General features: G+C 41.4%; 1 long non-coding RNA gene across 2 annotated transcripts; it reads right to left on the minus strand.

The window, feature by feature from the left end:
- Positions 1–31,754: 31,754 nt before the first annotated feature.
- LOC127049446 (uncharacterized) lies at positions 31,755–113,798 on the minus strand. 2 transcript variants are annotated; one of them, XR_007773993.1, is made up of 2 exons: positions 113,771–113,798; positions 31,755–31,982 (listed from the first exon to the last, which is right to left on the minus strand). It is a non-coding gene; the product is annotated as an uncharacterized LOC127049446 (long non-coding RNA). The 2 variants fall into 2 exon arrangements; XR_007773992.1 differs by lacking the exon at positions 113,771–113,798 and adding an exon at positions 108,401–108,428.
- Positions 113,799–121,896: the final 8,098 nt, after the last annotated feature.

The following is a 121,896-nucleotide window of genomic DNA, read 5'->3' on the forward strand; positions in this document are numbered from 1 at the left end:
CCATATAAATAGTTGCCACAGTTAAAGATCAGCATCAGCAATAGCATATATTTTGTCTGAATGGGTATTCACTTTTAACATATTTATATAGTAACAGAGCTATTTTAATAAAAAATAAATGGATTTAAAATTTGGCTTTGATTGTTTCATTAACATTTCTCCTCAAGCTGTCCTCAAGCTGTCCTCAAGCAGCTCCTCAAGCTGTCCAGAAATGACACTGAAAAAGTTGGAATATAGACAATGTTAAAACCATTTTTATGAGTGGGGGTAGGGTACCGTGACATGGCTTTTTCACTGGCAGCAGAAAAAATTGTTGTGACTGAATTATGATTTTTTGCCTCCCACAGGATGTACAAACACAAGCAGAGACATAAATTTCATTGCTTCTAGTTGTCACAGTAGTATTCAGCTTTGAAAAGAAATGTAAAAATATCTGGAGGAAAGCTTTAGGCATAAGGTTGGACAAATACTGCAAAAAATTATTCATGAATACTGATCAAATTTTTTAAAGCAACTTAGCTTTGACCATTTCCCTGGGTGCTCCCCTCTTGGATTTCTGCAAATATTATAGCAAATGATTTAACTGATATGGAAGTTTGTTGAAATAGACAGGCTTAAAGGAATACAACTGTCACAGAAAGTCAATGCCAAATTCATATATAGGAACATCTGTAACAGAAACCTGATTTGAAAAATTACTTATCCTGTCACAGAACAGAATCTTGCCATGTGTCCTTGTGACCACTCAATGCAGATCAGACTTGAACTGTTGAAATCATGCAATGAGTTGCTTATGAGCAATCTGCAGATTAAGAATTATTTGCAGAAAGTAGATGACACATTTTTAAATGAATAAATATGAGAAAATCAGGATATATTTGAAAGCAGAAAATGAGGGGAAGTTCACAGAATAAATTAGACCAAGTGACTCATCTGACTCTAGGTAGGAGACCATCTGCTGACCAATATCCTTATGTATTAATGCAATAGATTTCACTGCATTGTGCTTCATCTCACATGCCTTTTTAGAAAACACAGTGGGATAGTCTTTGGCTTCCTACCATTTGGTCAGAACATGAGAAGAATTTTACCGCCAGGCCATGCATCTTGTTCTCCAGTGTTGTCTTTTTACTTACTGCTCAGGTTTACACTTCCTAGACAGGGCTCCATGCTTCCCTCTTCTTCTGTGAACAGTGGAGAGTTAAAATCTGTGGCTCCGAGCCAAGTGAAGCATGGCCAGTGGAAGGACAGTTCTACAACCATTCTCAGACTCCAGAGAAGCTACATTGTGGGATGTCCATGGGGATCCAGATCTTCAGGTTGGGAGGGAATGTGGTGAAGTTGTGAAATTAACATCTTTCTGTGGTCCATTTCCCCAAAACCAGTAGGGCAAAGAAGTCTAAGTAATTCTAGACTTAGGTGGTAATTTGTAGAAAGTTAATGGAGAAAGAGGAAATATTACTTTTAGCATCAGTCTTACAACTGCAACAGTTTGTTACTGGGATAATGTCACACTGCTGGCCAATCATCTCTCCTAAACACTTAACATCATTTTCAGAAATTCTGCTTATGGGGCTGCACAGTACATTTGAAATGACACTTACAGATTTTGTATTTATATTCTGTTTAGAAGGCAGCTGTGATGCCAAAATGCCCAACCTACTATTTTAGTGATGCTGCACCTGAAACTCTTCAAATATCTTTCTTTTTTTTTTAGCATTTTGGAAAAAAAAGTCTGAGCATGGTCAGAAGTTACTTTTCATAAGTAGTGTTAATACGATGGCAAAAAAAGATCCATACAGTCATCAGGGAAGATGAAAATAATATCACTGAGTGTCGTTGGAGATCATTCTGCATTTTCAAAATGTTAACAATATAACAATGTGATGCATTGGATGCTGCACCATATTAAAATTACAAGACAGCAGTAGAGTAATAGCAATGCAAGTCCATGGAAATCCTATTTACACTGATCTGCAAAATAATGCTAATTCAAGTCTTTGGTGATTACATGATTATATAGGATAAAAAGATAATGTTATGGTGATAATGACAAAACAGTTTAAGTGCAACCATGTAGTGACTAGGTTGTTATGTGATTGAAAAAATCAAAATGAGGACTCTGTGTTTAAGTGTACATAATACAGTTTTATGCAGTGTATTTCTGAAAATCTTACCACCAAGCATTGTAGAGGTAATTTAAAAAATACATACAATTGTCTGTTAATCATTTCCTTAACATAAAACCCAGCTCCAGAAGCCATATCACAATAGTCTCATATATAAATCACAACAAACACATGCCAAATCAAATGATGTTTTGAAAACCTGCTTTAAATATGTTTACTCCAAACATCTTTTATCTGCTATTCATTAGAGCAGTAGGGAAAGTGATATGCAATCAAAACCTGGATTTGTCTTTTTTTTTTTTAACCTTGATTCATTAGTAAGTGAAGAAAATATACAATTTGCATATGGTTTTTGTCCGGAGAAACAAATTTTGCAAGCTAAACTGTCTGGAACTGAACAAAAATGAAAATTGTTAATCATAGACAGGAACAATTAGGAAACAACTTACCTTTCTGACGTTTCTTGTTTCTTCCTGGCTCATAGCTAGTATAAAATTATCCAACTGTTGAAAAAAATGGTGGGAAAACATTTTTTTACACTAATAAAACTTTTTTTAATAACTTCATAATTATCTCACTATCTTGAACTGAAGATTTTGAGGAAAAAGTCATACTGAGGACTCCAACAATAGGAAATTTCAGCCCAAAATGTTAACATTTGACAAAATGTAAGGCAAAGAACAAATTCATATTAATATGTATGTTGCCTATAATACAGTATACACACTGGAGGGGGGACTTTTTACTCTTGTCCCCTAACACCGCTACTCTGCTTGCGCTACATTGATGGCATCTTCATCATCTGGACCCATGGGAAGGAGGCCCTTGAGGAATTCCACCAGGATTTCAACAATTTCCACCCCACTATCAGTCTCAGCCTGGACCATTCCACACATGAGATTCACTTTCTAGATAATACAGTGCTAATAAATGATGGTCACATAAACACCACCCTATACCGAAAACCTACTGACTTCTATACTTACCTACATGCCTCCAGCTTTCATCCAGACCAAATCACGATTCGTTGTCTACAGCCAAACTCTAACTGCATTTGATCCAATCCCTCAGACAGAGACAAACACCTACAGGATGTCTATCAAGCATTATTAAAACTACAGTACCCACCTGCTGAAGTGAAGAAACAGACTGACAGAGCCAGAAGGGTACCCAGAAGCAGGAGCGGCACCAGGGTTTTTGGTGCCCTAGGCAGGGGTCCTTCTGCGCTCCCGGTCATTGGCGGCAATTCTGTGGTGGGGAGGGGTCCTTCCGTGCTCCCCTTCTTCGTGGCACTTCAGCGGCAGGTCCGAGAGTGAGAGAAGGACCCCCAGCAGAATTGCCGCCAAAGACCTGGAGCGCGGAAGGACCCCCCCCCGCCGCCGAATTGCCGCCGAGAGTGGCAAAATGCCACCCCCTCAAATTCTGGCGCCCTAGGCAACTGACTAGGTCACCTAAATGGAAGCGCTGGCCCTGCCCGAGACAGGCCCAACCAAGAAAGTAACAGAACACCACTAGCCATCACCTACAGCCCCCAACTAAAACCTCTCCAGTGGATCATCAAGGATCTACAACCTATCCTAAAGGATGATCCCTCACTCTCACAGACCTTGGGAGACAGGCCAGTCCTCGCTTACAGATAGCCCCCCAACCTGAAGCAAATACTCACCAGCAACTACACACCACTCAACAAAAACACTAACCGATAAACCAAACCGTGCAACAAACCCCAGTGCCAACTATGTCCGCATATCTATTCAAGGGACACCATCATAGGATCTAACCACATCAGCCACACCATCAGGGGCTCATTCACCTGCACATCTACCAGTGTGATATATGATATCCTGTTCCAGCAATGCTCCTCTGCCATGTACATTGGCCAAACCGGAGAGTCTCTACACAAAAGAATAATGGACACAAATCTGACATCAGGAATTATAACATTCAAAACCAGTAGGAGAACACTTCAGTCTTCCTGGTCACTCAATAACAGAATTAAGAGTGGCAGTTCTTCAACAAAAAAAGTCAAAAACAGACTCCAGTGTGAAACTGCAGAACTGGAATTAATTTGCAAACTGGGCACCATCAAATTAGTCCTGAATAGAGACTAAGTGGATGGGTCACTACGGAAAATAAATCAATTTGTTACTCTCTAAATTACCACAAGTACCCCTCGTTGTTTTTACAAAAACTAATTTCTCCTTGTTAAATACTCGCACCTTCTTGTCAAATGTTTGAAATGGGCCACCTTGTTTACATTGACCTCATTAACACTACAAAAGTGATTTCCACTCCTTCTTGTCAACCGTTGAGAAGCCTACTTCCAACTTAAATTAAATTGGCTCATTAGCACTGACTCCCCCACTCGGTAAGGCAACGCCCATCTTTTCATATGCTGTGTATTTATACCTCCCTACTGTATGTGCCACTCCATACAGCTGATGAAGTGGGTTTTAACCCATGAAAGCTTATGCCCAAATAAATTTGTTAATCTCTAAAGTGCCACGAGGACTCCTCATTGTTTTTGCTTAATTTAAGATATCTATTAAGAACCATGTTTATTTCTTAATATTATTATTATTATTTTATTATTATTATTATTGACATGCTAGTTTTTCAACTTAGGGGAAATTCTCCTTTCATATATGCTTAGAAAATCTTGACTTCAGTATGCTGCCTTTTCAAAGTATGTATAGATCGTTGGATTGAGGAATTCTGCTTGTGTAGGGAGGGCAGAATATTAGAATCAAGATCTCCCATTCAGAACTTGAGACATTTACCTGCAGTATTCTAGATCGACAACATTTCCAGGTGTATTTGGTGTGTAGATTTCAGCGTTGGTTTTAAGTATCAAACACTCTCTTGTTTTGTGCAGTTCTGCTTCCTTTCTCTTAGTCAGAGATGATAATTCTACATAAATGTCATCTGTATGTGAAGCATATTGAAGTTTCCACATTTTCTTCCTTATTTGAAACAAATGTGCTGTGTTTATTCAGCAGGCAAACATCAATACCTGCTTATTTTAAAATGTACATTTAATTTATTTTCTGCAGCAAAATAATCTTTGGCTCTGTTGGCAGAGCTCAGGGCCAGCAGTAGCAAGCACTAGATCCCAGGAGAAAATTTTGGCTTAGAGATAAGTGGAGGAGGCATTTCTGCAGGAAAAAAATATCCATTGATTTGAAACGCAACCAGCTGCGTTTGGATACACACATTTCTCCTGGGAAAGAAGTGCTCTTATAGTGAAGCATTAACCTAAATTGATGATGATAAAGCTACTCTGATTAAGACTGAGATGATCCTCAGTAGTGCTAGTAAAAGAGAGAGAAATCTATGGCAAACAAGAAACGTTAGTTGTCTACTTAAAGGATGCTTTTGTTATAATAATATGTTGAAAAAAATGAAATCTATTGTTCTAGACATTATATTGCTATACTGACAGCCCTAAAGATCAGCAACCAATAGGTGAAGGTCTCTATGTCCCACTACTGATCTCTCCAGTCCTCTATCACTTGTACTAGCCACAAGCCATTTTATGTTGGTGGAGGGCCAAATTGAATGGCTATATGAATGCCAGTAGCTTCACCACTATGTTTTTATATATTGTAATACTTTCCCCCTACTCTTTGTTCTCTTTTTGTTTATGTCATATCTTGGGTGGGAGTGTTCTTTCAGGCTGCGCCGCTGCAAGCTCGTCAGAGCAGGAATTGTCATCTTCTATGTTTAGAAAGTTGCCTTTTGGATAGTAACTCAGTATAAATAATCATAATATTGTGAATCACTTTGGGTGGCATTATAAAATCCTTAGATTCACAGACGTACCTAGGGAGATACATTTGCCTGCATTTTCAATTCTTCCCCAAACAAACACTTCATATGACAAAACTAAAAGAGCATTTAATTATTTAGGGGACTTATTTAAATACATATTTCAATGTGGAAAAGTGACAATAGTGTAATACAATGACAATTTTGTCTTTCAGCACATTTTTGTTTGATAGCAAACTCCTCCCAAGCATCTTCATCACTCAAACCAAGCCCCAATTCAGCTAGGTACTAAGGCATGTGCCCAATTTTGAAGTTAATGGGAATATTTACATGCTCAAATTAAGTATGTGCTCAAATACACTGCTAACTGGGGCCCATGTGAAGAATTCTTTAGCATATCTGTTGTGCAGGTCAAATTATTTGAGTGCCAGCTATGTGCATGAAGCAGTATAAGAGAAAGAAAAACAGAAAGAAGACCCTTCTTTGAAGAGTTTTCAATCTGAAAGATAGATACAGCTAAGAAAGGGATATGCTGAGAAGCCTAGAGAAGCATGAACTTCAAAAATCTTAACATTTTACATTATTGTGGTCAGGGATCTGAAAATCCATTTGCTGCAGAAAAATGTGGAATTTGCATTTTTACAGAGAATCTTTAGTTTTTACAATGTGTGTATGTGATGTTATCTGATTAAAATATGACCATGCAAATCATTGTTGCTACCACTGTTATATAATTGCAATGAATCTTATACAGTGTCAAGTAAGGGGTCAATAGAAAGTGCATGATTTGCAGGTTATGATTATGCTGTGTGTATGCATGTACCATTTTGGTATTTGAAGTTATGACTGTTGGCGCTATACCTGTATTTCAAAATGTTTGCTCCTGTGGTAATGCCCACAAGGTAGCTACTCAGCACATCTTGGAGGGACTATTCAAATTAAATGGCTCATCAAGAACATTTAGCTCGCAATGGAAGATGCCCACCTACACTGTTTGAAGTATAGGTAAAAGCAGCAAAGAATCCTGTGGCATCTTATAGACTAACAGACGTTTTGGAGCATGAGCTTTCGTGGGTGAATACCCACTTCGTCAGATGCATGAAGTATAGGTAGTGGCTTCTACTGTGTCTAATCATGCACATACATGTGACTTGCCCTTGTAACTCCAAACACTAGCTTGTCACCTATGATTTTCCACTAGTTGTGCTGAGGTGAGGGCTTTGTTTGAAACAATGAGTGTCCATCCACATGGCTGAAGCTATAAAAGGTCCTGGAAACACCTCCATTTTGCCTCTTTCCTGCTCCAACCTCTTTCCTGCTCAAACCTCTGGACTATGGGAGCATACTAATGGGAGCATTCTAACCAAGGGATTGAGGAACTTCCAATGATTTGGAAGCAACTAGAGACTTGACTTAAGCCATCACTCTTGTAAGCCATTGCTGCTACAAGCCTGAACCAAGAACTTTGCAAATACTGTATGTATTTGATTCCTTTGACCAATTTTAACTCTCGTCTTTCTTTCTTTCAACAAAACTTTAGATTGTAGATACTAAAGGATTGGCAACAGCCTGATTTTTGGGTAAGATCTGAGTTGTATATTAACCTGGGAATGTGGTTCAGCCTTTGGGATCTGAAGAACCCTTTGTTTGATGAAACTGGTTTTAAAGAATCACTCGTCTTTAAGTATAGAGTTTTTTGTGGTGATACAAGGACTGGAATGCCTAAGGAAACTGCTTTTATGACTTCTTGTTAGCCAGTGTGGTGAAACAGAAGTTTATTTTTGTTGCCTGTTTGTTATATCTCATGGGAGAATAACCTCCAGTTTTGGAGTGTATCTACCCTATTTCTCATCAGTTTGTGCTGAATTCTCAGTTGTGACCCACAGAGGCATGGTTACAATGTGAAAAAAATATTAATTAACTATATTTTATGAAAGTACCAGAGTCTCTTATTCAATGCGCGTGACCTCCCCCCTCTTGTGGTTGATTTTTTGAATGCACTTTACATTTACATAGCTAAACATACTCCAATAAACTGTCTCCAGCATATAGAGGTTACTCAACAGCATATAGAGGGTTCGTGTTTTAATGCATCTCAAATTTCACTTCAGCTTCCAGTTTTGAGTAAAATTTATGAAAAGATGCTGAAAAGTTTAGAGGTGATTTTTAAAGACTGTGTCACTGAGTTTGGCAAGGACAAATTTCACATTGATGGTAATATTTTGTTCTGTACTGTATGCAGCAAAGCTGTAATTATGTTTGAAGGCAGACAAATTTTGATCACATGGATATCTTTAAACGTAAACTGAATGAAAATAATTGAAAACAAGAGACTGAAGCAGCAGGGTCATTGACAACAGTTAAGAAACAATGCACTTTGACTGGATCATTCTATTAATTTACCTTTATTATAATTGATGGTGGTGGTAGGCTTTGAACTTGCTTAAAAATTATAAATATATCAGTAACATATTGTGTTCCGCTGATACCTATATATATTGTGGCTAGAGAAACCAAAGATCAGCGTTTCATTTTAATTGCAGAAAAGTTCAGATTTTTATGGGGTTTTTCATCAGAGAATTTTGGTGGTTTTTATCATGGAAATCTAGGATCCCTGATTATTATTATCATGTTCATTATTGTTGTTGCTGCTTACTACTGATGGCCATTATGTAAAATTAATTGTTGGATAGGACTTGAATGCAGATTGCTTAAATCTGATTGGAATTCTCTGTGATATTTGTAAATTCCCTGTAAGTTTTAACTCTAGTTTTGAAGTATAAGCTTACACTTAACCCAATGGTCAAATAGTTTGTTATTCTTTGCAAATATTCAGTTTTCTGAATCTTATTGTTATAAATATTTATTGTTTGCATTGTGGAACCATGATCAGGACCTCATTGGGCTAGGTGTTGTACAAACACAGAATAAAAAGATGGCCCCAGCCCTAAAGAACTTACAAAGTAAGTCCACCCTGAATCTAAGGATACAGACTACAGTCAGATGAACAACAGATTTTTCAGTTCACTGGCAATTCAAAAGAACTTTAAAAAATTGTTTTAGATCAAACCAAAAATTTTAAAAGTTTTTGAGAATTGAAAACTTGAATAAACATCTGTTAAAAGAGAAAAAAATTTGTTGTTTTGACATCAAAATATTTCATTATGATTTTGACCATTTTTAAATCTTTTATTTTTTTTTAATATGTAAGGCCTGAATCCAGCCCTATCTGCTACCGCCAATATGAAGCAGAAGGGTTGCCAATGATTAAAGGACATTTTGAAATAAAAAGTCATTTCTAATCAAATGTCAAAACACTTTATTTTGAAAATATGAAAACAAAATATTTATTTTTTCCTGATTTTTTTTTAAATTTAGGGTGTTTTTTTTACCAACCGATATAATTTAGCAAAATTTACACAAATTCACAATGTTCCAGTGTCTCCAAATCTGCATTTTTCACCTAAAAAAGGTTTAGTGCAGATCCTTTCATCCAGCTCTGATACAGATGGAGAAGCACAAGGAAACAATGAGACAACACTGGTCACCAGTGGTAAGATACAGCTGCAGGACAATATCAGGAAGCTTACACTGCTGTTGCTTGTTCTTTTCTGCGCACCTTAGTGCCAGAGCTATCAGTCTTGTATCACTTTGTACCTTATCACTGAAGCAAAGCTGCCCTAAAGCTGGTGTAACCAAACTAGAGGAGGATCATCCCAGCATAGTACATCCACCACTGGAATAAAGCTGATGCAAAGGTTGTTCCACTGCTCTACTCCCTGTGATGGTGTAGGATGCATGGCGAGGGGAATTAGCACACATGGCTAGGCCTTCCCAGTACTCTAGCAATCCCTGGCTGATGTAATGGCCCCCTGGGGCCCTTGCTGTCACAATAATTCTCTTAAGCCAGAGGACCATGCTGATATATAACTGGTCCAGGGCTGAGGAATTGTACACGTGACTTAAAACCAGTATTGTGCTCCCCAGCCCCATCCTAAGCATTGCTGTGCTCACCTCATAGTTGAGGATCATTGAAGTTACTGTTAGCATTGAACAGGCCTAACAAAAAATAGTTCATGTTGTGGTATTACCTTGAACAGATACTACAGTGACTGCACAGAGGTCTGCTTCTTGATGTCCGGTCCAGACAAAGGTGAGCTAGCATAATAAAACATCAATTTTATAATGGAGAGATGAATTACCGCCAAAGTGGGACCTGCTGCCGAAGTGCTAGGCCTTCGTCGGTAATTTGGCAGTGGGGGGTCCTTCCACTCCGGGACCCGCCGCCGAAGTGCCCCGAAGACCTGCCACCGAAGGCCTGGCACTTCAGCGGTGGGTCCCACTTCGGTGGTAATTCGGCGGAAGGACCCACCCACCACCAAAGACCCAGAGCGGAAGAAGCTCCGGGGCCCTGGGCCCCACTAGAGTTTTACAGGGCGCCCGGAGCAAGTGAAGGACCCCGCTCCAGGGGTCCCAAAAAGCTCTCATGGGGGCAGGGCTGGCTTTAGGAAGTGCAGGGCCCAATTCGAACATTTCCGGCGAGGCCCTGGCAGGGATGACTTAAAAAAAAAAGTGGAAAAAAGCCTCTCATTTCTTTCATGTATTATTTACTTTCCATAACTATATAAATAATAAAATTATATATTATGTACATTGCATCATATATGCTGTTGATTAGTAATGACTGCCGTTTCAAATGTGTGGGTCCCAGCTGCTCCCTGCCCCCCTCATTGAAGCAGGTGTGCAGGGTTACTGCCCTGGGAACTGCAGGGCACAAGTGGACATGGGGCTGGCTGCAGGCAGTGCAAGGGATGTGGGGCTGGTTGGAGATAGGGGGTGTGTGGGATGGGCTGGCTTCAGGCAGGGCCGCGGGGGGATGCAGCAGCGGTTGGCAGGGCTGGAGACAGGAGTGTGAAACTGGCTGGCTTCAGGCAGGGGGGTGCAGCAAGGGTTGGCTGGAGACAGGGCAGGGTGTGCAGGGCTGATGCGGGCAGCAGTGTGTGTGGGGCTGGCAGGGGTTGACTGGAGACACGGCAGGGGGTTTGACAGGGACTGGCTGTGGGCACGGGGTGCAGAGCTGGCTGCAGGCAGGGGGAGCGGAGCTGGTGTGGGCAGGGCAGGAGGTGCAGCAGGGCTTTGGGGGCTATTTAAAGGGCCCAGGGCTCCTCTACTTCTACCCCTCCATGGACCTTTTAAATAGCCGCGGGAGCCCTGGGGAATGCATGGGGGTGGCGGGGCTCTGGCGGCTATTTAAAGGACCGGGGTGGCAGAGGCAGGCAGCTGGAGTCCTGACCCTTTAAATAGCCCCCGGAGCCCCTCACTACCCCAGGGCTTTGGAGGCTATTTAAAGGCCCGGAGCTCCAGCTGGGAGAGCAGGGCCTTGGGGCTTGCCGCGCTCCAGCCGGGGCCGCGGGGCTTGCCGCGCTTCCACCTGCGCTTCACTCAAGGGAGCGGGACCACGGAAGACCCCTGAGCAGATCACAGCCAGGGACCCGGGGTAAGTTTAAAAAAAGTGTCTAAGGCGCAGGGCCCTCTTAGGCGCAGGGTCCAATTCCTGGGAATTGGGCGAATCGGCCTAAAGCCGGCCCTGCGTGGGAGCCCCTGTGGGGCCCAGGGCCTGGGGCAAATTGCTCCTCTTGCCCTCCCCTCTGGCCAGCCCTGAGCCGCACCACTAACTTCTTTGCTTACAAATATAATAGACCTTCTCATTGCTGGAATGGCACAATTGTCAGTGTAATTTAGAGGCCTTCTTCACTAGGAACCCAATGAATACATTCAGATTCAGGTTTACTATACAAGCTAGTGGCACTTAGCTTGCTACCTGTGGTGTGTGCAGAGGTTTGATGCAGCTCAATTAACACCAATTTTGAATTATTTAGGGACAAGCTTGGATATTGTCATAAAACACTCCAATCTGTACTCTGTAATGTTCCAGTTCAAATTAACTTGCCGTGGTTAACACACAATTTTACCATTTGCCTGAAAGCTTCAGTGTGTGTAACAGAGATTAAAAATATTAATAGTAAAAAAAATTGGATATAAATTCCCAGACAAATAAGTTTTAAAGCTGGAGTAAAGGTTGTGAGCACATTATAGCAACCTAAGGAAAATTTGTAAAATAATGATGTACTGTAGATTTTTAGAAAGTCAGGAAATTCAAGGTTAAACTTTAAAACTCACTCAAGCATTTGAAAGTGCAGCATTAAGGCAGCCTAAAGAACTTTTATCTTTGCCTAAGTAATACACTATAATGCAAATAATCCACACGATACAATAACTATAACCTCCCCATATCCCCACAGCCAGCATTGGAGCAACAGTGCCAGGGACAACCTCAATTTGAACATGATGGCCCAAGATACCCAGACTGTACCAATTTTTCCTTAACTATTTTCCACAGGGGAAATTATATGGGGTATGAAATGAGCCTCCCACTATAATCATCCAGTCCCTCCAACTCCTCCCTCTGATGCCCAGTCTCCATGTCCTTCCCCAGACCACACCTGCAGCTCCTGCTGAGATCTCTGTATATGGTCTGCAGTGTAGAGTGGTGGTAGTAAAACTAGTGCATGGCAGCTAAATTCTAGTGCCCTAAGGGAGCTGCAAGTTCTGCATATAAAGGCTCTCTTCCATGTACAATCTTAGGAAGCAAAATCTTGGCCCCATTATATGTTGAATGCTGACAACATTCCCAGCATTGTAGGAAAATCCTTGCCTCAAGAAACTTCCAATTAAATAAGATGAAAGAGCCAGCAAATCAAATAGAGCACATTACGTATGCAGTCATTATTATCATTATATATTTGTATTGTGGTAATCCGTAGAGGCCCCAGCTCCATTGTACTAAGGGTCATACAAACATATAACAAAGCTAGTACCTGCCCTGAAGACTGTATACTTACAATCCAAGTGTAAGACAAAAGACAGCAGGAAGACACACCAGAGATGGAGGAGCAGAAGGCAACAATGAGACAATAGTGGACAGCATAAGCAGCAGTCACTGAACACCAGCTTCATAATCATTGTTGAGTGATTTTAAGCATCATGGAAGTAGATAAAATAACCTAAAACAGCTTTTTCTCTACCTAAAATTGTAAGCTGGGAGCTAGTGCAGGGTTTCTATAGGAATCTTTCCTTTCCAATTATTTAAAAAGTGCCATTTAATCTGTTAAAATTATTTCAGAATGTCATCAAAATAGTAGCTTCAATGTAGATTTTGTTTTACCCAGGAACACACACATTTGGGATATAAATATAAAGCCAATTGTCATAACCCTGACACAGAGATAATATGTGGATTTAAACAGGATAATCTTATTTAGCAAATCATTACTTTCCGTCATCACTTTAAATGATATACTTTGTACAAGATTTGTTGCAATTGTCTAACCATGGCAATATCATTGTTATAAATGGTCATTTTTCAATCATACAGCATCATACTGGCATAAACACAACCCCTATTATACTGAGTAGTGCTACGGGCTGAACAAAGCTCTCTGTTTAACAGGAGTACAAGGTGGGTGAAGTAATATCTCAGGTAATGTCTGAGGTAATAACTTATTTTTATTTGGTTTAACAGATTTTTTTTCAGTTTATGTTTGTATACTTAAGGAGCTTCTCACTCAGGTAGGGTTAGCATCTCACGTCATTACTCTGAACTAAAATATATTAGAATTTCATCTTAAACTGAACTAGGATAAGTAGCTTGCCTGCTGTATCCCAGCTGACTGGTTTTCGATGCAGAAGAAGACTGCATTACCAGTTACTTTAGCGTACTGACGCTTTAAAGGGCAATTTTATATTCACAAAAATATACATCAATAGTTTGGAATACTTGCAGAAGAATTTAAAGGAAGTAAGAAATGAATGAGAAGTCAGGAAGTACTCGTTCAAGCAATGGCTGTTTAGAAGCAACTTTGATTCACAACCAGGGATGTTTTCTGGGAAGAGTTTGTGTATAACTTTTTTTTTGCAATTTTAATGTGCCATATTCTACCATGATCTCCATTTATAGTGACCTGTTCTCCTGCCCCTGCCTCTCTCCCCAAAACATGAAATGCTTTAGTGTTCCACTGCATTTTCAGTAAACCAAAATGATGAATATTAATTCAGAAGAGAAGCACATTAAAATCTGTCTGGCTTGTATTGTACTTTATTTTATTTTGTATTTTATTTTGTGGTATGAGCATTGTGATTCTGGTGCATTTTGTTGCTATTAAATATTGCCTACTGCATTGTATAGAAAGAACAAAGGATGTTTGTAGGCAGTTACTGTTGCTCAGATAAAAACAATATCTTTAGAGAGGAATCGAAATAGTTGAGTCAGTACCAGTAGCCTCTTATTTTTCCAGCATTGTCTATAGCAAAGAGATCTCACAATTTTCCATAGAAATGAACCCATGACTTTTTAAGGTTTTATTATGTTTCAGAGAGAAATAAACATGTGCCGGTACTTAAAAAAAAAATCTGTAAACCACTAATTAAATCAAAAGTAACACAAAAAATATGAAAGCAGTGAAGTTTACCCTGTTACAAAAAGACACTTTTTGGCATGGTGCTTCTATTACATTTCTATAATATTTAATTAGGAAGCTCTGGTTCATACTTTCCATCACAAAGCTGAAGTTACATCACAGAGCCTCCAACATAATAGTAATAGGAAAAAAGTCCACTAAGGCAAGCTGAGGAAATATTATTGTTTGGTATAATTACTGCTCAATATTGTATTCAAAAGTTTGTGTAAGTAGAAACATGATTTGCCAGCATATAATGATGACATTCTAAAAGAATTTTAACAGATGAAAGAGGTGTTTTCTTTCAAAAGGAGCCATGTTAGTTTGTCCCTACCATGTCATGTTTCTTGAAGTGAATGGGACTATCTGCACAAGTTAAGTTTGCAAAAGAAAGTCCTTTACTTGTAAGTAACCAAAATAATGTGACTGTCATTATTTTGGTTACTTACAAATGAAGTGTTTTAAAAGTAACTACCAAAAGAAAACTAAAAGGGGGAAATGTTTAAGGACCCTGCTTTCAAAATCAAGCTTGATTCCCCTGAATTAGGGTCTGTCACCTATAGCCGCAGTGAAAGAAAACTTAAGCACCTTTAAAGGATAAACCAAAACAGGGTTTATTAACAGGGAAGGTAAACGATATAAGGCAGGTATGGAACAGATCTAGAACAGATACAAAACAGGTCTAAACACCTTGGTGTTTTTACCAAACACAATGGGCATGAAGCCCAGACCCAACTTGGATAAATGGCTAACAAACAAATAGTAATGTTACAGTTATATGACCACAGGCTGGATGGGCTAAGCTCACCTCTGTCTCTCTCACAGGTAATGGGAACCAGGACCAGGAACCCTGAAGACCACTCCACCAGGGATCGGGAATCACAGATGTCTGGAACAGAGAACCATCACCAGATGGATTGCAGGTAGGTTGTTGATGTTATCTCAAAGAACTGCGCAATCTGAACTCAGGCTGCCTCCTGAGCAGACAGCAACCTGTCACACTACATCAGTTCCATATATTATGTCCTGTTACCAAGCTGATTACTTAGAATCATGTGACCCTTTCCCAATCTTTTTGTCTGAGTTTCCCATCTTTGCTCAGTTGCTGGACAAGATTACATAAACACTGACCAATCAAAAATTAGACACCACAAAAAGGGCACCAAGCTAAGCATGAAGACAGTGCATCAAACTGGAGGATAAAAGACAATGAGAAAAACAAAATGGCTAAAATTCCCAACAGCTCAGAGATGGCACAGTGTTCTGCTGGTGACTAGGGATGACTAAGAGTGTATGGTAAAGATACAGTTGTGAAAATCTTACCTCCACTCCTCTCAGTGTCCATGATCAAGGCATGAAGCACACTTTTTAAAGTCTGGGTGTAAAATAAGCTAACTATTTTTTTAAAAAAAATCCTATAAAAAGTTGGGTGGGCAGCTCTTGCTGTGTGTAGTCACAAATAGGCACTCAGCTAAGTGACTTTGAAAATTCTGGCCTTAGTAACATGAAAGTTGCAAAAATTTCTGTATTTAGCTGCAGACTAAATACAGTCTTCTTGTGAATTGTAGTGTACTGAAGGCAGACTAGCAAAGTGCTACTGTATTATAGAAAATTTAAATATCAAACAATCGTGCAAATACTTAAAAATATGTATTAGCATACACTTGTCAAAGCAACTCTTGTTGAGTTTGACACAGGCTTCATCACAGGCCATCCAAATAACATATTTAGTTAAACATGACAAAATTAGCATGCCAGTATGGAATAGTGGTATTGTGGATGGGGCAATTAAACAATGATGGGATTTTTTATGTGGAAAATGAGGCTTCAGAGAAAGATAGTCACTGTTGTCCTGATCACGGATTCCTTTTTGCACTGACTGCACAACTGAACTAGAATTTATATTGCACCATCAGCTCTCTGATTACTCTCATCCAGAAAAAATTATTCAGTAATTAGCAAAATATGCAGCTTGCAACTGCAGTAAAAATGTCTTTTCAGGCCTTTCTAAAAGGTAAGCCGCCAACATCAACAAAGTTCTGTAAATTAAACTACTCATTTTCTTCTGTAAATGAAACTGCTCATTTTCCTTTCGTATTGTATTTTCTTTTTCTGAAATTTAAATATTTACTGAGCAGTTATGGTCTGTTAGAAGCAATTTCTTTGATGACACAGGGTGTCAAACAGAAAATTATATTGCAGGGACTCTAAGGAGCTAAGTTTCTATAAAAAAAGTTTTTGTTGCAATTTAATATTCTTTGTAATAGGAAAAAAGACAATTTTATTACTTAAATTGAAACAATCTCAGATCTCCAAAATATTTGTATAAAGTCAATCAAGTCATCAGTAAAATGAAAGCTGTCACTTGGACACGTCCATTTTCCCCACCATAGGTGGCGAGTTATATGGGCCTGTGGTGCCTGGGCACCAGAAATATTCCTGGCCCAGCTCCAGCAACATATGAGGCCGGGTGCTCCCCCTGCACATTTACCAGGCCATTTAAAATGGCCCAGGGTCCCCACCCACCACCAGCAGCTCAGAGGAGCTAAGCGGCTTCCTGCTTACTCGATCTACGTGGCTGCCGGCCCCTCCTTGTGGCCCCTGTGCAGGGTGAGTCTTTGTCTATGTACACTGCTCCCGCTACAAGTGCTTCAGCGGCCAATAGGAAGCTGTGGGGGGCAGTGCCTGGGGCTAGCAGCATACGGAAGCCCGCCAGCCCACCCTGCATAAGAGCGCCAGGTAAGGGCCACACCCCCACACCCTCTCCCAGAGCCTGCACACCCGCCCCTTTCCCATACACACCCTCCCAGCCCCAAACTCCCTCCCAGAGTCTGCACCCCTCAACCTCTCCTCCTGCACCTTCACCCCTTGCCCCAGTCTGGAGCCTGTACCCCTCACTCCCTCCTGCATCTCACCCCCAGCCCCGAGCCTGCACCCAAACTCTGTCTCAGAGCCTGCACTCCCACCACCTTCCCACACATCCCCTTCTGCCTCCAAACTCCCTCCCAGAGCCTGCACCTCCACCCCTTCCCACACACCTCCTACTGTCCCCAAACTCTCTCCCAGAGCCCGCACCCCAGCCCTCCACACCCCTCCCATTCCCAGACTCCCTCCCAGAGCCTGAACACCTACCCCCAGCCCAGAGCCTGTGCCCAAACTGTCCCAGAGCCTGCACCCCCACCCACTTACCCAGCTTGGATCCTGCACCCAGCACCCAAACTCCCTCCCAGAGCCCAACCTCTTACCCCTTCTGTACCCAAACTCCCGCCTAGAGCCTGCACCCTGCACCTCAATCCCCTGCCCCAGCTCCATGCCTGCACCCCAGATCTCCTTCCTCCACCCAAACTCCCTCGCAGAGCCTTAGGGAGGTGGGAGGCAGAATTTGGGGGGGTGGGCTCTGGGCACCACCAAAATTTTTACAAGCCTGCTGCACCTGTTCCCCACTGCTTCCACTGTCCTGTATAACAAGGAAAGAGCCCAAGTTTGTCAGGCGAGAGAATGAATCATTGTAGAATAATAGAAGTCAGCAGTGGAAAAGACTTGTGAAATTACCTAGTCCATTGCTTTGCCATAGCAAGATTGATTGTTTTCTACAGTAGCTTTGTCCAGTCTACTGTTAAATTTCTTGTTGAGAACAAGAGCTTAGAAGAATTCAAAAAAAGATGGACATTTATATGGCTACAAAGACTGTTCAGAGTTATAATATTAAGGATTTTTGAAAAAATAAAGAATTTGGGAAACAACATGCTTCACAACATAACCCTACTTATAACTAATGGGAGTTGGGAAGAAATTTTCCTTGGGAGCTGTGACGAGGTATACCTGCCGTGCACTGGACAGGAAGGGGATAACCTCCCTTGCCTCTACTGGGTATGGTCTAACTGGAACTACATATAAAAAGGAAAAGCCAGGCTCAGTCTGGCCTGACCAGGAAGGAGAGAAAACATGCATTGCAAGCTCCTGCCTGGGAGCTGTCAGAGCCCCAGACCACAAAGGCCAGACCGGCCTGCCAAGACTCAGGTGAATATCAGGCTGTCCATAGAGACCAATGCGGGGAAGGAGTCATCGGGAGCTTCACCTGCCAACTACACCCAGAGAACAAGAGGACCTGTGGATTATGGAGTAGGAAGACAGGGTAGTAAGTAGCCCAGGGAACCAGAAATTCATCTGGGTGTGAAACCAGAAGCAGAGTCAGTGAGTTTCAGCTGGAACCCCACTGACCCAGTGGTGAATACATTCACTACTGATAGGGCCTTGGATTCGTACCTCCTAGAGTGGGGAAGAGCTGGGTACCCCTACCCTGGCCACCAACTCATCTTTGGGTGGCAGCCCACTCCTCACCCCCTTTGGCCACTAGGTCACACTGCCCTGTGAAGAAGGGCATGTCCATTGACTCTGGTTATTAGGCCATACCGCAGTGCAGTAAAGAGTGGTCCTACTGACTCTGGCTGCTAGGCCACACCGCTCAGAACAGAGGAGCAGTCCCTTTGACACTGGCCATTAGGCCATTCTGCCTTGCACTAAAGGGCTGTCCCATTGACTCTAGCTGCTATGCCATGCTGCCCAGAGAAGAGGGGCAGTCTCATTACCTCTGGCTGCTAGGCCATACCACCTGGCACTAAAGGGTGATTCTATTGATCCTGGACGCTAGGTGACTGTCGTGAATCTAATCTAACCCTGACCATTAGACTATACTGCCCTGAGGAGTGCTCTGTTGGACTTGGTCACAGGGCCAATACCCCCTAGTGGGTGACAGGCAGAGTGCCCAGATAGCAAGTAGGAAAAATAGGGACAGAATGTGGGGGGTAATAGGCACCTATATAAGAGAGCCCCAAATATTGGGACTGTCCCTATAAAATCAGGACATCTGGTCACCCTAGCAGGGTATACCTACCCATAACAGGGGCTGATGATTCCATACTGCCTACCATGGGGTTTCTTCTTACATGTTCCTCTAAAGCTCCACGTACAGGCCACCATTAGTGAAGAGAGACAGGGCTACATTTCTACATTCTTAAGTAAAGGGGCGTCCACAACTTCCCTTGGCAACCTATTCTGTAGTGTAGTATGCTATGAGAGCTCTTCTCATGATCATGCCAAGTGCCTTTGACATGGTATTGGTCAGTTCAACAACACCTACAGACATCAGTAGGCACTGAAACTTTGCAGCTCAGGAACGTCTATTATCATTTGTTTAATCAATGAAAGCAACTTACTGTGTACAGCTTCTAGATGATTAATTTTCAGTCCCACCAACTCTTGTTGTATTCCCTCCACATCCAATGTAAATAAAGACTTTGTATTCTTTGTTTGCTTTCACAAGAATCAGAGACTTACTTTGATAATTGTAAACAAGACCAACAGAGGCCACAGAGAATAGATGTGCAGCTGTAGCTGTCTTGGAAACAATAGAATATTATGAGGAAATGCAATATGTCATTGAAAGTAATGAAAATGAGACATATTTCAGCTTCTTAGATAAGAACCTACTTTATGCTGGTTTACAGCAGTCTCATAAAGTATGCAGGTATTGAGACCTGTTAGAGATTTTGGAAGTTAGGTCTTGCTCATGATATGAGCAGATGTTCTGAATTGAAATAGTTTTGGCAATAAGTTAAGAACAGCATCTCCATCCTCTTAAAGAATACAGCTTACTCTGTCTCCAGCCATGTGCGTTGGGAATGAGACCAGGAACTAAAAATGATTCTCCTTCAGAGGCGTTGTTCCTTGGCTAAGTGTATTCTCTGTGGCCAAAAAAATGCTGTCCAACAGAAAAAGAGTGAATGCCTTAATCGTGTGAATTACATTAATCTTTTTGAGAGTGCTATAAATTACCAGGGTGGGCTCAATGAAATTATAAAACCAGAAATGTTATCAAAAAGCCATTATGAAACAATGTATCAGAGGGGTAGCCGTGTTAGTCTGGATCTGTAAAAGCAGCAAAGAATCCTGTGGCACCTTGTAGACTAACAGACGTTTTGGAGCATGAGCTTTCGTGGGTGAATACCCACTTCCTCAGATGCATGTAGTGGAAATTTCCAGGGGCAGGTATATATATGCAGGCAAGCTAGAGATAATGAGGTAGTTCAATCAGGGAGGATGAGGCCCTGTTCTAGCAGTTGAAGTGTGAAAACCAAGAGAGGAGAAACTGGTTTTGTAATTGGCAAGCCATTCAGTCTTTGTTTAATCCTGAGCTGATGGTGTCAAATTTGCAGATGAACTGAAGCTCAGCAGTTTCTCTTTGGAGTCTGGTCCTGAAGTTTTTTTGCTGCAGGATGGCCACCTTAAGGTCTGCTATAATGTGGCCAGGGAGGTTGAAGTGTTGTCCTACAGGTTTTTGTATATTGCCATTCCTAATATCTGATTTGTGTCCGTTTATCCTTTTCTGTAGCGACTGTCCAATTTGGCCGATGTACCTAGCAGGGGGGCATTGCTGGCATATGATGGCGTATATTACATTGGTGGACGTGCAGGTGAATGAACCGGTGATGGTGTGGCTGATCTGGTTAGGTCCTGTGATGGTGTCGCTGGTGTAGATATGTGGGCAGAGTTGGCATCGAGGTTTGTTGCATGGATTGGTTCCTGAGCTAGAGTTACTATGGTGCTGTGTGCAGTTACTGATGAGAATATGTTTCAGGTTGGCAGGTTGCCTGTGGGTGAGGACTGGCCTGCCACCCAAGGCCTGTGAAAGTGTGGGATCATTGTCCAGGATGGGTTGTAGATCCCTGATGATGCGTTGGAGAGGTTTTAGCTGGGGACTGTATGTGATGGCCAGTGGAGTCCTGTTGGTTTCTTTCTTGGGTTTGTCTTGCAGTAGGAGGCTTCTGGGTACACGTCTGGCTCTGTTGATCTGTTTCCTTATTTCCTCGTGCGGGTATTGTAGTTTTGAGAATGCTTGGTGGAGATTTTGTAGGTGTTGGTCTCTGTCTGAAGGGTTAGAGCAGATGCGGTTGTACCTCAGTGCTTGGCTGTAGACAATGGATCGTGTGATGTGTCCGGGATGGAAGCTGGAGGCATGAAGGTAGGCATAGCGGTCGGTAGGTTTTCGGTATACGGTGCTGGTAATGTGACCATCACTTATTTGCACCGTGGTGTCTAGGAAGTGGACCTCCCGTGTAGATTGGTCCAGGCTGAGGTTGATGGTGGGGTGGAAGCTGTTGAAATCGTGGTGGAATTTTTCCAGAGACTCCTTCTCATGGGTCCAGATGATGAAGATGTCATCAATGTGGCGTAGGTAGAGAAGGGGCATGAGTGGATGAGAGCTGAGGAAGTGTTGTTCCAGGTCAGCCATAAAAATATTGGCATATTGTGGGGCCATGCGGGTGCCCATAGCAGTGCCACTGATCTGGAGATATATATTGTCATCAAATTTGAAATAGCTGTGTGTAAGTATAAAGGCACAGAGCTCAGCAGCCAGTTGTGCTGTGGCATCATCAGGGATACTATTCCTGACAGCTTGTATTCCATCTGTGTGTGGGATGTTCGTGTAGAGAGCCTCTACATCCATGGTGGCTAGGATGGTGTTTTCTGGAAGGTCACCAATGCATTGTAGTTTCCTCAGGAAATCAGTGGTGTCATGGAGATAGCTGGGAGTGCTGGTGGTATAGGGTCTGAGTAGAGAGTCCACATATCAGATGCTACATTGATGACATCTTCATCATCTGGACCCATGGGAAGGAGTCTCTGGAAAAATTCCACCACGATTTCAACAGCTTCCACCCCACCATCAACCTCAGCCTGGACCAATCTACACGGGACGTCCACTTCCTAGACACCACGGTGCAAATAAGTGATGGTCACATTACCACCACCGTATACCGAAAACCTACCGACCGCTATGCCTACCTTCAGGCCTCCAGCTTCCATCCCGGACACATCACACGATCCATTGTCTACAGCCAAGCACTGAGGTACAACCGCATCTGCTCTAACCCCTCAGACAGAGACCAACACCTACAAAATCTCCACCAAGCATTCTCAAAACTACAATACTCGCACGAGGAAATAAGGAAACAGATCAACAGAGCCAGACGTGTACCCAGAAGCCTCCTACTGCAAGACAAACCCAAGAAAGAAACCAACAGGACTCCACTAGCCATCACATACAGTCCCCAGCTAAAACCTCTCCAACGCATCATCAGGGATCTACAACCCATCCTGGACAATGATCCCACACTTTCACAGGCCTTGGGTGGCAGGCCAGTCCTCACCCACAGGCAACCTACCAACCTGAAACATATTCTCACCAGTAACTGCACACCGCACCATAGTAACTCTAGGTCAGGAACCAATCCATGCAATAAACCCCGATGCCAACTCTGCCCACATATCTACACCAGCGACACCATCACAGGACCTAACCAGATCAGCCACACCATCACCGGTTCATTCACCTGCACGTCCACCAATGTAATAAGCCATCATATGCCAGCAATGCCCCTCTACTATGTACATCGGCCAAACTGGACAGTCACTACGGAAAAGGATAAACGGACACAAATCAGATATTAGGAATGGCAATATACAAAAACCTGTAGGAGAACACTTCAACCTCCCTGGCCACACTGTAGCAAACCTTAAGGTGGCCATCCTGCAGCAAAAAAACTTCAGGACCAGACTCCAAAGAGAAACTGCTGAGCTTCAGTTCATCTGCAAATTTGACACCATCAGCTCAGGATTAAACAAAGACTGTGAATGGCTTGCCAATTACAAAACCAGTTTCTCCTCTCTTGGTTTTCACACCTCAACTGCTAGAACAGGGCCTCATCCTCCCTGATTGAACTACCTCATTACCTCTAGCTTGCCTGCATATATATACACCTGCCCCTGGAAATTTCCACTACATGCATCTGACGAAGTGAGTATTCACCCACGAAAGCTCATGCTCCAAAACGTCTGTTAGTCTATAAGGTGCCAAAGGATTCTTTGCTGCATTATGAAACAATGAGACCTTTTATAACAGAAAATTATCTTTTGATAGATAATGCAACTTGAGATCAAGACTTTACCTTTCAAAACCTATTTATATAAGATCTGTTTGTTTGTTTTTTTTACATAAAATAAAACCTCTACATCTCACATCACAAGATCTGAAACCAGGTTGTGTGTGTCACATTTTTATGTAGCTCCTCCTCCTAACTTCCTCCTCTCCCACAGGTTCTAGAACTAGGGATGCTGGGGGTGCTGCTGCACCCCCTGGCTTGAAGTGGTTTCCATCATATACAGGCTTTACAGTTTGGTTCAATGGTTGTCAGCACCCCTGCCCTTTCCCCTCTCAGATAACTAGCACCTGGGACGTGTCAGGGGTCAGTGTAAGGGGTCATGGTCTACACTCCCCAATGAGATTCTGATGAGCAACTGTGCAAGAGCAGAACTCCTCCCTGCATTTCCTTGCTTTATGCACCATTCAGGGACTGACCAGAATCTGGCCTCAGATAATCCACTATAGCTCAGGTGATGCTTTTGGCAAATCACTCAGCATCATAGAAGATATTGATTGTTGTATAGACATGGCACCATTTGTTACCCAGTGTTCTTGCAACCCAAAGCTCTTGGTAACTTTTACTCTGTGCGAGAAGGTGTCAGGAAATAAATCAGGGGAGACACGGCCCTCCGACTGATAGATGGCTGGCAACAAACAGGACAACACAAGAGTGCTTTCACTTAAAGCTAAACCTTTACTTAGTCTCAAACACTTACACACGTCTGCAACAAGATTAGTAAAACACCCCCAACCCTTGATAATTACCAAAGCTGAGTGACTCTCGAGTGGCACAGTGGCAGCCCATCTGCCAGTGAGGAACACAAGATGCATCCAGAGAGAGAGACTAGTCCCAAGGAGTCCCCCCCATCTCAAGCTTTTTCCCCTTATTTATACATTAGTAATACAATGACATGTCCCTTAAAGAAAACTTGTCAAGCAAACAGTTCCAATGGGCAAGCAAGAGGCTCCTTCTGATTATTGAGTAACCAGGTGTGAGTTTTTCCAGAGTCTGCAGACCCCAATAGACATTCCTGAGGATACATCCTGCTCTTTTAAAAAGAATGTATTAGCAACTGCAACACAATTCTTATCAGGAAGGATGTGGGGTCAAGCTACCCTTTGTGGCACCCCAAAACTCCCTCCCCTCCTGACTTGGTCAAGCTGAGATTGATGAATGGCCAATTTGCAGCCTGCTGACTAGGTTGCTTTTTAATAATAATCCATAGTGGTTTTAGGCACGTTACTGGTTTGCCAAAAGTCTCCCTGTACACACTCCTATGTAAGGAGACAATCCCTAAAATATGGATATTAATCAAAGATTAAACAATATGCTGCATTTTGGGCCAGATCCTAAATTGGTATAAATCAGCATAGCTCCATTGACATTAATAGTTATGTTGATTTCCATCAACTGAGAAACAGGGTCTTTCTTGCATGACCTTGTAAAGGACCAGACAATATGCTGAAGTGTTGGTATATCCATGGAATGTGTTAAACATTACCTAAAGCCATATTACATATAGCAATACATTAAATGGAATAAATTAAATGATGATTTTATTACAAGAACAATAGGGGAAAAACCTGTAACCATATGTGTTTACATCATATTTGAGACCAGTTAACATATTCAAGGATATGTGTTTGAGTGTGTAATAATGGTTAATATGTAATCAGTTAATTTACCTGCTTAACAGGTGTAATAGGGGAATTTGTAAGCTAAATATAAGTATACTAGTATGCCATTGGTACAAAGCTATGCAAGTTGACTGGTGGTGAACATTTGTGTAGTCCAAATGATTACATGAAAATAATGTATAAAAAACTGGTGAGCTCTGCATTTGATACATTAAAATCCGTAAGACAGGTCCTTCTATTAGACTATACAGTTAAGATGCAGAAAGTGTGCTTTATTCAGCTAATTGTTCAAGACAAGTCTCTTTTCTTGAGGGGACATAAGTGAGGCTCACCTAGCAACACTGAATTGCTTCTCATGAGCCAGAATATGCCATGAATGGGAGATCAGAGAGAGTTAGATCCTTGGCAAACCATCTTGCTTGTACTTACATAGTGCTATAAGTGTGTGTGGTGCTTTAGAAAACAGATAAAGACTCATTCCTTAATCTGAAAAGATTACAAACCAAAGGTCCCATTCCTGCAATGAGCTGCCTGGGCAGATCCCAGTTAGTGACTATTTAGACTCAGATGCTATATCTAAAAAGATACTAGATTCATGTTTCCTGAATTCATTTCACTTTGCCAACTGTCAGATCAAAAGGTTTCTCCTGTAAACTTTTCTTGGGTGAGTCAACAGGTCTCCAAAGAGAACAGCCTGTATAGGAACACAGCAGGGAATTTCCCCAGACTCACTATTTCTCATTTTATTATATATGGAAACGTGATCTGTGACAGTTTAACATTTTTGGCAGGGCTTCATACAGAAGACTCTCTTTGGAGAACATCATCATGACAAGAAAATGAATGAAAAAATAGTTCTCTAAATGCTTGATCCAATGTTCATTGAAATAAATCTGAGGGTTTTTTAATTGAAGTCAGTGGACTTTGTCTCAAGTCTTAAATTGTATTTAAATTATGACACACTGAACAAGATATGGGCCCAAATGAACATAGGGACTCAAAATCCAGATTTCCCCACCAAAATCACTATGAACCAAAACCAATGTATTAGAGCTGTGAAAAATGATGCAAATTAGAATCTAGAGTTTTGGTTCAAAATCATCTTTATAATGAAGTTTAAAAAATAGTTGAATTCCAGCTTCATCTGAAAGATTTCCCTGCAGCTGGGGTTTTTCCTGATGAATAAATAATAAGAGTCTTATCTTTTAAAAAGACTGCTTGGTTTGAAGAGATAAAATGGGCCTTTAGGGCCAGATTTTTAAAGATATTGTTTGACAAGTGATATTTTAATTGGGGGAGGGGGTATTTTATTTGTGTTCTTAATAAGAGATTGGGTAGGAATAATTTGGAACTGCATCCACTGTCTGCTCAGCAAATTGCAACTCATTTACAGGCTTCTAACACTGCTGATGTGTTGCAACATTTCACCCTTATCTGCAGCTGTACTCTTGGTTGAGTGGTAGTGACAGCTCTTTCATTATGGCTCATTTGGACCATTTGTATTTTTCCTTGTCATTTGGCTCATTTGCTTGCAGTTGTATTGCTTCTACTGGGATTTCAGATCATGGTTTACTGGTCTGGATTGCACCCCTAACCTCTTTTATGTATTATGCAATACACTGACATTCCGAAGATGGTTTTCAAAACTGAAAAAACCTGGTAAATGAGTCAGGGTTGGATATGGCAAAAACTAGACAAACCACATCAGCAGTCTGCACAAAGAGTAACTTTGTACTTCACCAACTCAACCTCTCAGTGCTGGCACCAGCTGCCCTTCCTGTACTCTACAAACTCCATATGGAGTCAAGGATAAGTAGCAATGTAAACAATTAACTGAGGGATGGATTGAGACTTTGCTGCCATTGTTATTACTAATAAGTACCTAAAAAGCAGAAATGTCACCATGAAAGAAATATTTTCCAGCACTATAATCTATGCCACCATGCTTTTCATTTATAAAATATACCAAAATGAAGCACCATAGCAACATAAATTAGGAGAAAGTGATCTATTCTCTAGCAGCAACCAGTGCCCAAGGAGTAAGTGGGGAGATTTTAAACCCCTCCATGCCCTTGCAGATCATCAGTTCTGGTGCAGAAGGATGGAAAGTAACCTCATTTCCAGCAGCAGTAGAGTTAAAGAGAAGGTCTCTATAGTTAGCTATATAACTGTTATTCCTTTGTTTTCTGACTACTGCACCTATAATTCTTTAAGGATTCTGCTGTCCACAGACATTTTGTATTCAACTAAATCCAGTCTGTTACAGTGGGACACATCAATACTATGCTCTCTCATGGAGAACTTTTTTTATCCTGATTTATTGTTCTCTCTGTCCAAAATTAAATCATTCCGACTGAAAGTGGAGCTATTTTTTGCATAGAGAGAAACATAGCAAGACCCAGCCCCTTGCAAGATATCACCTCAAGCAGCTGCTGGGTGGAAACAGCTGGAGATGGTCCAGGTTGTGGGAAAAACCCTGAGTTTCAGTCACAAAGTTGTCTCTGAAGGCATTTGGGTTTTGTGGAGTTATGTTAAACTATATGTAGTCAACAATATCTAAAGTACATAAAGACTAAACGCTTTTGATATGGTCTCCCACAGTATTCTTGCCACAAGTTAAAGGAGTATAGCCTGGATGAATGGACTGTAAGGTGGATAGAAAGCTGGCTAGATCATTGATCACTACCTGTTGAGCCCAATGGCTCCATGTCTAGTTGGCAACCGGTATCAAGCGGAGTGCCCCAAGGGTCAGACCTGGGGCCAGTTTTGTTCAATATCCTCATTAATGATCTGGAGGATGGTGTGGACTGCACTCTCAGCAAGTTTGCAGATGACACTAAACTGGGAGAAGTGGTAGATACACTGGAAGGTAGAGATAGAGGGACCTAGACAAATTAGAGGGTTGGGCCAAAAGAAATCTGATGAGGTTCAACAAGGACAAGTGCAGAGTCCTGCACTTAGGACAGAAGAATCCCATGCACTGCTACAGACTAGGGACCGAGTGGCTAGGCAGCAGTTCTGCAGAAAAGGACCTAGGGGTCACAGTGGACGAGAAGCTAGATGTGAGTCAACAGTGTGCCTTTGTTGCCAAGAAGGCTAACAGCATTTTGGGCTGTATGAGTAGGAGCATTGCCAGCAGATCAAGGGACGTATTCAGCATTGGTGAGGCCTCATCTGTGTCCAGTTTTGGGCCCCACACTACAAGGAGGATGTGGAAAAATTGGAAAGTGTCCAGCAGAGGATAACAAAAATGGTTAAGGGGATGGAGCACATGACTTATCAGGAGAGGCTGAGGGAACTAGGAATATTTAGTCTGAAGAAGAGAAGAATGAGGGGGGATTTGATAGCTGCTTTCAATTACCTGAAAAGGGGTTCCAAGGAGGATGAATCTAGGCTGTTCTCTGTGGTACCAGATGACAGAACAAGGAGTAATGGTCTCAAGTTGCAGCGGAGGAGGTTTAGGTTGGATATTAGGAAAAACTCTTTCACTAGGAGGGTGGTGAAGCACTGGAATGGGTTACCTAAGGAGGTGGTGGAATCTTCTTTCATAGAGGTTTTTAAGGTCAGGTTTGACATCCTTGACTGGGATAATTTAGTTGGGAATTGGTCCTACATTGAGCAGGGGGTTGGACTAGATGACCTCCTGAGGTCCCTTCCAACCCTGATATTCTATGATTCTAAGAAGACATTAAGCAATATACTGAAATATCGTCAGGAAAAGTGTTCTAATGATGAGACCTAACAGAGCATGGAGGAGTCTTCCAGGGGTAATGATGGGCATGCTATTGTTTCTGTTATTTAAGGACTGGAGAAAGCAGTCAAGAGGGTAGTGTAGGGAACAATCCTGCATTAGTGAGTAGGTTCAAATGAGTTACAAGAGGCTAATTATATAGGGCAGGGGTAGGCAACCTATGGCGTGCGTGCCAAAAGCGGCACATGAGCTGATTTTCAGTGGCACTCACGTTGCCTGGGTTCAGGCGGCTCTGCATTTTAATTTAATTTTAAATGAAGCTTCTTAAACATTTTAAAAACCTTACATAACTAAACTATTGTTGTATATAAAGTAAATATTATAGACATAGAAAGAGACCTTCTAAAAATGTTAAAATGTATTACTGGCACACAAAACCTTAAATTAGAATGAATAAATGAAGACTCAGCGCACCATTTCTGAAAGGCCGCCGACCCCAGATATAGAGTCTTTGGCAAACAGCTATATTATAAGCCCAATCAGCTTTTATGGGAGACAATTTAAATGTGCATTGTAATTAGAGGGATAACATTATTTGAGACTATTTTCTGTAATTTAGCTGCATCTCTCTCTCTCACACACACACACTTACTTGCTTTTTTCAGAAGTGCTGACCACCTCAGGTTTCCTTGGATTTCATCTGCAGTTGTGGGTGCTCTGAAAGTCCAGCCATTTATCCTCAGTGATGAACTTTGGGCATAAGGGAATAGAACTATGTGGAGCAAAGTAATTCTGTTTCATGGAAGAATTCTATATTTCAAAATCTGGCTTCATTCCACTTTGGAATGAAAATGGAAAAAAAATTAAATTCTTCATGAAAGGGAAAGGTTCCCTGGCTCTGGGGCCCATCTGCCATGCGGTAGCCCAGAGCCACAGACTCTGGAAGCCCTGGGTATCCATCTTCAAGGCAGTCAGATAGGGGGGTTGCCAAGGAGTTGGGCAGAAGAGCTGGCAGGAAACAAGGCAGCATGTTGCAGAACCTGACTGTACCACTGGGACATCAGCAAAGTAGAATAATTTCTGGGAAACATTTCTGAGCATAGTCTGACCCAGTATGGCAACACCTATGTTTTTATGTTTCAATTTCAACAAATCGCCAACCTATGAAGATAAAATGTTTCATCATTTTTTTCTGGCCAGCTCTATAAGTAATTGCTGTAGATGGCTACAAGTAATCCTGAGTTTTAATTAGTAAATTTATATACATCTCCTATCTGATTCCTATTCAGAGACCTTAGTGTTTGGGCCTACATGTTGGCTTGTAGGACTCTTTTCACTACAGAGCCAATTGTTTGGAAATAAATTCTCCTGCTTCTTAATAAATCAAACCATATCAAATCACAAACCCGTGTATATTCAGGAGAGAAAGGTTTGGGTTTTTTTCAAATAAGAGTATCAACAAAAATTTATGGTAACTTTTGAAGTAAAATTGCATGTATCCTGGCCAATAGGGTAGTGGTCCCTTGAACAGCTCATTTAACATGCTTTCAACTTCTGGCTATAGACTAGAATTTAACAATTCACTCCAACTCTCACCCATGCCCCACCTATGGAAGCTGCCAAGATGTTCTCATAGTCATGAACATCAATCAGTAACAACAATGGAATGTGAAATGAACAGTTATGCAACAGACTCTAGTTTGGAAAAATGGTTCTTCACTTTCCCATTATGAATATTTTAAGAAAATTGTGAAGCTGATCATTATTCTACTTATAAAGGAGGAAGGTATTACAAACTTCTAATCTGAATCACAACAAAATGACCTCTTGTCTCTAAATATTGTTTATTAAGCTACCTTGATAGAGATACTCTGCCAAATTTTACTTTTAGATACAAAGCACAGTCCTACATTTATTCTTGTATACCTACATTTGAGAGTAGAATGTGGCCCTCTTCATTTAACCTTCCAAAGTGTTTGTCTTACACATTTATAGAGTGTCAATGAAAACATCTAGACCCCAAGGTCTATAACAAATGACTCCTTTTAAAAACACAACTGAGCACTTCAGAAATGTGTATAAACTAAAACACCAATGTTATTTAATCTATTAATTCTTTTTTCCAAAAGTGCTCTTCTGAAAAATAATGGTCATCCTCTAGTGAGATTTCAGCCTTGTTTGTCCTCTATTCAGACCTTGCTCTAGCCCTGTTCCTGACTTGTACTATGCCCACCTTCTGACCCACAGGCTCTGGAACTTATTTCAACCCAGCTTTGACCTTCAGTCTGCTTCTGGACTCACTGTGATCTTGATTTGGCTTGTCCGTGGACCCTGATCCCAATGGTGTTTCCATTATAAAGCCTGGTTTTTAAGGGGCACTAAGAAGAGACAGTCAAGTAGAAGAAATGGGAAAGTAACTTACAAACAATATTTGAAAAGGGACAGCAGGATGTGCACAGATAAAGAGTCATATCTATCAATCCAAGAAAACAAACAATTAAAAACATTTACTCATAGAATTCCTGTACATGACAGCTAAAACAATATACAAGTAACCTAGTAAATAGTGCTTGTCAAACCTTAGTCCCAGATTTGGACCTTAGCGTCCAAAATATGGGGGTTAGCATGAAAACCTCCAAACTTAGTTACCAGCTTGGACCTGGTACTTGCTGCCACCACCCAAAAAATTAGAGTGTTTTGGGGCACTCTGGTCCCCCTGAAAAACCTTCCCTGGGGACCCCCAAGACCCAAACCCCTTGAGTCTCACAACAAAGGGAAATAAATCTTTTCCCTTCCCCCCCTCCAGGTGCTCCTGGAGAGATACACAGACACAAACTCTGTGAATCTAAACAGAGGGAGTCCACCCTCTGTAATTCCAATCCTGGAAACAAAAGCACTTTCCTCTGTCCCCCAGAGGGAATGCAAAATCAGACTAGTAAATCTAACACACACAGATCTCCCACCAATTCCTTGGTGAGTACAGACTCAATTTCCCTGAAGTTTTCCAGTAAAGAAAAAACTCCAACAGGTCTCAAAAGCAAAGCTTTATATAAAAAAAGAAAGAAAAATACATACAAATGGTCTCTCTGTATTAAGGTGATCAATACAGGGTCAATTGCTTAAAAGAATATTGAATAAACAGCCTTATTCAAAAAGAATACAATTCAAAGCACTCCAGCAACTATAGACATGTAAATACATGATCTCTGTACTCACAACTTGGAAACAGAAGATTAGAGAGCAGGAAATAGAAATCACTCCTCATAGCTGAGAGAACATCAGGCAGAAGAAAAAAACAGACACAAAACTCCCTCCACCCAGAGTTGAAAAAATCCTGATTTCTGATAGGTCCTCTGGTCAGGTGTTCAGATTACTTCTTTCCAGGTGAAAGAGATGTTAAGCCTTAGCTATCTGTTTATGACATGCCCCCCAAATTGCAGACAGTGGGGAAGCTCACTGGCGGCGTTGGTTTGATGGTGGTACGGGGTGGCAACCAAGTGATTCACCCTATGAGTTTCCCCCAGTTTTTCCATGGTCCCTGCCAGGAAATTAGATCCTGAATCTGTAAGGATGTCGGAGGGCCAACCTACCCTGGCAAAGATGTTTGTTAGGTCCAGGCACACAGTGTTAGCCCTGGTGTTGCCTAGACCTACTGCTTCTGGCCATCGGGTAGCAAAGTCCACTAAAGTCAGTACGTACTGCTTTCCCCTGGGCGTCTTTTTTGGGAAAGGACCCAGAATATCCACAGCTACTCGCTGAAATGGGACCTCAATTATGGGGAGTGGCTGGAGAGGGGCCTTGACCTCATCTTGAGGCTTACCCACTCTTTGGCATACCTCACAAGACCGGACATACTTGGCAACGTTCTTGCCCATCCCCTCCCAGTGGAAGGACTTCCCCAACCAGTCCTTGGTTCTGTTCACCCCAGCATGGCCACTGGGATGATCATGGGCTAAGCTTAAGTGCTTCCCCCGGTACTTAGTTGGAACCACCAACTGTTTTTGCGGCTGCCATTCTTCCCGGTGTCCACCAGAAAGAATTTCCTTGTATAAAAGTCCTTGGTCTATAACAAACCGGGATCTATTAGAAGAGCTGAGAGGCGGTGGGGTGCTCTGTGCCGCCGCCCAAGCTTTCTGAAGGCTGTCATCTGCTTCCTGCTCAGTCTGGAACTGTTCCCTTGAGGCTGGGGTCACCAATTCTTCCTCAGACTGTGGACTTGGGCTTGGTCCCTCTGGAAGCAATGTAGGTGATGGGGTTGTTTTCATTGCTGGTGAACCGCTCTCCGCTGGTGCACCTGAGGGTATTTCAGGCTCTGGCTGAGCCTTTTGGGTATGGCTGTCTGTTGCTTCTGCCAGTTTTGGCTCGCTGGCGCCCTCTGGCATTGAGTTTGAAGATGTGGTTGCACTTGCTGGTGCTGGTTGCTGTTCCAGTTCTGGGCCTGGGACTGGAGGTGCTGTGGCGGTTTCCGTGGTTAGCATGGTATCCGGGTCCACTACCCCTGTCTGGGTCTCTGGTAACACAGACGGGGCCTTTGTGGATGGCTCAGGAACAGGAATGGGTCTGGAAGCTTGCCTGGTTTGGCTACGTGTAACCATTCCCACTCTCTTGGCTCGCTTCACCTGGTTGGCCAAGTCTTCCCCCAGTAGCATGGGGATAGGATAATTGTCATAGACTGCAAAAGTCCACATTCCTGACCAGCCTTTGTACTGGACAGGCAGTTCAGCTGTAGGCAAGTCTACAGCTTGTGACATCAAGGGGTAAATTGTAACTGTGGCCTTTGGGTTGATGAATTTGGGGTCAACGAAGGATTGGTGGATTGCTGACACTTGTGCCCCCGTGTCTCTTCATGCAGTAACCTTCTTTCCGCCCACTCTCAAATTTTCCCTTCGCTCCAAGGGTATTTGAGAGGCATCCGGGCCTGGGGATCTTTGGTGTGATGGTGGTGTAATGAATTGCACTCGCATGGTGTTCTTGGGACAGTTGGCCTTGATATGTCCCAGTTCATTACACTTAAAGCATCTTCCATCTGATGGGTCACTGGGTCGAGGTGAGTTACTGGAGACTGGTGAGGTGGAAGAATAGGGCGTCTGTGGCTTTACTTGGGTTGTATGTGGGGTCTTTGGCTGTCCTCGGTTGTAGGGTTTATGGTCGGTGTGCCCCCTGAGGTATTCGTTCCCCTTGACCGTAGCTTTCTTGCTTTCTGCTACTTCCATCCATCTGGCTCCAATCTCCCCCGCCTCAGCGAGATTTTTGGGTTTTCCATCTTGTATGTACCGTGTTATGTCCTCAGGAACACCATCCAAGAACTGCTCCATTTGTATGAGGAGGTGCAGTTCTTCCAAGGTTTTAACATTGTGTCCTGATATTCAGGCCTCAATTTTTTTCCAACGTAGTAGGCGTGTTTGGGAAATGACACATTTGGTTTTTACTTTTGGGTTCTGAAACGCCGACGGGCATGATCCAGTGTTATCCCCATTCTGTATCTGGCCTTGGTTTGAAAAAGTTTATAGTCGTTCATGTTCTCCTTAGGCATTTCAGCTGCCACCTCTGCTAAAGGTCCACTGAGCTGTGGCCTCAATTCTACCATGTACTGGTCTTCAGGGATGCTGTACCCAAGACAGGCTCTTTCAAAATTTTCCAAGAAGGCCTCGGTGTCATCACCTGCCTTGTAGGTGGGAAATTTCCTGTGCTGTGGAACAATCATTGGCACAGGGTTGTTAGGGTTGGCTGTGTTTTGCTTAGCCTTTTCTAATTCCATGGCCTGTCGGTGGGCTTCCCTCTGGAGTTCCAGCTGTTTTTGGTGGTCTGCATCTTTGGCTGCTTGCTCTCTTTTGTAAGCTGCCTCTCTCTTTCTCTCAGCTCCATCTCTTGTAGTCTTTTTTCCAGTTCTTGCCTGTGTTCAGCTTCTTTGATTTGTTCTTCGGCCTCCATTTTTGTCTTGGTAGGCATGGTTCCTGTTTTCTGGTGTTGGGGTGCCCTCCGGTGTTTATCTTCTGAACTGCAGGCTCTGTTGCCTCCTGGGGTCTGCCTAGCAACAGGGCTTTTGCCCTTTGTTTTCAATGTAAAGCAAACCAGAAAAACCACTTTATTTGCATGTATATAGTGCTGGTAATTGACTCCTAATGGGAGTGCTATTGTGTGACAAAAGACCCTTAACAGCCTCTTAATGGCTTCTTGCTTACTATGCAAGCCACAAACTGCCAGAGAGAGCAGAAAAAAAAACTCTGGTTCCCTTTTAAAACCAAACTGTTTCTCTCTGCTAAAAAGCCCTTAGCAGAGAAAAGAAAAATATAATATTCCTACTGGCTTCTGGATTCTGTCTATCCCACCGCTACCACCATGTCAAACCTTAGTCCCAGATTTGGACCTTAGCGTCCAAAATATGGAGGTTAGCATGAAAACCTCCAAGCTTAGTTACCAGCTTGGACCTGGTACTTGCTGCCACCACCCAAAAAATTAGAGTGTTTTGGGGCACTCTGGTCCCCCTGAAAAACCTTCCCTGGGGACCCCAAGACCCAAACCCCTTGAGTCTCACAACAAAGGGAAATAAATCTTTTCCCTTCCCACCCCTCCAGGTGCTCCTGGAGAGATACACAGACACAAACTCTGTGAATCTAAACAGAGGGAGTCCACCCTCTGTAATTCCAATCCTGGAAACAAAAGCACTTTCCTCTGTCCCCCAGAGGGAATGCAAAATCAGACTAGTAAATCTAACACACACAGATCTCCCACCAATTCCTTGGTGAGTACAGACTCAATTTCCCTGAAGTTTTCCAGTAAAGAAAAAACTCCAACAGGTCTCAAAAGCAAAGCTTTATATAAAAAAGAAAGAAAAATACATACAAATGGTCTCTCTGTATTAAGGTGACCAATACAGGGTCAATTGCTTAAAAGAATATTGAATAAACAGCCTTATTCAAAGAGAATACAATTCAAAGCACTCCAGCAACTATAGACATGTAAATACATGATCTCTGTACTCACAACTTGGAAACAGAAGATTAGAGAGCAGGAAATAGAAATCACTCCTCATAGCTGAGAGAGCATCAGGCAGAAGAAAAAAAACACAGACACAAAACTCCCTCCACCCAGAGTTGAAAAAATCCTGTTTTCTGATTGGTCCTCTGGTCAGGTATTCAGATTACTTCTTTCCAGGTGAAAGATGTTAACCCTTAGCTATCTGTTTATGACAGTGCTACTTAGAAATGGTGTTTTACACACACACACAGAGATTATTTCTTTGAGAAAAACCAGTCTTTTTTCTATTAGAAGCCAAACCATTTTAGTTATTTTGAATATTCAAACGTTTTCAGGTTTTGGAACAATTTAAAAAAAATCCATTTTTTTTAATTCACAAACATGTTTAGCATGAAGTCCATTTTTTTCTTGAAAAACAGAGACAGAACTTTTTCAAGTAGCTATACTAGCAAAGCTTGTGAAAAAGACAAGTTAGTTCTCTTGAGATCCAACATGCAAATGCAGACAGGAATAGCACAACCAACTGCTATTGGCACTAGAAATGCAAGTTGTGTGCATCCCACTGATCAAAAATATTTTCTGTGTTTGTCTTGTCCTTTGCCACAGGTATATAAACCTCCACTAAAGTATGGGATAATATAGCTGTACACACACACCCCTTCTGAAAAAGCACAATTTTTTTTAAATTGTTTCTTTGGCTCAGTCAGATACCAGGAATCTTGAACCACAGTCTAAAAAGTTCTTAAAAGCCAATAATTTCTAACCTGCCTCTCAGGGACCTATTAATACTTACTAGACCTAGAAACTCAACTCTAACAGAGGACTCCAGTCCTGGGCTCTGATTAGCAGAACTCTTGGGGTCCTGATTGGTTCCCTGCTTCTATTTAAACATTGCACAAGAACAAGAATTTGGTATTTTCTGAACCCAAATGAAGTGACCCTGGAAACTGAAGAGTCTATTAGAAAAGGAGAACAAATGCAAAGTGTGAGGGGCAGGGAGGAAAGAGCAGAAGTAGATTGAAATTTTGATGATCCTGCAAAGGATGTGAGGGAGATTGCCTCACCTGATCCAGTCTTTTTAGGTGACATATCTGAGAAATTATCCTAGATCAAGGTGTCCATAGAAAAGGTTTTTAGAACATATTGATAAATTAAACAATAAGAAGTCACCAGGACCAGATGGTATTCACCAAAGAGTTCTGAAACAGCTTAAATATGAAATTGCAGAATTAATTGATATGTATCCTATCATTTATCACTTCTCTGCAAATAGAGTGTTATTTAACCCAACACTTACTTGTTTTGGGCTAAGATTTTTTCTTCAAATTCAGTTTCAGGGCTTAGAAGGATTGAAAAAGGATGTCTCAGTATGTAGAAGTAATTTAATCAGTGATGTTATATTTCTTATAACAGAGCTGGTACAGATGGGAATACATGCAGCATTCGCTTGAATCCCAGTGTATATTGGGATAATGGGAATAAAATGGCAGACAAAGCACCTGAAAACATTGTAAGAAACGGAAGGATTGACATAGAAATACCCTTGAATAAACAGGAATTCAAAAGCCAAGTACAGAAAAAAAACTAGAAGAGGAATGGCAAAAAATGTGGATTAATGAAAAAAGAGTAAGAAGATTTTTTCAGTTGTGCCCTAGAGTTTAGGATGACGACATACATGAGGGCCTGGATAGAACTAATGAAGTGCTTTTGTTTAGAATATGAACTGGCTTAAACAAAAAGCTTTAATGGACTATGTGCATTCTGCAAGGTTGAAGAAATAACTGGTCACCTTTTATGTAAAGGTTTTGATAAAGAAAAGCTTCCTGAGGAATTTAAATGTCCTAGCGTAACAAAAATTACATTATGTTATTTAGCAGAAACATTGGGGGACTGAGGTATTATTAAAAAGGCATTGTTACAGTACCTGAAAGACACAGGGCAGAGCAAGGGAATATAAACATCTGAGCATTGAGGAATTATAGCTGGGGCAGCTATAGACTATTCAGTCAAGTCTGCTTCACCATAAAAAGGAAGGTGAAGAAAGAAGTTGTCCAGTCAACTGGGTTTCTCCTGCTTTCCTTGTGCTACTCGCTTCTACTGCCTAATTCTGATCTCCAGGTAACCTGATCTTGCCTGCCTCCTGACACCTGACTCTTGGTCTGCCTTCTGGCATACCTCATACTCTGATTTCCTAGTGTCTGACTCCTGCTCCAACTACTTAGTCAGAACACTCAGGCCCTGGTTGTAACAGGCTCTAGTTTTAGAAGATTAGATGATATTCTATAAAAATAAATTTCAAAACATAAGTGGAATGATGAAGTGCCCGTGGGATAGCAGAATAGAATTTGCCCACCGTAACAGTTGCAATAATTATCTCACATACAAGACACAACAGCCCTCAATCCATTCACTCTCCAAACATCTGAGAAAAGGGGAGTTTTGCAACATGCTCACATTAACAGATAGAATGAATGCCTGAAGAAAACGTTAAAGGGGATGTTCTAGAATGTTTAATAAAATGTATCATCTATCTGTAGGTACATCCTATGCAGCAATTGTGTGTTGTTCTAGGTGCTTGTAACAGTAATTCATTATAGACAGTGGTATAAACAAAGATTTAATAAGTCTTACAAAACATATGTCCCAACTGTGTTAAGATTATATTTTGTCCTAATTAGGGCTGCTCTGTGTAATGTCCTTTTCAGTTGAGTATGATAATATTACTAGTGAACACTATCTCTAGAAGGATCACAAGAGAGCAGCAGACATGAGGGATCAATGAAGGAGGAGATGAAGCTGGGAGGTGGTCAGTCTGGGATTAGGTGGACGCCTCAAAGGCAATAATAGCCAACAACTGGGATTCAGTTCCAATCTCCTAATGCTATCTCATCCTCCTCAACAGAAAATCTATATCCACAGTGGCACAAAATTATAATTTCACTTGGACAGTCAGATTCTGTAATTTCATCTGCAATTTGATGGTTGAGGGAAATAAAACAATAGTCTTCAAAATTTACCACATTAAGAGAAATGGAAAACAAAAAGTTAACTCCACTAAGTGCTTTTGTTTCAGACTTCTCAGCTGTGGATGAGAGTTGGGCAAAAGCATTATTACAATCCCTCAAATCATATTAAACTTGTTTTAGTCACAAACTCGAAAGCTTTGCTGAAATTCATAAGCATTTTGTGCAAACCTGGGCCATTTTATGATTAAAAATAAAAACCATGCAACATGTTTGGATTTGCACAAAAGCATATGAAATTTGGTAGTTTCAGCTTGCGTTTCTCTTTGAATTTGAATATCCTATCACACCCACTCACTTGGGGCAAAACAGAAGTTGTGTGAATCCTTGTGATCCAAAGCCAAGATAAATACAGAGACAATGATCTTCTTAACACCAAGTTATTTGCTATCAACAGTTCATACACGACAATAGCACAGTGCTTACATTAGCCAGGCTCTCTTCACTACCAGGCATTCTAGAATTTTTTATTTTGGGGTACAGAGTCTGGAAAAATCAATGAAACCTTCCTGAAAGTTTTAATTCTACAATACCATATGCCTTTCTGTAAGGGCAAAAGTTCATTTGCTCTGCCGAAGTTGGTGATGGCGACTCATGTCAGGCTGATCTGTTTGGTCATTTTGCAAAGTTTCTCCTGCAGTGGTCTATTTATGGAGTGCAAAATATAAACAAACAATGAATGTGCAAGTTTTTATTACTATTTTTATTTTGTGCTTATATAATGCAAAAAAACTCAAAGTTCATTGCTCAAAACATCATTTTGGTAAATGTTTAGAAATCACAGTACAGCATAATCTCACTATTAAAATCTTAAAAACAAAGCTCAAACATGGCTAAAATACTCAAATTAACTTTAAGCAAGTGCTGTGATTCACTAAATAGAGGCCCTTCAACCTCATGTGCAGTGACTATTTTTCATGAGGATTGCTTTTGCTTTTGAATACTCTCAGTTCCCTCTAACCACACACCAGAGCAGAATACTTAATTTTGTCATGACTTAGCAGGAAAGTAAAGAAACATCTTTAACATTTCTACATTAATCCTTTCAGAATAAAAACAGACACAAAGGGCCTGATCCCAATCCCACTGATGTATTGGTTTCACCAAACTTTGGATCAGGTCCCAAAGACATTGCAATCTAATGGATAAGATACAATATCAAATTCTTCAATACAAATTTACTTTGTTTCTGTTTTACTTTTCATTTTCATTGCATTTTATCCATTTTTGAGAGTGTCTGCCATGTAGAACACACCATCCCTTTGTTATTATTTCCACTATAGCAACTAGTATTTATACGTTGAACACTGAGCATTGCTTTCTATTTTTCTTTGCTTTCATGAATTCATGGAACAGTAGACCATCTTAAATCAAATAAGAGTACAGGTATTGCCTTGCATCATTTATATTCTGAAGGTAGTAAACACGATCATGATGTTGTTCATAGCAAATATTGCTGTTCATTTGTAACTGAAAAGCAGACTCTGTACCAAATTCTACTCTCAGCTGCACTGGTTTTCATTCTCAGTAATGTTATTGACTTGAGTAGAATTTACACTGAGGTATCCTAGAGGAGCCTTCTGATTTAGGAGAAAGTAAATGTCTTGTGGAAAAATAAGCTAAGCTCTCTCTTCACAAGGACCTCTGTAACAGCAAGCCCCTGGATAATAATTATGTAACCAAAGACTGGAATTATAAAGGGATGTTCTCAGTGCATTTGATTCCATGGCAGCCTTTCCACTAGTTTCAATGGGCTTTGAGTTAGGTTCTATTAAGGCATTTTTAAAGATAATCACTGTGGCATTTAGTTGTAATAATATTTATTTGGTGATATCTAGTCAGAGCAGTAACAATGTCTTCATCTGTGTTTGGTTCTGGGTTTTTAAAGATGTTGGTGTTGTTTGGAAACATAGTAACATAGTAATATTGGCAAGACTCCACTCTAACTCTAACTCCATTCTAACTCACATTGAAATCAATGGTAATAGTTCCACAATAGATCAGGCCTTTTGAGAGGTTACACATTTTTCTCCTCTGGGCTATCCAGTGGCAATATCTGGGATGTATCCCCATTCAATAAAATGAAAAAATTAAACCAGAGCAAAATAAATATTTTTCACCAAATTCTTTGCACCATTCCAATTGCTAACAACCAATCTTCTAATAAAGGATCAGCTGATGGATAAAGCTCGGTGAAAATTATCAGATTAATAAATTTATTCACCGAAAAATACAGTTTTGGATCAACTGAAATTATTCCTGAATTCAGGTCAAATTTGGTGAATAGTTTTGGCTGAAAAAAATCTGATTTTCCCCCCCAAAATCTAAATGTTTCATTTTGACATTCTCTAAATGAAATGCTTCAACTTTTTATTTTGAAATGGTTTCATTTCTGCATTTTGCTAGATTTCAAAGAACAAAAAAGAAAAAATAATCAAAACCAAACAATGAAAAAATATTTTGGATGGAACAAAATGTTTCATTTGACCCAAAATAATTTGTGTCATTTCAGTGTAGCCACCAAACCAAAAACCCATTAATTCACTAGTTCTATAGATAATAGCTTTTCACATACCAGTAGGGGGACACAAAAACAGAAGCAGGATTGAATGAACAATACAGCAAAGGGCTGAAGCAGTTTCAAAAGTGCTCTTAGAGGGCTCATGCACAGCCATGGTAAGGCAGTGTCATCCAAAATTCTGATTTAAAACCACCACTTCTGTAAGATCTCTAAAACCTGGAATCCTACTGTGTCACCCTATTCAAATCTTTTGCAAATATCAATCCCCCAAGCTCTAGCTTCCACCAATAAAACCAGCTCAAGTAAAAAAAAAATCATACTTTTAAAAAATCACACTAAAATTGTATACATGTTCCTCTCCTAAAAACATTTCAGACTATTTGTGCCATAACTTGTGCATGATAGTGTTTTAGAAATATAATAAATATAATTGCCTTAAATTTCAAAGAATTACCCATCTTATGGCAACCGAATGATAACTTGTGAAAGTTGTTTGGAAAGGAAGGAAGAAAAACTATTTTTTCTCCTTTTCCAAAATTCACATATGTTAAGCTATTGTCAGAATAGTTATTTTGTTATTAGGCACAAAAATTCTCACTACTTTGAGTTCATTTCACTTCACAGATATCAGAAAAATCGCTTTCCCTTTGAGATCTATACAGAGTTCACTGGTTTTGGCTTATACTGTTTTACTGTCATTATATTTATTAATAGACTGCTTTAAGCTATTAATTTATAGACTCAGTTAAAATAAATATTCACTATCTAGATGAATTTCATAGGGGTGAAAGATACCATATTGACATCTGAGGAGAATCAGTGATCTGACTACATGTACAATATACTATAACTGATGAATTTCCCTGTTTTTGTTTTCAGATGCACTGGCTGTCAATACAAGGACTGTATATACTGTCTTAGGGACCGCCACTACCAATATCAAAACCCTTTCAAGTCATACTATATCTATCCAGAGTGCACAAAGTGATCATATATCACCTGGAGACAGAATGCTCCACTCATTGTATCCCAGCATGCACATAGTTCAATGGAGACTCAGGCAGGTGAGGGAATGCCACTACAGCTGGTCAGTCAGCTGAGACGTGAGTTTCTGGAAGGGAAAAGAGGAAGTGACAGATGGGTAGTGAGCGGACATCAAGTGAGGCAGCCAACCTAGACACCTTTTTATTGAATTAATTGAGAAAAATAATCCCAGCTCCACCTGTCATGTCAAAACACCTGCACCTACTTTGGTATTCTGAACTACCCAACTCACTGGCAGAAGGTTGGAGCTGCACTAAGCAATAAAATACCCTTTTGCTTCTGGCTGAGAATTTTTCAACTAAATATTTTTAAATTGGAAAAATGCTGTTTACTGAAACCAAAACCGATTTCAGGAAATGTTTGATTTCAACAATTTTTTTAAATTGAAAAAATAGGTGTGAAATGGTATATTTCTCAATTCAAAATGTCATTTTTTCAAAATTTAAAATAGATTGAAATCTAAACAAAATGTTTCAAGAATGTCTAAACAAAACATTCTGATGGACTGAAAAAAAATTTGCGGGTTGTTGGCTCAAAAACATTTTCAAGACTTTTACTTCTCAACAGAAAAAAAATTGAAATCTCAAAAAAATTTCCTGGGACAGAAAAATCAATTCCCACCCAGTTGTAATCCATACACCAAGATTCTGGGGGTAACAAAGCCTCACAAGCCAGTTTAGCTCACTTCTATAAATTTTATCTTTCAAACTTTCTTTGTTATTTTTCCATCCATTGCATCTGAACATGCCCGCAGCAATGCCTGCCAGCTGGTACAGAGACTAGAACAGACTTAACAAATTAGTAGAGTCCTCCACCTTGTGGCTGAACTCTCTGAACATACTTCTTGCACATTATTGCAACCAAGTCTTTAACTGAGACTTTCATTATTCATAGGCACCATCTCTACCAATGGGCCAACTCACTGGGAGCTGCATTAAACTTGTCTCAGCTGGAAGTCACTTACTCCCTGAATATCTTGCATTGTGGTCTTAGGATATTACACACACACACGCAACATCAGTTGAATGAATGAATTATTGTACTTGTATTTTTATATTCCTAAATGCACATTGTTCTAAACTCTGTCACTCTCTCAACTTTTACCCTTTGCTAAGAGAATATGCAGAATTCTATGTTTAAGAAGAAACAAAATAAAACTACATCAGTAACAGTTTCAGACATTATTCTTGCTAAAATTGATGGGTACAGGATTTTTATTTTACGAACCTCAAAACATGTCTGTTGAAAGATTCACAACTTTCAGCACCACTTTGCAGAACTGGGCACTAAATGAAGATATGGCACGACAAGTGAAGGCCAAACAAAAGGGAATTGGTAGAAAGGCTAATGTGCTAAGTTTACAGATACACAATCCTGATTTTACTTGAATGTCATTTTAAACAATATTTATTTTTTAAAAATGCATCAGCAACATTGTTTTAAAGTTCCTTATTGTTTGTAAAGTACACTATGAAGTAAGAGTAAAGCATTGTTATGATATTTGTTTAGTTAGTTGACATTACCGTTGACCATACGTTGGTGTATGCTAAACATTAATGAACTTGTTAATGCAAAGACATTCAAGGTGACTTTCACTCCATCTTTGTCTCAACATGATTGTGCCTTTTCAACACAGGTTTTTTGTTTGTTTTTAAATCGAGCTTTCATAACAAAGAATAGGCCTATGGTGCAGTATCATCTACTGCAATATCTAGACAAGCAATTTGCTTCTGGAAGAGAACAAAACATTGCCAGATTATTTGTGGCAAAATAAAAGCTACCCTTTCTTAAAAGTCTGGGCACAGTATTGACGTGTGCCCTGGGGAAGAGTGAATATTAAACACTGTCATCAGATATAACTATTTCAGGGGAAAAAAAAAAATCTGTCTCTGGCTTCTGGTTTGGCAACATTTTAAAGCTGTGATGAAAAAATGCATTTAGATACATTTAATGTTATCTTAATAACTTGAGTTGTAATAAGCTTTGTAAACTTTTTCAATCTCTAAAAACCCATGTTAGCCAGCATAATTTAATTTGTTAGGGCTTTAGTCATCAGAATTTAATCCCATGTTTGATAACAGAGTCAGGTTTCAAGTATACACATACACAAAATACGTATTAGATTACAGAGTCGTCTGCTGCCATATTAAATATATGAAAAAGCAACTGCAAACAGCAATGACATCAAGATCTTTCCATTCCCTCTGCTCAGGGATCTATTACTCTGAACATAGAAATGTTGAACAGAATTACTTGAAGACACAGCCACTTCTCAACCAACCCAGTCAATGAAGACCTGGCTAACAGGCAAACTCTTTGTGGCAGACCAAATTGAAAGGCACTATGTCCCTACTGCTACTGGAAGATTTAAAATAATTATATCAAACCAATGAGTTTGCCTAAAAATACTGTTTTAGATTTAAAACTTATTTTCAGTTTATCTATTCTGGTAGTTAAGGTTGTAGCCCACCCTAAGGGATTTTCTAGAGAAAGCCACAGCTAACCAAATAAAGTAACAATACTACAATTACAGTTTCAATTAACTCTATCACATAATATAATCATTACTTAATACTCTATACCTTATAATAATATAACAATTAAACATTTAACAATATATTAATTAACATTCAATACTAAATACTTAACACTAAGCATCCAACGAGTGCTGATCAGACTATTAGATGGGTAGGGAGATCTCACTCAGACCACAGGCATGCAGCTTTATTTTCACTTGAAACCCATACAATCTAGTATATTAAATAGAAAAAGATTCTAACTTACAGAGGCTTATCTAAAATCCCTCTGAGCCACCTAGGAAATGGTCCTTCTGCTCTGTCTATTTTTAGGATATGGTGTTTGGGGAGCACTGTCCAGGGACGGGCTGCTGTCTGTTGAGGTGTTTGCTGTTGCCTCTTCCTTAGGTGAAGCATTGCCTCAGGCAGGAGAGATGGAAGCCTATTGGTTGCTGGTGCTGGGCTGCTGCAGAGGCCTCCTGCTGCCCATTCCCAGGGGCAACCCTAGAACCCTGGATGGGCTGCTGCTGCTGCTTTTCAAGCAGCCTCTCTTTTGCCCGGTTCCGCGGGAGCTGCTGCTGCCACTGTTCTGCAGGCACTTTCTTTCCTCCAGGTATCCTACAGCATTCCTCTCTCTTGCTGGTCCCTATCCCTACAGAGCTTTAGCCTCCAGCGGTGGTCCTTATATACTGTTTGGCCACTTAGGCTCAGCCAATAAGCTTTCGGCTTTTCAGTGACATCACACCCTAGTCATGTGTGGCTACATGTGACAGAAGCCCCATTCTCTTCTATGTACTTCAATGTATTCCTATGGGATTTTGCTGAGTCATTCTGATGCAGAATTTACCCCTGTTGTATCCTGTGGGCTCCAATGCATTCCTATGGGGGTTTCTTAGCTGATCTTTGGATGAATCCTAGCAAAAGCCCCATGTAGTCCTATGGGCCGCAATGTATCTCCACAAGATGTTTCTCTGAAAACATCCACTCAGTGTTCAGTGGCCATCAAAAAGTTAACAGAATGTTGGGAATCATTAAGAAGGGGATAGATAAGAAGACAGAAAATATCATATTGTCTCTATATAAATTCATGGTATGCCCACATCTTGAATACTGCATGCAGATGTGATGGCCCCATCTCAAACAAGATATGTTGAACTTGTAAAAGGTTCAGAAAAGAGCAACAAAAATGATTAGGGGTAAGGAATGGCTGCTGTTTGAGGAGTGATTAAAAAGACTGAGACTTTTCAGGGTGGAAAAGAGATGACTAAGGGGGAATATGATGGAGGTCTATAAAATCATGACTGATGTGGAGAACGTAAATCAGGAAGTGTATTTACTGCTTCTCATAACACAGGAACTAGGGGCCACCAAATCAAATTAATAGGCATCATGCTTAAAACAAACAAAAGGAAGGGTTTTTTTTCACACAATGCAGAGTCAACCTGTGGAACTCCTTGCCAGAGGATGTTGTGAAGGCCAGGACTATAACAGCATTCAAAAAAGAACTAGATAAATTCATGAAGGATAGGTCCATCAATGGCTATCAGTCAGGATGGGCAGAGATGGTATCCCTAGCCTCTGTTTTCCAGAAGCTGGGAATGGGTGGCAGGGGCAGATCACTTGATGATTACCTGTTCTGTTCATTCCCTCTGGGGCATCTGGCATTGGCTGCTGTCAGAATACAGGATACTGGACTAGATGGACCTTTGGTCTGACCTAGTATGGCCGTTCTTATGTAAGAGATGATCCAATACCGTCTCCTGATTACATCATCCTATAGCCGGCATTACTGGATTTTCTTAATTAAAACTATTCTTAATTTTTATTTGATTAAAGATTTATCTCTAAAACTAAGTATTGTTATGAGCATGTAATAGGGTCCTGATACTATCACCACTGATTTTATGTTCAGTTAAGCAATTTAATATTTTTTTTCTGAATTTAAACCCCTTCCTGGTTTTTCTGCAGATTTTCCCATATAGAGCTTGGTAAGGCATTTTGAGCAAGTGAGGCAATATCTCTTGTCACACTACTAAATAAGGACCTGCATTCTAGTCCTAGCTCTGCTAATGCTTTACCATGGACAGGTAACTTTTCTCTGTACACCCTTTGCCTGTCTTACATAGAATGTAAATTCTTTGGGTCAGGGACTGTCTTTTGTTATATGTTTGAACATGGGCAAGGACAATGGGGCCCCAATCGCAGATGAGGTCGGTAGGTGCTACGGCAATACAAATAATACTCTGGTACCACCTGCCACTACATGCATTTCCTTTTTCTCCCTTAGGTTTTACTGGTGATAAATCTGATCCTTCCCTGTCTCTCAACCCAGAAATATTTCACATGGGAACTGTTGAGTCCATGGCCCAGCGGTGTTCTTAGCAGTTAATATTACTGTCTCCTTTCATCTCTCCTGTTCCAGCCTCTCGATATAAGAGAAGAGCCTGGACAAAGACAAAATGAGGGGAAATTTTAGTTTGTGTTTTTTAGTTTATTATTCAAACTTTGAAAAATGATTTGGGAACTATCTAAACTTCAATGAACATTTGCTTTTGTTTTTTTTTTTTCCTTGAAGCAATCATTACCAGATTTTACTGAGCTGGTCTTTGAGCACATAGCCTACTATCGAAAAGCTCTTTTCCTAAATATATATGTTATTCACAAACATACATGGCTAATACCAAGTTCTGCCAAGCTCTCTCTAGTTTGTACTAGGAAACCCAAACCCATCGTTCAGCGTAAGGAACTCTTGCCTACAGGATGTTGCCTCTTCTTGTATGCTTCCTTTCTAATCTCCTATACATTTCCAGCTATAGAGGTGTCCAACTGGTGGAAGAGGAAGGAGATTTGGATTTATATGATATATGGAGATAGACCTATCTCATAGAGCTGGAAGGGACCATGAAAAGTCATTGAGAGCCGCCCTCTGCCTTCACTAGTGGGACCAAAGTACTGATTTTTGCCCCATATCCCTAAGTGGCCCCCTCAAGTATTGAACTCACAACCCTGGGCTTAGCATGCCAAAGCTCAGGCCACTGAGCTATCCTGTCCTGTGTAAACAAAGTGTCACTCACAATTATTTCACCTCCTTCCCTCCTGACAGTGGCAACATAATGCCAACCATCCCTAACTATCTTTCCAACAAATGGAAGAATCCAGCAAATGGAATTACCGGTGAATAATTTTCCCTTGTCTGAAGTCACTCTTCTCCTGCTTTATGAGAGAGATTTGGGGATAGCTGATGAATGTAACATGATCCATAGTAAAGGGCTTCCCTTATTTTGTTACATGTAGCACTTTGTGTCCAAACAAGCCTTCTTGGGCAGGCAGCAGTGTTTCATAAATGTGAAAGATGATGACTATATTGCTACCTTGCACATGTCAGAGAAAAAACACCTCACTCCTCAATTCCCAGGGTGCTGAGAGGCCTCTAGTAGAGTTATGCCCTTGGAATGACCAAATTTAGTATGGACATACCATAGGCAAAGGCACCTTAATCCATCTGGTGATGTGTTTTCCTTGAACAAACCCTTCAGCAATAATCAGGAATAGATTACAAAAAACATCCTGAATGTAGTCGAAGGTGCCAAATGTCAGCATGCAATAAGAACACAAACATACAAGAAATATGTTGTATAAAACATACACATATTATTTTACTGAAAAAGGATTAAAATTTAGAAACATTTAGGGGATTTACAGGATAACTAATGTCCTGATCCAATACTACTAAAGCCGATGGCAAGTTCCTGTTGACTTAAGTTTGCTTTAGTTCAGTTCCTGAACCTCTAATCAATAGTATTCAATAACCCTTATGCTTTTGTTTAATATGCACACGTTACTTCTGTAAAAGATTTTTTTTAAGTCCAAAGTAAATCTATAATAGGAACCAAACAACTGTGTTTTCCCCTCACCGTTAGACTAGGAATGCTTAGATTGCCATCCCAGATTGTTTTAAGAAAGATCGTTCTATAGTTTTCTAAGGAAATATTTATGAATAAATATATTAATATTGAGAGTACTTCACATGCTGCTCTTCTATGTATTTCAAAGAGTTGAAATGGAATTAGCAGTCCCATGGGAATATTTATTTTCATATATGATTAATGTCACTTTTTTAACACGTACCTGGTTTTTGCTGACATAATGCAATCCCTAAGAATTCAATACCCACTGGGATTTAGGATATAAAATTATGCAAATACAGCCATATTTCTGAACTGTGGTTGCTAGCCCAAAATCAGAAAGTACAGAGATGCACAATTTATTTATTAAATTAAGCATTGTGAAAACACTTTAAAACCTGGAAAATGGTGTTTGGTTTGACAGTTAGGAAGTGATTTGGGTCAAACAAAGTAGTCTGACCATCTTTATCTTAAACTGTTCAATTTTGCAAAGAAAAATCCCAAAGATGTTTTACATCAACTATGTTTCACAGCTGTTCTAAAGACAGGAGACATCTGGAGCATTGTCTGTGTAGAGTGCAATATATAATTACAGAATGTTTTACTCAAGACAAAAATCTAACATATGTAAAACAGTTTAATTATTTTAGGAGCTTTTTTCCCAGAAAAAAATAGATCAATTCAGTAAGAATTGTGCCAAGCATGTCCTTTAATCAGACAAATCCCTAAATAAACAGTATATGCCTATTTTGGTTTAAGAAAAGATAATCTTTTTTTGATAACTGTCATTGATTTGAGTTCACGTTAAAACTGAACATGTTATGTTTTTACTCAACTCTGTCTTTTCAAAAAATAAAAAAGGTGGCATTCTTCAGAGACAACTTGTTCATTAAGAAATAAAACATGTTCTGGACTGGAAGCAATTATCCAAAAACACTGTCTATAATTTTTTTTAAAAAGTATATAAGATCACAAATTGAGAAACAATGTGGGGTTTGTCTCAAAAATTTAAAAAACACATGTAAAATAACAAGATGGGGAATAATGGCAGGATTGTCTCAAAGCCAGGCACAATTATGCAATTAAACACCTTAAATATTACTGAAATGCTAGTCTACCACCTGAAATCTTTATATACCCTACTCTGCAATAAGCACTATTCTGTGATTATTCCATCTTCTTCGTTCTCCCTTTCATATTACTTTGCATGCACTATATCTTCTGTCTACATATGCTTCCAGAGCCAAGGAATTCCCATGTTTTGAAAAAAGGCATATTGTGCAAGATAAGTTCATATGAGGTCTGAGGAACTATTTGATTCCAAGTGCATCTTCCACAAAGGACTTTATTGCAAACACACTTCATATAGTGGCATGATTACCAGAGCATTTTACAATCATTCATAAACTTGTATTGATTTTCTTATCAGAACTGAATAAGTTAAGGGGGCATTTCTCCAATAATGAAATTCAATTATATTAAAGTGAATTGTGAAGGAAGAAAAATAGTCAATGGCCTTTGAGATGTATTCAGTGATACATAATGCATGTCAGAAGGAGCACTGGTGTAATGCTGTAGCTAATACCTTCACTTCAAGGAATGATTTTTTTGCCAGTGACGTCAATGGGAGTTTGCCCTTTAGTTTGTTGGGAGCAGGATAGGGCCCTATAAAAGAATATGGGTTGTTGAGCCAAAAAAGGATTCATTTGCATGTTGTTCTGTCCTGTTAGATCTACCTTTGAAACAACAGCTATACGTTTAAAAATATTTGCTGTAGCTTCAAATTAAAAACACAAAAACAACTGATTTGTAATGTAACCAGAGCATAGTGTTTATAATTGTAAGTAGGGTTCTCCTGAGCAGTTTGTAAAAAGAATTGGATCTTGACCTTGCATGCCTTTCTTATACGTATGTGATCTGTCAGAGCCCATTAAACTATTTGAAAAAAAAATATTTAAGAACATGTTTTAGTACTTATTTTCATAAACTCTTTTTCATTTTTTCCTCTTGTAATGCATAAAACATTCTAACCCTGATTATTTAATGTCAGGACTGAACACTGACAATCTTGGAGTTAAGGCAAATATAATTTGGGGGGAAAGTGTATATTTGGGAGAAAAAAGGAACAGTTTTCATAACAATTAACAAAAACGGTGATATGTGAGGTTGTCAGAGGTTTGGAATGTTAGAAGCCATTCCAGGGCAGGTGGGACTGTCGAAGTGCCAGGTAGAATTTGTGAAATGATACAATTATGCAAAATGCCACAATTGTATTCTTCTTTGTTTTCTATTAGGTAGTTATCTTGCATTTTACAATGCCTTCAGGAGAGGAAAAGGAAGATTCTCTTCCACCACATAAGATATAACAGATAATATTTTCTCCTGATTTCTGTCAGAATCCAGTCTAAGAATGCACTCTTCTCCCATCAGATCTCACTCCTCAAAAAGTGTCTCTTGCAGATCCAGCTGTCCCTCAGACTTTCTGCAAGAGATAGAAGAACAGGTTACGCTTGGGATATTTCTTCACATTCAAATCTGATTTCTCATATACTCATAGACTTTAAGGTCAGAAGGGATCATTATGATCATCTAGTCTGACCTCCTGCACAATGCAGGCCACAGATTCTCACCCATCCACTCCTGTAACAAACCCCTAACCTATGTCTGAGTTATTGAAGTCCTCAAATTGTGGTTTGAAGACCTCAAGCTGCAGAGAATCCTCCAGCAAGTGACCCATGTCCCACGCTGCAGAGGAAAGTGAAAAAGCGCCAGGGCCTCTACCAATCTGACCTGGAGGAAAATTCCTTCCTAACCCCAAATATGGCGATCAGTTAAACCCTGAGCATGTGGGCAAGACTCACCAGGCAGCACCCAGGAAAGAATTCTCTGTAGTAACTCAGATCCCACCCGATCTAACATCCCATCACATAACACTGAGCATACTTACCTGCTGATAATCAAAGATCAATTGCCAAATTAATTTCCAAAATTAGGCTATCCCATCATACCATCCACTCCATAAACTTATCAAGCTTAGTCTTAAAGCCATCTATGTCTTTTGCCCCCACTACTCCCCTTGGAAGGCTGTTCCAGAACTTCACTCCTCTAATGGTTAGAAACCTTTGTCTAATTTTATTTGGCCCACTGGTCAACTGCTGAAGATCTTTGAATACTAATGAGGCAGAGAACCAGGCTGCTAATTTGTTTGTGACAATATCACTGTGAGTGATGATACATGATAGAATATGGAAACCCGTAAATGGAGTTGCTAGTTATATGAAATATTGCTATATCAGCACCACAACTATTGTATTTCCAGAAATATAGCCAGAACATGAACACAGTTGAATGAGATGGAGAAGGGTCCATGATCACACCCTTTGCAGTGATGACTGCACAATGTCCTTGGCCAAAAAGATTATCTTAGTGGCAACTAGATAAACCAAATATGGATTTGGCAACAAGCTCCATAGCTGGAACACTTATACCACATGCCATTTCCCTGGGTGAATATGATGAGGAAAGATTAGTTTGCAGTTTGACACCAGTCTACAATATTCAACACATTACTTTTTCTATCATGAAAGTCTCAGGAAACAGACTGACTCAAGTGGCACAGAATATTATTTCAAATTTTTGTAAAAATTCATTAATCCTGGAAGCCCAGTTTCTCCCAACTCCATAAACTGTCTCCACAATCTCCCTGAGATATCAAAGAACCATTAACTTAATTAGACCCTCTGCCTTTTTATTGCAGCAATATTCATTATATCAGAAAACAGAGAAACACATGACTAAGCTGACAAATCACAGAGACCAAAAAAACAGCTAAATGTATTAAATAAATGGATTCGTTAGAAATAGTTCAATCAGATCTTTACAATAGTTTCCATCCAAGGAGATGAAGGTTCTTTATTAAATGTAAGCTTATGACACTCCTGTGAGATATATAAGCATTATTCTCTCTATTTTACAGTGGTGGGAATTGAGGAACAAAGAGGTTAAATAATTTGTCCACGGTAATATAATAAGTCTACAAAAGCCCAAAATAAAACCCAGGTCTCCAGCCACCCATGCCTGTTCCTTAACCAGAAGATCATGCTTCCTTTCTTTAACATCCCTTTAAAGTTGCATATAATTTATAACCATCAGGGAAGATTTTACTTTTCTGCAATGTACAATATATGGGCCGTCATTAAAGTGATGTATGGGTCACAAATCATCCATGCTAACGCCAACATCCAGATCAAAGAAGAGAAAAACCCGAGCTTGAAAGTGAACAGCAGGTGTATTCTCCTGTTTGAGCAGGAGGCAGAATGTGAAACTTGGCTTTTCCCTGAGAGGGTCAGATCAAACTTGGGTGGGCTCAGCATGATCCTCATTATTCTCCAGGTGAGAAAATAAATTCAAGTTGTACCATGCTGGGAAAAGCTTCAGAATAAAGCAAACACTTCAGTACTGGGCAAAACCATTTTTGATAAATGCTAATGTGTGTCAGCATAAACTAAGGAACAATAAAATAGCGGCCACAGCTAAAGAATAAAATGTACCTCTTTGACCTTTGTAGTAAATACGACATCTGGAACAAATTATATCTATAAAACATGTCTGCTAGAAAAGGCCCTTGAAACAAGTTAATTTTACATCTTGCCTTTTCTAGTGAAGCTGGCATGACTATTCCAAACAACATAGCAAGAATTATAGAGTTAATGGTGTGTGTGTGTGTGTGTGTGTTTATAAAAGTCTGTAATTAGGTGTGTTTTATATTCTATATAGTGCTGCTGTCAAGGTTTGTTCCCCCACTTTGAACTTTAGGGTACAAAAAGTGGGGACCTGCATGAACACTTTTAAGCTTAATTACTAGCTTAAGTCTGGTACACTGCCACCAGCCATAATTTAGTGTCTGGCACACTTTCTGTCCCCCCAAAACCTTCCCTGGGTCTTAAAACAAAGAGACCCAAACCCCTTGGGTCTTAAAACAAAGACCCAAACCCCTTGGGTCTTAAAAAAAAGAGACATTAACCATCCCCCTCCTTTTCCCCCCAGACCTTCCCCTCCCTGGGTTGCCTTGAGAGGCTTCACACCAATCCAAACTCCTTGGATCTTAAAACAAGGAGGAATTAACCATCCCCCCTCCTCCTTTCCCCCCACCAATCCCTGGTGAGTTCAGACTCAATTCCTTGGATTTTAAAACAAAGAAAAATCAATCAGGTTCTTAAAAAGAAAGCTTTTAATTAAAGAAAGAAAAGATAAAAATTATCTCTGTAAAATCAGGATGGAAAATGCTTTACAGGGTACTCAGGTTCATATAGACTAGAGGGACACCCCCCCCCCCAGCCTTAGATTCAAAGTTACAGCAAACAGAGGTAAAAATCCTTCTAGCAAAAAGACACATTTACAAGTTAAGAAAACAAACATAAGACTAATCCGCCTTGCCTGGCTATTACTTACAATTTTGGAACATGAAAGACTGATTCAGAAAGATTGGGAAAGCCTGGGTGTACGTCTGGTCCCTCTTAGCCTCAAGAGCGAACAACGAACAAAAAAACAACACAAACAAAGACTTCCCTCCACCAAGATTTGAAAGTATCTTGTCCCCTTATTGGTCCTCTGGTCAAGTGTCAGCCAGGTTCACTGAGCTTCTTAACCCTTTACAGGTAAAAGAAACATTAACCTTTAACTATTTGTTTATGACACGCTCCCCAATTCTCAGAAAGTGTGGAACCACACTGGCGGTGATTTCTTCCTAGAACTTTAGAATAAACAGATTAATAAAACACATGCACCTTTACATATACTACTAATTATGTAAAACTACAAGACTTTTCACATTTAAAGGACAATTTTTAACTAATTGATTCTGGGAACTTTCACGGGAGAGTGCATCAGCTACTTTGTTAGAAGCTCCTGAAATGTGTTGAATTTCAAAATCAAAATCTTGGAGAGCTAAACTCCATCGAAGCAGTTTTTTGTTGTTTCCCTTGGAGAGTATGAAGCCACTTTAGCGCAGCATGGTCGGTTTGTAGCTGGAAATGCTGTCCCCAAACGTATGGGCGTAGCCTTTCCAGGGCATACACAATGATGTAGCATTTTTTTTCATTGATTGACCAGTGGCTTTCCCTCTCAGACAGTTTCTTGCTGAGAAACAGGACAGGATGGAAGTTTTGACCCAGTCCTTCCTGCATTAAAACTGCTCCTACACCATGCTCAGATGCATCTGTGGTTACTAGGAATGGTTTGTCAAAGTCTGGGGCCCTTAGTACAGGGTCAGACATGAGTGTCGCCTTAAGCTGGGTAAAGGCCTTCTGACACTCATCAGTCCACTTAACTGCATTTGACTGGGTCTATTTGGTCAGGTCTGTTTGTGGGGCAGCAATTTGGCTGTAGTGTGGTACAAATCACCTGTAATACCCGGCCAAGCCTAAGAAGGATTGGACCTGTTTCTTTGACTTTGGGACAGACCACTTTTGGATAGCATCCACCTTGGCCTGTAGGGGGTTTATTGTACCTTGACCCACCCGGTGTCCAAGGTAAGTCACTCTGTTTTGGCCTATTTGATACTTTTTAGCCTTAACAGTTAGTCCTGCCCTCCTGATGCACTCAAAGACTTTTTCCAGGTGTTCTAGGTGTTCTGCCCATGAATCAGAAAAAATGGTCACATCATCGAGGTAGGCAACTGCAGATTCTCCCAATCCTGCTAGGAGACCATCTACAAGTCTTTGGAAGGTAGCAGGTGCATTTCGCAGCCTGAAAGGAAGCACATTAAATTGATACATCCCCGCATGGGTGATGAAGGCTGACCTTTCTTTGGTGGGTTCATCTAGTGGTACTTGCCAGTACCCCTTGGTTAAGTCAATTGTAGAGGTGAACTGAGTACGTCCCAATTTCCCCAATAGCTCATCAGTGCGTGGCATTGGATAGTTGTCGGGAGGAGTTACAGCATTTAGCTTACAGTAGTCCACGCAAAAGCGTATTTCCCCATCTGGTTTGGGTGCTAGAACCACTGGAGATGCCCATGCACTGGTAGGGGGGTGGATTATACCCATCTGTAGCATGTTTTGGATCTCCCGTTCTATAGCAGCTTGGGCATGAGGAGACACCCGTTAGGGTGGGGTTCTGATTGGGTGAGCATTACCCGTGTCAATGGAGTGGTATGCCCGTTCAGTCCATCCTGGGGTGGCTGAGAACAATGGGGCGAAGCTAGTGCACAGCTTCTTGATTTGTTGCCGCTGCAGATGTTCCAAGGTTGTGAGAGGCTCAACTCTTCCAAGCCACTGTCACTTTTTCCTTCATAGTAGACACCTTCAGGCCACTCAGCATCATCTCCTCCCTGGCTGTAAACTGACAAACCTTTAAGTCTCTGGAATAAAAGGGCTTGAGAGAATTAACATGGTACGCTTTAGGGCTGAGGTGGGAAATGCTATGAGATAGTTGACAGCTCCTAGGTGCACTTGGACCGTGAATGTCCCTTCCCATGACGCTTCCATCTTATGGGCCTGTTGCGCCTTCAAGACCATAACCTGGTCTCCTACTTTGAAGGAACACTCTCTGGTATCAGAGGGTAGCCGTGTTAGTCTGGTATCAGAGGGTAGCCGTGTTAGTCTTTCACCTGCACATCCACCAATGTAATATACGCCATCATATGCCAGCAATGCCCCTCTGCTATGTACATCGGCCAAACTGGACAGTCTCTACGGAAAAGGATAAATGGACACAAATCAGACATTAGGAATGGCAATATACAAAAACCTGTAGGAGAGCACTTCAACCTCCCTGGCCACACTATAGCAGACCTTAAGGTGGCCATCCTGCAGCAAAAACACTTCAGGACCAGACTTCAAAGAGAAACTGCTGAGCTTCAGTTCATCTGCAAATTTGACACCATCAGCTCAGGATTGAACAAAGACTCTGAATGGCTTGCCAATTACAGAACCAGTTTCTCCTCTCTTGGTTTTCACACCTCTACTGCTAGAACAGGGCCTCATCCTCCCTGATTGAACTGACCTTGTTATCTCTAGCTTGCTTGCTAGCACACATATATATACCTGCCCCTGGATATTTCCATTACATGCATCTGAGGAAGTGGGTATTCACCCACGAAAGCTCATGCTCCAAAACGTCTGTTAGTCTATAAGGTGCCACAGGATTCTTTGCTGCTTTTACTCTCTGGTATGTTTATCATACCAGGCCTTTTGCTCCTCCTGAGCATTCTTTAGGTTTTCTTTAGCAAGGGATAAAGAGTGTCGGAGGGTGATTTGTAGGTTGCTTACAAAGTCTAGAATGTTAGTTCCTGGAGAAGGTGTAAACCCCTCCCATTTCTGCTTCACCAACTGTAATGGCCCCTTAACCTCTTGGCCATAAACAAGTTTGAAGGGTGAAAACCCTAAACTGGGATGTTGTACAGCCCTATAGGCAAAAAGCAACTGCTGCAACACTAGGTTCCAATCATTGGAGTGTTCATTTATGAATTTACTTATCATGGGCCCCAAAGTTCCATTAAACCTCTCCTCCAGGCCATTGGTTTGATGGTGGTAAGGGGTGGCAACCAAATGATTCACCCCATGAGCTTCCCACAGATTTTTCATGGTCCCTGTCAGGAAATTAGTTCCTGAATCTGTAATGATGTTGAAGGGCCAACCTACCCTGGCAAAAATGTCTGCTAAGGCCTGGCACACAGTTTTAGCCCTGGTGTTGTTTAGAGCTACTGCTTCCGGCCATTGGGTAGCAAAGTCCACGAAAGTCAGAATGTACTGCTTTCCTCTGGGTGTCTTTTTTGGGAAAGGACCCAGAATATCACAGCTACTCGCTGAAATGGGACCTCAATTATGGGGAGTGGCTGGAGAGGGGCTTTGACCTGGTCTTGAGGCTTTCCCACTCTTTGGCACACCTCACAAGACCGGACATAATAAGCAACATCCTTGCCCATTCCCTCCCAGTGGAAGGACTTCCCCAACCTGTCTTTGGTTCTGTTCACCCCAGAATAGCCACTGGGATGATCATGGGCTAAGCTTAAGAGCTTTCCCCGGTACTTAGTTGGAACTACCAACTGTTTTTGAGGATGCCAGTCTTCCTGGTGTACACCAGAAAGAGTCTCTTTGTATAAAAGTCCTTGTTCTACAACAAACCGGAATCGGTTAGAAGAGCTGAGAGGCGGTGGGGTGCTCCGTGCCACCGCCCAAACTTTCTGAAGGCTGTCATCTGCTTCGTGTTCAGTCTGGAGCTGCTCCCTTGAGGCTGGAGACACTAGTTCCTCCTTAGACTGTGGACTTGGGCTTGGTCCCTCTGGAAGCAATGTAGGTGATGGGGTTGTTTTCATTGATGGTGAACTGCTTTCCGCTGGTGCACTATGCGATATTTCAGGCTCTGGCAGAGCCTCTTCGGTAGGGTTGTCTGCTGCTTCTGCCAGTTCAGGCCCACTGGTGCCCTCTGGTGTTAGAGTGGTAGATGGGTTTACAAGCGCTGACATCAGTGCTGGCAACAGTTCTGATGCTGGTTGCTTTTCCAGTTCCGGTTCTGGGACTGGATGCACTATGGCTGTTGCAGTCGTTGGCAGGGGATCTGGGTCCACCACCTCTGTCTGGGTCTCTGGTAACACAGACGGGGCATTTGTGGACGGCTCAGGAACAGGGATGGGTCTGGAAGCTTGCCTGGCTTGGCTGCGTGTAACCATTCCCACCCTCTTGGCCAGCTTCACCTGGTTGGCCACGTCTTCCCCCAGTAGCATGGGGATCGGATAATTGTCATAGACTGCAAAAGTCCACATTCCTGACCAGCCCTTGTACTGGACAGGCAGTTCAGCTTTAGGCAAGTTTACAGATTTTGACATGAATGGGTAAATTGTCACTTGGGCCTCTGAGTTGATGAATTTGGGGTCCACTAAGGATTGGTGGATAGCTGACACTTGTGCCCGTGTCTCTCCACGCGATAACCTTCTTTCCGCCCACTCTTAAGGTTTCTCTTGACTCTGAGGGTATTTGAGAGGCATCTGGGCCTAGGGATCTTTGGTGTGATGGTGGTGTAATGGTACTCAGTTGGGGTTCTTGGGGCAGTTGGCCTTTATATGTCCCAGTTCATTACATTTAAAACATCGCCCAGCTGACTGGTCACTGGGCCGAGGTGGATTGCTGGAGTCTGGTGAGGTGGAACAATAGGGTGTCTGGGGCTTTCCTTGGGTTGTAGGTGGGGTCTTGGTTTGCCCTCGGTGATAGGGTTTATTTTCGGTTTGCCCCCTGTGATATTCGCTCCCCTTGCTAGTAGCTTTTTTCTTTTCTGCCACTTGCACCCATTTGGCTCCAATCTCTCCTGCCTCGGTTACAGTTTTGGGCTTCCTATCTAGAATGTACCTTTCTATTTCCTCAGGAACACTCTCTAAGAACTGTTCCATTTGCATTAGGAGGGACAGCTCTTCCAGAGATTTAACATTTGCTCCTGATATCCAGGCATTCCAATTCTTTCCAATGTGGTAGGCGTGTCGGGTAAATGACACATCTGGTTTTCACCTTAGGGTTCTGAACCGCCGACGGGCATGGTCAGGTGTTAGCCCCATTCTGATTCTGGCCTTGGTTTGAAAAAGTTCATAATCGTTCATGTGTTCCTTAGGTATTTCAGCTGCCACCTCTGCTAAGGGTCCACTGAGCTGTGGCCTCAGCTCTATCATGTACTGGTTTGTAGGGATGCTGTACCCATGGCAGGTCCTTTCAAAATTTTCTAAGAAGGACTCAGTATCATCACCTGCCTTTTAGGTGGGGAATTTTCTGGGATGGGAAACAGTACCTGGAGAAGGGTTGTTAGGATTGGCTGGTCCATCCTGCTTAGCCTGTGCTAATTCCAGTTCATGCTTTCTCTCTCTTCCATCTCTTTTTGTTTCATCTCCAGCTCTTTTTGTTTCATCTCTATAGCTCTCCTGTGATCAGCCTCTTTGGCTTTCTCTTCTGCTTCCAGCCTAGCCTTTTCCTGTTTAACTGCTTTCTTGGCACTCATTTTTCTGCTTTCTTATGCTGGCCGCATCCCCCTGTAGCTTACTGACTGGGATGCTTCAGCTCAGGCTGCTTGGTTAACAGAGATTTTCTAACTAGCTATACCCGAGAGATAGAAAGAAAGAAAACAATTCACTTGTAAATGCCTTTTGCTGGCTGTCTGCTGGCTCACACCCTTGTTACAAAACTTAACACCTCTGCCCTCAGGCTGCTTTCCAAGCAGTTAGAAAGGAGAGAGAAAAAATCCTATTAGCTTTTGGTTCCTAGGAATCCCAACCGCTGCTCACCATGTCAAGGTTTGTTCCTCCACTTTGAACTTTAGGGTACAAAAAGTGGGGACCTGCATGAACACTTTTAAGCTTAATTACTAGCTTAAGTCTGGTACACTGCCACCAGCCAGAATTTAGTGTCTGGCACACTTTCTGTCCCCCCAAAACCTTCCCTGGGGAACCCAGACCCAAACCCCTTGGGTCTTAAAACAAGGAGACATTAACCATCCCCCTCCTTTTCCCCCCAGATCTTCCCCTCCCTGGGTTGTCTTGAGAGGCTTCACACCAATCCAAACTCCTTGGATCTTAAAACAAGGAGGAATTAATCATCTCCCTCTCCTTCTTTCCCCCACCAATCCCTGGTGAGTTCAGACTCAATTCCTTGGATTTTAAAACAAAGAAAAATCAATCAGGTTCTTAAAAAGAAAGCTTTTAATTAAAGAAAGAAAAGGTAAAAATTATCTCTGTAAAATCAGGATGGAAAATGCTTTACAGGGTACTCAGATTCATATAGACTAGAGGGACACCCCCCCCAGCCTTAGATTCAAAGTTATAGCAAACAGAGGTAAAAATCCTTCTAGCAAAAAGACACATTTACAAGTTAAGAAAACAAACATAAGACTAATCCACCTTGCCTGGCTATTACTTACAATTTTGGAACATGAAAGACTGATTCAGAAAGATTGGGAAAGCCTGGGTGTACGTCTGGTCCCTCTTAGCCTCAAGAGCAAACAACGAACAAAAAAAAAACCAAAAAGACTTCCCTCCACCAAGATTTGAAAGTATCTTGTCCCCCTATTGGTCCTCAGGTCAAGTGTCAGCCAGGTTCACTGAGCTTCTTAACCCTTTACAGGTAAAACAGACATTAAACCTTAACAACCTGTTTATGACAGCTGCCTAGTTGTTGGGGAAACTAACTGCACTTTTTGCTAGAAACAGCCCCTCTACTATAAATTTGCAATGCATAAAAGTCACCAAATTCTTCTCTGTTAGACATTAAATATCTGTTAATGATTCATTTCCCTCTCCAAACCTTCTTTAATGAGAACACTATAGTTTGTATGTGTGTGTGTACATATATATATATATATACATACATACACAACTGTGAAAGCTGGATTACATACTCCAAGCAGGAATAAAGATTGAATAGTTTCCACCTCCACTGTCTTAGAAAAATTCTTGGAGTTACTTGGGACCAACGGATCACCAATAAGGAGATTCTTGAAAGAACCAGCCTACAGTCTATGCAGACTATGCTGGACATTCACAGGTTATGCCGGTTGGAACATGTGAAACACATGCCTCAAGATCATCAGCTGAAGGTTGTGCTCTACGGCCAACTGAAATACCGTCTGTGACACAGAGGAAGGCCAAAGCTCTGATACAGCGACATGATCAAGCAAGGCCTCAAGAAATTCAGCATTCCACTGATAACTGGGGAAATCATGCCCACGATCGCTCAGTTTGGAGAAGCCAGGTTAAGACTGGTGCAATCACTGCAGAGAGCCATCAGAGAACCCAGGCTCAGGCCTGCAGGCAAACCAGGAAGCAGAGTGTGCTTCAACTTCTGTCTATCAAGCGGACCTGTAGCCACTGTGGAAAGATTTGCCACTTGCGCATTGGGCTCTTTTCCCATTCCATTGCTAAGCAATACTAAAGGACTGACTTTGTTGCATCTTCTTTCCTCTGTCAAGAGGTTGGACAGCCATTTCCATTTCAAATATGAAGGACAAAACTCTTATCCAAGTTACACTGGTATCAATCTATAGTAGTTCCAATGAACTCAATTGATGGTATGGCTATACTTTGAACTGGGGGTGTGATTCCCAGGTCAAGGAGACATTGAGCTAGCATGCTAAAAACAGTGTGTAGCCACAACAATGCAAGTGGTGGGATGGGCCAACTGCCATGAATACATGCATCGGGACTAAAATTGGCATGTTCTAGGAGTGGCTAGCCCATCTCACAGCTTGTGCTGCCATGACTATAGTCTATTTTTAGTATGCTAACTGAATGGCAGCTAAGTGCAAATATGTCTTCCCAAGATGGGAATCCCACCCCCGCTCAAAGTGTAGACATACTCTGAATCTCATTCACAACAGTGTTAAAATGTCAGAAACTAGCATTAGTAAACTAAGGATTAGTTAAGAGGCTGAAGTTAAGATAAGAATCAGCCTTCATGGCTTATTATTGATGCAATAAGATTCTAAAAAAGAAAAAAATAGACAAAAATTAATACTTAGTCCATGATAATACTATTCCTATTACCTTCTGAAAAATCTTAGCTGTGCAAACAGCCACAGTTGCACATTGAGCAGAGACTTTCATTGAACTCTCCACAACGACACATACATCCCTTCCCTATAATTTAGAACCGTGTAAGTTGTATGCATAGGTTATTTTTTTCCTCCAATGTGCATTATTTTGCAGTTGTGAACCCTGAACATCATTTGCAATTGTGATGTCCATTCCATTTGCATCTCTGATCTTGAATATTTTTGTTTCGTCTGCCAATGTTTCTACCTTACTATTCAACCTCCTTTTCCAACTAACTCATTAATAAATCTATTAAATTGTACTAGACCTACTACGGAACCTTAAAGCACCCTGATGATAAAACTGACCATTTAATTCTACTCTGTTTTCTGTCTTCTTGCCACTTTTTGATCAATGACAATACTTTCACTCCCACCCCATGACTCTCTATTTCTTTATTAGCACATTCTGGGGGACCTTGTCAAGGCCTTGTTATAGCTAATTAGCACTTCATGTACCCATTACAATAATTTTGCACTTGACAAATTCTGACTAGACCAGATTCAAGATGACAAGATTAGTGTTTTAGTGGGGATATTTTTTTGCAGCTGTGTAACACTATCATTGATCATTCTCAAATTATTGAAAACCTACACATCAAGATTTGGGGAGGGAAAGATCTGGGGTGAATGTACGTTAGTATTTTGATTATCTCACATATTGTTCCTTTTTGAGAGCCAGAAATGAAGAGCTAGGAGCATTCACATCAAGAGCAAAACAGACCATATCTCTGTCTAATAAAACAAAAAGGCAGAATGTAGTTATTGGTTTCACAACCAATACACTAGAGGGTGGGGAAAAGAGGGTTGGTTAGAGTAATAATTACCAATTACACAGTTATTCAGGTTTTTGCCGTTTACATTTGCCAGCTGCTAAAGTGTCTTTCATGCAGCTAATGTTTTTCTTCTTTGTCTAGGATCTCTTGCTTTTTTTGAATATAGTGACCAATGGCAACAAATGGAGGGAAACAAAAACACCTCTTCATTATCCTGCAATGACTAATACCTTTTATCTCAGGATAGTAAAGTGCATGATTTTGTTTATTAGTGGAATATATTACCTGTGTATGCCATCAGACTTCTGTTAATATAACTATGACTCAGTCATTACACATTTTTTTGGTATACATACTAAAGTATTTTGGTTCAGCTGCCAGAATCCTCCTACACATGTTCTAAGGGATAAAGTCTCTGATCTAATCATACCACACAAACAACTGATAGTAGGCCACTGTTTCTCAACTGTGGGGTGGGTTTCCTAGAGAAGCTGCCAACCTGTCTTGAGTGGTGCAGTTTGGAAAGTAAAACAGATGGTGCACAATGAAGGTAGGTGATTAAGAAGTCTTTGGAAGTCAATTGCACTAAATCAGATTAAGGCTACTTTAATTCTGAATGAGAGTATTCACACAGGGGCTTAATGCAGTTTAGCCAATCACTTGTCTACGTGGGGGAAAAGCCCAGGTAACAGGTGTACACTACCTATTCTGCACTAACTACCTGTGTTGACATCTTACTGTTCATTAAGAGTTCCTTTGTGTACATTAGCTTAATGCACATTGGAAGTAAATTAGGCTAACCCTCTTGGGGCTAAGCAGTTAAGCAGATCCCAGATTTTCTCTGTGTCCTTTTGATCTGTGAATTAACTGACTACAGCATAGACAGGGATTCTTTGATTATATTGTTAATCTCTAACAATATATATCTAAACACACAAAACACAAAGATTATCTACCAAAATGTCTCTAAGGGTTGAATTGGGGTCAATAAGCCTGCAAGCTGCTGAACCCTTTCTAGCCATGCGTCACACTTTGTATAAGATTTGTTGCAATTATATAACAGTGGTAGCAACAATGATTTGCATGGTTATATTTTAATCAGATAATGTCACACTTTGCTCCTGAGGTATTTCAGAGATTGGTCTTTCAGCTCCTAGATAAGGTCCCCAGTGCATGTTGCTATCTTGACAACATTGTCATCTTGGCAAAGACTCTTCTTGAGCATAACGCTATTCTGGACCAAGTACTAATCCAATGCCAAAAAGCTGGCATAAAGCTGAATGCAGCCATTAGTTTTACAAAAGATGCTGCAGGGTTTCTAGGGCATTGTTTGCTGGCTGATGATGTGAAACCAACAAAATGTTGCTTCATTACTGTTACCCACCATTCATAAGCAGTTTATATTAGTTCCTTGGCTGAGCTCAATACATATATATGGCCATTCTCTGCCCCATGTTAGTACCCGTGCCAAGCCAATGACACAAAGATTAAAGAAACAAAGCAGACTTTGGAAACCCCGTGTCAAGTCCTCTGTCAGAGCCAATCCCATGCTTATTTTGATCCCTGGATGCCCTTAGTGATTCAAACTGATGCATGCAACTGGGGTCTGGGAGCAGTTCTAGTCCAGGAGGGACTGCTGGTTATATTTGCAACCCATACTCTCACCCTGATGGTGGTTTATTCAATTTTAGCAGCAAAGTTTTGATTTGGTAGATATCTAAGGAAACATTATAGAGAATATAACTTTGCCAATCGATAAAAAAGGGAAATAAGGAAAACCCATGGAATTGCAGACCACTCATCTCAACTTCTGTACCCGGAAAGATAATGGAGCAAATAATTGAGCAATCAATTTGCAAACGCCTAGAAGATAATAAGGTGATAAATAACAGTCAGCCTGGATTTGTCAAGAACAAATCATGTCAAACCAAACTCATAGCTTTATTTGACAGGGTAACAAGCCTTGTGGATAGGGGCGAAGTGGTAGACATGGTATATCATGACTTTAGTAAGGCTTTAAATATTGTCTCACATGACCTTCTCATGAATAAACTAGGGAAATGCAACCTAGATGGAAGAACTATAAGTAGGTGCAAAACTGGTTGGAAAACCTTTCCCAAAGAGTAGTTATCAGCAGTTCACAATCATGCTGGAAGGGCATAACAAGTGGGGTCCTGCAGGGATCAGTTCTGGGTCCGGCTCTGTTCCATATCTTCATCAATTATTTAGATCGGACCTGCACAACATACGGCCCGTGGGCCACATGCGGCCTGCGTATGCAGCCTGCGGGGGGGGGGGGGGTGAGTAGGCAAGCAGCAGGTGAGGGAGGGGGCCTGAGGGGGCGAGCAGGCAGGCAGTGGAGGGGAGGCAGGTGAGCCGGTGGTGGGGGAGGGGGCCTGAGTAAGGGAGCAGGCGGGCAGTAGCCGGGGGGCAGGTGAGCCAGTGGCTGGCCCCAGCTCACCACCGCTCCGCCTCCACGTCCTCCCCTGAACACTCAGGGTGGTCAGAGGGCGGGGAACAGGGGGGTTGAATGGGGGCAAGGGTCCCGGAGGGGGCATCAGGAAGGAGAGGGAGGGTGGATGGGGTGGCGGGGGGCAGTCAGGGGCAGGGGTTCCAGGGCCGGTCAGGGGACAAGGAGAAGGGGTGATTGGATGGGGCAGGGGTCCAGGGGGGCCATCAGGAATGAGAGGGAGGGTGGATGGTGTGGCAGAGGGCAGTCAGGGGACAGGGAAGGGGGATGGATGGGACAGGGATCCTGGGGGAGGCATCAAAGAACCTGGGGGGGTTGGATGGGGCAGGAGTCCCAGGGGGTGGGGGTGGGCCACGACCCCCTTGTGGGGTGAGGAGGGAACCAGTTGTTAAGATTTTGGCAGCTCATCACTGGCCAGGGTGGTGGGAGGCTGAGTTGTCGAGCGGGTAGGCAGTGTCAGGGGGTGAGTACACGAGCCTGGGAGTAGGGGGCTGAGAAGGTGAGCAGGGGTGCAAGTGAGCCAGGGGAGTGGGGCCTGAGAAGGTGAGCGGGGAGCCATTGGCAGGGGGGCAGGTGAGCTGGCAGGGAGGTGAGTGGGCAGGCAGTGGTGGTGGGGCAGGCAAGCTGGCAGCTGGCCCCAGCTCACCGCCACTGTGCTTCCACCTCCCTTAATGCTCCACCCTGCTTCTCCCGCTCTCCCCTGCTTCCTGCAAATCAGCTGTTCGCATGGGAAGCCTGGGAGGGCAGATAAGCAGTGCAGTGGCTTCACGCTTAGGCTCAGTGAGGTGGAGACGGAGCCAAGGTAAGCTGGGACGGAGCGGCCGCCCAGGCCACAGCATGTAACACGGGAAGGGGAGTGAACAGGGGAACCGCTCCCTGCCCCAGCTCACCTCCTCTCCATCTCCGCCTCCCTGGGCCTGAGCGCGAAGCCACCGCACTTCTTCTCTGCCCTCCCAGGCTTCCTGCGTGAACAGCTGATTTGCGGGAAGTGTGGGAGCTGCAATCTCAGCCTGACCCGGTGCTCCAGGCACTGCGCAGCAGTGGTGTGGCCCAGCTCCAGCCAAGCAGCACGGCTGTAATGCCGCCAGCCACCTCCAGGTAGTGCGGTAAGGGGGCAGGGAGTGGGGGGAGGGGGGTTGGATGGGGGCAGGGGAGTTCGGGGGGTTGTTGGGGTGGGGGGTGAATAGGGGTTGGGGCAGTCAGAGGGTGGGGAACAGGGGGGTTGACTGGGGAGCAAGGATCCTGGGGGGGCCATCAAGAAGGATGGGGAGGGTGGATGGGCTGGCAGGGGTCAGTCAGGGGCAGGGGTTCCAGGGGACAGGGAGAAGGGGTGGTTGGATGGGGCAGGGGTCCAGGGGGGCCATCAGGAATGAAAGGGAGGGTGGATGGTGTGGCAGGGGTGTGATGTTATTGATATAAACTGGGACCATATAGAACATGGGTTGCAACCAAGGTCCTGTAATGGCACCAGATCTTATGTAAAGGGGTAATTTAAGGTGTTTAAGACCAGGTTATGGTTTACTGGTTATGATTATGCTGTCTGTATGTCTTTATCATTTTGTAGTTGAAGTTATAAGTATTGGCTGTATACTGTCTGTATTTCAAACTTATGCTGAGTTACTGAGAAAGATCCCAGACAAGTGGGTGTTAGCTCTGCTTAGCCTGCTTGATGGCCCATTAAGGACCATCAGCTACATAATTGACCCATTGAGAGGAGGCAGATACGCCTTGTGACTCAGCAGGGTGTGCAGAAACTGGCCTATGTGACTGCAGACTCCATTTTGCTGTAATTTTCCACAGTAAGAACAAAGAAGTTTTCTTACACCTGGAAGTGCCTATATAAGGCTGATGCCTCATCTCCATCTTGTCTTCAATCCTGCTTCCTACCTTTGGAGGGACTTTGCAACAAGCTGAAGCTCTACACAAGGGACTGATGACCCATCCCAGAGGGGGATGTACTCTAGAGACTTGATTTGAACCTGCAGTTTACTCCATCACTGCTACAAGCCTGAACTAAGAACTTTGCCATTACTGTATGTAATTGATTCCATTTAACCAATTCTAGCTCTCATCTCTATCTTTTTCCTTTTATGAATAAACCTTTAGATTTTAGATTCTAAAGGATTGGCAACAGCGTGATTTGTAGGTAAGATCTGATGTGTATATTGACCTGGGTCTGGGGCTTGGTCCTTTGGGATCGAGAGAACCTTTTTCTTTTACTGGGATGTTGGTTTTCATAACCATTCATCCTCCCCAGGACGGGTGGCACTGGTGGTGACACTGGGAGACTGGAGTGTCTAAGGAAATTGCTTGTGTGACTTGTGGTTAGCCAGTGTGGTGAAACCAAAGTCCTTTTTGTCTGGCTGGTTTGGTTTGCCTTAGAGGTGGCAAAACCCCAGCCTTGGGCTGTAACTGCCCTGTTTGAGCAATTGGTCCTGAATTGGCACTCTCAGTTGGGTCCCGCCAGAACCGCATCGTCACAGGGGGGCAGTCAAGGGACAGCGAAGGAGGGTGGATGGGGCAGGGGTCCTGGGGGCAGCACATCAAGGAACCCGGGGGGTTGGATGGGTCAGGAGAAAGAGATAACTCAGTGGTTTGAGCATTGGCCTGCTAAACCCAGGGTTGTGAGCTCAGTCCTTGAGGGAACCATTTGGGGATTGGTTCTGCTTTGAACAGGGGGTTGGACTAGATGCTCTCTTGAGGTCCCTTCCAACCCTAATATTCTATGACTGGAAAAAGGAGTCCCAGGGGGTGGGGATGGGCCACGACCCCCTTGTGGGGTGAGGAGGGAACCAGTTGTTAAAATTTTGGCAGCTCATCACTGGCCAGGGTGGTGGGAGGCTGAGTCGTCGAGCAGGCAGGCAGTGTCAGGGGGTGAGTATGTGAGCTGGGGGAGTGGGGCTGATAAGGTGATCGGGGGGGCAGGTGAGCCAGGAGAGTGGGGGTCTGAGGAGGTGAGTGGGTGGGCATTGGCGGGGGGCAGATGAGCTGGCGGCTGGGGAGGAGGGCTGAGGAGGCGAGCGGGCAGTGGGGGGGGGAGCAGGTGAGCCGCAGACGGTTGGGGGCTGAGGAGACGAGCTACAAGTCGGTGCCTGACCTGTCCTACTGATCTGGTCTAGCTCCCATCCCCTCTCCAAGGGTTGCAACTGTCTGGAGGTGCCTGCCTTCCACGCCTTCCTCAGTCACACCTCATTCATTCAACAGGGCAGTTGATTACCGACTGGGGGGAAGATCTTATTCTACTCCTAGCAAAAAGACATTTTTCTTTTACCTTAATTATACTACCTTAGGGGCTCGCTATAACATATTACCAAAGTTCAATGCTGCTGTTTCGGCAGGGCAGCGCTGGAGAAGGAGGGTTTGTTTTCCCGCGTGGGCAGCGCTTGGGGGGGGCTTGTTTTGGGGGGGGCTGGACAGCACTGTGGGGGTTGTTTTCACAAGGCAGATGGTGCTGGGGGAGGTTGTGTTTTGGGGGGGGCTGAGTGGCTCTGGGGGGGTGTTTAGGTGGCACTGGGGAGGGTCGGGGGGGTTTCACCCCTCAGCTGTTTTCTTTGGAGTAATATGGACCTCGCCGCTTTACAAATTGTGCAGGCCTTATAAAGTTTATGAATTATACCAAGCTGGGAGGGGTTGCAACTGCTTTGAAGGGTAGGATTAAAATTCAAAATGATCCTGACAAACTGGAGAAATGATCTGAAGTAAATAGGGTGAAATTCAACAAGGGCAAATGCAAAGTACTCCATTTAGTAAGGAACAATCATTTGCACACATACAAAATGGGAAATGACTGCCTAAAAAGGAGTACTGGGGAAAGGGATCTGGGGGTCATAGTGGACCACAAGCTAAATATGAGTCAACAGTGTAACACTGTTGCAAAAAAAGTAAACATCATTCTGGGATGTATTCGCAGGAGTGTTGGAAGCAAGATACGAGAAGTAATTCTTCCACTCTACTCCATGCTGATTAGGCCTTAACTGGAATGTTGTGTCCAGTTCTGGAAACCTCATTTCAGGAAAAAAGTGGACAAATTGGAGAAAGTCCGGAGAACAACAACAAAAATGATTAAAAGTCTAGAAAACATGACCTATGAGGGAAGATTGAAAAAATTGGGTTTGTTTAGTCTGCAAAAGAGAAGACTGATAACCGTTTTTAAGTACATAAAAGGTTGTTACAAGGAGGAAGGAGAAGAATTGTTCTTCTTAGCCTCTGATGATAGGACAAGAAGCAATGGACTTAAATTGCAGCAAAGGAGGTTTAGGTTGTACATTAGGAAAAACTCCTAACTGTCAGGGTGGCTAAGCACTAGAATAAATTACCTAAGGAGGTTGTGGAATCTCCATCATTGGAGATTTTTAAGGGCAAGTTAGACAAACACCTGTCAGGAATGGTCTAGATAATACTTAGTCCTGCCATGAGTGAAGGGGACTGGATAGATGACCTCTCGAGGTCCCTTCCAGTTCTATGATTCTATATTTATTTACTTGTCAGTGCTCTTTTGAGAAATTCTTCTGGGTTGGGCACCCTCATAAGCAGAAATGGCAGAGTACACTGTATGCTTTTTACTGAAAGATATGCCAATTGACTTAGGGAAGACCACTGATGATTTTCCCTAATTCAGAACTGTGCAAGTTGATATATGTTGTACAAGTGGGCTGGATAAGAAATGCTTAAGAAAACTTTGTCTACTTTCTACAAATTTCATCCTGAGCCCACAGTGAATACATGTGCAACTTGGCATATATTATACAGAAAAGCCTGGGTGATTATTCCATTAGTGTTGTGACAAGCAGTTCTGAATGTGGCTCATGGAACACATTTAGGAGTTATGAAAATGAATAAACTTCCGTATAGTTATGCTCATGGGCCAGGTCTGCACTCAGACATTGAGCATCATGTGAAGGCATGCTCAGCCCACACAATGTGTAACAGCGCTGAAGCCTGAGGTTTAAACTGGGAAGAGATCCTGTCCAGAATGTAACAAGGCACAAAGCCTGCCCTCTCCTCTGGGGCCCCCCCATGAGGGACCTAAACTAGGGTTGCCAATCCTCCAGGAATTAAAGATTAATCTTTAATTAAAGATTGTGATGAAACAGCCAGGAATACATCCAAGCAAAATTGACAACCCTATCCCAAGCTGGTTCAGCTACACTGAGGAACTGTGCAAGAGATGTGCACGGTATAAAGTTCTATCTGTGCCTACACCCTGTGTGAGCCAGATAATCCACAGCAGCTCAGAACATACTGCTAAGGGTGGTCCCTGGGTCTGACTTTATCCCTACATGTATTGGTCTGAGGAAAAAATAGCCAATGTGCCTTCCCTTTGATTATTTTCAAACTATGAATTATAGTAAGATAATTTTAAAAAGATAGAAGAATCATTGAAGAATCAAAAGACCCCTTTATGTGAGCTACAAGAAGCCTTCCTGACAATTCACTATTGTACAGTACTGCATGTCTCTCCTCTTCTTCTGGACTGGAATTGGCTTCTTGGAGAAAAGCAATATTAATTTTCAGACACTACTGAAGGTTCATCATTGATAATCTTACCTCATCTTTTACAGCTATTAACATTCCAAATTAATAAAATAAATGCTATAAATCATGCTTAATACATTCTGAATGTGACTGGGCTTTGTTATCAGTTCTTTATCTCTGACTCTAGGTTAATAAATCTTGCTCTCCTTTTTTTTTTTCTTGCCCTATCTAGGCATGAATTATCATACTTACAGAAAACATTTTATCCTTCATATAACAAAAAATCAAATCTTCAGTATTTGACAGTACTGTCCCCCAAATGTAACTTCCAATAAAATTATTGTCATAATTTTGGCCTTTGCTATATTATGGGATTTGGGGTTTGAGTTGGTATAGTTTGGTTTTTCCAGTTGCTTTTCTAGGTGCCTCAAAGAAACATGTAAAGATTTTGGGCCAAATTCTATGCTGGCATAACTCTATTGGAGCAAGCAATTTATATCAGCGGAGAATTTGGTATAGTTACCACCCTACAAGCTTACATTCTGAATGCAGGCATTGCATCATGAGCAAAAGTTAAAGACAAGTAGGAAATAATAAAACTGGAAGGAGAAGAGAGAATGGACCAGGGTTAGAATAATCATCAGGATTATAAAAAAAAGTGTGTACACATCATGGCTGTGTAGATGAACCACTGTTCAGATCAGATGCCACGTCCTGATTCTGAAAAGAAAGGTTTGTAGGACAGGTGGGAATGCCTCAAGCCTTAAACTTCTGAGTAAGTGACATGTTGAGATTAACAGCTTAAAAATAGGGAAGAGTGTATGACATTTTGGGGAGTTTCCCTGTATTACTGTGATTATGAGCCTGGAGAGTCCTGGCTGGTATTGTAGAAACAGAGTACAGCTGTCTTGGTGGGTCATAGTGTACAACGGATATAGTTCCAAAGGTAGCCATGGCCCAGACTACTGAGGGTCTAGTACTCTAGGTTAGAACTAGAACCTTGGCTTCGACACAGAGGTAGATGGAGAGCTTTTGGAGAATGCTGAACACTGCTCTTACCCACTAGTCCTGTTGAAGAGCCAGGCTGCTACAATATTGAAAAACCTGGAGTTTTTGAACTGGCTTTAACTGATAGTTGTAGATAAGGGGAATTATAGTATTCCAGCCTTGAGGTGGATCATGGTTGCAATGTCCTTGTTCAGGAGTTATGGAGGCCGTTTCCTAGCAACATGAAGATGGTACAAGGTATTTCTTGCTGCTCTGTTAACTAGTTATTAAAGAGCAGAAGTAAATCTAGTTAATTCCGAAGCTCTAGTTAATCTTTATTTTGACAGCATGAAGGACTCAGCAATGGGTAGTTCATCAAAGTCTTTCTTCTTATAATTAGTATCAATTCAGCAGTCATTTCTATTCTGTCTTTGACATTTAACTCTCTCTGTGGCAAGCCATCTCTTACTCAGTTTCTCCATGATCCAGAAATAAGGATAATTTTCCAAAATTTCTTTGAAGATGAACTATCATAATAATGCTAATTATTATTATTTTGTAGTTGTTGGGGTAAAATTTTCAAAAACACTTAAGTCACTTAGGAACCTACAGTCCATTGTCAAAAGCTGTCCCAGATCCACGAAGGTATTTAGCCATCTACCTCCCATTGTTTTCAATGGGAGGAGCCACCTAAATACCTCGAAGGATCTGGGCTTATGTAACCTTTGAACATGAGATGTGGGCTCATAAGTGAATTAGGTACTTTTGGAAATTTTACTCTTAAGTCTTTTAATGGATGACGTCTCCCAATGCTCCCACAACAGTAGGAGTGGCAGTCACAGGATGCAGACATTGCTGCTGTAAGTCTCATGCCAACAGGGGAGGCTCCAGGCACCAGCACGCCAAGCGTGTGCCTGGGGCAGCAAGCCATAGGGGGCGCTCTGCTGGTCGCTGCGAGGGCGGCAGGCAGGTTGCCTTCAGAGGCAAGCCTGCAGAGGGTCCGCTGGTCCCACGGCTTCTGCGGACCTCCGGCAGGCAAGCAGCCAAAAGCAGCCTGCCTGCTGTGCTTGGGGCGGCAAAATACCTAGAGTCGCCCCTGCATGCCAAACAACATTTATTCATGCAAGAAAGATTAGGTAAATGAGCTTTCGTCATTTCATATGTTAAGATCCATATCAGTGTGGTGTTCAGGGTTTTGCATAACAATACATGGAGGCCAGGTGCAGTACTGGTTATGATCATGCAGTGTTTCACCTCTGCTCTTTCTTTACTTTTTTCCACAGCCAGAAGGAGAGATCAAGGTCCTCCTCCTGACCCAGCACCCACGAACCTTGAATTTGTTCATAATATTTATACAGTGATTGAACTATTTAAGTTTTCTTAGAAAACATTATTTAGCATCATTCTTTTATTGTTATATAAATACACTTATGCTGTAGGACTTCTGCATCTTATGTACTTTGTTTGTCAAATCAACGTTAGTAATTATATCATGGGGAGAGAACCTCATATGATCCAATAGCCAACATGCTGTTTGAAAAGTGAAACCTCACATAGATATCACTTAACCAGGCACATGAGGACAAATTTTCATTGTGTTCCTAAAAATGCACCCAAAATTTTTCCAGATGCACCAGTTTGTGTTCAAATACCAAATCCAAACTTTCTTTTTCTTGACTATATATTGACTATATTTGCTTGTACAAATGGGAAGACCATGCACTATGGAATTTTGCTGCATGAAAATAGATGTCTCTAAAATTTTTTCCCAGGTATGGGTTATAATTTGTTTGCTGTAGAGGTCATATGTTACTATTGTCACAGAAATAGTTGAATGTCCCTCTTGGACACCCATTAGTCTTCTGTGATGGAATTCAATTGGTGGATCCCGCATACTTTATGAGTCTGAACAGAGTCCTGGCACTGCCCCTGGCTGGGGTCCCCATGTACCCTCTTGGGGTGCAGAACATCTGTCTAGCACCTCTTCAGAAAGCTGAGAACTCACAGTCCAACTGCCCAGCCCAGAGACCAGTGCTGACTCCCTCAGACTCCTTTGTAACACTCTCTCCCTGAACTCCATCTGTATAGGTGTTCTGGGTTCATAGATTAAGTCTTCAAGAGCACCTGAGAGGTGTAACACATAATGCACCACAGACTCTACACAGGATTCTAACACAGTTGCTCTTTTTGCATCACACAAGAAACATAAAGATCTATACAAAAAAAAAATCATACATACATTTTCCCTACCTTAGTTTCCTTACCACTCTGGAGCATTCTTTGAGCTGGGGTCAGAGTCCTCTGGGGGCATCCGGAGTGCTCCTTCCACAGCGCACATTGTCATACCACCCATGGACCATGACGCCTTCCTTTCAAGTCAACTTGGTTTGATCTTGATTGGTACTGCACCTAACCCTTCCCACATCTCTCTATGAAAGCATGCTGGTTTCTTACCAAATCTTCCTATGGGGCTCTGAGTTAATAATAATAGATGGCAATGAACTTTTGCATTTAAAGTTCTAGAAAGCTGTTTGAAAATCTGGAGTGAATTTCTGGCTTCATTAAAGACAATGGCAAACCTCCCAGTGATTTCAGCTTGGTCAGGTTTTCATTGGTGGTCTCTAAATACACTAGAAATATCTTAAAACTAATTAAATGACTTGCTGTACTTAATTCAGGATGATATTCAAAATGGCTGTGCAAAATTACACCTACACAATGATTTAATATCAATATCATATATTTATACTATCCTAAAATCCTTTAAATAGTATTATAACTCTAAACTTAGGAGACCTTGGGTAATGGCACATACAAATTCTGTGTTTCAATTGCACACATTTATAAGTCAATTTTTATGTGAATTATATGGATATTAGTACGGAGTAAGGACTAGCCTCCCACTTCCTCCAAAGTTCATCCCTTTTTGAGAAATTAATACACAAAATCATATATTATATTAGGTCATGGCAATAAGGTTAAGCTTGTGAGTTTGTATATAACTATGTCACAGAGGAAGAAAAAGAATCTATTTTACTGACAAAAAGAAAAAGGAGAGAATGAAAGAGAAATGAAGACAATAAAGAAAAAACAAAATGGCAGAAGGTAAATAAGAGAATCATGGGGCTGTACAGGACCTCAAGAGGTCATCTAGTCTGACTCCAGCCCCATCCACTAGGAGTCTTAAGTATGCCAAGAACAATAAAATGGAGCACCGGGAACTACTGGTGCAGGAGGTCAAACCAGATACTACAGGGATCACAGATACCTGGTGGAAAAGAATTCATTACTGGAATACAGGTATTGAAGGGCATGTGCTGTTTAAGAGCGATAGGAATAAAGGTAAAGGTGGTGAGGTAAAGTTGTACATCAACAAAGCGGTAAGCTGCAAAGAAATAAAAAGTAATAGTATGGACAAAACAGAATCCATTTAGTCAAAATCACTTTGGGGAAGGAAAGTAAAAGGGGTTTATTGAGATAGTATTAGCAGACAGCTATAGACCCCCCAGGGTCAGACTCAGATATGGATAGAGATCTCTTTAATATTATTAGAGAGATAAATACTTTTTGGAATTGTGTCATAATTGGAGATTTTAACTTCCCACATATAGACTAGAGAATAAATGCTATTAATACTGTTAGGGCCCAGTTATTCCTGGATGTGATAGATGACCATTTTCTTTAACACCAGACCAAGAGGAGATATAATTTTAGATATGTTTTTGATACAGAGTGAGGAGATCATAGAAGAGCTGGTCATAGGAAATAACCTTGGCTTGAGTGATCACAACTTGATTCAGTTTAAATTAAAAGGAAGGATAAACAAAACCAAGTCATGAGAAATGCTTTTTTTTTGTATTTCAAAATGTCAATTTTGTAAGACTGTGGGAAAATAAGGGAATTAGTTAAAGAAGTCAACTAGACTGGAGAGCTCAAGAACTTAAATATGGAGGAGGCTTGGAATTTCTTCAGATCACCTATACAAATACTGTCTGTAATTTGAATCACAAGAAAGGGGAAAACACATGTAGGGAAAGGCTCCAGACGGAGCCAGCTGAATAATCACCTCAAAGAGATCATTAGGACTAAGTACAGAGCCTATAGCAAATGGAAAAAGAGGTTCATCAACAAAGAAAGCTACATCATAGAGATTAAAAAATGTAGGAGTAAGGTGAGAATTGATAAAATCAAGCTCTCTTGTCAAAGAAATTAATATAAATAATACCATTTTTTTAGTTTAAAAGTAAAGAGAATAAGGAAAGATGAGGTTGAGCCGCTAGGCAGTGTGTAAAGGAAGGAGATTAAAGATAATCTAAGTATGGCCCAAAAACAAATTGAATACTTTGCTTCAATTGTCAGACTGGAGGGAGGTTATCAGTTGACTTCCTCAAGGACCAATCTTATACAGTATTTTTATTACTGCTCTTGTCACGAAAAGTATCATTCTGCAAATAAAATTTGCCGATGATACAAAGTTCGGGAGGAGGATTGGAATATTATACAGGAAGATCTGAATGACCTTGAAGACTGGAATGACAGAAATGGGATAAAATTCAATAGAACAAAGCGCACGGTCATGGATGTAGGGTTAATAATAAGAATTTCCGCTACAAGCAGGTGGCTCATCAGTTGGAAGTGACAGGGGAGGAGAGAGACCTGGGTATGTGGGTTGATCACAGGACGGCTAAGAGCCAACAATTTGACACAACTGTGAAAAAGGCAAATGCAGCCTTAGGATGTACTAGGTGAGGCATTTTCAGCAGAGATAGAGAAGTATTAATGACATTGTAAAAGGCACTGATAAGAGCTCATTTGGAATACTCTCGTCACATATGTTCGAGAAAGATTAATTTAAACTGAAACAGGTGAAGAGAAGAGCTACTATGATGATCAGGGAAATAAAGGGCCTATCTTATGAGAGAAGACTAGAAGACCTTGACTTATTTAGTCTAGCAAAAGAAGATTTAGAGGGGATATGATTGGTCTCTATACATACATAAGGGGTAAATAGCATGGAAGGTGAAGAACTAATTAAGCTAACAGACAATGTTGGCACAAGAACAAAAGGTTATAAACTGGCCATGAACAAATTCAGGTGGGAAACTAGAAGAAGGTTTTTAACCATCAAAGGGGTGAGGCTCTAGAATGGCTCTGCAATAGGAGTTGTGAGGTTTAATTAGTTTTAAGGGAGAGCTGGATTGTATGAATGTGATTGTATGTGAGGGTGGCTTCTAAAGGTAGGGGGCAGGGCTAACCAGTCCTGGGGGTCACTTCTAGTTTATGTCTTATGTTCCTAAAAGTCCATGCTTCAGGGTTTCTGCCGGCAACCTGCAAAGGTCAGGAAGTGCATCCCAAAAAATTTATTCTGGGGGCTGGTGTAATCTCCTTTCGCTGAAGCATCAGGGATGGCTGGAGATGGGATAGGGAATGGGGAGGACCAGTGCTCTGAGATGGTAGTGAGCATTCTCTTTCAAGTGCTTGGCTGCCTGGTTCTTTGCTCAGGGTCTACCCCCTTATGTGGAGTTGGGAAGGAATTTCCCCCCGGGTAAGATTGGCAGTGACCTCAGGGCTTTTTTGCCTTCTTCTGTGCTTGTGGGTTCAGGTCGCTTGCCAGCATTATCTGGGTATAACTCACTTAATTATTTCCCTGCCTTCAGATGGGGCTCGGGCACTTGCATGTGGCACATAATAGTCTAGTCTCCTGTGGGCTGTAATACTTTGGTCTAATTTCTGTTGTTGGGTCACTATGTGGGTTCTGGGTAGTTTTGGTAGCCTGTAATATACAAGAGGTCAGACTAAATGATCTGGTGGTCTCTTCTGACAGTAGACACATTGACCATCCCTCACAGGTGTTTGTCCAACCTGTTCTTAAAAACCTCCAATGTTCTTAACAACCTCCCTTGGAAGCCTCTTCCAGAACTTAACTATTCTTATAGTTAGAAAGTTTTTCCTAATATCTAACCTAAATCTCCCTTGCTGCAGATTAAACTGCAGTCAGTGAACATTGGAAACAATTGATCACTATCCTCTTTATAATGGCGCCTAATTTATTTGAAGACTGTTACTTGTTTTAGAGAAGCACTGCAATGCATTTTTTTCACCATATCCATTATAACTCAATTTTTTAGAAAGGAAGGGATTAGTATATTAGCCATGACATTTCATTTGGACTAAATTTTAATGTACAAGTCCTGATACTCTACTTTGTTCTGCTGGTTTTATGTTACTCTAACACCACCAATTGCAAATCCACATTTAAAAATATTTTTATGTAATCCTCAATGAGAATGAGTGTGTTTGAGTATTATTAACTGGTTCAATATTAGGGTGGTTAATTTTAGTTATTTGCTATGCAACTTTGACCCTCTGAAAACTCCATCAGATCCCAGTACAGCTACTGATCTTTGCCAGTTACCTTTTCTTCAGTGATATTGCACATTTTAATTTAATGTCCTTTCCCAATCCTGGCAGTTCCCTGTTTATAGTTAAATTTTGAGATCTATCAGTGATCCAACTTTTAATGCATTTAATGTGCGTCATGTTGAAAGGTATCTCAGAGACAGTATCTGCAATCTCTGCGGTATCAAATTACTTTTTCTGGTAATATTGCAACTTCATTTACTGTACATTATTGCTCAGATCTGTAGCTGGTGAAAACTGTTATTACATTACAGAATCTGCATTCACCTGTGATTTTCTTCTAATGCCTTATAGGTGTGGAGAATTGTATTGCATAAACTTTGACAGGCAGAGAAGAGGAAAACAACATTTTATGTTAAACATTCCACAGGGCCATTTTTAAAATGAAGATCTTCCATATGGCTTTATCATCATTTATTTAATTCCTCCCTATCTTTCCAGAGTTCAGTGCTTTTCTTGTAAAATAAGCATCAGACCTAGTCATGCTTGAAATATTCAAGAACTTTAGACTGGAAGTGTAAAAACAGTACTTAGCCACAAGCTGGATTTTTTTTTTCAAATTGGGTTGTTGATTGCTCAGAGATGTGCTGTTGTGAACTGACACTCTTTATCAGGAGCAGCTTGACGTTATTCCTAAAGTACAGAACACTTTCTAGTTTAATTTACTGAGATATATTCTACTCATGGTGGAAAGTGATTTTTTTTTTGGCAGACACAGTAACAAACTTCTCATTTAGCAATATATCAGATATTGCATCAACCTCACATACAGAAACATGAACCTTGGAAGTATAACCCAAAAGAAAAGTAATAGAATATGTGTGTGCGTGTGTGTGTGTATCTATCTCCTGGAGTAGAATGTGACAACATAGGTAAGGTTATGTGTCAGATATCCATTTAACAGGAGTGTAAATATATTTTTATAAAGTAAAAGTTTATCTTTAATCACCCTGCAAATATTTAAGAATATGCCAACTTCTCCTTGTCGTTAGTCTCAAAATATAAGCTCAGGACATTAGGAGCAGAGCTGGGAAGAGCTCTTGTTTGGAAATCCAGTCACTGGAAAAATGAGCTCATAAACTCCAGCCCCAAAGCTCTCTGTCATGGGCAACATTCAGCTCCCATCCAGCAAAGGCAAATCTTGCTGACATCATTAGTAAGTGCTCTGACCTGGTCCACGGCTAAAACATTCTGCCAAACTCTGAGTGAAGGCGTACCTTTCAGTTTGCAAGCAGCAATGGGAGAAGGGTATTTGGTGGTTCATTTTTTGGTTTTTATGTAACATTTTCATGAAACAGAAACAGAAACACACAGAGATCTGGAGACAGAATTCTGCAGCGAGATCATTTTTAGGTTATACATAAATTAGACTGGTAATCAGGGACAGATAGTTCCTATATCTGAAAGAGACCATGCAAAGGACACATTTCTTGATCCATGTTGGCAGCGTTGTGGTGCTGAAAAAGGGATTGGTTTAGTCCTGTCATTTGACTATGCTCGTTATAGCTCATTAGGATGCTATACCATGTATAATTGGTTTCCATTTGCTGAAAACAAACACTGAAAATCTGCCTTGAAAACTTCCCCAGAATATCTGTTTCTTATTTAAAGAAACAGATATTCTGTTCTCTTTCAAAAGGGATGTGTTCTGTTTCAGCAGATCTGTCAGCAAAGAAAAACAGTTTTATTCGGTAACATGAGTTAGAGACCTTCCAAGGCAAATGAAAACCAGTCTTAAGGTTGAAAGGAGGTGAAGAACAATGTACATATGCATTGTCTGGCCCTTATAGGTACATAACTCTACAGCTTCTATATATACAGCATACATAACTCCAAGGAGACTGCAGAGGGAAGTTATTAAAACCTGCTAATGTGCTAAGAAGACTTTATAAAATATTCCATTTTAATATTGTTCGAGCTTATTGGAATGAATAGCACCGAGACCTAGAAAAACTTCTTCACATTGCCCAAGTAGTTAAAATACTACAATGAGAATATGACCACTATGCTCTAGATGAGAAAAACTATTTTGAAAAATGATTTACTGATCTTGTGTTTGGCTATAATGTGAACTTCAAATTGTCACTGGTGAAAATCAAGTCTGACCAAATCTTTTCCCTTGACCTCCAAATGTAGGATAGTAAATGATGGAGGAGCATGTTATTTTGAGTAATTTCAAACTAACCTATGATTCAGATCTTCTATAATCAACCACTGGGTTGTGTTTTAAGAGTGCAATTTATGTCTTCTTATTGAGTCTATAAACATGTAGGGCTAGATTTTGACACTTACATCAAAACCCAGTGCAGTCCAGTCCTTTGCTCACCCAGGAGGTGTGCTGGAGAGATTGTGTCAGGATTGAAAACTTGTCTCTCTCATCAAGAGAAGTTGGCCCAATAAGATATCACCTCCTGTACCTTGTTTCTCTAATATAAATAATGAGGAAGATTATTCCTCCACTGTGTGGAAGAAGATTGACAAGACCACACCCATACCTCTTCCCCACCACTTTTCATTGGCTTCCTCCTGGGGATAGCAAACAAGAGAAGTCCCTGTGCTCCCTATATATCCCTGTGACATTACTTTGTAATGGGTAAATGATGTGCCCACCATCCCCATCGTACAATAGCAGTATCCAGAAATAGTCTAGTAGGTCTGGCTGCAGTACTTGCTTCCTGAGTTCATTTAAAACAGAGGCGCCCAGCCTATGACCCTTGGGCCAAACACTGCCTACTGGAGCATTTCATAAGGTCTGCAGCCTGCTTCAACAAAACATACTGATGACCAATTCATAGGCATTTTGACAAAATGGATTTTATATATTTTAATAAGATTTAAAGTCACCTGTGCTGATTTATATTTTAAGTTCAGTTTGTTTTGTATGTATTCAGATAGGTTGTTCTATGTGCAATATTATCTATTTACACACTTGCCATTTTAATTTACACTAGTGTATAAATAGACAGCACTATACATAGGTTGTTTCTATCTTCTGCCTTGCTCTGGAAACATCAACTGAATATTTCTGAACCTTAAAAAAAGTTCCATTCATTGGAGTTCTATGAAATAAATATAATATTCAGAAGAGATTGTTTCATCAAGATTATTGGAAAATGGAATAAGTGACCATGGGAAATCATGTAAAGAAGATGCATAAAGTAAGGTTTCAAATTCTGCCACCATGTACTTTTGCTTGGAGATAAAAAATTGACTGTCAAGCAATTGATAGGATTGCTCATATCACTATGTGATTTATGGCTATATTCCTCAGTGTCAGATAATAGGCACACACGTTCCACTGAAAGCACCCCCATATTTGGAAAACTGATGGTCAGATCCAATGTTTTGCAAAATTCCAGCTACCCTGGTAATAGCAGTGAGACTTTGGCAATAGTGCAGGCCTTGTTACTCAGCGAACTGCTAAAACTACTGCCCCAAATGTTAATCTACCAGCCTGAAAATGTATGCAGTATACAAGAGGCAGATTCATTACAGTCGATGAGTCAAAACCCAGCATAAACTCCTGTTGAAAGTCCTTGGTCATGGAAATCCTCTGGGAGAGAGGCTGAGGCAGAAGGCAGTCGTAATCTTTATTCTGGTGAGGAGTGCAGGCAAATGGTTAGCACTGGCAGGTGTGGCCAGAAATACACTAATTCAGAGATACAGTCCATGGTTTCTGCCAGTAGGATTTAAAGGTGCCTTTCCTTCCCTTATGGGAATCTGAATATTACCTGTCCTCCCATAGCGTAAACCCATACGGGGTGCTGCGGTACTAATTGAAGCAAAGAAGTACAAAGTACTCATCTCAGCTAATTTAAGTGTGAAAAAAAAAGTTCTAAATCTGCAGCCAGATCCCTCAGAAGAATAACACAATTTCAATTGCAGCATGCATATTGGTAGACTGTTGCTGTCTACCAGTATATGGTAGTACCAATATATGTTGTACCAATATGGTGCGGAGCGCATGAGTTGCACCATAAAGGCATTTATTTCTTTATGTATTGACCAAATTCTATATCACAAAGCACAACGGCAGCAAGATGCTGAATTACAGGGATTGAGGCACAAATTCAAAGTGATGTTCACAAAAATAACTCAGTTAATCCCTAAGCAAAATAAATACATCTTGTATTCTGTCATGAAGGTCAATGCTCTGATCAGCTACCAAGAGGACTAAGTTCCAAAGGTGAGTGTGACACTTCCTGGACGTACCTAGGGTTGTGAGGCACCTTGCCTACCTCTTGTCCTTAGCATGAGGAAGCCTGGTCTGTGTCTGCCAGAGGTTAGCTCCCTAATGCCACTGGCAATACAGGCGCTCCACTCTAGGCCTCGCAGGCCCTGCTGTCATTCTACAGCTTAGTGATGGGCACACTGGAGAGTCTAGCCCCTGGTCTGCTAGACACTAACAGAATTCACAGATTAGCTGCACCCAAAGAAGCAGTTCACACCAGCTTGCCAGTTTCAGTTCGGATCACCACTCTGTTTAACACAAGGCACTTGAGATGTTTATAGTGAAAAACAAGCAAAATTTATTTAACAAGGAATACAGATTTAAGTGATAGAAAGTAGAAATATTGGAAACCAATTGTTATGTGTAAAACTAGAGCTATACGTACTTAACCAGTTACTGTCATGTCTTATACAGTATTGCTCATCAGTGTATTTCAGCCAGGTAAACTGTGATCCCTGTTTCATGAAACAAGCCAAGCTCTTAGCTCATCTCCGCAGTAAGGATGAAGGGTGTCTTTTTGCACCCCAAATTGTACCCCCAACAATCTATTGTCTTTACTCGTAAACTGGATCCCCCTGCTAGTTGTTTCTTTATATATTCCCTTTTTTGGCCAATTTTAGTCTCTTGATTAGCATTCAGATCACTCAGGCCACCATTGTGAAGTGGACAATACACAATACACAAGACCAGCAAAGAGAGATAAGGGCCTCTTCCCTTTTACCAGAAAGGAGCATGTTTATCATCTTTTGATGACCTGCCTTAACTTACATACCTTAAGGACATAATTTTCAGGATAGAGGCCTAACTTCTTAAATATTGCCCATACATACATTTCACAGTGACTGTGATGACCAGTAAACTCCTGGCTCTTGGTAGAGACCTTGCATGCCACTCTTTGGTGAACTATTACATAGATTCCTGACCATGGATATCTCTGTAAACTCCTATATCTCTCTTATGCCCTCTTCCAGTTGACACTAAAGGGTCCCTGGGTCACAGTGAGAGGCTAGGAATTTTATTTAGTATCTATCAGTCAGCTATTGTATGGCAGGCATTTCACAAAGACAACACAATCTCTTCTCAAGGAGCTGGTTTACAATCTATTTCTGATATAGATAAAACAGTTCAAAGGCAGGTGAGTCAGGGTAGCGTGCTGAGCATTTTTGAATGGAGTCATTCAAGAAGGAGATTTTAAAATGTGTAAGAGGAGAGGGTGTAAAAGAAGAAGAGACTCTTTCAAGTGACTAAAGAATGGGAAAGCATTGTAAGAAGAGCTAACAGGAGACAAGCTTTGGTTAAGCAAAAGAACCAGAAATGAGAATGGGAGGAAATAAAAGAAGAGATTTTCCAGGGGCTAAGTTCTGCCTTGAAGGTAAAGGATAAAGCCTGCAGAAGGTGAGAGGAAGCCAGTGGAGGGTTTCAAAAAGGTCAGTATTGCAGTCTGAGTAACTGAAGAGAGAGATTATTTTATCTGCAGAATTTTGGATGATCTGAAGGGGAATGAAATGAATGACATAGAAGCCAAAGAGGAAGAAATTATAATAATTGAGGATTAGAGTAATTGACAACAAAGCCATGGGAGGGATTGTAGTCAAAACAACAGTCATCCAATCTTCATTAACCTACTTATTCACATCACAGTGAAAGAAGATGAAACACTCTCCTCCTTCTGAAATGATTTAAACCAATGTCCTTTTCAGACATAGGTGATGCTTATAAATCTTTCCTAAAATGCTGAATTCACAAATCACTGATCTGAAAGCAACATTTGTCAGAAAAATGCAACTTCTTCACTAGAACTGAGTGCATACAGTAAACATTATTTGCAAACATTCATATTTTTAAAGGAATTGAACTGTAGTTGTGTATCCCCCCTATTTAAATGCGCTTTCTGTGAATAATCTAGTTTAAAAGTCTACTGGCAGAAAACAGCACGCTTTAAGTAAATAGTGGAGAATATTTGCTGAAAGGAATTTGAAGTTAGTAATTGTGAGCATTCACAGTGGGAACCAGATTCTAAGAATTGTATTCATTCAGTCATGGGACAGAAACATACTACAACTGTAGCCTTGCAAATCTACAGATATCCACTTTATATCCATGGTTGATAGAATGTGGTTGTATTGTTTATCATCTTTGCAGATTCTGGATCGAATACACATCCAAATTTTTGTATCCGCACAGGATCTAACTACAACTCCCCACACTTTCTCCTCCCCAAAAATATTTGTAACCAATTAAAATAGCTTGAATTGTGAATCTTGTGCAATATTCTCAGGAAGCATTTGCGATCAGTCTTTGAGCTGAAATACATTCACATAAAATAGATAAATAATTTCAGTCAAATTTGAAGAAATCATTATTTCTTCAAGGACAATTCGTGAAGAGAAAACAGGGTTAATTACAACAAATACCTTCCCTCCCCGTGAATAATTCACTCAGCTCTAGTAGCCAAAGAGAATATACTGAATGAGCTAAACAATCTAGTCTTTTATTTAAAAAGCATACACTCAACAGCACTTGACCTTAAAAACCTGCCAATTTTACCTTAGATAAATAGATAAGGTTGCGTCAGTACTCCCTTTGAGTATTATATACTCAGTATAACTTGCATACCACAAACATTGAGTTATTAGGCCAGATTCTCACTGGTGTAAATAGGCACAGTTCCAGTAACATCCACAGAGCTGCATCAATTTACACTAGGTGAGAATCTGGCCCAAAGTATTTTGTTACATAAGCCATTATCTCAGGCAACTGCTAAGTTTTTAAAATGTTGGCCCCTTTTCAAGCAAATCCCTTTTCTGCTTCTTTATTTTAGCTTTTAGAATTCAGCAGTGCACAAAATCCATGGCTCCTGCATTAATAAACACTTCTAAATGGTCTAGAGACCAGTGCTGAACTAAAAAAGTTGAACTGAAACTATCTGACCATTTTTTCCACCTAATGAGTATGAGCTTCATTCAATAAGCAAAAAATAGAGTCTCTGGACAAACATTTCTCTCCTTTAATTGACTTCTTTTCCTTTTTTGAGTCCCTTTAACTGCAGTCCACACAGTAATTAACAGTCTGTGGCAGTGACACTATTTATGAGTCCCAGATTGACAATGACAACAATTATTAGGTGACTTACTGTACACAGTATTAAAAAATGCTTTACAAAAAGAAAAGGCCACTGAGATAACAGGAACATATCTCATTAGCACAGTGTCCTAGGCAGCAACGACAAAACAATAAATTATCCTGCACTACTAAGAACCAATGCTGTGCTATTTCAGAAGATGTCTGCATAAGACCTACAGCTAGTTTCCTTAAAGTTGCTTTCCAACTAGCTGTTCCTCCATATACAAGGGATAATTATGTAAAACAGGATACAAGGATGTTGGAGAACAAAGTAGTTGGCTTATCACAATAGTTAGGTATTTGTTTAAGGAAAGAGATGCTCCCATTTTGTTGGCTGTACAAAATCACCCAATGAGATAGTCACCTGTTAGAATGGGTTTGTTGAAACAATGGAGTAGGAGGAAGGATGGAATTTATTTGCAAGGACACCGACATAGTTTAAGGGCTGAAAAGTCAAATTATTATTTTTTCAGTTTACCCTGCTAAGCCCACACAGCCTCAGAGAAAATATTATTTTTTTCTGTTAAATTATTCATGTGCTCCTTCTTTCCATCCTGTTCAGTATTATTTACACAATTAAAGCCATTGCATGCTTCTTTTTTAACCCATTTATGCTCCTCCGGCAATGGCTTGTTACTCCCATTTATCAGTTGCAGCAATTTAATCACTTCAGTGTATGTGTTTGAAGTGATCCAGGAGTTGTGGTACCTCTTAACATTACGGCAATAATTGAACTTTTCTTAATCTCTTCTACTGTTCTGCTTAATTTTCAGCACATTTCCTCAAAGACACAAAAGAAAGAGGAGTGTGGCTTTTTTTCATTCTGCTCCTCTTTCTTGGTCTCCTTTGCTGTCAAACCATTTTCCTTCCAAAATTGTTTGTCCTCCTCATGATTGGTTTCCCATCTTCAGATGCCTCAGCGTTTGGTAACCTCCTCATAGGAAATAAGAAAATATTTCATTTGTTTTTGTCAGTATCAGTTTTAATACTGACCTGTCATTGAAAAAGCATTGCAGGAGAAACAACCGGGCTGAAAACGAATAGCTTAGTCTTGGAGGGTCTAACAAGCTAGCTAGGTATTTATACTATGCTCATGACCGTCGTATCTGAGTGTCTATACTGAAATGATAATTCAATGTCATTAAAAAGGATAACATAGATGATGGCAACCAGCACTGGTACAACATGTTTTTAGAGATGTAAATCTTTAGAAATCTCTCATTGGTACCTTCTTTGCATTTTGTCAAATCAGCAGTGAAAGTGTTCTTAAATGAACAACATGTCCTATGTCATCATCTGAGGCTGCTTTAACATGAAATATGTGGGTAAAACAGAGCAGGTGACATACAATTCTCCCCTGTCACAAATTTAATCAAAGCATTGTTTTTTTTAACGAGCATCATCAGCATGGAAGCATGTCCTCTGGAATGGTGGCTGAAGCATGAAGGGACATATGAATATTTATATTTACTGTATATTAATTAGTCAAAATCCTGTCACATTGCTATGGGCACTTGTACTGTTTTGATCCATTACTGCAGAATAGCAAGTGTGGTAGGTTTGGTTTTTGGCTTTTAAAGGATAACCTTGGAGCAAGAACAAGCATGATTTTAAAGAAATGCAGAAAGTTACTTTGATTTAAGTTCTTTTTAGGATTCCCAATCTGGAAAGTTTGTGGGGCATACAGAACCCGATTAATAACTGTGACTTAGATAAAAATCTATCAGTAGTTCACAGCAAATAATTTTTCCCTGTTGCTGTCCGAGAAATCCTGGGCCAGTAATGTCATTGTTAAATTCTTGCCATAGATAATAACAAGAAACCTTGATCATCATTTCCTATTAAAATCAAGCTTTTCATATCCAGCCCTTGACTAGATTGCATGGGTTTAATTAATTATGTGTTTGGGTTGGAAAAATCTTGTCCAAAATGTCAACTTTCCCCTTTTCCATTTGCAGATTTTTAATGCACTGGTGATACTGCCAAGAAAATTTGACAAAAATAATTATAAGGTAACTTGAAATGTCCCAGTTCATTAGCCTTTCCCAATGTGAAGTATTCTTTTCCACATGCAAACTTTAAGTCCATAGACACAGCATATGGAAAGATCTGGAAAGATCAATTAGAAATACACTAAACAGATCTCAACATTTCTAATAAAATACCATATTTGTTCTATTGGCAATGATGATTGCCTCTGTTCCAAATGACCTTAACGGTATTCAATCAACACAGTGTCCCAGAATCTGCTATTAAATAGTCTGAGTGACTTAGTGCTATGTAGATATATGGCTAGCCCCTTTCCTTAAATTCTTTGCAGATACTTGGAGATCAATAAGAAAGAGCGAAAAGTTTGGCAGCACTTGAGAGTCTCGCTGGATGCCTTAGTAAAATGGTCATCTCCTGTTCTGTAGATTAAAAGTGAACCATGAAGTAATTCTCACTTTAGCTTCTTTATGTCTTCTATCTAGCATTTACTAACACTGCTGCAGCAAATTAATGTTATTTTTATGAAGCTGTACACACCAACAACAGTCAGATTATTCACGGCCAGGGAACATAAGCAAAAACTGTATTTACTGGGGCAGTTATCTAGGATGTCCATGTAACAGAGCCAAAGGTGATGAAAAATAAGACCAAGCATTTATAAAAGGAGGTTTTGCTAGAAACTTTTTCCTCGTGTATTCAAAATTTTCCCCTTATAGTGCAAAAAAAAATTGGGAAAACCTTTCAAAGTAAACTCTTCACATGGACTGTACTGGTCCACAGTTGAAGCCTGGCATTGGGAAAGAATTTGTGGGCCAGATGTTCAGCTGGTGTAAATCAGTGCAGTTGCTTTGATATAGTGGAACTACACTGATACACATCAGCTGAAGATTTGGCTCATTGGCTTATGTAACATATTTAAAGATAAGAGAGTATGTCAACCTAACACTGCAAGCTACACTATGAGCTAGGAGGTGTGACTACCCTGCTCACGTACACACACTTGTGCTAGTTGTCCTTGAGCTAGTGTGAGTATAAATAGTAGTATAGCCACTGTAGCCCTGGTAGTGGTACTAAGGCACAGCTGAGCCATATCGAGTACAAAAGTGCCTGGAACCGGTGGGTATGTACTCGATCCTACTTCAATGAGAGCTAGTCCAAGTATGTGTATATAAGCAAAGGAATCAAACTCCTATCTCGTAGCATAAACTTAGTCTCATAGACACAGGTCCTTATACTGCTGATTGCTTTCCAGGTGGAGTTTAAAGTTTTGGTCATGATCTTTAAATGGCAAGACTCAACCTATCTGAGGGATTGTCTCCTTCTCAGCACACTGCAAAAGACATCTGTTTCATCGAGGTTTTGGAGAAGGCTGAAAGTATGTGTCCTATAATAATGAACATCTGAAAGGAATTTATGTAGGTGGCTGAGTTTCTGCTGAATGGATCATTTTAATGTTACTGAGGCTTAATTTTACTGCTAATGTTTTGTTGGGGCACCAAGAGCCACAGATAGGGGTCTTTTTAGTTATTATTTCAATTAAAATGCATATTTTAAATATGCTGGGTATACAATAGTGAAGAATAGTTTTATGAGAAAGGTAACAAAAGTGTTTACTTGTGATTTCAGCAAATTCTACTGTATAAACAAATATTGGAAAAACTATTAGATCAACTAGAAATAAACATTTCCTGGAAACTGCCTTCCCTCATTTGGGAATTATATCAATTCATTCCCCTATTTGACTTTATTGTCGTTGGATCCATTTAAAACAAAAGGCCAATTATTCCATCATGCTGCTACATCAAGGAAATATAAAGGCCAATTTCCATTATGTTACTTCTTGCTATAATAGGAATGGAAGACTGGTTTTCAATAGAGCTCTTCTAAAGTTAATAAGTATGGAAGACATGTTAACTGCATTCCTGCCAAATGGGGTGGAAAGTAATGAAAGAACAGATGACCCAAATTCCTCATTATGTAACCAGATTCTTAAGATTATCATCAAAATAACAGCATTATAAAGAATACCTATATAGAACATTATTTTGATTTTTATAGAGCTGATTCATTATAGGCTCACCAATGATCTGACCAGAAGATATTTAGGTTCTTGTTCCAAAATCAGGCTACAGAACTAGAGAATGTAGAGAGTTCATACTTTGAATGGACCCTCAGAGTGTGTGGCAAGGCTGTTCACACTGAGGACAAAGCCAGGTGTTAGAGATTTTATTAAATAAAGGACAGAGTTATCAAAGCTCCAAACCACAGAGCCAAAAAGAAGTAGTACAGTTCTATAGGCACTTGTGGTACCATCCCTTTACAAAAGCTACTTTAACTAGCATACTACACTCTTCCTTGGGGACCTGGTATTGGGAGACAAATGACCAGCCACTTCTCTGTCATGCCCAGTGAGCTTGATGGTCCAGGTTCCTCAGTCCTGAGATGATGGAGATTAGGGTTGAGTGCTGAGTAACTAAGCTATATTGCAAAAGCTGGGCCAGCCCGCTAAAAAAAGAGAACTTGAAACTAAAAGCCGCATGACTCCACATGGTGGTTTACCCTCTTATAGTGTCCTGGCATTATCCTGAATATTCATATCAGTGCCCAAACTTACATGCCTAAATCTTATTTCCTCACGCACATAAATTTTAGGGTACACTTTACAGGCTAGCATATTCTTACATATTAATAACATATCCATACATATTAATGTGATTATCTCATTCTTGAAACTGTTACCTTTGGCCTGAATTGTTACGTACACGTTCTTGCTGTATATCTTGTTACAAGTATGTCCCTGAATTTTGGTAAACACATTCAGTTCCCCAAACATCAAAAAGGGTAACCAGTAGGCCATTTATCTATTCCAAAGGTTACAAGCACTTATGCTAACTTGCTCCACCTAATCATATAGGATACAGGCCTGTAGGTTCCTTGCATTACAGCCAAATATAATGAAGTAATGTCTACTGAAAATTATTCAATACAAAAACATAAGCCAAAATAATATAATCAAACCAATAAAAGAAAACAAATTATATAATATATAAAGCTAGCTGGCTAGTCCCATGGGCTACAAATGTCTTTGTGCATATATACATTGAGAATAATAGTGTGTATATACATATGCACACACCTCAAGTGGTTTGGGTTTTTTGGTTTTGCAAAGCGAATTCAAAACCCTGATGGACAAAAGTTGTATTTTCCTTAAAAGTCTATATTATTCCACCAAAGATGATAAGGAATATTTAAAGCTGATAACAAGTGACTAGACTGGCCTTTCATTTTCAGGAATGCAAAGGAAACATTTCAACAGAGGCTACTGATGTATACCTCAAACATCACTGCGCTATACAGAGTATGACTATAGAGAGTTTACACTCATGTAATTCTCATTGACTCAATAATCTGATATCCAGTCAGTTGCAGAAGGGAAGAATTTGGCCAACAATATGTAGGCTGACTGATAGGAATGAGATTTTATATAAAGACAAAGTAGTTCATTTGGACTCACCCTGATTAAGTCATAATTTGCATCATATTAATTTGTTTTTAGACCTCAGCCCAGTACAATATCAATTTAACCTCTAACATAAACTGTAAGCATCTACCCTCCCACAAATGGTCATGTCTGTGTACTCATAACATTTCTGGTTGATTTTACAAAAAATAAGGGGATTGCCAAGTTGAACGAATGCTCCTTTACAATCTAACCTAACCTAGCTCCCAGTGGTCATAGTAAATCCACTCCTGCCTGGAGTTGCCAGTTATAGAAAGCATTAAAGCAGAGTTTATCCCTCTAGCTCTGAGAGGTCAGCAAAACAGGAGACAGCAATGGAGTGAGTACAAATAAATCAGAAGTTTGATCCAAGAGGAAATTAAGTGCCGAGTATTAAACCAAGGTACAGTGTTGACAAGCAGAGATAGGAATTTAAAAATTTAGCACATTCAGAAAGTTAGCAGTGAATAGGTGGCTACAGAAGTAATCTTGAGACAGCAGTGTCAGGTGACAGGGATGAGGGCAGCCTAGCCTAGCAGTCAGAGCAGGCACCAGATCTAGTGGTTGAGCAGGGGTCAGGAATGAAAGAGTAGGGTCAGAGCTTGAGTCAGTAGTTGAAAGCTTAAGCCATGGGTTAGGCTGGAGGTCAGGAGATAGATACCCAAACCAAGGGTCAAGCTAGAGTCAGTAGTCAGAAGCCAGACCCAAGGATCAAACTGAAGTAATAAGATGGAACTAAGGGTCAAACCAGAGGTCAGGAACTAGATACTAGAGCCAAGAGACAAACCGGAGTCAGAAGTCAGAGCCACAGGTCAAGCCAGAGGTCAGGAACTGGAGCAAGCAGTGTAGCAGGAAAGGGCAAGGGGTGGGGGGGCTTGAGAGGGACAGGACAGAGGCAAGGCTGGGTGCAAGACAGGAGCAGCAGTAACAAGGTAACATAGGAGTAATTATAGTGGTGGGTATGAGCACTGAGCATCCAGAGAACTGCTGCTCCCAGGGCCTTGTTTGTTGGGTTAAGCATGATGAACTGCACGCAGAAGATCCAGGGCATGGGCATGTTCTGGAGGTTCCCATGAATACTTGACTAGCCCACACCCATTCAGTCAATTAGATATTGTATTTTTCCTCAGACTCAACAAGAGTATAGAATCTGCTGAACCACATATTTTTCTTGTCCCTGAGTGGTTATATGTGGGGTGGAGGAGTAGTAAGGAGAGGGAAGAGATTCTTGACTAACGGTTTTAGAGGATAGATGTGGCAGATGGGGTGACTCTTGAAGGAATCTGGTAATTTGAATGTAATCTGTTTTGTGACCTGGAAAGGTCACAAGTTCTTATGATCGAGCTTCAAGGAGAGGCACGTTGATTACAGATTCCAGTCAAACGACACACCTTATCCCCTGCCCCAAAACTGAGTATCTGCTGGTGGGACGAGTCAGCTTATCATTTGTAAATTGCCTTGATGACTTGTAGCTGGCCCTGGAGTTCTTGGTGTACGTGGTGGATGTGGGTTGTGAGTTTGGTAACAGTGGGCATCAACAATTCAGAGGGGATCTCTGAATGAGCACAAAGTTGGAAACCAGAGTTAGCAAAAAAAAAGTCTGCAAGTTGGAGGCACTTGTGGAATTGTTGCAAGCAAATTCACTGTGAGGGATCAGGGACAGCAAATCATCTTGATGATAGTTTAGGAAGCAACATGTGTACTGTTCAATGACCTGATTGACTTGCTTCTCCTGGCCATTGGTGCTTTGATGGTAGGCTGCATAGAGTATGAAAGGTGGTCTTCAACTTATGTCCCTCACTCATGCGCACCAGGCTATAGCCACCATGCAGATATAGTTTTGTGAAAATAAGGGCTACACATAGCTATTCTAAGGGGGTAGGGGAAGCAGGGAGCAGTTTCGTATAGTCACCTTTTTCAAGGCCTGATAGCCAATATGTGGTTGCAAAGAGCCATCCTCCTTCTTGACAAAAAAGATCTGAGTGCCTTCTAGGAACATGGCCAGTTGGATGAACTCCTTCAGAGAGCCTGAAGTTTGGGTTTGGAGAGGGCATATATCCAACCGAATGGGATCTCAGTTTCAGGCAGCTGATCAATTGAGCAATGATAAGTCCAATGCAGGTGCAAGATGTCTGCCTTCCACTTGTCAAAAACATCTGTGAAGTGAGGGAATTTTGGGTGGGAGGGAACTCAGCCACTGCAGACAGAGCTGCAGGGGATGCTGAGGGTCCTGGCAGTCTTGCTGCCTGATGATCAGGGTCTTCCAGTGGGTGACATGAACCACAGAGCATACCAGTCTGGTTTTCAGATCCTGGGAGGCAGGATAGCTGACAATGCCAGGAGCTAAACTGGAGGCTCCCCCTCTGCTAATGAATGTGGGGGTCATGAGTAGTAAGCCAGGGCATACCTAGTATGACGAGATAATTGGGATCCTGGATTAATCTAAATTGGAGGGTTTCCTGATGCCCCAGATAGGGTGACCAGATGTCCCAATTTTATTGGGACAGTCCCGATTTTGGGGTCTTTTTCATATATAGGCTCCTATTACCCTCCACCCTCATCTCGATTTTTCACACTTGCTGTCTGGTCACCCTAGCCCCAGAGAATGATAATCATTTCTAGCAAGGTGTGGTAAGTTAACTATCAAAAGGTTTATTAACTAGGAAAAGGACATAAGGATGTTATTTACAAGGTTAAAGCAGATAAACGCAAATGAGTAATAGTCTTAAGTTTCAAAAGACACTTCTATACTAAGAAAGCTCTATATGTCTCTTATGACTAACTCAGGCCAAACACTGCAGATCTCTTGCTTATGCCTAATAAACCTTCCCCTCAATAGTTCAAGCAGCATAAAGATACAGTTGTTTCTTCTTCTTAGGGCTTTTTATACCATTCCCATTTTCCGAGCAGGCAGTTCAGCTGATGGGAGGAATTCACTTGCGTGTCTCTTCTTCATGTATAGGGGAGAGCAATCAACACGGTCTTTTGTCCTCTGATGATTCACAATAGTTCATCTAGTGTTGATGGGTCTTCATTGTTGGGTAGAAGATAACATCTGCTGTTCAAAAACTAGTATTTCACACTCATTAATGCTTCTCTCCAGCCTGGCAATTTACAGTTAGAGAGCAAACATTTAAATAATACCTTATAACATGGTAGACAGATACTATAAGTGAGATTAATGCATGCAGCAACTTACAAGCATTCAATAAAGTCTAATCACTAAGCATGTTTTTGTAACTCTAATATCTATTTTAACAATATTAATACACAGCTGAGCCAGACTGATTCCAACTACGTATTGGTCAGTGTTCAGTTGATACCTAGGGGCCTTGGCATGAGCTGGCACCTGGTCTGCCAGCATCACCGGGTCATCAAAGATAATGGACATGGCTTATCCAACAATTCCTTTAATTGTTACAAAAGGGAACTGAGCTGCTGCATGGGGAGGGAAGCCCAGGCCATGGCCTCCCCAGTCAACAAACTTATGATAAGCCCCACACTGGCATGGTCTGTGGGGAATGATGGAGGGTGTAGTAAGAACAGGAGCCCACACTGGTTCAGGAACCACCAAAACTTGTCCCAATCTGCATCAAATTTGTCAGGCATGGTATCTTCAGATCTAGGGAGAGGCGGAGCCAGCAGAGCAACCTACACCTGCAGGGCTGCATTCTGTGATTGCAGGGTGGTTACTTGCACACACAGGTTCTAGATGTCGTTCATGCTTGATAGAGTTCATGCTTGCACCAAGGACCCTTTGCCCTAAACTTCTGGGGCTGCTCAATCTGTTGGGTGACTGGGACAAGGGCAGTCTAACCTAGTGATCAGAGCAGGTATAAGCCCACATGGTTTGCACAGGCTTCAGGAACCAAGAACTAGGATCAGAGTCAGAGTCAACAGTCAGAAGCCAGAGCCAAGGGTCAAGCCAGGAATTGGATACTGGAGTTGAGTGTCTAGCCGCATTCAGTGGTCAGACACCAGAGCCACAGGTTAAGCTGGAGGTTGGGAACTGAAACAAGACTGGTAGCAGGCAAGAAGGGTTTTCAAGGATGGAGCAGGACAGAGGCAAGGCTGGGTGCAAGGCAGGAGTAGCAGGAACAAAGTAACACAGGAGCAGGCACAGGAGCAGGCATCCTTATGAGCATTGAGCAGCCAGCGAGCTGCTGCTGGCCTTCTGGCAGGTGGGTGGCCACTCAGGCAGTCCACTGCAGGCCAGCTATACTGAGGCAACTGCTTGGAGATTAGCTCTGCTGAAGACCCTGATTCCTGACAAATAATCTCTAACATGCTGTATTTACAACAACAGGCAGCAACAAGAGATATCCTAGAATAAGAAGTAACTACCTCTAATGACTCCAAGAAGGATCCAGGACAGCCTGTTGCGCAGCATTGTGGTTTATAGATCAAGACAACATATAAACTTGTTACCTTTTCTGGAGGAAAAGATGGAGATCCTGGAAGGCATTAGAAATCACTAGGAGAGGTAATAGAAGCCAAACTGGATAGTGACATACAGGAATAATTGTCAGAAGAAAAATAGATTTTTAAGATTTGGATGAAATAGACAGATGGACAGTGAAAAAAGATAAAGGTTTAAGACATCAAGGAAAATTAGAAGCAGTAAGGAGAACAAAGGAAAACATATATGCTAATCATTTAACTCTGATACCCTCATTAGGTATTCTGCCCTTGACAGGGTGGGAAATTAGACTGAAAGGAAATCAACTACAGTCAAACAGGCATGCATTGAAAATACACAATTAGAAAAAAAAGCAGGAAGAAATTGTAACAGATGAACCCATACTGATGAACATATCTGCAGAAATCTATGGGTCAAATAAAGAAAACAAAGGGCCAAATTTACAAAAGTAAATAAGCACTTACTCACTGAGGCACCAATCTGGATCTTTAGGCACCTGCGTACCTTTACAATTCAGGCCCCAAATGCTATGCTGTTTTGCAAGTAGTTAACCAAAGGGTTGCTGGACATCTTGAGGAACTCCCAGTGAATATAAATCATACAGGATCACATGCCACATTGGGAGGAAGATCTGACAATCAAAATTAACTTCAGGGACCTGGAAGGGTCAATATAGATGGTCATAAAAACCTTTCCTGTGACAAGTGTAAGTGAAGAAAAAAGGCTGATGCTGAAAAACAAACAGTGGATGCAGTCACATTGCTAGGGGGGCTAGGAATTAATATCTCAATTACTTTTTTTTTGCTAAACTGATATAATTCAGTACAAAATATTATGTTAATTAAATATTCCGTTTGAAATAAAAACTAACAAAAGCAAAGAAATTCAGAGTAGCCCATACACAGCAATTTTAATGCTTCCTTTTTAGATATATGAATTTTGCTAAGGTCTTTCTTTACAAAAGTTAGTCAGTCTGAGATACTGTTTGGCAAATATTTATTTTACAAATTTGGTTTAATTATGTAGAATTATGGAAACATTCATAAAATAATTATATTAAATTCTCCCATTATATATTGTGATGGGGCAAGGCCAGATGGCTACAGTAAAGTACTGAGAAACAGGTATGTTAGCCCCAGGCTAAACAAATCCCTAGGACCCTGGTAATGAGAGACTGGCTGGATCCCCTGACGCTCGCTCAGCGCATGGGGTTCTCCAGACCTCGTACTCCCCAGCGCGTACTTCAGGAGGTGAAGGCCGCTTTACTGCCTGCTGCTCGGGCTTACCTCGACCGGGTCCTGCAAGAGGGCACGCCCCGCCCACCCTCCACCCCAGGCCCCGTGGACATTTTTATCGGGCCCCTGCCCCGTGGACCCAATCGGCCCCCTCACCCTTTCACTGCCAGCTGGCTGCATGATCTGCAGCCAGTTTTGTTCCAGACCGCACCACAGAAACATCTGTACTCGCTCGTGCTCCATACCCTTCACTACCTCACCCTCGCGTCCCGCCCTGATACCAAATGGCGGGACCTCCTGCCCCCTCTCGAGGGTGAGGAGCCCCGGTGGGCCAGCTTGTACTCTGCCCTGGTCCCAAGGCCCGCCGGGGATATCAGTTGGCGGCTCCTTCACGGAGCCGTGAGCACGGGCGTGTACTTGGCGCGGTTCACATCTGTCCCTAGCACCTGCCCTTTCTGTGGTGAGAAGAAGACCTTGGCGCACATTTATTTGGAGTGCGCCAGGTTGCAGCCCCTGTTCCGGCTCCTCCTGAATATTTTCCTGCGTTTTTGGTTGCACTTTTCCCCTCACCTTTTTATCTACACGCTCCCCATCCGTGGCCCCACGAAGTCGCGGGATCTCCTTCTCAACCTCCTCTTGGCCCTGGCCAAACTGACCATCTACAACACCAGGGAGAGGCGGTTGGCCGACGGGATTTCCTGCGACTGTGGGGCCTATTTCCGTTCCTCCGTCTGCTCACGCATCCGGGCAGAGTTCCTCTGGGCGGCGTCCACTGGCTCCCTTGATGCCTTCGAGGAGCAGTGGGCGTTGTCCGGGGTTCTCTGCTCGGTGTCCCCATCAGGTTCCCTTTGTTTAGCCCTATGACCTCACTTCCGATCCTGTTTTTTATTAGTTGTCCCCCGTAATTACTTGGTGTCCCAGACCTGTGGGTCCTCCTCTTAGGCTGGAGGGAGGCCCTTTAGAAGTGGGCGGGCTTCGCCCGCCCACCCCCGCTGAATACCAATAGGACCCTGTTAACCAAATGGCAGTTGCTCCAGCTTAATCAAGGCACCTGGGGCCAATTAAGATCTTTCTAGAAGGCAGTAGAGATAGCTACTTTAATTAGAACACCTGCAGCCAATCAAGGCAGGCTAATCAGGACACCTGGGTTTAAAAAGGAGCTCACTCCAGTCAGGCAGGGAGGAGCCAGTGGAGAAGGAGCGTGTGTGAGGAGTTGGGAGCAAGAAGGCAAGAAGCTGAGAGTGAAAGAGTGTACTGCTGGAGGATTGAGGAGGACAAGCATTATCAGACACCAGGAGGAAGCTCCTGTGGTGAGGATAAAGAAGGTGTTTGGAGGAGGCCATGGGGAAGTAGTCCAGGGAGTTGTAGCTGTCATGCAGCTGGTACAGGAGGCACTATAGACAGCTGCGATCCACAGGGCCCTGGGCTGGAACCCGGAGTAGAGGGCGGGCCCGGGTTCCCCCCAAACCTCCCAACTCCTGATCAGACACAGGAGGAGCTGACCCAGACTGTGGGTTTCACAAGAGGGGAACATCACTGAGGTGAACAAATCCTCCAATAAGCGCAGGACCCACTAAGGTAGAGGAGGAACTTTGTCACAATATATGAAAGAGAGTTTTCAAGAATTCTGTATACAAAGACATTCTTCTAGTAAATAATTTTTTATACTAGGACATCTAACAAAGATTAAATATATTAAGCATTTGTCCCATAAATAACAATAAACAAAATATGAAAAGCATTTCTAAGTAGTAAATGCGTATATATTATGGGTAAAATTCTGCTCATAGCTCAGTACATGGATGCCACCTATTGAAATGAATGCGACTTGGGCCTGGGTAGCAGAATTAATGTTGTCCTATATTTAACCAAAGCATATTTATAGAAACACTGGTGGTATAACTATGAAAATCACATTCTTTAAAATGTGGCTCCATTCTGAAACTAGGTCACTAAAATAACAATAAATTTTGGCTGTGGCTACGTCTTCACTACCTGCCATATTGGAGGGTAGCAATCGATTGCTCGGGGATCGATATATCGTGTCTCATCTAGATGCAATATATCGATCCCCAAACGTGCTTATATCGATTTCGGAACTCCACGAACCCAAACGGAGTTGCAGAGTCGACATGGGGAGCCGTGGACATCGATCCCACGCCGTGAGGATGTTGAGTAATTCAATCTTAGATACTTCGACTTCAGCTACGTTATTCACGTAGCTGAAGTTGCGTATCTGAGATCTATTTTCCTCCGTAGTGTAGACCAGCCCTGTCAAATGGCAGTAAGTCCAAGCTGCCAAATTTCATCTGATTTCAAGTTGAAATCATACAAAACTATTATATTCCACCAGCTTCCTTCACAAGACCCCTTCTCCTGCCTTCAGCAGGGAGTGAGTAGGATATACTGGTTTTGGGGACAAGCTGTAGAGCATATCAGAGTCCAGAGGTACATAAAGCAGAAATCAGCCCTGGGAAGTTGAATCTGATAGGTTCCTATGATGCATCATTGAGAAGCATGCTGCCTTTAGCTCACAAATTTCCTGAGGGTTTGAAGCTTGGGGAGCAGATCTGCCTTTCCAGCTAACCATCTCAGATAGTGATGATGAAGAAAGGGTAACTCTTTACTCACTGAAGAACTCATGATGAGAGAGCCCATGTGCACATTCTCCAAAACCATCAGAATGGGACAAAGTAAAACTTCCAGCTTCCCAACGTAAACCAGAGCAAAGGTAAAAGGAGCATTCTTGGGCCTTTGTGGGGAGAAGAGACTTGTGGCGGCATCTTGCGGTATTATAGTCAATGGGAATTTTGCCATTAACTTCAAAGCGAGCAGGAGCAGGGCCTAAGTCAGGAGATTTGATGGGACAATATTCCTTCTAAACTCTTTGAAAAATTCAAGAATATCCGAGAGCCGGGGCCAAGTTTCAATCTTCTCTGCTCGTGTGGGTTTTGTTGTGAAAGTGTTGCACCATTCTGTCCACAGTATTACCTCCAGAGATGAGTGCTCTACAGTTCAGGATGCCTAATTTGGTCTTCCACATGCACAAGACAGGATATATTTTCCCATCAGAGTAGCAATTGTAACCTGAGTGGCTGCATACCCTAAGATCTGGATCAGGAGTCAGGAGACAACTAGCACTATGTCCACATGCAGAAAGACATGATAATGTTTTTCAATACTAGTTTAATAAAATCCCTTTTACTTCTTTGACTAGAGCTGGGCAAATAATACCAGATATTTTCTGCCAGCATTTTTAAGGCTGTTTAATTAGCTTGGGCCATGTCCATGTCCCTTTTTGTATTTCCTTTCTAAGCATATTCAAATGATTGCATTTAATGTTCATGGGAAATGAATTTCAAAGTCAGATTCATGAGTATTTGTAGAAACCAATTTTTCATGTAGTGTGCAGGAAGCATTCATGCTGCAAGTCTCTGTGCATTCATCTAATCGGGGGCAAAAAATATACCATGTATCCTATCTGAACAGTTAGGAAACTAAACAAAACTGACTACAAATTTTCAAAATGAAGCAATATACAAGATAAAAAAATTTAGAGGTATTTGGATGACAAATAAATGAGAGAAAAACTGATCTGCTCACAGATGTTCCATGAGCAGAAAACAAAGCTAAATTCTTGGGTGGTGGGGTGAAGAGGGAATAATTAATTAAGAGTTATTCTTTCATTTATATCTCTGAGCATGGAAAATGGCTATTAAAATCCAGGCAAACCTCCCTGTATAATATAAAGATCTGGTGACAGCAGGTAAATGTCAATTAAAATTATTCATTACTATGTTATGAAACAAAAGCTGACCACAAATACATGTCCAAAAGAGTATATTTTTAATAATGAACCAGAATCTGGGAGCCAGACAGACACCTTCAAACTTTGGTAGGGTTTGTTTGAAATCCATGAGCTTTATGGCATGTGCCATCTCTAATTGTTATCAAAACAGATCTTGTTTCTACTATTTTTGAAGCCACAGACACAACTGTAGCCAACTGGATGTCTCCTGAGGAAAAATTGAGCTAAGATGCAGCAAGATTCTAATACCTTTCCTTCTTCCTATCCCAGAAAGGCCACTAAAAGACATGAGCTTGACATCTACTGTCTTCTTCTTCTTCACCGTGCCATGTCGATAGATCTCAAAAACAAGAGGGAAAAAAGGAAAGAAAATCTCTAACTACTCGACACTACGCATACTCACCTTTACGTGGAACTATTAATGGAATAGGCAAGCACAACAGAGCATTCCTCTTTGCCGTTATACAGATAGGTAGATGAGGATTTTAGCGAAAACTCACAAAACCACAGATGGAGTCAGAGAATGTGCCAAGTAATTTGTCAGAGACTCTCTGATGTATGTAATATAAAGATGTCTAACATATCACAGAAATGTTTTTGTCATCCTCAGGCTAAATGCTCTTCATTCCATTATGCACATTGTATCAAAAGCTACCTTTGTTTTTGTAGGCTAGATAGTTCTAATGAAAACTGTTTACAAATAATCACAGTGTCTTCAAAGTATCAGGATGCTGAATGTATCAATGATTTTGACATACTGTTGCTAGACTCAGAGGCAGTGCATATATGCTTTACTTAAATTATTTTCTGATATGAAGAAGCAGTTGTATCCATTCATATATGAGATACTTGATCCTGCAAACACTTATTCAAACCCTGGACTTCCATATAACTATTTACATGAACAATGATTACTCACAGAAGTCAGGATTTGCAGAATCACGCTCCCAAAATGCAAGATTCCCTACTGCAACTTCTTTTTCCTATATCACTTAGTTGAGGCTAACAGCTCTTCCCACTCTTGAATTCTGAGCAAGCAAGCCCAGCAGAGCTTACAAGAATTAGCTCTTGTCATTAATACGATCAATAGGCTCTTCATGGGAAGTTTGAATTAAAGGTTTATAAAATGGTGGGCTTTCTGCAGGCTCTCGGAGGTAGGTTCCACAACACAGCTCACCTCTTGTTGCTTAGAAGGGGGACTTTTCTAATAGAGGGTCCCCTTTTGTTCCCGAATAGGGGGTAAACAATTTTGACCAGAGATAGTTGCTAATCTTCACCTAGAACCTTTAACTATTCACTTCAGTGAAGATCATAAAATACAAAGACACACCAAAAATTATATTTTAATATTTCTACAGTTCTAATATGGTAGGAATGTCACCTAAATAAATGTTGGTAACTGCCAATCCAATTCATTTTTAAATTGGAGCCGAAACATTCCTGCCTGTCAGTTATGTAACCATTCACATATCTCTAGATAAAAACAGTTCCTTTTTACTTCTTCAGACACTTCAAACTGCTGCTTCCCACTGTATCTCATACACATAAAATCAGCTAATGGTATCCTACTGTTATCTCCTCCACTATCACCTGCCAGATTTTGCTAAACTTTATTGGGACACCTGGATGAAGTTTCTTCATGAAAAAGTTAGTATCTGAATGATAAAGATACATTAATATAGGCTTTAATTAATTAATATTAATATAAGTCTTGGGAAGAGCTTAGAATTGTTCTGCTATTCAGGTGTTTCTGGTATGTCTGCTTTGATACACACATTCTGTGAAGTAAGCTTGAAACTGCTCCTGTTTTCCTAATTCTAATGATGTGCTTATTACCAGATCTACACTTATTAGAAACTTTTTCTCTCTGTTATATTAATTCTGTGATTTTATTCTTCCACAACCTATTCACAACTCCAATTAGAAAAGCCTGCAATGAAATAGCCATTCATTGATCTACTTTACCTATTCAATGTGACTGTTATGAAAAGGTGTATAGAAGGGACTATCCAGTTTTTGGCAGGAAAGCTGCAACTGGAGTCTGCCCCCACTGCAGGACCTGAAAAGGATCCCAGCCAGGGTAATAGGAGTAGGACCAGCTGAAACTAATTAGGCTATTTGAATAGACTATGGGGAGGGAGAACTTTGAGAGATTGATCAATAAAGAGCTGAAACTAGATTGATCCTCAGAGCAGAGAAAGAGGAAATTTCTTTTTCAAGTTTTGTTATAGGATCTTTGGAGCTGTGGTCTGATAGAAGAGACCCAAAATAGAGAGCTTTCCTCTTGTTTGGGATTTATGTTATATGAACATTATATTTTGTGGTCTGGGGATAAAAATCTTGAAAGAGACTTAACCCACTTTAACTGACTGATTGATTTACCTCTCTGTCCAGGGACATATAGCCAGCCAAATTGCAACATTGATACTAAAATTAAAAATATAACTTAAGTTTAGTGGTCTCAGTCTAGTCTCCAGTGAATGAGGATTCACATCAGAAAAACCACCATTACCGCAGCTAGAACCTTTACTAAGATTCTCAGCAGAGAGGTCAAGCACAGTGCTACATTATTGAGAATAAACTCTCACCCCAAGAGGTAGGCCGTCTTGGTCAGGGTTGAGGCATGTTGGCAGAGTAGGACAGGGAATCTTGCACTGTGTTGTATTTGTTCTTGCCCCTTCTGAGGAAACATCTTTTTCCACCTGCCAAATGAGTGAGTTGGTGGGAACAGAAAGAAATGCTTTGCTCAACCACTACTGCACTTCAAGTTGGTCCTGAAACGGATGCTACATAGTTATGTGTGTTAACATACATACATGGTAAATGTTGTCAAAACTTAGTAAAAAATGCTGTGATTTGATTTCAATAAATCACTGTGAGACATAAAATTAGAGATCCACTTCTGATCTCATCCAATCAAATTTAACAAGGGTAGCATTTGGGAAGAATTTATCTTCCACTGGCATGTCATTTGCAGCCATGCCTGCCCTCCTAGTCCTCTTTACAGATGATATTTTACCATCTCTTGCAGAAGGGGGGAGAGATAGCTCAGTGGTTTGAGCACTGGCCTGCTAACCCCAGGGTTGTGAGTTCAGTCCTTAAGGAGGCCATTTAGGGATCTGGGGCAAAAATATGGCATGGGATTGGTTCTCCCTTTGAGCAGGGGATTAGACTCAATGACCTCCTGAGGTCCCTTCTAACCCTGACATTGGATCAGATCCATAAACTGGGTCAATTGAAATGGAACTATGCAAATGTAGATCAGAATGAGGATCTGGCCCATTATTTGTGCATTGCAATGTACTAACAGCCTTTATGTTGATATTTCAGCACAAATAAGTAGCTATTAAGTGCAGCATCACTAAAATATTTTATAAATACAGAACTAATCACTTCTGGAAAAGACACAACTTAATATTTGCATTTGTCCTTTATTTTCAAGGATCTGTTACAAGATTTACATTAAAGTGTCTTCAGGAAGCTGTCATTGGAATGACAATATATTACACCTCTTTTTGATCTATGGCCATATGCGATCATCACGCTGACCATTGCAACCATCTAAACGCAATTGTGAGTCAATCCACTAAGAGGACATGTAAGGTGCCCTTAGATTCCTCTGCATCACAAGTAGCAATGCTGAGAGGCGGAGCAACTTCCCTGGAGCCACAGCCTTCCCTTCACCTGCACTGGTGAGGACCTGGGGTTCCACACCCCTCAGAATGCCAGTCAGCACAGCTGAGCCTGCCAGGAGAGGGAAATTCACAAAGTCAGGGATGGGGCTGGTGCTGCTTACTTCACCTCAGGAGCAAAGTCAACATGTAGATACAAGGTGCAGATCAACACCTAAGAGAGAGTCAGATCCTTAGACAGTGTACGCAGCAGGAAGTGCCAGTGACGTAAATGAAGCTATACTGATTTATGCCAGCTATTTGACCCAACTGTATTTCATACTGTATATATGTTTGTGATCCAAAGTAGAGTATAATCAGTGAAGGATTCTTAAAGGAAAGATTAAGTGAAGCAGTATTATGATCAAAGGAACTAAAATATTTATAATCACAGTAACCAAAATTAACACTTCATTACCACAATTTTTGGGATATAGGGTTTTTTTTTCTTGTTCATGTTTCTCTTATAATTTTGTGACAATACAATAGCAAGACCTGCTATGAGAGGGACGCTAGAAAAACCACAAGCATTTTCCACATCTACTAGGTCAGCCTACTATGAATTTTACAATGGACTCCCACTGCAAAATTTAATGTATGAACTAGCAATCAGTACTCTGAATTCTCTTCTTTCTCATCCTTTTCCCAACATGCAAAGCTATACATTAACAAACTCTTAAAGGGGTTTGAAATACCTAACTTCCTTCTAAGTCTTTTGCTTAAAACCTAGATCTGGGTGCCATTAATCTATTTGGTTGTTTGAATGTTTTCTTCTGCTTCACTTTCTCTGGGGCACTCACCACCTGATTTTCAGGTCAAAGCAGCATTCTGTTGAAAAGCATGTTTCACAGGTTATGTCTACACAGCAGTTATACACCTGCAGCTGGTCAACGTCAGTTGACTTGGGCTCATGGGGCTGGAGCTATGGGGCTGTTTAACTGTGGTATAAAGATTGGGTCCCGGTTGGACATAGGTGTTTAATTGCAGTGTCAACTACCCATAGTGAAACTCTGCAAACTACCAATGCACAATTTCAATGCAAAACTATAAATTGACATAGCTGATTGAATAATGAGAAAAATGATTTACCATCTGAGAGGTAAAAACTGAATAGTTTACCCAATTTGCATATCATTGTTTAACAACTAACCCAAAAATGTATTCAGTACACCGTTCAGGATGTTGTTCAGCTAGCAAAAGACTAAGGTTCACAGGATAAGCCTGTGAATCTTTAGCAAACCCATCACTAAACTTGGGCTAAAATTTTGCTGCTGCATGGACAGGGGCATAAAAATTCACGTGCATAAGGTTTTGCAGAATTGAAAACTGAGGACCTAATTTCAATGGGCTTATTCATAGTAGTAAGCACTATGCCTGGAAGTTAGTGTTTTCAGAATCAGGCGAAGAGACTGCAGATAGCACTTTGGGAGGAGGGCTTTTCTTTGACAGAAAGGTGGAAAAGCTGTAGTTTAATATGTCTGAATAAATCTGAAGAACAGTAATTGGTTGTGACAACACAGAGCAGCCTGCAAGCTTGCATTTAGAAAAGACTTGAAACAAAAAGGTTAATTCTGATTGCAACTTAAATTTTTTAAAGCGCCCTTTCTTCGTCACAGAATCATTTATTCAACAGTACAGTTTGTTATAGTGCTTTTCTGATACTCTGTCTGTGAATGTAATTTTCACCCTCAATGCATTTCTAATGTAATTTTTCTAATGAATATTATTGTGTATTTGATTAATCCCACTTTATCATCTTTCATGAAAACCATGTCAGGATCACTGCATCATTAAAATATTGACATGGAAAATGCCCATTGTTCCTCCTGTGAAGAAAATTAAACATCTATTGTACCATATAATTATTTGGACCAAATAATTGTATTGTATTTTACATTACATTATATTCCCACTGTATCACATATTCTTGCACTCTGTTAGTTCAGGTTTCTATAATTAAATTTATTCTTTAACATGTAATGTATCACTTTTAAACTTCAAAGCATTTGCAAATATTAGCTAAAATTACTCCTAGTATGTATTAAATATTTAGATTACTTATTGACATACACGTTTTAACAAAGAAATAAAGCATCTGGGCAAAAATTTCAATGTAGTAGCTACAGTAAATCATCTCAGTAAACTATGGATTTAGACGTGTCATTTCCAGCACCTGAAATTGAAAATGTTGGTCTCAATCAATAAAAAATCTGAATAAATTTAGTTGAGTTATGATTATTGAAAAACAGACAATAATTAATCTTTACCACTAAGAACAAAGTGTTTCAATAAAAGCAAACATAAATCTTATGCTGGGCTGCAGGACCATGCTCACTTGTTTTATTTTTGGAAAACAGATAGATCACTTAGGTTGAGATTTTGTCTTGGGCACAATCCTAAGTAAGTGGTGGCACATAAATTGTACAAACCCTAATGTAGCCCTTGGAGTGGGAGATGTATCTCTGAGGCCCTGATTCAGCTAGTTACTTAAAGACATCCCTAACTTAAAGTATGTGAGTAATCACATTGACATGATGGCCCAGTTCCATGAAGGGACTTAGGCATTGTAACATGGAGCATCAGGGCATCTGACTTTTAGGTGCCTACACAATCAAAGGTACAGCACTGCAAGTCACAAAGCCGGAGTCCTGCACCTTGTTTCTATATACAATGAATGGAGAGAGATAGGCACCTAAGGCTGAGAATCACAAAACCAGCACAGTAGGCGGGGAGCTACCTAAGCTAGCCAATGGGAGATGCTGACCAGAGAGTCATGTGCTAAGCCCACTCCTCTCAGAGTTAGAGACTCCTAACTCTGCTAGCGATCCACGAACTGGGGGAAGTCATTCAGCTAAGTTGCGTGCAGGGCTAGAAACAAAATGGGGGTGGAGCAAGATGACAGAAGCGGCCTTCCCTTATTACATTTAGCTTAATGGTTAGGGTACTTACCCAGGAGGTGGAAGATTCTGGTTCAAGTCTCCCCTCCTCCTGAGGGGGAGAAGAGATTTGACTATGGCTCACCCATCTCTCTTGCATGTGCCCTACCCACTAGGCCATAGAGTCACTCTAATGCTGTCACTGGCCCAATTAATATTTATCTATTCAATTATTTAATGAAAGTGGTACAACTTCAATAGGAGAAATTGAGAAAAACATAGGTCAGAATATTTCATAGCTTAATGGTTAGGCACTTACCTGCAAATGGACTTACCTGCTCCCTGTTTAAATCTCTTCTTCCCCTCAGGAGGAGTGGGGACTCGGACCAGTGGTGTACCACTTCCTAGGTAAGTTCTCTAGCCACTAATCTAAAGGTGTAATAACCTTAGTCCCAGATTTGGACCTTAGCGTCCAAAATCTGGGGGTTAGCATGAAAACCTCCAAGCTTAGTTACCAGCTTGGACCTGGTACCTGCTGCCACCACCCAAAAAATTAGAGTGTTTTGGGGCACTCTGGTCCCTCTGAAAAACCTTCCCTGGGGACCCCAAGACCCAAATCCCTTGAGTCTCACAACAAAGGGAAATAATCCTTTTTCCCTTCCCCCCTCCAGATGCTCCTGGAGAGATACACAGACACAAGCTCTGTGAAACTACACAGAGAGACTCCCCCTCTCTGTTCCCAATCCTGAAAACAAAAAGTACTTTCCTATTCCCCCAGAGGGAATGCAACATCAGGCTAGCAATCCAACACACAGATCTCCCCGATTCCTTCCTCCCACCAATTCCCTGGTGAGTACAGACTCAATTTCCCTGAAGTAAAGAAAAACTCCAACAGGTCTTAAAAGAAAGCTTTATATAAAAAGAAAGAAAAATAAGTACAAATGGTCTCTCTGTATTAGATGATACAACACAGGGTCAATAGCTTAAAAGAATATTGAATAAACAGCCTTATTCAAAAAGAATACAAATCAAAGCACTCCAGCACTTATATTCATGCAAATACCAAAGAAAAGAAACCATATAACTTACTATCTGATCTCTTTGTCCTTACACTTGGAAACAGAAGACTAGAAAAAAGAAACTACTTCTCCAAAGCTCAGAGAAAGCAGGCAGCCAGAAAACAAAGACCTTAGACACTCAATTCCCTCCACCCAAAGTTGAAAAAATCCGGTTTCCTGATTGGTCCTCTGGTCAGGTGCTTCAGGTGAAAGAGACATTAACCCTTAGCTATCTGTTTATGACACGCCCCCCAAATTGCAGACAGTGGGGAAGCTCACTGGCGGCGATTTCCTTCTAGAACTTGAAAATAAACAGATTAATACAACACATACACCTTTACATATACTTCTAAGTATATAACTAACAGACTTGTACATTTTAAGAACACTTTTTAACTACTGAATTGTGGGAAACTCTCACGGGAGAGTGCATCAGCAACTTTATTAGAAGCTCCTGTGATGTGTTGAATTTCAAAATTAAAATTTTGGAGAGCTAAACTCCAACGAAGAAGTTTCTTGTTGTTCCCCTTGGCAGTATGAAGCCACTTTAGTGCAGCATGGTCAGTTTGTAGTTGGAACCGCAGTCCCCAAACATATGGGCGTAGCTTTTCCAGGGCGTACACAATGGCATAGCATTCCTTTTGACTGACTGACCAGTGACCTTTCCTGTCAGACAGTTTCTTGCTGAGAAACACGACAGGATGGAAGTTGTGATCTGTTGCTTCCTGCATGAGCACCGCTCCTATACCACGCTCAGATGCATCTGTGGTTACTAGGAATGGCTTGTCAAAGTCCGGGGCCCTGAGCACAGGGTCAGACATGAGCGTTGCCTTAAGTTGGGTAAAGGCCTTTTGACACTCATCAGTCCACTTAACTGCATTTGGCTGGGTCTTTTTGGTCAGGTCGGTCAGTGGGGCAGCGATTTGGCTGTAGTGTGGTACAAATCGCCTGTAGTATCCGGCCAAGCCTAAGAAGGATTGGACCTGCTTCTTTGACTTTGGGACAGGCCACTTTTGGATAGCATCCACCTTGGCCTGTAGGGGGTTTATGGTTCCTCGACCCACCTGGTGCCCCAGGTAAGTCACTCTGTTTTGGCCTATTTGACACTTTTTGGCCTTAACAGTTAGTCCTGCCTGCCTGATGCGCTCAAAGACCTTTTCCAGGTGTAGTAGGTGTTCGGGCCAGGAGTCTGAAAAAATGGCCACATCATCGAGGTAGGCAACTGCAAATTCTCCCAGTCCAGCTAGTAGACCATCTACCAGCCTCTGGAAGGTGGCGGGTGCATTTCGAAGGCCGAAAGGAAGGACATTGAATTCATACACCCCCGCATGGGTGACGAATGCTGACCTCTCCTTGGCAGGTTCATCTAGTGGTACTTGCCAGTACCCCTTGGTTAAGTCTATTGTAGAGATGAAATGGGCACGTCCCAACTTTTCCAATAGCTCATCGGTGCGTGGCATTGGATAGTTGTCCGGACGAGTTACCGCATTTAACTTACGGTAGTCCACGCAAAAGCGTATTTCCCCATCTGGTTTGGGTACCAGAACCACTGGAGATGCCCATGCACTGGTAGATGAGCGGATTATACCCATCTGTAGCATGTTCTGGATCTCCCGCTCTATAGCGGCTTGGGCATGAGGAGACACTCGGTAGGGTGGGGTTCTGATTGGGTGAGCATTACCTGTATCAATGGAGTGGTATGCCCGTTCAGTCCGTCCTGGGGTGGCTGAGAACAATGGGGCGAAGCTAGTGCACAGCTCCTTGATTTGTTGCCGCTGCAGACGTTCCAGGGTGGTTGAGAGGTTGACCTCTTCCACGCCACCGTCTTTTTTCCCGTCGTAGTAGACACCGTCAGGCCACTCAGCATCATCTCCCTGGACTGTAAACTGACAAACCTGTAAGTCTCTGGAATAGAAAGGCTTGAGAGAATTAACATGGTACACTTTAGGCTTTAGTGAGGAATTGGGAAATGCTATGAGGTAGTTTACAGCTCCCAGGCGCTCTTGGACCGTGAATGGCCCTTCCCATGATGCTTCCATCTTATGGGCCTGTTGCGCCTTCAAGACCATAACCTGGTCTCCTACCTTGAAGGAACGTTTTCTGGCATGTCTGTCATACCAGGCCTTTTGCTCTTCTTGAGCATCCTTTAGGTTCTCTCTAGCAAGGGCTAAAGAGTGTCGGAGGGTGCTTTGTAGGTTGCTTACAAAGTCCAGAATGTTAGTTCCTGGAGAAGGCGTAAACCCCTCCCATTGCTGCTTCACCAACTGTAATGGCCCCTTAACCTCGTGACCATACACAAGTTCAAATGGTGAAAACCCTAAACTGGGATGTGGTACAGCCCTGTAGGCAAACAGCAACTGCTGCAACACTAGGTCCCAATTATTGGAGAATTCGGTGATGAATTTTCGTATCATGGCCCCCAAAGTTCCATTGAACCTTTCCACCAGGCCATTGGTTTGATGGTGGTACGGGGTGGCAACCAAGTGATTCACCCCATGAGTTTCCCACAGTTTTTCCATGGTCCCTGCCAGGAAATTAGACCCTGAATCTGTAAGGATGTGAGAGGGCCAACCTACCCTGGCAAAGATGTCTGTTAGGGCCAGGCACACAGTGTTAGCCCTGGTGTTGCCTAGAGCTACTGCTTCTGGCCATCGGGTAGCAAAGTCCACTAAAGTCAGTACGTACTGCTTTCCTCTGGGCGTCTTTTTTGGGAAAGGGCCCAGAATATCCACAGCTACTCGCTGAAATGGGACCTCAATTATGGGGAGTGGCTGGAGAGGGGCCTTGACCTGGTCTTGAGGCTTACCCACTCTTTGGCATACCTCACAAGACCGGACATACTTGGCAACGTCCTTGCCCATCCCCTCCCAGTGGAAGGACTTCCCCAACCGGTCCTTGGTTCTGTTCACCCCAGCATGGCCACTGGGATGATCATGGGCTAAGCTTAAGAGCTTCCCCCGGTACTTAGTTGGAACCACCAACTGTTTTTGCGGCTGCCATTCTTCCCGGTGTCAACCAGAAAGAATTTCCTTGTACAAAAGTCCTTGGTCTATAACAAACCGGGATCGATTAGAAGAGCTGAGAGGCGGTGGGGTGCTCCGTGCCGCTGCCCAAGCTTTCTGAAGGCTGTCATCCGCTTCCTGCTCAGCCTGGAACTGTTCCCTTGAGGCTGGGGTCACCAGTTCTTCCTCAGACTGTGGACTTGGGCTTGGTCCCTCTGGAAGCGATGTAGGTGATGGGGTTGTTTCCGTTGCTGGTGTACCGCTCTCCGCTGGTGCACCTGAGGGTATTTCAGGCTCTGGCTGAGCCTTTTGGGTATGGCTGTCTTGTGCTTCTGCCAGTTCTGGCTCGCTGGCGCCCTCTGGCGTTGAGTTTGAAGATGGGGTTGTTTCCGTTGCTGGTGTACCGCTCTCCGCTGGTGCACCTGAGGGTATTTCAGGCTCTGGCTGAGCCTTTTGGGTATGGCTGTCTTGTGCTTCTGCCAGTTCTGGCTCGCTGGCGCCCTCTGGCGTTGAGTTTGAAGATGGGGTTGCACTTGCTGGTGCTGGTTGCTGTTCCAGTTCCGGGCCTGGGACTGGAGATGCTGTGGCTGTTTCAGTGGTAGGCATGGAATCCGGGTCCTCTACCTCTGTCTGGGTCTCTGGTAACACAGACGGGGCCTCTGTGGACGGTTTAGGAACAGGAATGGGTCTGGAAGCTTGCCTGGTTTGGCTACGTGTAACCATTCCCACTCTCTTGGCCCGCCTCACCTGGTTGGCCAAGTCTTCCCCCAGTAGCATGGGAATAGGATAATTGTCATAGACTGCAAAAGTCCACATTCCTGACCAGCCTTTGTACTGGACAGGCAGTTGAGCTGTAGGCAAGTCTACAGCTTGTGACATGAAGGGGTAAATTGTAACTTTGGCCTTTGGGTTGATGAATTTGGGGTCAACGAAGGATTGGTGGATAGCTGACACTTGTGCCCCCGTGTCTCTCCACGCAGTAACCTTCTTTCCGCCCACTCTCAAATTTTCCCTTCGCTCCAAGGGTATTTGAGAGGCATCCGGGCCTGGGGATCTTTGGTGTGATGGTGGTGTAATGAATTGCACTCGCATGGTGTTCTTGGGACACTTGGCCTTGATATGTCCCAGTTCATTACACTTAAAGCATCTTTCATCTGATGGGTCACTGGGCCGAGGTGAGTTACTGGAGACTGGTGAGGTTGAAGGGTAGGGTATTTGTGGCTTTACTTGGGTGGTATGTGGGGTCTTTGGCTGTCCTTGGTTGTAGGGTTTATGGTCTGTGTGCCCCCTGGGGTAATCGTTCCCCTTGACTTGCCTTAGAAGTCATGATTCCTGTTTTCTGGTGTTGGGGTGCCCTCCGGTGTTTATCTTCTGAACTGCAGGTTCTCTGTTGCCTCCTGAAGTCTGCCTAGCAACAGTGCCTTTAGCTAATTTTCCTTTTCTCTCTCTAGCTAATGTTCAATGAAGGGAAACCAGAAAAACCACTTTATTTGCATGCCTATAAGTGCTGGTACGACTCTCAATGGGAGTGCTATTGTGTGACAAAAGACTGTTAATAGTCCTTAACGACTTCTGCTTAACATGCAAGCCACAAACTGCCAGAGAGAGCAGAAAAAAAAAATTTCTCTCTGGTTCCCTTTTAAAACCAAACTGTTTCTCTCTGCTAAAAAGCCCTTAGCAGAGAAAAGAAAAATATAATATTTCTACTGGCTTCTGGGTTCTGTCTATATCCCACCGCTGCCACCATGTAATAACCTTAGTCCCAGATTTGGACCTTAGCGTCCAAAATCTGGGGGTTAGCATGAAAACCTCCAAGCTTAGTTACCAGCTTGGACCTGGTACCTGCTGCCACCACCCAAAAAATTAGAGTGTTTTGGGGCACTCTGGTCCCTCTGAAAAACCTTCCCTGGGGACCCCAAGACCCAAATCCCTTGAGTCTCACAACAAAGGGAAATAATCCTTTTTCCCTTCCCCCCTCCAGATGCTCCTGGAGAGATACACAGACACAAGCTCTGTGAAACTACACAGAGAGACTCCCCCTCTCTGTTCCCAATCCTGAAAACAAAAAGTACTTTCCTATTCCCCCAGAGGGAATGCAACATCAGGCTAGCAATCCAACACACAGATCTCCCCGATTCCTTCCTCCCACCAATTCCCTGGTGAGTACAGACTCAATTTCCCTGAAGTAAAGAAAAACTCCAACAGGTCTTAAAAGAAAGCTTTATATAAAAAGAAAGAAAAATAAGTACAAATGGTCTCTCTGTATTAGATGATACAACACAGGGTCAATAGCTTAAAAGAATATTGAATAAACAGCCTTATTCAAAAAGAATACAAATCAAAGCACTCCAGCACTTATATTCATGCAAATACCAAAGAAAAGAAACCATATAACTTACTATCTGATCTCTTTGTCCTTACACTTGGAAACAGAAGACTAGAAAAAAGAAACTACTTCTCCAAAGCTCAGAGAAAGCAGGCAGCCAGAAAACAAAGACCTTAGACACTCAATTCCCTCCACCCAAAGTTGAAAAAATCCGGTTTCCTGATTGGTCCTCTGGTCAGGTGCTTCAGGTGAAAGAGACATTAACCCTTAGCTATCTGTTTATGACAAAAGGTAATAAGGGAGTCATTTCCTCTTCCTTGCTCTTTTCTGTGAATTCACCTGCGGGGCACAGTTAGTAGGCATGCTCAGAGGCCAACTACTGGATTGGGTCTTGCATGTGACTTAGACAGCTGAGTATCTATCTTCAGTTCATGGAGTGTTTTGGGGCTTAGGCAGGAGATGGGCATTCACATGCCTATTCAGAGACAGTAGTACATGTGCTCAGACAGGAGATAGGTGCCCAAGCACTGAGAGAGAGGCTGAAATGCACATGCCCGGAGGAAAAAATTTGGTGCCATATGAGTTTAGGTGCCTACAGGTTTCGATAGCAGCCAACCGGGAGTTCTCTGGATAGCAGTGGTGCCTAAAAACAGGACTTAGGCATCTAAACATGGGACTTAGGCACCTGAGTACCTTCATGGCTCTCTCTCCATGAGACTACTCATGTGCTTCACTACTTTTCTAAATAGGAATGGATTTAAACAGGTTTAAGAGCTTTGCTGGATCAAAGCCTAAATTGCTAAATGCCACCATACCCCTTGCGGGCTTATCTAGTCTGGCCAGGCAGCAAAGGGAGGGAGTTAGCAGTGGAGTATCTGCCCAGACCTAAGGCCTAGGTAGCCTTTATAAAGATGTAAGGAAGATTCCTACTTCCTCATATATCTGTGCACAGGCATATACTCTGAGCCACATTTTAGCCCTCAGTATAGTAGCAAAAACATTAAAAGAACTGAATGCTATGACTAGAAAAAAATGTCTTGCTTTCTAAATGAATTTATCTTTTATTAATGCCTCAGCATTATTCTTATGGTAGAACACTGTAATCCAGTTGCAAAGTTCATTTTCATTAATGTCTCTTAATTAAAACACTAATGATAGCAGTTCAAAAGCAAGCAGCAGGATGTATTCATTAGCTGATAAAAGCTTACCTAGTGTTGTTGTGTTGGAGGTCATCTTATACATTTACTGTACTTAGCCTGTATTGGTTTTCCCCCTATAATTTTCAATGTTACAAAGCAAGGATATCCAATGCACCGTTCTTTTCTTAGTACTTTCACTCCAGGAAAATAACAGTTTTTAAATAGCTTTTCCAAGTCAAGTAGACTCAGAAGAAGAAGAAGAAAAAACAGGATCAATGAGGTTTTAAATCTAAATTTAATCCATTTTTAATGGCCTATGGGTTTGGTTCACCAAAGTCTTCTGCCAGAAAATGTCGCTGTTCCCTAGGAAAAAAGTAATTAATAAAACAAGTTGAAGCTTGTGCAATCCTCTCCTGAAAGTGGTATTTGTACATTTTTCAATCAGGATCAGTAGCTGATTACAAAAATACCTATCTAAGTGCTTAGCATTGCTGGAACAGAACCTTCTGTTCTGTGTGGGTTTATTAATACTGTATTAGGGTTTTTTTCCATCTTTATAGTGAGAATATTATCCCTCTGCTGCAAAGACATCACTCATCTCTATCTCATTAGTGAGCTTTGACACATCTTGGTAGGAAATATAGACACAATCACTCAGCTGGATTTTATACCCCATTTGGATCCCTGTATTCAGAAAATAAAAATATATGAAATATTTCAAATTCATGCAAACTCACCAACAATTTGCTTATAATGCCCAAAAGAGTGCCGGACTGGGAATCCTATGTTTGCACTGGTGAGCAGTTACTCACCCAAGTAGCTCTATTAGGCTTCACAGGTCCATGAGTACTTACCAGTTTCAGTAAAAAGTTCCCAATCTAGGCTAGAGAGAGAACAAAGGGGCAGTTATACATGGGTTCTCCCCATTATACTTTTATTTAAATAAAATTACAAGTATGTGATTGTAATAAAGGCAAACAGATGTATTATGAGATTCTGATTATTACAAAATAGCTCAGAATTAAAGGAAAAGTGCTTGATCCTGGAAGGAGCTAAAGTGGCCCCAATCCAGCAAAGCACATGCTGTATTTTAACCAGCTGCATAGTCCCAGTGGCTTCAGTGGAATTAGTCACACATTTAAAGGTTAAGCGCATGCTTAAAGTGCTTTGCTGAATCAGGGCCAGAGTACTCAGCTCTTTAGAAGATCAAGCCCCAAAAGAGCAACTGTGATAGAAGACCCCTAAAATGCTCTGGGGACCAAAAAGAAAGAATGTAACAGTTCAAAATCAGGATCAAAATGTACTCTCAATAGGGTTTCGGTATATCAAAAAACAGACACATGAATAATCTATTCTTCACAAATTACGATGCCCATTCCTGGCAAAACAATATAGAATTTTCAAAAAAACTTCCTTAGGATCTACATCATCATCTTTATTTAAACGATCCTGCAGTTAGTATAATTATGTAATTCAGATGAATTTTGCAAGTTAAAAAAAAGAGTGAAAGGTGCATTCTTCTATCTTTCATTTTGCCAGACAACCCAGAATCTGGAGAACATAGCACCAAGAATTCAGGGCTCGGTGCTCATAACTTTTTCCCATGACTTTGACTAAATCTGTTAATATGAGGAAAAATGAAAACAAAATTATAGCTAAAAATTGTATGCCCTGTTTCTTTCTTCATAGTGTAGTCATACTATAATCCCTGTTCCTTGGCAATGCAAAGTCACTATGGCCATCTGTGGGTTAGCTACACTGCAATCAGGGAGGTGCAATTGCAACACCTATATGCATACCTGAGCTAGTTTTGGTCTAGCTAGCTTGCTAAAAATAGCAGTTTAGCAGCAGAGACAGAGGGTCAGGCTAGCCATCTGAATACAATCCCACCTAGGGTCCAGTATACATACTCAAGCAGCTAGCCCAGGGGTAGGCAAACTATGGCACGTGTGCCAAAGGCGGCATGCGAGCTGATTTTCAGTGGCACTCACACTACCCGGGTCCTGGCCACAGATCCAGGAGGCTCTGCATTTTAATTTAATTTTAAATGAAGCTTCTTAAACATTTTAAAAACCTTATTTACTTTACATACAACAATAGTTTAGTTATATATTATCAACTTATAGAAAGAGACTTTCTAAAAACATTAAAATGTATTACTGGCACGTGAAACCTTAAATTAGAATTAATAAATGAAGACTCAGCACACCATTTCTGAAAGGTTGCCGAACCCTGAGCTAGCCCATGCTTATGCCTGAAATGCCATGGCTACACTGATAATTTGAGTGACCAAAACTAGTCTGGGTATGTCTACATATGTTGTCTCTACTCCTGTGTAGACATATGAGAAAATGGAAGAAGACAATAATATAACAGCAGGAGATTTAAGAGATATATGGAATTCTTTGTATAGAAAATAGGGGTTCAGATTTGGTGAGGTATTCAATTCAAAATAAATAGAAATTTCTTTCAAAGATCTCCTTGTCTCCCAAAGATTCTGGAATCCTTAATATTGTTCCACTGGAATATTTTTAGTTTCCCTTGATAATAATTATTTGATATGTAAAAGCACTTTGTTTTATTAAAACCCACCTAGAGATTTAGTATCTTCATTTTCCAACTGTGCTTCATTAATCATGTGTCCAAGATTTTCCACATTTTCCCCTCAATGGTTAAATGTCTTTGCGCCAAATGAAACATTTGTTGCTGAGACCAGATCTAACATTGATCTGAATGAATCAAATTAAGATTGTGGCATTTGAACAGCAATTAGTATAGTTTAAAGTAAAACTTCTTAATTTGCTCCTGATGGAGTTTGTTTAGGAGAAGTCTCTCAGCAGTTAATTGGACTACTTCAAAATCTATAATGGCAAGATGATACTGTGAAAGGGATTAGGAAGGAGTACATAACATGCTGTTCTTTGCATCTCTATTCTCCTTGCATGTTGTGGAAAAAGTTATACATTTTACTATAGTGCTTCTCTCCTTGACCTCTGCCTTCTTTCAAGTGACATAATCAAGGAAGAGGAGAGAACAAGGCTCTTTAAAGCCCAAAATCATGAATGACAAATCAGAAATGTAAGTACTTAAAGGAAAAACAAAAATGTCTTGGACAGGAAAACTCTATGGTTGGCTGCGCTGGGAAATTCAGCCTGAAACAGTATAGCTATTATGAATACATAATTGGGACTGATCTTTGAGTCATTAAGTATCTAGATCCAGAAATCCATGCTAGCAGGGCTCATGAAAGATCAGGACCTGTGTGATTTAAAATTTAAAAATAAAGAAACAAATGCAGAGACAGAAAATAATTTTGTTTTAATTATCCCACCACTTCCTTGAAATCACTTAATTCTCAGAGGACGAATCCAATGTTAACAAAGCAGTAACATCAATATATTAAAATATATTGTGTGCTTTTCTCCTTTCCTAGTGTTGATGTTTCCTTGAGGTGGAGCTGGGTGGTAAGAGCCTCATTCCAGCAACAGCAGCCTTGCCTAAGTTATTTGCAAAATCCTCCTGTCTGATCCACATTGCTTCCTTCTCCTAAAAATTCAGCCCTTGATTTGAAGATCCTTTAGCTGCAGCTGAAATGGAGAGTACAGTACTGCACCCAAGAAAGTTCATACATTTCAGGTCATCATTAAAACTTGTAGTGTGAGTTTTTGGGTCATGAAAATGCCAAAAACTCAGCACGAATTTTCAGTGCCTGTCCTGGTTGCCCTACCATCCCAGCTGAAGATCTCCAGCTGTTAGCTTGTTACTTTTATTGTAAGAAGGAGCACAAAACTGATTCGGAGAGATTCAAAACTGATTTAGGACTCCATTTTGCAGCTGTTTGCATTCAGAATTACCATCAACTTCAATGGGAATTCTGAAAGGGGAGCGGCTATAAATTCAGACCCAAAGAAAGCGAGGGCACATCAACAACTCACCCATCCAGCCAGTTCCAGACAATCTCTGCCTTCTTCCCAGTGACCTGCCCTGACTCATAAAATTGAAACAGAAATAACTCATCAAGTGTTGGACACTGACTTACTCAAGAAGTCTGTCATCATAACCCTTGTGCTCCCAGTGTCAACTTAATATATAAGGACAAGGGATAGGTGAGAGCCAGTCAGCTGAAATAAGAATAGACCAGAACCTTCATTCAAGCCACATTTTTTTTTAAGATTTAAAGTTTAGTTAACCTTTTTCCTTTAATTACTTTTCCTTCTCCTGTGCCACTGCAACTTGAGGCTAGATGTGGGACATCATCTGGCCCAAATGAAAGCACGAAATACCAGAAGTCTTGAAAGTACAGACGAACACATACCCCAAAATAAAAATTGGCAACAATGCAAGAAATCAAAGGTGTAAGATGCAATTAACTATAGATGAGCCTGAATTTTTACCCCCTAAATTTTCAGAGTTGTGCTGAATTTCAGCTTTAAAACACACATGGATTTGTCTCTCAAATGTACCAGATTCTTGCTGCATTAGGATTCCATTTTGACTATGGCCTGGTCTACACTATGACTTTAGGTCAAATTTAGCAGTGTTACCTCAATTTAATCCTGGACCCGCCCGCATAACAAAGCCCTTTTTTCTGACTTAAAGGGCTCTTTAAATCAATTTCTTTACTCCACCTCCAATGAGGGGATTAGCACTGAAATCAGCCTTGCCGGGTTGAATTTGGGATAGTGTGAATGTAATTCAACAGTATTGGCCTTTTATAAATGGAGATATCCTATCTCCTAGAACTGAAAGGGACCTTCAAAGGTCATCAAGTCCAGCCCCCTGCCTTCACTAGCAGGACCAAGTATTGATTTTGCTCCAGATCCCTAAGTGGCCCCATCAAGGATTGAGCTTACAATCCTAGGTTTAGTAGGCCAATGCTCAAACCACTGAGCTATCCCAGAGTGCTCCATTATGATTGCTCTGGACAGCACTCTCAACTGAAATGCACTGGCCAGGTAGACAGGAAAAGGCCCGTGAACTTTTGAATTTCATTTCCTGTTTGGCCAGCATGTTTGCAGAGCTCATGCAGAGTTCAACAGCACAAGGCACATTGCCCAGCCCATACTTTGTGAGAAGTCTATGACCATGTCCCTCTCGTCACCGCGCTGCTGTTGCTTCCTCGCCTGGTTTTGCATGAAACAATTGTCTGCCATTGCTCTGACAGAGGGAGGGGCGACTGACAACATAGCTTACAGGGAATTAAAATCAACAAAAGGAGTGGCTTTGCATCAAGGAGAAACACAAACAACTGTCACACAGAATGGCCCCCTCAAGGATTGAACTCAAAACCCTGGGTTTAGCAAGCCATTAATTTCACAGAACAAATCAGGTCAATTTCTTGTTTTGATCCATCTATCTTTTACATCTTAGCCTGCCAACAGACAGTGCAGTACAACTGCAAGCCATCGTCATCCCCTTGGTGCTCGGCAGAAGATGCTGCATTACGATTGCTAGCCAGCATCATCTGCTAGCTGATCGCCAGAGGACGGTGCAGTAGGACTGCTAGCCATCATCATCTCCTGGGTGCTCAGCAGAAGATGGGAATGACCTGGCTGAGTCACTCCCATGTCTTCCCAGGCACCTCTGACCAATCTCACTGAGGTTGCCTAAAAGAGCACCCAGGAAAATGATGACGATGGCTACCAATCGTAATGCACCATCTGCTGCCAAAAGGCAATGAGCTGCTGCTATATAGCAATGCAGTCCCACATCTGCCAGCACCCAGGAGACATACAGTGATGGTGAGCTGAGCTGGCTCCACGCTTGCTGTGATATGCCGTCTGTAAGGAAAAAAGGAGTGAAACGATTGTCTGCTGTTGCTTTCATAGAGGAAGGGAGGGAGGGAAAGGGGGGTCTGATTACATGTACCCAGAACCACCTGCAACACTGTTTTTGCCTCATCAGGCATTGAGATCTCAACCCAGAATCCCAATGGGCATCGGAGACTGAGGGAACTGTGGGATAGCTACTCACAGCTACCCACAGTGCAATGCTCCAGAAGTCTACTCTAGCCTCGGTACGTGGACGCGGTCCACCAACTTAATGCACTTAGAGCATTTTCTGTGGGGACACACACAATCAATTGTATTAAAACGATTTCTAAAAAATCGACTTCTATAAATTCAACCTAATTTTGTAGTGTAGACATACCCTATCACAGTTAACACTTATGACTATTACACTCATTGAACTCAATTCCTTTGGAAACTTATTTTGTTCTTTTCAAAACTGGAAGCAGACCTGCACCACAAAGATCAGATCTGGATTTTGATAATGCCAGTATTAGGTGTGTTGCGATCTGAGGTTTTGAAACTGGCCCATTTTATGGGTAGGCTTGCTGTATAGTTTGGATCCAGATCTGAATTTGGCTGTTGAGCCCAAACAACCTCCTCAGAATTCAGGGATATTCAGATCCTGGCTTTAGATTCAGGCCTTAATAATCTTTTTTCTAAAAGCAGTGTCTTAGAGAGAAGCAATCCCACACATTCTGAACCACATCAAGGCAACACAGAATTTCTTTACACTTCTTTTCCTACTGTTCTTCAATAGGAATCAAGAAATATTCAATATTCTAAAACAGAAAATCTAGTGTAAAATCCAGCCAACTGAGCAATATAGTCCATTAGAGCAATATAGTCCATTAGAGCAATATAGTCCAAGGCTACTTAATGAACAAGTTATACTCTTCCCACACTCCTGGTCAACTTCACCCCAAATATCGCTGTTAAGATAATGCATTAGCACCACACTGTGGGTGCTCAGTTTGTACCCAATTCGGCTAGCATGTAGAATCAGAACTGCGTAATTGTGTTTCATAAATCCCATAGTTCTAACACTTAGAAAAAATTCTTCTTTAGCTCTAGCAAAAGTACCTTGTACTTTTGGAGCAAGAGAACGTGTGTTCTGCCCCTGATCATGCTGTGAAACTCCAAGTAGTTGTGATGTATAGGAGAGTGAGAGTCAGAGATGTTGTGTGAACAATGAAGGACAATTTGGTGAATATAGCTGTTTTCATTTTGCAAATTGTCTGATTTTTGTTGCTTTGTTTGCTATTAGCAGCTTTTTAACAAAGATTTTTGTGACCAAATTTCAACATATGGATTGATCATGAACACT

The sequence above is a fragment of the Gopherus flavomarginatus genome, chromosome 4 (assembly GCF_025201925.1).
Source record: "Gopherus flavomarginatus isolate rGopFla2 chromosome 4, rGopFla2.mat.asm, whole genome shotgun sequence".
Classification (NCBI taxonomy): Eukaryota; Metazoa; Chordata; order Testudines; family Testudinidae; genus Gopherus; species Gopherus flavomarginatus.